Genomic DNA, 144,179 nt, shown 5'->3' on the forward strand with positions numbered 1-144,179 from the left:
GCAGGAATATTGATATAGAGTGTGCCAGTAAACCCGGAACTCCGTTAGCACTTTTAGCACTTCCAGTTCTCTCGTCTAAAAGTCAATACGTTTTTTGAATGGGATTTTGGTAAAATGCCTCAAATAACGTCTGTGGTTAACAAAAGTCACTAAATACCCTACTTGTGAATTTTGAAGCTTTTACGTGTCGTAAAAAAGGTGGTTGCTAACAAGTTGCTCAATACAACTACAAACCCTGTCGGGGACATTAAACATCATCACCCCCAAACAGGCGAGAGTGCTGGCAGTCCGCCATTACAGCTTCTTATTTAGCTTAAACACTTCGATTTCCCCATTATACAACGTTTTTAAAATAAAGCGGCCGAAATCATTTGAAAGCTTAGTGGCAGTGACATCAAGAGTCATGCGACCGTGGAGTAGTTACGTAGTCCGTTAAAGTCTAACGTTAGCTTTTTACTTCTGGCGATCACATTTAAGCTTCAAATGCGGTATGAAAGGTGTTCATATGTGAAGATTATCTCGCTGAACAAAACCTGTAAGTATCATAAACTTGTGTTAGCCACAGAGCTTATTTTCTGACATAATCCAAAACGCAATGCAAAAATCACATTCACTTTCTCTTCCGGGAACCAGCGCGATGCTAAACTTCCGGGTTTTGACGTCAGCCCTGGCACACTCTATTCAGCCAACGCAGAGATTTGACCTATGGCTAAGCCACGCCCCCCTCCACTCACTCGGACAAAATGTCAACATTCAGTGACTGGCACTATGTCAGGTGTCACAGTACACGGCGTTTTGCAGGAGGCAATTGATGATTTTTGGAGACATAACGATCAAATTTTGGTGAATCAAAGTGCCACTGAAGTTAAGGTTTTTGGCTCAGAATATGAGAAAAGGATAACGGCCTTTTTACCATCTTTACCAAGAGTTTCTCTCCGTTAGTTTGGTGCTACAGTATTTACACTGAATCATTCAGCATAACGTTTGCCAACCTTTGTTATCTCTGCCATTACAGATAAGTTAATGAAGCTAAGCTCCAGAAGTTAACGTTAGCTTAACTAGAGCCCTTTGGACAACAGCTAACAATGATGTATGATCACAAGTACAAAACTAGAACAAAATAGGCTAATGAACTCCCAGCAAACAAGGTGACATGATGAACAACGCAGCTAGGAGCTAACGTTAGGCTAACTTTAGCTAACGTTAGCTAGAGATGTTAAAGATAACTTTATATTTCTTTCCAGCAAAGTGACAATATGTTGCCTCAAACACAATGTTGACTTACCTTAGAACAGATGTAGACATCATTGTTAATCTTATTCACGTTGAGTTGATGTTGTGGTCTAACGTTACCACACAACTTTATCCAAAGGAGACACTTTTCTCGGTTGAGATGTGGTTTAAAGTGTAAAAAATACACCTGGTCGCCCAGCCTCTCAGGATACCTTGTGTCGGAGTTGCATGTACCCCATGCACACCGTTTGACCATTTTTAAATTTTAATTTTCAAATCTCAGAAAAAGCTCATAAAACCGAACAAAACTGACTTTCTGTAATGCATTTCAATGGACGTCCAGGCAGAGAATGTTTGAGAAGGGTTGAGGGCGGAGCTTAGCCATAGGTAGAGGAGAAGGTAAAAGAAAATTGTTGTAAGTCTTCTGCACTTTCAAGACAAAGCATCCTTTAATCTGCAAAGAAATGAATGAAAGATATCAATAAATAAAGGCTTCTCAGAGGCTTCACAACTGAGGAGGAAAAAGCTGTTGCCTCAGTTGAAAGAAATGATAAAGCCAACTTGTTATATGATACGCTGATCATCATACAATCTGTAGAACTCCTGTGACAGATAAAAAAATGTGCTTTCTTGGTGATCTGAATATCAACTGTTTTTTTGTTGTTTTTTTTAAATTGTATGTTACATAAGAAGTTTATTTCTACACTGAATGATCAATGATGATCCATACGGTTGATTTTATTCCCCACGTTTCCTGTTTGAATGTGATCAAACGCACAAACTCAATATTCGTGTACATTTTTTTGCTTTACATTAATTCAATTCAATTCAATCAAAGAGCGTCAGTCGTGAGGAGAGTTCATACTGGAGCTCACCAGTCTTTCATCTGCCTGATCAAAAACATCTTATGTAAACCTGCATTTAAAATTAATGTGTGTGTGTGTGTGTGTGTGTGTGTGTGTGTGTGTGTGTGTGAGAGAGAGAGAGAGAGAGAGGGGGGCTCAATATACAATTTAGCTCTGCATTAATTTCAAGATAGATTTCAAGATGCTAACACCAGGATTTTAGTGACTTGAGTGCAGCATTACAACATAATCACCAGAAAAATGTTAACATTGTACCTTTCTACTAACTGTGAACACGTTGTATTTGTACATATTTAGCAGAAGTCTTTAAACTTCAGCGTTTAACAGTACTGTGGTTAATGTGTGGTTAGGTTTAGACACAAAAACTTTTGGCAAGGGTTTGAAAAAGAACATGTTTTGAATGAAAGTATCTGGTTTTGGGGCACAGTCCCCACTGGAAAAGCAGTGATGTCGGATTAATTTTGTGGCACTATCTCCGCTGGAAAAAGAGCAATGGCTTCTGATAAAACATCTACGTTTGATGCTTAAAAATCATCTGGAAACACAGCAATGACGCACTAAATCACAACTGATTTTGTGCTCTGCACTGCAGTGGTCTGCAATTTTGGAAGGCGTCTTGTCAAGGTGTCACACCCTGCACCATTCGCGTCGAACCCATGCCATACCTACGGCGCTGAGGCTATGTTGTAACATACGCTGTAGCCTGATGTGCACCTTTGCAGAAATGTAACTACATGTCGCAGCGACGCAGCCCTCCTGTCTGTTTCTGTAAGCAGAAACCATTTCCCTCAGTGGAAACAAAGCTTTTATTTACTTTTATTCACAGATAAGAAAAAATAAATTGTGAAGACAGTAAAAGCCTCCACAAAATACTAGAGGTGCAGAGGAAATCTCTGCTAGCTGCTAGGCTAATTTATATAATGTAAAATGCCATGGGCTTATGCTAATAACATTAGCGTGTTGTATTTGTGGGGAAAATGTGTCCAGATAAAGATAAGTGTTTGTCTGTGAATGCTGCGAGTTATAGTGAAGCTGATTTGTGTACTTGTGTTTGAATTTTTCTCTATTAAGCCATGTTTAATGTGTGTTTTGAATCAACTAAACTTTACAGCACTTTACAGAAACCCCACTGCTGACAAGTGTTTTGGAGGTGTAACTGCAGAGTGACGCAGACACACCTCCACACAAGTATAAATGCTCACAATGGCGTAGGGTACAGTGTAGACTCTGCATTGAGCTGACGCGCAAGTATAAATCCACTTTTAGGTCTATTAATAAACAGCAGTATTTAGTCATTTAGTTCAAAATGTTTTGACAGAGGACAAAGATCTCATGAAATTGAGCAGCACCAAATAACGACACCTGACAATGACACAATTTTAACCTTGCAAGCGAATTTTGTAAAACATTTAAACTGTAGTTCTGATTCTGGATTTAAACTTACATTTACTGTGCATGCACTTTATCATTAAACGAGGCTCTGGTTTTCAAAATGGTGGCTATTTTAAATAAAATAACGTTTTAGGTTCAGTTTGCCACTAGGGGGCAGCAGAGTTCCGCAACAAGCTGACAAATGTGTCGACAATATCATCCCATCAAATTAATGAAGAAACATTTTAGTAAACACAGAGTGACCTCACATTCATTTGCAGTTTGTGTCCACCCAGTGAGTCCAATATTCAATCTCCTTTAAGTTCTAGTGTGCTCACCAGCTCCTTGCTAGCTGTGTCTCTCTGCTGTTTGGTGCTGGGCAGGAAGTGTACAGTGGGTTTACCAAAGCTTGTTTGCTGCAAATAGATGCCTGCTGCTGCTGCTGCTGCTGGAAACAGGGTCAATGAGAGCACTGAGACTGAACCAAAGAGTGAATGTGCCATAACACCAAACTGTGAGCTGAACGAGGTAGGTAGAGCTGCAGAGCTGCTGATAATTAGTAGCGACTACTTTCCTTTTAGTCATTTGACTCAGTGTCACTAAAAATACAGATTGTTGGAGCTTAAAATAACATTTTCTTAAATGTTCCATGTGTCTCAGGAGAGTCTGATGGACAAATGACTTCCTGGTGTCTGACTGGATGCACAAGACTGCAGCTGAGTAAGTCAGTACATGAGGTCCTCTCCCGTTGGGAGCTCTTGGTCTGTCTGTGTCTTTACATTCTGTCTGCACCAGTGTTTTCATGGCTGCTTCAAGTGAGAACAATTATCAACAATCTGCAGTTCACTCTGCTCCAGTCTTTGTTCCGAACTCAACAGGGGACTTAAAGTTGTGCAGCAGAAAATGTATTTAACACAACAGGAACAACAGAAACACACAATCTTTAAAAGTAATTAATTGATCACTGTAGTATAAATGCATGCAGGGATAAAACTGTAAGTTGCGCGTGGGTGTGTTTGTCTTTCCTGTTTTGCAGATGTGTGTAAAAGTTTCACTTCCCACTTCCTCCCCAGCCAAAGTTTTAACCTGACATAATCTGCAGGTAAAAAATGGAGAAGACAAACTCTCTGTGTGTATTGTTAAATTCAGTTTCTGTGACTGTAGCTGATGGTGGCAGAGATGAAGATGATGATGACGACTTTTGACCTCTGATTTTAAAAGTGAAAACATCTCCTTTTGTGTTATTTAGATATTACTAGCTTCTGTTCCCACTGGTGAGTCAGTCTGGCCTGAATAGTATCATAGCATAACACATCATGTCATATTCCATCTCCATAATTAAACCCTACAGACAATCTGTTATACTGGAAAACGTATTTTGCCATATTTTAAACTGTTAAAGGAACAGTTCAACTCAAATAAAAAAATGTTTTGTTTTTTTAATCTTACCTGTAGTGCTGTTTATCAGTCGAGATTGTTTTGGCATGAGGTGCTGAGTGTTGGAGATATAGGCTGTACAAATGTCTGCCTTCTCTCCATTATAGTGGAGCTAAAGCGCTTGTGGTGCCCAAAACACCAAAGATATATATATTTAAAAAACTCAACATCAGTGTCTCTTTCCAGAAATCATGACCTGGTTACTCAAGATAATCCACAGACCTTGTTGTGAGCAGTTTCATGTAGGAACTGTTTTCTTTCTACTGAACTACAACCGGCAACCAAATCATCAAATGTGTAGAAAGAAGTGTGCATCTTCTCATGGACAAAAGGCTCATGCTTATGTCAGCGGGAGGTGTAAACATTAATGGTGTCTCCAGCTGAGCTGTAACGTTAGCTAGCTCAGGTCCCGTTTATATGACAACAATTTCAACTGAAACGGTAAACTTTAGTTGCGTTTTGGCCGATCATTTACACAACAGTGGCGTTTTGGGTGCCTGAAAACGCAACGTTTTGAAAACGGGTTCCAGAGTGCAATTTTTTGGAAATGGCACCGTCTCCATTGTCATGTAAACTTGCAATATGCAGTTCCTCTGAAAACGGAGACTTTTCGCACATACGCATTACGCTTCCAGTCACTAGGCATGCGCGAGAAAGTCGACCATCACAACAACAATGGCGGACTCCTGAGCTCTGCTTGTGCTGCTCACCCTGTTGAATTTATCAACACTTCCCCATCACAGTGTAGATTTACTGTAGCAACTCCACCTCATCGTCCGTCCAGACAAACGTTGGTGCGGTTGCCATTTTGTTTGTTTATACATCACTGCTCTTTAGAAGGAAGCGTAAGCGTCACACCGCCAACTACTGGCCTGGCATGTATACTGCAGCGTTTTTGGTCATTTTTGCGGATCCCTGTGCACGGAGATTGTAATCAAAATGTTGTCGTCTAAACGCAGAACTTTTTTCAAAATGAAAATGAGAAACGATTCTGTTTTCAGTGTCATTTTCGTGTAAACATGGCCTCAATGGTGCTAGTTGAGCTAACAGTAAAAGCATGCTTCCCTCTGCACAGTGATGTGTTTGACGTTGTACATTCCTGCAAACCATGGATACATTACATTAGTATGTTTCTTATGTACCATATTAATGTTTATAAGGTGACGTGGCATATGAGCTGACTTTGTCACGTAGAAGAAGAGGGGATGGTGGATGGTGTGACACTTTGACAGGACGCCTGCCAGGCTGCAGGCCAGTGTTTAAGACCAACAATCAAAACCAGGTTTTGTTTTAGCCAGTCATCGCTGTTTTTCCAGCAGCTTTTTAGCCACCAAATGAGGTGTTTTTTTAGCAATCTGTTGCTGTTTATCCACCAGGTACAGCACCATGAAAAGCAGTTGTTTTTTACATTGAGACATCACTGTGAATCCACCTGGGATTGTGCCCCCAAAACCAGGTATTTTAAACCAAATTATTATATATTTCCAACATAACCAAGTAGTTTTTGTGCCTTACCTAACTACACATTAACCACAGCGTTATTGAAATGTACAGGCATGTCAAATTTTAACATATCCACTACACAATAACGTGCAAATGTAATGTAAACTGTAGATCGCAGAAATATACAATGCCAACAATTTTTTTCTGAGGATTGGGTTGGGTTTACAGTTCTAGTTCAATAGCCAGAGAATAGTTCCTACATGAAACTGCTCACAACAAGGTCTGTGGATTATCTCAAGTAACCAGGTCATGATTTCTGGAAAGAGACATTGTTGTTGAGTTTTCCAAATGTATGTTTTTGGAGCTTTGAGCACCACAAGCTGAGCGCCATCTGGTTCCAGACATCTCTACAGCTGATATCTCCAGAACTTGGCAACTCACACCACAGCAATTTATTATTCAAATATTTTTATTGGCTTTTTAAACTGCAAACACATACAATACAATCAACGAGGCCACAAACAGCATTCACAAGATACATGAAAATAAAGCAACAATAATGACATAAAACATATACGTATTTAACAGTAAATTAATATATATATATATATATATATATATATATATATATATATATATATATACTGTGTATATATATATATATATATATATATATATATATATATATGCTTTATATGGCCAATAGTGATGAAAAGGCGATGGCATCCGATTGTGCACCGGATATTGCCACCTCAGCAGGGACAGCACCAAATAACGCAATTTCAGGAGCAGGGCTTATCACCTTGTCACAGATATGAGAAAATGCGTCAAACATTGAAGACCAAAACTGTACCAACTTTGGGCATGCCCAAAACATATGGTAGAGGGTGGCCGGAGCCTGAAAGCATCGGGAGCAGGCCTGATCCACATCTGGATACATCCTGGCAAGTCAAACGGAGACAAATGGAGCCTGTGGAGCACTTTAAACTGGAGCAAACCATGTCTGATACAGATTGAACTTGAATGTATTCTCTTAATTGCACTTTGCCAGGAGCCACCTGAGACTTCAAATCCCAGTTCCTCCTCCCACGCTGCCCTAATATTATTAAGTGATGGAGAGGCAATCATTTGAATACTCTCATACAATCTGCTCACTCCCCCTCTTTGATTTGGATCTCCATCCAACCACTCATCTATCAGTCATTTGGCAGGAGTGACGGAAAGGAAGGAAAATGCATCTGAACAAAGGACGCCAAAATAATTTAGACTGATCAGCAGCACTACAGGTGAGAGGAAAAATATGCATTTTCGATTTTTGGGCAAATTGTCCCTTTAAATTGGTCAGCTTGACCCAACACATAACCAATTACAGCACCCACACTACCATACTGTATAGTATGCCAGAAAGATATTTAGTATGTCCCAATATGGAAAATGAAGTATGCCAAAAATACCAGGATGTTCGATTACATCTGGTCCAGTTTTGCAGTCTGTAAGCCAGCATGCTTTTCTGGCTATTCTGACCCACAATCCTCTGCACAGCATATGATACGTCACATCAACTGAGCCGCAAACAGATGACATTCATTGACAGCTGACAGAAGTCTCAGTGATGGAAGACAGAACATTCAAGTCACTGATGACCAGTAGAATAGCAATAATAGGAATATTGATTGTTTAAGTTAACAAAATAATCATAATTATTACACACATATCAACAACAATTATCTCCAAGGTAACAGATATAAAAGTGTCAAAGTTCAGGGTGTGATGTTACTGCATGTAACAGTACGTACTTTTTAAGGGCAACTGCAGTACATACTAAAAGTAAAAGGAGAAGTATGCAATTTGGAACGCACCCCGAATTTTATTAACATGTAAATTAATGAGGAGACTGGAAGTGAATTATGGTACTTCACATCCGCTCCACCTCTCTGACTCATTCACTACACACCATTCATTTGTTTTGTCACAAAACCCACTGAATACTTTTTCCTGCTGGAAATTTGTCTTTGAATTGAATTGCTGCACTCCAGTCTTTATTTTTTTTCACTTTCCATAATACATTTTCTCTGGCAGTTTGTTTCCTTGTTTGTTTGCTTCCATTTGAGAATCCTCTGCATCACGCTGTTTTGTTGACTTGCCAGATCTCTGTAGGCTCTTTCCCTGTGACGTCCTTTGAGACACACTTCATGAAGAGGGAAATTAACTTGACATGAAACTCAATGAGAAACACTCAGCATTCCCTCAGAAATGACTAGTCCCACCCTGAGGCGGAGCAATTAAGCCCTAATTCCTCCAGTGGAACTAATCACTATTGGATTATAGTTTCACAGACAGCACTCAGGTGGTGATGCCAGGTAATGTGAAAGTGTTGTGGAGATAAAATATCACAGGCTCAGCCGACTTCACCGGGATCACTCGGTCATAAAAACAACACAAACTGCACTCGGGTTCTTTCAGGACAAATCAAATGTTTGAAGCAGAGGGAGCAAAGGCATCAACTGCTGGTCAATATCTGTGTGCAAGACAACACACCATCGACATAACCTGAAAATGCTGCGTGTATGGACTTGATATGCAGCTTTAGTGCTCCCCTGTGGTGACAGAGGGCACTGCATGGGGCATTCAACAAGTGCCAGGTTCAGTTTATTTCGTAGATACAGCAAAGACAGCCACATGCTTTCTACTCTTTACAGCTTTTTGTCATCAGTGGAGCATATCGTATGTATAATAATATACAAGACATGACTCAGCTGGCCTCCCTGTGTTGTGTGTTTTTGCCCTGTGTTGTTGTACTAGTGAGATTTACAACACACAAAGGCCATCCTCAATGTTTTTACGTCACCCACACACAAAGCAGCCGATATGCTTCAGGCAGTGGAAATGCATTTGATAAGGCTTCACACCCCGTTCACATATCAGGGGAGATTTGTGCCACCAGATATGATTCAGAATTGTGTAACCGATCAAAGGTTACCTCTGATAACATACAGAGGTGGAGACGAAAGGCAACTCCAGTCAGTGTCAACGACGTTGTTCCAACAGGGGGCGCTTGGTTGGAGAAACAGATTTTACCTGCAATATTTAAAGTGAACTGCTGGGTGTTTATTTAAACTTAAATATCTTATAATCAATATTACAGGCTGCTGACTTGAAGGAGGTGAAATGTTGATGGTTACAGCGCCCTGACTGTGTTCCTGTAACATATGGGATACTGATTTGAGAAAGATATGGCTCTGGAAAAGTCTGATGGACTTTAAAGTAAATAGCAGGTGATTCAGTGAACTCACCGCATTGTCAGAACTGGAAATAAGGCAGGAACATCCAATAAATTAAAACAGACAGACATTTTCACTCTCAGTTTGACTTGAAACTGCCTGTTTATGCAGGGCAGAGTGTTACTGAGGACTGCCTCTGTGTGCTGGTACAAGTATCAGGTACTTATAAACCCATGTTTGCTTGATTGTGCCCCCCATCCCCTCTCATGCTCTCTCCCTCTCTGCTTGGTGTATGGCGCCCCCTCCTGTTCCTCCCGGTCCTCTCACATCATTTGAAGCATTCACTCACAAAGACACACCAACTGTCTCCTGTCAAAACTCAACAATTTCTACATTTAAACTAAAAAAGAGTGTTTTTTTTAACCTGTTTTAAACCAAAAATCAAAATAGAGACATCCTCCAGGGGAGTAATTACAACCACAGATACAGTTTTACAGTTTATATAATCTTTAATTAGTTTCACACTGGTGGCAGCACACTGAAAAGTTCGCTCTTGTCCTTTAGTCATGTCAAAGTTTCAGTATTTCCTCTGACAACCATGAGATAACATGAAATAGAAATTGAGAAGTCTGTCAGCAATCGAGAAACCTTAGTGATCGAGCACCCACTGGGTGCCAGATGAGGGCCCACAGAGCCCTGGGGTCGGTTTAGGTTAAGCAGGTGAACCCAGGAAAACATATGAGGTCTTTCAATATGCATGAAAGTCGTGGTCATGTGGAACAGTATCCCCTTATATTCTAGGAAATATGGATGTATAAATGATGGATTAAAATAGCATCGGCAGCTGCTGCATCTATTTGCACTGATTCTCAGCATGTGTTTGGGGACATGTGAACTTTAAGATTCCTGAAAAGGTGGACCCATAGTTCACAGAGGACCCCTGGTGTTGTTTTCCTCCCTCTTTCTAGGTATCTGTGTTATTTTTGTTGTCACTGTTTCACCATGTCAATCTGTTGTTGGTTGATTAGACCAGAGTGTTGCAGAGTCCTGTAAAGAACATTATAATGTTGGGAAACCAGCTGTGAATGTGAGGACCTGACTTTTGAAAAATAGCCTCAGCTGAACTCTCTGCTTAATATCCACAGCAGGAGAGGAGAGGAGAAGTTGGCCCCTGTGGTTCGTAGCCTGTGGCCTGAAATATCTCACGCTGATCTGTGGTGCGTATGCAAAGCAGGATATGGCTGAAAACTTTTATTTGTGGTCACTTGACTTCTCTGCAGGCTGTTTCATCAGCATGTGTCAATGCACGGCATCTCTCGAGTTCGTTTAACATTTGTGCAAACTATAAGAGAATTTAGAAATGACAGATAATGTAGAAATAATTTGTCTGATTAAGTGTCACTTGATAAAAATACTTAAATATAATGTTATATTAACAGCCAATTTAACAAATTAAAAATGTAGCCTATATAAAAGCTTATTGTGAAGCAAAGCTGTAAACATGGTACCCTTATCATATTTATTGTGAAATTAATATTACCTATATTTGAAGAGATACACGTCAGTAAAATTTCTTTACACAAAACACACACATATAAATAAATGAACACTGAATAAGTGTCACTTTACAAAAATACTTAAACATTATGTTATATTAACAGTCTGTGGTCAGGTGTTGATTAAATATAAAAACTATATTGTATGTAAAAGCATATTGTGAAGCAAAGCTGCAAACGTGGCATCCTTATATTTATTATTAAGATTATATTACTTAGATTCTGTACAGACGAACAGATGCATGCCAGTAAAATTTCTTTTCACAAAAAATCATATATAAAACATAAAGTTGGGTGCAGATATATGATAATAATAATAATAATAATGATAATAATGTATTTTATTTATAGGCCCCTTTCAAAGCACAGCAAAAAAACAAATTTAAAAAAACAAGCAGCAACGTGTCAACAGTTCATAAAATCAAAGACAAAAAAAAACTAGACAAAAAATATATTATATAAATATATATTGTAAATATTTAAATACATGACTCTAAGGCATTTATTGTGTATGCATTAATGTGTGAGGAAAACAAAATAAAAAGCCTATATGTATTAAAAAATAAGTGTATAAAAGTATGTATTTCAGTGAGTAAACTTTCGGTAAATTAGCGCATAAATTATTACTTTTAATCATGTTTTATGACGCCAAATAAAAGTTAATATATATAAACAGTGTATAAAGTTTTATTATAGAGAACTCCGGGTCTCCTCCTGCTTCGATGGACGTGTGAATCCGCGCATGCGCTGTGCCGCTTCTGTCAGCCAGGGCGGTGATCTCTCTCTCGCGCGCGCACACTCTTTCTTTACGTCTCTCCCTCTGTGGGAAAAACCCGAGCAGGAGGAGAGCAGCAGAAAGGGGGAGGAGGCGGACTGCTTCTTCTTCTTCTTCCGATACAGCGGCGGCGGCGGCGGCAGGATATTTAGAGAAATAAATCAAAAAGATCCACGCGGCAGCCCCCCCCCTCCCCCGGTGCGGAGCGGCAGAGGAAGAGAAAAACCACACGGATGTGCCTCCGAAAGCGCAGCGGATACCGCCCTCCGGACCTTATTAATGCCAAGATTGTGAGTATCCGATCGGCTGCAGAGCGCAGCCTGAGCACGGGGAGGGGAGGGGTGCTGCTTTCAGTTTAATTTCCCCTTCTCCTGGGCTCCAGTCAGCGGCGGGGCTTCTCCTCGCTCCGCGGTGTTGAGGAAAAGGTCGGGCTCCGTGACTCCTTCCCTCCCTCCCTCCCTTCGTTCCTTCCTTACCTCCTCGGCTCCCCTCTCAGTGACGGGAGGCAGTCTTTGGGGGGGGAAAGAGGAGGAGAAGGAGTCGAGCTCACCCCGGTGTGTTGTCACCGTTTCTTTACAACGGTTTTCTTAATGACAGCAGCGGGACTGATCCTGACGCTCATCTACTGCCGCTTTATCTGTGACATTAAAACACACAAGCAGCTTGCTGGTAGAAACTGTAACAGGACTTTAAAGGGTCTTCTTACTTTATTTCAGTTTTCCTCCTCTCTGTGTGTCATACTTTCCGCTTAATGTTTCTGCTGTTTAACTATGGACCTTTCATAGTATGGTTCATAGGGGAGACTGGGGTCAGTTGTAACGCAGGTCAGCAGTTAAGGCCCTTTTCAAACTTGCTGGTATGACAGTTGACCCTTCGCTAAGTCCCGCCCCAGGACGCAGGGTCCGACAACAACGACTCAAACGCCCTGGTCACACTGAAAGCACGCCGCACTGCCTTTTTTAAAAAAAAAAAAAATTCCACTAGTGAAAAAGAAAACGCTTGCTACGCCTTTTTATTGTTGCCAGGCAACCATGGACTCCCCTCCTTATTCTCACCTTCTCGTGTAATCAATCTACCGTTCATTTATTTTAGTTAATCGACAGTAATTAGTAGCTACTTCCTGAAATGTTGAGGCAGAGGGTACTTCCTGTGGCTCTGGTTGAGGCTGTCAGCAAATAGTTTGTTGGGCACAGATAAACGGAGAGCTGTGTGGATACATGAGACCCTAAAGAGGAGGCTGGATCATGGGGAGGACCACCAGTTGGTCCAGGAGCTTCTCCTCCATGATGGATGTTGCCAGGCATATTTTAGGATGATTCAGGGGCAGTTTGACAACCTGCTGTCTATCATCGGGTCATTAAGCTCTGGGTATCCAGCAAACGCTACCTCCAGTTTCTTCTCCATTGTTTACCAACTGTAAACTTGTTGTCGTGACCACCGCAGAAGGCCCGCCTCTCAAATCATCTAATTGGACAATGGGATAAACGGTGACGAAAAAGAGATGACGTGGGGCGCTTTTCCACTCTGAGTTGAAGTTATTTCAACGCGAGGAGTTCAGAGCACTCCGATAAAAACACCAGGCGCCTAGAGTGCAGAAACGCAAGGCGTGTCGCAACACAAAAACCACAAAAGCTTCATTCTCATTAAAAACAATTACAAAAAGGCGCCTCCAATTGCTTAAACGCTCCCTGTGTGAGCAGGGCCTAATGCAGTCGTTTCAGATTTCCTTCATTTTCAGGCTGGTTTTATGGATTTGGAACTAAATGTTGTGCGTAGCTTTAGCTAGCTAGCTACTGAAGATATAGCCTACTGAATATATACACCTGCTGCTTTTGCTTGTTAATGATTATAACAGCGGAACAAAGACCGACCCTGCTGTACAGGAACCAGTGAAGGGAAGCAGGGAAACTTTGTGATATTCAACCAGCTGTGTGTCATCACAGTGTGTGCAGATGAACTTTGTTTGACTTCCTGTCCCTGCTTGTCCGGCAGCGGAGGTCCAGGTGCTGGCAGCAGCACGGGGGTGAAGCCAAACACCGTTCATCTGCACACACTGCGATGCCACACAGCTGGTTCAATATCAGCAAAGTTTCCCTTTATATTCATTGTCTTGTGTGGCGATCAGCAGTGATGTGGTGGTTCACTTTTACACTGTGATCTGTAGCCTATAGTTCGGCTTTAGCTTCTAACTATCTTTGTCTTTTTAACCTGTTGTTGCTGCTGAGTCAGTTTGACATCCTGGATATATCCTTCAAACACAGACTGTAGACCCCTCTGTCTGCTTCTCTCTGGAATCACTCTTTTGTTTTTACAAAAATATGATAATATTTCTTCAGGGAGTGCAGTTAGTTACAGTGTGGGCTCCATGCTTACTGCGACAGCTTGTCCGACCATCACAAAGGGGCGGGGCTTAGTGAAGTTAAAAATTAAATTTTGAATTAAACTTCATTTTTTAAATAAAGCCCAGTTTAGACTAAAGATTTATGACGAGACGAGTAGAAACAGGCAACTTCAGCCAGTTCACACCAACGCAACTTTTGTCTGCAGTGCTCTAAAACTGTTTTCTTGTTGCGAATCTTTGGTCTGGACTGGGCTGGACATAGGGTGGGCGGCTTTTGTAGCATTCCCAACCTTTGTTATTCTACGCAAAAATTTTCCCCATTGAAATGAATGGAGGAATGTTCAAATTTGACACAAATTCGAGGTTTTTAAAGCATTTTACAAAGCTTCTTTCTTCATTCATACATTCATGTAGAAACTTTAAAATGTTCCACAGCTTTCGTACATTCTGGCTCGTACTCAACTTTCAAATCTCATTCAAACTTTTTGAAATACCGTCAAACTTCATAAATAAAAGCCTCGTCCCAATTAAACGTCTAGTCCCTTTTACTGGGACTTACTAAAGAGTTATGGTTTGTTCGTAGCCACAATGTTGCTAGGCTAGTGAGTTATTACCTGAGCAACCACAGAGTCAGTTTGCAGGATTGTGTGTCATACTTAGTGTGCATTTGGACACGCCCCATTATCTGAGACAAAACAAAAACAGCATCTGCAGTTTTTCCTCCTGCATCTTAAAGACTTTACTGATTTTGGTATTGGCAATCGATAGAGAATCAGTTGTGTCGGCACATCCCTTAAAGCCGCTACAAGGAACTTTTAACTGGATATGCAAAAGTCTTGTTTCTGCTGATGTCTGGCGGGACCTACAACAGCAAATGAGACCATCGGTGTGAAGATAAGCTATTTCTATATAGTGTATATCCATACCTTTAGGAAACTGTCTCCAGGTCTGCCCCAGGTTGCTTCCAGGACGAAGCGATTTATAACACTCAGACGGCACACGTCATCTTACTTAGCTGCTTACATTTATAAATAGTCGCTATTCCTCCTCCTTGACCCGACGTCCGCAGGGAGTTAAAATAGCAGCAATCATCGGGTAAAAGTTCTGTTAAAGCAATGGACTCACCAACAGTCAGCCACGTCTCAGTCACACAGAGAAAATCCAATCCTCTGGAAGTCAGGAAATCTTTCAGGATAAACGTTTTGTTCACTAGCGATCTAGCATTTACCAGCCCAATCCTGGCAGGAGCCGGCGGGGATGAGGAGAGCAGGGGCCGCGGGGCTGGAACACCTCATCCGGGCCGACGACAGGTACCAGCCAGGCGTCGACAGGGTCCAGCGAGTGCCGAGAAATAAAGAGGCGAGGCAACGCTCCATACTCTGTCCAAAAAGCCGTGGAAGTGCTCGCCAAACAGGCCTTCAGCCTTACCAGCCGACCGCTGCGTTTACCTTGGCGGCGGTGGTGCTTACGCCGGAGACGTGGAGCTGGGGCGTGGCAGAGGTGAGCTGAGATCCCCGATAGGAGCGGGGGCAAAGTTTTCCCGTCTTGTTGTTTCATTCTTCTCCAAAACAAACACATGCACGAGCCAGGTAAGCGTCTTTACGACAATACGCGCTAGAGCTCATGGGAAATGTAGGCTTCATTCCGGCAAAACACTACCGCTTTTGTCCACAGGGTCGCCAAAATCAACTCAAAATGAAAGCTCCTTGTAGGGGCTTTAAATGGGATAGACTGTATATAAATAATGGACATAGTCACTGTGACATCACTCATTGGTTTGTGGACTCCCGTTTTGAAGCCTCAGGTTTGGTATTTTAGCAGTCTTGGATTTTTGGAGCCAGAAATGACCAGATTTGGACGAGAGGGTGGAGCTGTGGAGGAGAGAGGGGTGGATCTGAAGCTGAGGGCACTATCTGCAGACAACCTGTTGCTCAAAGCAGCCATGCCTCTAATTATGTGTAACTTTAAGCCTTAACAAAGTTAAAGCGGGTAAGTTATTTAAACATTCACCCCTGTACAGCTGTCACTAATGGGGTAAGTCGCTACAGAGACCCAAATTGTTTTTTGTATCAGGCTGTGAACATGCTTATTTCTGCTGTAAAGTTGGATATTTTAACAGCGTTGTCCGAAGGGATTGACTTACTTTTGGAGTCTGCCTCAAGTGGTCATTAAAGGAACTGCAGTTTGTGAATCTCTGTGAATGCAGCAGTTTGTTGAGTTTGACTCGTGGGGTGGCGAACTGAGGAACAAACTGTTTGATCATCACCCTCAAGACTTGCTTTGGATCAGTTTGTGGTCAGATCGATCATAGCTGATCGGATCAGATTAATGGATCTGCTGCCGCAGAGGCGAGTGAAAGCAGTTTTTTATTTATTTTTTTGTGCTGGTCAAACCCACCATGTGGTGCTTGGTTATCATGGGAGCGTGGCTGGTTCCATCTAAATTAGTTTGGAAAAACATTTATGGCACCAAAACTATATGGAGAGAATTACAGCAAAAAAAAAAATGTAAATGTGGCAACAAATGCTTATATTGTGGCCGTGTGCCACAAATAAACGAATGTGTGGTAAACCCTGAAGACTTTTTGGCCAGATCACCAACCAAGTGCTTAGCATTAATATTTATATATCATCAGCATTGAAAAGTGAAAATGAACTGTGGTTGTTGTTCCTCATAGGACTGTGAATGCATACATTTTAACGCTGGAATTAAACCCCTAACTTGGACAGAGTTATTGCCTTGCTCTACCCATGTTACACATCCCCCCCTATTCCTCTAAATTAGCTCTGGTTCTTGATCTGGTTCTGTTCAGAACTCTTGGGACCTTCACCTGCGAACTTTTGTGCCGTTAATACTGATGTTTGTTTTCACCCAAAAAAGCAAGCATGGATCAACTATTAAGACCACTGTACCCTCTTTTTTTCCTAACCATTTCTAACTTGACTTCTCCATTGTTGCCTTCTCCATCCTCTCTTTCCAACCTGAACACGCCTACTGATGTCATGAGAACCAAGTTTTCTGGCTCTGACCCAATTTACTTTCAGTCGAAAGGTTTTGAACTGTTCAAAATTAGTTGCAGGAACCAGAGCGAAACTGTTGGTGTAGAGGGACACCAGAGTGTCTGCGTGTTCTTAAAAGTACTCAAATGTCTTCAAATTTATAAATATTTGGCCTTTAAAGTCACTACATCGTCTTAAATTTGAGCTTGTTAGGTATAAATTGCCACGAACATTTACTTGATTTAATTTATCCATTGTTTAATTTACTTGTGACAAAATGAGTCAAGCTCTTCTGATATTGCAAATCTTAAAACCTTCTACTGAACCTAATACTGTCGCTTTTCTGTGTACTTGCACTTACCTGTTTGCAAAATATAGATGAACAAAACTTACTCCAACAACCACATTCCTACATAAAGCCCACCTGTGCTCACGACTGCATACTTACCTGCAATGCTTGGATAATAAAAAGACGATTTGTCCAAAAGTCAGTCTTAAATTTGGTTTAAAGTCGTCTTGCTGAGGTCTTAAAAGCATTAAAGTTAAGTGTCTGATACCTGTAGACATCCACGTTACACAGACAGTTCAACCCAGACTCTAGTCTATTCTCAGTGACACATCAAAACACTCCATGAGCTGATATTTGGGGCAGTTAAGATAAAAATATCCCAGTGAGATTCCTTTACTTTTCCTACAGTGTCTTTGTGCTGAGTTTATGGTGACCTTGCTGTACTTGATGGTATGTTTACATATAAACTGACACTATGAAGTTCCCATGCTGCTCCAACAGCAGTCCAGTCGTAGTCTTGTTGTATACATTTTTCTGTAAAGTATAACTTCAATATTCCTATTTGGACTTATAGCTTTCTTATATAATTCCTGTTTATGACCATATAAGGTGTCGCCTGTGGTTCGGCACTTTTAGGAGGAAGAGACACCAAAAAGCAGAAACGAGTGTGCTGTTGCGTTAGTGTATCCTTAATTTGAGCAGAGAAGGTATTTTACAACTGATCCCTGTCGTTCTTTCTTCTAGACGCTTCATCCCTTCATTGTGTAGTAGATGTCTTGTCATGACGCATACTGTCCAGCTTTGGGTGAAGGTATCGCACAGGAAGGTGCTTTTGAAATCAGAAATAAAGGTGGAAGGAGGTGTCAGACATGTCAGTTTTTTGAACGCACGGCTCTTTGCATTTCTTCTCCGCTTTCTATTTGATGTGTCCGAGTATGTGGAACTGCAGGCTATGAAATGTCAAAATCCATCGCCTTTTATCCTCATAAATCCCTGTGTTTTGAGGTTTTTTCCTGAGGCCGGTTCGAATTACACACTCTGTTCTTAAAAAAAAAAAAAAAAAAAGGAATCCTCTTGAAAGAGAAGTGAGATTTGTTTGTAGGCGTTCGTAGAGGTTCAGTGGTGTAAAAACCTTTTTTCTCACGTGACTGGACAAACCGAGCTGAAGGAGGAAAAGTTTTATTAAACCGCTTCCAACATATTTTGTGTGACATCACCCTCAGAAATCACAGGCAGCCTCCTCTACATGATCTGTCATTATTTGGGGATTGTTACCCAAAGCTGCGGTTGTATTCTGCGTCACAGGATCAACAGTATCAGCTGTCAGAAAAAGAAATCTGTGGCCAATTTGGGGGTCCCACCCCTGAGGTTAAGAAACACACGCCTCTCAGATACTGACTTGTACCCGATCAGGAAGTCTAGAAGTTTTTTTCCTTCCTCTTGTTGCCAGTTGGTGCACACTTCCTCTTCCTGCGTCTTTCTTCATTGTGTCTGTTGCTTGCTTCCTCTTTTTTCTGGTCATCGCCTTCTCTTCCTCGTCTCTCTCTCTCTCTCTCTCTCACACTATTTCTGTCCCCTCCTTTGTTTTTTCTTTTAGTCTCTTATTGTTTCTTTCTGTCCACCTTTAATGCATAGATGTGTGTGTGTGTGTGTGTGTGTTTGGGTTTTTGTAAATGGTTGCCATTCTGTGAGGTGCATGTCTTCATCATCATCTTGTGCCAGGATCGCTGGTGGTTTTACTGGTGGCTCTTTGTCGCTGCTTTGATGTCTTAAGTCCATAAAAAGCCACATAAAACTAGCATTCCCATGTCATCTGCGATGTCAGATTAAAACCTTAGATCTCCCCAATCTCAGATGTTTGTCCAGGAACCTTATTTTTAGTTTGACCACCACACATTTTTGAGGTCATCCAGTGGGATTTTTTAAAGGATCACATCAAGAGGTCGGAGAGTTTTCTCAGCCCACAGAGGACCGTGTCGTTCTTCCAGTAATTTGAACTCAACAGAAATTGGAGTAAAATGCTGTTCCTGGAGCTGTAGACCAAATAAAAACAGGCTGGGAAATGAAAGCTGCACAATTTTTTAGTTAGTTTCAATGTTCATTTATCTGCTAATTATTTTCTACATTAATCATTTGGCCCATAAAGTGTCACTTAAAAATGTCCACCATTTTCAGAAACCCAGTGTGATCAAACAGGTTTTGTCCATTCCAAAACCTTAAGATATTTATACAACATAGACGATTATTCTTCCTTCATTAATTTAAGATCGTAAAAGAATATTTTACTGCTGGAAAGTTGGTCTTTTCATCAATCTAGGATGTCCATGCAGTACACAAATACACACAAATACGTCTGAAATTGGTGCTGTCTGACCAGAGAAAACAAAGATAAAGGGCTGTGGCATTTGCTTTTCCTCAAGAGCTAGAAAACCTACAGCGACCAGAATGCATTGCTCGGCACTGGACCAAAATATGCTTCTGCTGGTGGGTGATGTAAAAAAAACAATATGGCATCTGGCTGGAAACAAACAATGGTTGTGTTACAGTTAAACACTAAGCTAAAATATGTTTCTGAAAATACTGTGGGTGAGAAATAGGCAACACAGACATATTGACATAGTTCCGTCCAGTATTCGTTTGTGTTTTTGCCCTGGTTTTGTCCATTGTTCAGAGGTATTTAGCCCTGTGTTGTTCCACTAGTTATTGGTGATTTAGCCATGGATGCACAGAGGCAGCACAGAGGCAACACAGCAAGAGAATCTTGGTTCATACTTGATCAGAGCTGCTTAGTTTTTTTTTTTTTTCAACTTACGTTTTTACAATGCAGGAAACAGTATGGCACCCACTCTGTGTTCACACATTCTAATGTCACAGTCAAAAAGTGCACTGAAATATGTTACTGAAGACATCTTAAGCGAGAAATAAACAACACAGTAAGAGAATCTTGGTTTATTATTGATCAACACTGTCTACTTTTACAATTAAATTGGAGTTTGGACTGAGAATCTGAGACAGATTATGTTGTGTTGTGCTACAAAGTTGGTTAAAACTCAGCAAAATTTGCTTTAAAATTCACTTAATTTGGCCTGAAAAGTGATGTTGATGTCACGTTTGGCTGAAAGTTTTGCAGGCAGGCCTTAACAATCAGTAGCCCCTTTTACACTGGCAGATTTTCCACGAATGTTGGGCCGTTTTGCCGGCAAGCTGCGAGCGTTTAGACACACAGAGCCAGGTTGGCGAGTTGATCCGAGGTACCCAATTTTCCACCTTGTAGGGTAGACATATTGGTGGAACCTTTTAGTTTAAACAGACCGAGGCCGGCTGTTGATGACTTGTGGGAGGAGCACGCCGCACGTGCGATCCACTGGCGGTGGACTAACAGGAAACAGCCGATAGCAGGAATTAGCGAGCAGCTAGTAGCAAGAGGAAAACACAAACCTGACAGACACTGTAAAGATGAGCAACTGGGGAGACAAGGAATTGCGCGCCCTCCTTGTCCTCGCAAACAAAGAGGCCATTAACCGTCAGATGACGGGGACGGTGAAGGACGGGCTGACGTACGAGAGAATCGCCGAAGGACTGACCAGCCGTGGCTTCCCTCCCACGTCACTGTTTACGTCACACGCTGAGCTACATGTTTTGTTACTTGCTCACGCCCCCCATTGCCCCGAAAAAGGCACATTCTGTATAAACAAAAGTAGGTAGGCGGCATTTTGCTGCACTCCCCGATTTTGTTTTTATACTGCCGATGCTGAAAAAAGACTGATTGGGCTTTCCTGCAAATTTGCACAATTCCTGTCTAAAAAGGGCTAATGTATTTGGATGAGAACTGCATTGGTGAATATCAGATTGTATTATCAGTATAAGATTGACATTTTTGTTTGGCCCAGATCAGATCTGAAAATATTATAATCAAGCAATACCCACAGTAACACCTATATGTCAGCCAACAAAACAAAAATCTCAAAACCATTCCATGTGGTAATTTCCTTTTTAGCATGTCCATAACGCATATTTGATCTGCACCACATTTCAACTTCAAAAATCAGAAATAGCTTATATCGGAGCGCCCTGAGATCCAAATAATCTCAATGTTCCTGGTTAGATTCCAAATTAGCACTTTTGTTGTTTGCCACACGCCTCTCAGTCCGCTTGTTTCCTGTCTGTTTCTTCACTATTGATGTCTGATAAAAGCAAAAAACATTCAAAGAATTATTTCCTGGGGAATACAAATGTGGTCTTAGGCATCATCATCACTTGCCAGGATTAAGTCCTCAAAATTTTGATTCAGTTTTACATCAATAAGTCCTTTACAATCATATCAAAACAGTACAGGGACTGTATGGGGCTCTTCACAGTGCTTTAAGAATCCAGAACTTAAGATATACTTTGACTGAGCTCAGTCATACTTTGTTTATTTGTGTACTAATCTGAATGTGTATATTTTTTAACAGTAACAGTAAATCTCTGCTTTTAAAGTCTTGTCTGACTGCCACACTTTGAAACTAATTGGCATGATGAGCAACAAGCCTGCCACTAATCTCTGTCTCATGGTTTCAATGTGGAACTCAAGTTACTCTCTTAAAGGGAATTTTGAAGGAAAATGAACCCTAAAACACAGTGTGGCTGCTGTTTGGAAACCTTGTAACTCCAACATTTTAAATTCCATCCATCCATTTTCTAACCGCTTATCCTCTTCGGGGTCGCGGGGGGGCTGGAGCCTATCCCAGCTGACATTGGGTGAGAGGCGGGGTTCACCCTGGACAGGTCACCAGACTATCGCAGGGCTGACACATAGAGACAGACAACCATTCACACTCACATTCACACCTATGGACAATTTAGAGTCACCAATTCACCTGTCCCCCTTTTTAAATTCATCCTTCTTTTTTCCGTTCTCTTTGTACAGCTGTCCTGTATGTTGTTCTTTTTCAGTAGATGATATTTTATAGACCGTTTTGATATGTTTGATTTTCCATCCACCCAATATTTGCACATTTTAAATTTGGTTGTATTGGCCCTTATTTGGCCCAACAGTCACAGGTGTTTCAAACTTGTATGGTCCAATACTCACTGTTGATTTAACCTTAGTTGGTCAAAGTCGATCTGGTCTGGTCCAATATGAGTTGGTTTGGCCCTTTGTTATACAATGTCAAGCTCTGTTTTGTCCCAATATTCAGTTTTTAGCCCTTGTTTGGACTTGTTGTCACCAGTGATAGATCCCTGGTTTGGTCCAGTTTTCCTGGTGTTAAAACTTTGAATTGATTCAGTGTTAGATAATGTTAAGCCCTGTTTTATTTGAGTAGTTGGGAATGTTTTAGCCTAGCTTTGGTCCAGTATTCACGGAAGTTTTAGTCCTGGTTCAGTCCAGTCGTCGCTGGTATTTAAGCCGTGGCTTTAGGGCTGGGTATCATTTAAAAAAGTCAGTACCAACAGCAGTAGCCTTAAAGTGATACTGACACCAATGTCGTACTTCATTCGATATGCCCAGTGTGAATGGAGTTGTGTGGTATAGGCATACTTTGAAACATTTTGGTGGCATTCTGGCATGCTCAACTGCCAACTCCATCATAACACTGACTTCACCATACTGCAAACTGTATGGGTTGTAACTGCAGCTGCAGGAGTGTGAGCTCTGCGCTGGGGAACACTTGGTGAAAGTCCGCCCACACACCCACAGTGACGGGGTAACTGTTAGCATCACATGGCGAAAGGTTATTAATGGCTTTAATTAGAGTTGAACCGTTACAATGGCTCAGTTTCGGATGTTAGCCACTGCTGCTGTGTTTTGTCGTGCTAACCGGGCAGATGTTTAACTGACTGTTTGCTGGGAGGGTCCGGAGATGGCAGCAACAGAAAGTTTGCCGATCCGATATGGAGTCAGGATGGTCCGGGATTGACCGGGTTTACCTGGCTGGGTGTAATATGAACTGGTTATTAAGCCCTGGTTTGGTCCAGTCCACAGTGGTATTTTGACATGGTTCTGTCCAGTATTCGTCAGTGTTTTAACCCTGGTTTTGTCCATTATTCAGAGGTGTTTAACCCTGTGATGTTCCAGTACTTATTGTGAATTAGCCATGGATGCACAGACTTTTCCTCCCGATACAAATACCTTAACTGAGTTTATCTGCCGATACCAGTGCTCTCTTTTTCCCAACTCTGTACCTTCCTGCATCAAACTCATTGGAGTCATTTGTATGAGGCCAGGAGCTGCTGTGACTCTAGAAACTGTGTCTGCAGCCAAAAGTGACTTAATGCATTTAAAACCCAGAATTTCATAATGACACTGATGAAGAGTCTGTATTTAATGTGAATCAGTCACGTCACGGCTGAGAGCCGATTCTCTTAACAAAGTCAGCATGAGCACTGATACGGTCTGGTGTATTTCACATTACGGGGAGGCACCTGATTCAGAGTTAATATTAATCATTTGCTTAATAGAGTTTTAATGTGTGAACGTAATGGATGTCATCTTTGATGGGAAGTAGCAGCGACCTACCGTGATGTACCAGGAGAAGACTCTGTCGCTCCTGATTAAATCATCTTGTTAGGACATCCTCAGTATGTTTGCATAAGAGAAGTTCATGGAAACACACACTCTCACTCTCTTTTTCTTTCACTGCACTTTTGGAAACTACAATTTACTAGATGTTTATCAGATTAGTGAAAATGTGTGCCTTTTTCATAGTGTTGTGTAAAAGGTGGAAGATCCTGAAGGTGGCAGGTGGATGATTGGTACACACACACTTACAATGGCTTTTTTTCTCTCCTTGTGTGCGTGTCTTTGTGTGTGTGTGCTGGTGCCTGTGTTTTGTGGATAAATGTACATTCCCTGGGATTTTTGGTGCTCATTGTGTGTGTTGTATTGTGTGTGTGTGCTTTTACACGCGTGTAAATTGCGTATTTGGTCCATGCATGCTTTTGTGGGATTTCACACACACTCACATATGTGTTTGTGGTGCATTTGTATTGTGCTTCGATGTGGCAAATTTGTGTGAATGCATGTTTGCTCGTACATTTGTGCATTTTCCTTTGTGTGTGTGTGTGTGCGCGTGTGTGTATTTATAAAGGAGAGGTCCGAGGCAGAAGGGGGGATGACATGCATGTGTCCGGCCTGCTAACATCGCTGACGACTCGCACACTAACCGACTGCCCGCCCTTGCGACATGACGGACGTACTGGTAAACAACTGCACCTTTTCTTGCTTTTCCTCTCTGTGATTAACTCTTGTGTCTTTATGAATTTCTTTTTTTCACTGTCAGGGAGATGTTTTTGTGACTAAGACACCTCTCTGCTAGCAAAGGAACAGGCTAATGTAAATAATGGAAATAGAATAGGTAGTTCCCAGTACAGAACGTGGCAACAAATGAGCATCCTTGCAGATCAATCTATTTATCTAGTAGGGCTCTCCCAGTCAAGTTTTTCTTGACCCTGATCTTGATCAGAGTCCTTTTGATATTAGGTACCCAGTCCATGCAGTAGAGATGCACCGATCCTGATGCTGTGGCTTTGGGTATCAGCCGATACCCGATACCGATCCGATACCATGGTTGATCTAAAAAGCTATATACCTTTACATGTAGAACAGAAAAGACTAGACACATCAGGCATTGATGACTGCGCAATGAAGAACTATTTATTTTTAACAAAAATAAACAATTGTGCAACAGCAGTTGAAATAGTGTGAAATACCTCCACACGGCAGATTCTCTCCTTCGCTCCATGACGTATGACGTAGCTCGCGTCGCAATAGATTTAAAGGGAAATTTCGGTTTATTTCAACCTGTCTCCTATCGTCCTAAATTTGTTTCAAGTGACTAGTGACATAAAAATAATAGTTAGCATGTTAGCCGTTAGCCTAGATACAGCTGGGGCGCATAGTAGCGTCAGACCTGTTAAAACGTAAGTGAACGGGCAACCTTCAAGTGCAAAGTTAGTCCACTAAACAAGCTTTTTTTCCACAAAGACCGCCTCATATCGTTAGGATAAATGTCAGAGAACATATAGAAAACGACATGTAAACGTGTTGTCTTACCTTACCGGTGTGCTGCCATGTTTGTTTACCATTTAGCTCTGCTTTCCAAAGCGCGGCTGAAATATCGCGACAACAAGCAGCGATCTCATACTGTGCCTGAAATCTCGTGAGAACAAGCAGCAACAGCTGGAAGGCAGAACCGGACAGTAGCCTGAAAAGTTCATTCATTTATTATATGAAAGATTTATAGAATAAAGGCTGACTTTTTGCCAGACTTCGACTTTGTGGAGGAGGAATTTGATTTTGCAGAGTTTGATGGCCACCTTTATTTATTTGAGCCAGAATACACTGATGAAGAGCTTCGTGAAATTGAAGAACGGAGGAGGAGAGAGAGAGAGAGGCACAACAGGTAGAGGACGAGAGAGGAGGAATGGCTGCTGCAAGGCTGCGTAGCTCTGGAGATTGGTGGTGTACCTGTGAATGCTGTGCCCCAGTGCCCACAGAAGAGGAATGCCTCTGTTGCAAGGAATGGGACCGGTTGCAGCCTTATTTTCAAGGTCTGGATGTGACCGAGGACGAGACACCTCCACCTGGAGTAGTATCCAGCTGGGCTTTATCTAGAGCTCGCGATATTTCAGGTGCAGTATGAGATTGCTGCTTGTTGTCGTGATATTTCAGCCGCGCTTTGGAAAGCAGAGCTAAATGGTAAACAAACATGGCACCACACCGGTAAGGTAAGACAACACGCTTACATGTGGTTTTCTATATGTTCTCTGACATTTATCCTAACGATATGAGGCGGTCTTTGTGGAAAAAAAGCTTGTTTAGTGGACTAACTTTGCACTTGAAGGTTGCCCGTTCACTTACGTTTTAACAGGTCTGACGCTACTATGCGCCCCAGCTGTATCTAGGCTAACGGCTAACATGCTAACTATTATTTTTATGTCACTAGTCACTTGAAACAAATTTAGGACGATAGGAGACAGGTTGAAATAGACCGAAATTTCCCTTTAAAGGGAAAGAATGCATCAGGTGTAGGTTGCATTTTCCGATACCCGATCCATCTATTTTGATGATATCGAGGCCGATATTCGATCCAGATATCAGATTGGTGCATCCCTACCATGCAGGTTAAATGTTGATTGAATATGTATCTGACACACCTTCCTTGACCCTTGGTTCAACAATCTGTGCACCATGTTGCATTGAGATTTATCACCAATTGTAAGCCACTATCTCATCACTGTATCCTGTATGCTTGGGTTGGCTGACTCTCCTTACAGTTTCGTAGACTTTTTCATTGGCATTCTCTTGTTCACAAAGCTATTCTTGGCCTACTTCCAGCATATTTATGTGTGTACATTAGGCAAAAACATTGGAAATGGCAATGCCTTCCATTCACAAAACATGTTTTTATTGTCTGTACCGAGGATACAGACAGAGTTTGGCATGTCTGCAGCTCCTTATCTGTGGAATATTCTGCAGAGGGACTCAAAGTTGGACTCGTTGGTTTCTCTCGGCCATTTCAAAACACTGTTGCAGGATTTTTGTACACAGTCTTCTATATGCCAATGTCATGGTGCATCTTAGCTGGTCCTTGTTGTGGTGTAGTTGTGGTTTTTTTTTTGTTTTTTTTTTTGCATTTTTATGGTTCATTTTTAGTCTTTATTAACATACTTTTTTTGCTTTTCTTTGTAGTAATCTTATTTTGTGTTTTATATCACTTGTTTTAGAGTTTTACATTTGTTCTGTGTTGTCTGTCTGTAACCTTGCTGCGTGTCTCGGCCAGGGCACTCTTGAAAAGGAGAATTTTAACCTTAAGACAGTTTTCTGGTTAAATAAAGGTTAGATAAAATTTTTAAAAAATCTAACACTTATGAAAAACACATATTTTTCCTCTTACCTGTAGTGCTATTTATCAGTCTAGTTTGCTTTGCTGTGAGTTGCCAAGTGTTGGAGATATCGGCCGTAGAGATGCCTGCTTTCTCTCAAATATAATGAAACTAGATGACATTTGGGTTGTGGTCATTTAAGTGCCAAAAATACATTTAAAAAAAGTCAACAGCACTGTTTCTTTCCAGAAATTTTGACCCAGTTACTTAAGATAATCCACAGACAATCTACACTGATGAATAACACTAAAGGTAAGAGGCAAAAATTATGATTTTGGGGTGAGCTGTCGCTTTAAATTAATGATACACTAGGAATTACAGTTTAATCAGGAGGTTCAAACTCCTAAACTGATGTGACATGATCTGCTAGAGAGAAGACGTATTACTCTGGAGTTTTAGGAACTACAGAAACACTCAGTCCACTGAGACTGAATAGATTCCTCCCTCACAAAGGATCTTTGGCTGAGTGCAGGCTCCGGCTTGCAGGGAACACACAAACCCAACAACAGACAAGTTCAGTTTTGGCCCACCATCAAACTGATTTGACTAACTAATTAAAACACTACAGGAACTAGCCTGCTGGCTGCCGAGGTGACCAGCCGGTCTCGTCTGGCGAGTGGGTTCTCGCGTCTCAGTAAACGTTGCAGCCAGTTTTCAAGTTGGCATTATTTTGATAAATTAGCCAGATATTAAACATCTAAATAGTTAATATTCTGGCTCCCAAAGCATCATGGATAAAGTGTGTGGAGCAAGAAAATTCCAGAACATTTGCACTGTATTTGGCCAAATGTGGACTCTAAACAGCACTTGAAACAGTAGTTGGACCGTGACTGATGACTTTTCAAGTGTTCATGGGAACACAAAGAATGCAGTTTGAGAAGGGCAACCCCAGTGGACCACGCCAGTGAGTTCAATATTAAAGGAGAGAGATATGAGAAATGAAAGCGAATTATAGAAAGCCTGGCTCTTTTGCATCCCTGCTTTTCGCAGATGATGTGGTTCTGTTGGCTCGATCACACCGTGACCTCCAGCATGCACTGGAGCGTTTTGCAGCCGAGTGTGAAGCAGTTGGGATGAGAGTCAGCACCTCCAAGTCTGAGGCCATGGTCCTCTGTCGGAAACCGGCGGTTTGCCCTCTCCGGGTTGGGGGAGAGTTACTGCCTCAAGTGAGGGAGTTCAAGTATCTCGGGGTCTTGTTCGCGAGTGAGGGTAGAATGGAGTGTGAGATGGTGCGGCTTCTGCAGTGATGCAGGCGCTGTGCCGGTCCGTCGTGGTGAAGTGGGAGCTGAGCCAGAAAGCAGATACAAGCGGTGGAAATGAGTTTCCTCTGTGGGGTGTCTGGGCTCAGCCTTAGAGATAGGGTGAGGAGCTCGGACATCCAGAGGGAGCTCGGAGTAGAGCCGCTGCTCCTTCGCGTTGAAAGGGGTCAGTTGAGGTGGTTCAGGCATCTGATCAGGATCCTCCTGGGCGCCTCCCGCTGGAGGTGTTCCGAAAACAAGAAAACCCAAACACACACAGAAAGGCATACTCGTCTTCTGCAGAGCCGTGTACACAGCTCTGGCACACCTGCAATAAGAAAGGAATCCATTGCCTGTTTTTAGCAATTTTACCCGTGTTTAAAAAACCTGCATACACATGCTAATTTTGGTGGAAGAGGGGTAAAACATCTGGCGATTGATTAAAGCTCAGTTCAGATACATGATTCACGACAAGACAAAACCATTTTAGAACGCTGCAGAGAAAAGATGCAGGGGTGAGAACTGGCCGGTCTGAGCTTGACTCAAGGCGGCTGATGGTATCACCTGCAGCTCAGCTGGTCAAATTACCGGCGGCTGGTTTTAGAACATTTGTCCTGTTTCCTGTTTCTGTTGCCTGTAGTTCGCTCGTCAACTCAAAATGACCACAGATGGTGTCTTTGCTTGCTGCACACATTTTCACTGACTAATTAATTGGTGCTGGTTTTTTATAATATTGTGGCGCATGTATTATGAATACAGTCCATCTGATGCTGGTTTTGTTTAGGCCTTTTGCCGTTTCATTACTACTACAAATGCAACTGTAGCCAGTATCTTGCTATCACTATCCTAATTCATATTTTAAGATGCTACAAATTATATTCAGCCACAAAACAAGTCCAAGAAGCTGGAAATCAGAACAGAAACACAGAGACTTGTTGCATAAAGATGATCCACTGTCTCGTCTAGTTGCAAAACATTGCAGAACGGCGCATTGCAAGTAGTTGCTTGTTTCAACTCGTCTCGTGGAGAATCTATGGTCTGGGCTTCAGGTCACAATCAGTGCTCATTATCAGGACAAGTAACTCTGCAGTAATCTCAGTTATTTATCGGCTCCAGTGACGGAAACCTGACACCTGGGTGGACACGTTTTACAGCGATTTCCAACTGTCCCCGTCCAAGCAGTGCTCCAACATTGTTCCAAATTAGTTGGCTCTGAGTTTTAAAGAGAGACCAAATGAGTAACAGATATGACAAAGAAGTAGCCGTCACATGTGGCTTCAACGCTGCTTTTTAGGTTACTGTTTAGGAACCTGTTTTCCGACACGTTCGTGACATTGAACATGACCCGCCAGTTAAAAAACAGAAAGGCACGCTTGTCTACAGAGCTGGTGTTTCCGCGTTTAAAAACATGCACATACGGGGTATTTTTGCTGGAAAAATGCACAACTAATTTAGTTGATTGGCTAAATCAAACAAATCTATATTTGTGACTTTCTAATATTGACTGTGGATATTACCCTGACAGATCCAGTATCATTTGGGCTCTACTGTATATATGACTGCTGTCAGCTTGTCTCCCTCATATGCCCCTCCCTCCTTCCCTCTGTTTGCCATCTATATTTTCCTTTTACTTTTTCTCTGCCTGTCCTCCTTACTGCTTTCCTTATCTCACTCTCCCCCATTCCTCCCATTCCCTCCACTCTTTTTTTCTCTCCACTACTATATCGCTGCCTCTCACTTTCCCTCTCCATGTCCCCCTCTCTCTTTCCCTACTTCTTCCCCCCGCTCTCCCAAATTCCTTCACTCTCTCTCAACGCACTCTCCCCCTCCCTTCCTTCATACCCGCATGTTTCCCTCTCTTATCTTTACTTTCCTATCAACCTTCATTTGAATGTTTCCTGATGCAAGGATGCTGTTAAGGGAACTTTACATGCTGGTTATGAAGTACACTGAAGCTGTGTGTGTGTACACTTTGGCTTGTGATAAAACACTGGTCTTTACATCAAGCCCCCCCCTGAGGAATAATGCACTGTAGGAAATCCTCTGTATAGCTCCTGTATGGAAGGGTGTTCCTGTGTGAGTAGTATCGTAGTTGTAGCCACAGGACCTCACACATACACTGTGTGGTACCAAAGGTATGTGGACACCTGAACATTACACCCACACACTTTCCCCCAGGACATTTGTTAATGGAGGTGGTAAGCGCTGCCCATTCTAGCCTGACAACAACTCCACTTAGTCAAGACAAACTTTAAATGAACTTTCTAGGGTCTGACTGTTGATACTCAAACTTCAACCTTGTATCTGAACTGCAGAGTTGTTTTCACACATCAGTGACTGATTGAGAATGTTTGGGCTGTTGACTTCTAATTTTTTATATATGTTGCAGGAAACCCTCAGTCATATCTGATCGTTGAACAAAAACCATGGACATTACTCTGCTGCTGTTGACTTGAGTCTTTTGCCTGAACTAGGGCGCCTCCACATTGCATCATTTTGTAATCTTACTTCCGTTTTAGGGAGGAAGTGTGATTGCTTTGCTCACTGTCGCCAGGGTTATCATTCTTAACTTGCCATAAAGCAGCTTTAAGCTTCAAAAGGGTTGTTATAAAGTTTTGAAAAGGTAACCATTTAGAATCCCAGTATGTGATCAGTTCATCCAAATAACGCCAAGAGACATTTGCACCGATGCACACTTTTTGAACGATTTAAGATTTCAGTGGAAAAACAGAACAGAACCCAGCAGTATGTTTTTTCAGTATGTTACTTTATTGGCTTTAACAAAAGCTGAATTTAATAAACTAAAACTCAGTTCTGCTCCTCTGCTTTTTTCTAATCGCACATAGAGCTAATCCACTGTGTCTCTGTCCATCTGCTTCTGTGTATGTGTCCACTCGTCTAGCAGTGATACTAGATTATTACAAAAAAATAAAAACAGAGAAAAGAAAATAGACCACATCAACTGTTGCTGCTGATCGATACTATAGCAATAGTTTGGCAGCTCCACAGAGCTCCATTGTTGGCTTCCAGACATTGGGTGCTTTGCAGAAATTCACAACTTGTCTAAACCCAGTGTTTCTACCCAGATGCATTCTAAGGCTGCTCTCAGACCTAGAGTTATCTCCTTTGGTCTGAATCAGGGACTGATTTTATCACAAAGTTGTATAATTGCCTAGAGTTAGTTCATGTTCTTACGGCAGCATTTACAAGTGGACCAGATCAAATGCCTTGTGTGAGAAAGCTGCTCTTGATTGGTCAGAATTTCCATGTGGGAAAAATCCAGGAAGTAAAGCAAACGTTGAAGAAGAGTACACTTGCAAGATAAATGTGACACTTTGTAATGTCACAATGGAGGGACAACTACGCAGGTTGATTTTAGTGCTGCTCATCGTGGACTATATTGCTGTCATTGTTCATTTTAGTCAAACCATACAGTTTGAAAACGAGGCGCGGCTCCAACTAGAAAACAATGATTTGATGCATTGGATGTGCTGAATGTGCATATTAAGGCAGTACAGGAGGAGGTGCACATTAATAATCCTCCAGGACTGTAACATGCTCATGTTTAACCCAAACAATGTGTCATGTGACTGCAGTTGGTTCAGATCCAGGTCAGAACACGTTCTCACTAGAGATGTACCGATACCGCTTTTTCCTTCCCGATACCGATTCTGATCCCTGAACCTTAGGTATCTGCCGATACCGAGTACCAATCCGATACCAGCACGTAAAATAAAAATGGATGGGATATGAATTGTTGTACAGTGCCCTCCAAAAGTATTGGAACAGTGAGGCCAATTCCTTTATTTTTGTTGTAGACTGAAAATATTTAGGTTTGACATCAAAAGATGAATATGGGACAAGAGATCAACATTTCAGCTTTCATTTCCAGGTATTTACATCTGGATCCGATACACAACTTAGAAGATAGCACCTTTTGTTTGAACCCACCCATTTTTCATGAGAGCAAAAGTATTGGAACATGTGACTGACAGGTGTGTTTTGTTGCCCAGGTGTCTCCCAATTACACTGATTATTCAAACAATAAATAGCACTGAATGTCTGAGCTCAGTTTCAGATTGGGTACGATAGGTTTTGCCTGTGCAGACTGCATTTAGAGGTGGGACCAACATGAAACCCAGAGAGCTGTCTATGGGTGAAAAAGAAGCAATTGTGAATCTGAGAGAAGATGGACAATCAATCAGAGCCATTGCACAAACATTGACCATAGCCAGTACAACCATTTGGAATGTCCTGAAGAAGAAAGAAACCACTGGTGTACTAAGCAACAGATGTCGAACAGGTAGACCAAGGAAAACATCAGCAGTTGATGACAGAAACATTGTGAGAGCTGTAAAGAAAGACCCTAAAACAACTGTTAGTGACATCAGCAACAACCTCCAGAGGGCAGGAGTGAAGGTATCACAATCTACTGTTCGCAGAAGACTTCATGAACAAAAGTACAGAGGCTACACCAGAAGATACAAACCACTCATTAGCAAGAAGAATAGGAAGGCCAGGCTGGAATTTGCCAAAAGGTACAGAGATGAGCCTCATAAATTCTGGGAAAAAGTTTTATGGACTGATGAGACAAAGATTAACTTTTTCCAAAGTGATGGAAAGGCGAAAGTTTGGAGAAAGAAAGGATCTGCTCATGATCCCAAACATACAAGCTCATCTGTGAAACACGGTGGAGGTAATGTCATGGCTTGGGCTTGCATGGCTTCTTCTGGGACGGGCTCTTTCATCCTCATTGATGATGTAACACATGATGGCAGCAGCAAAATGAACTCAAAAGTCTACAGAAACATTTTGTCTGCTAATTTAAAGAAAGATGCAACCAAACTGATTGGGAGATCCTTCATCATGCAGCAAGATAACGACCCAAAACACACTGCCAAAACAACAAAGGAGTTCATCAGAGGCAAGAAGTGGAAGGTTTTAGACTGGCCAAGTCAGTCTCCAGACTTAAACCCAATAGAGCATGCATTTTACCTGCTGAAGAGGAGACTGAAGGGAGTAACCCCCCAAAACAAACAACAACTGAAAGAGGCTGCGGTGAAAGCCTGGAAAAGCATCACAAAAGAAGAATGCAAAAGTTCGGTGATGTCAATGGGTCACAGGCTTGATGCAGTTATTGAAAGCAAATGATTTGCAACTAAATATTAAGTCTCATTCACTTTAATCTATTTTAAGTTTATATGTTCCAATACTTTTGCTCACCTAAAAATTTTGTGTTCCATTACAAATAATGCTATCTTCTAAGTTGTGTATCAGATCCAGATGTAAATACCTGGAAATAAAAGCTGAAATGTTGATCTCTTGTCCCATATTCATCTTTTAATGTCAAACCCAAATATTTTCAGTCTACAACAAAAATAAAGGAATTGGCCTCACTGTTCCAATACTTTTGGAGGGCACTGTATGTCTCAGCTCCTACTCAAAATAAATACATAATAGTAGAATGAATGCCATAAAACTTTTTTTTATTATTATTGTTATCCAGTGTTGACACAGATCAAGACACAGGTTAAAGTGCAGCCACACAGTTTGGTAAAAAAGACATTTTAAAGGCTACAGTAGAATGCTTTTTAAACTCCACTCTGTTTCCGTTTCCTTTGCCTGTAGTGTGCGTATGTGTAATGACGTGAGGCATTATGTGGTATCGGATTGGTCATAGGCTGTACTCGCTGATACCCAATACCACATTTTAGGCCGTATCGGAGGCATTTCCGATACTGCTATCGGTATTGGTACAACTCTAGTTCTCACCACAAACGAACCGCACCAGAGTTCGTTTGTAACCGGACCGAGACCACCTCTTCAAGAAGGTCTCGGTCCGGTTGTTTTGGTGCACACCTGAGTGTGATTGCTGTGTTCACACCTGCCCAAACGAACTGCACTAGGGGGCAAACTAACTTGAGTTCGATTGAACTGAACCACAGGTGTGAAAGCACCCTTTTGGCACAGATGGATTTTATGTAAATCAGCACTTGGTGATGTGGTGTAATTTGGTCAGTTCCCTGAAAAGTTCCAAGTTTGGTACCCAACCCTAGCAGTGACAACTATTTATTAATTTGAACTCTCTGTTGCGGAGATTTGTCTACCCCTTCTTGCAGTGAGACTACAGTGCAAAAACATTGATGACATGCTTTTGGATGCCATCCAGCTGGCACACAGCCAGCAGCTGTTTACACTAGTTCTGTGCATGTAATTTTGCAGTAAAACAAAAAAGTGCATCATCATAGAATCAAAACAAAGTAGTGGAGAGATAAAAAAAGCTTACAAACCTCCAGGTTAGGCGTTTGGTTTAATAAATAAATACATCATCGATTGTTTGTTGCTAATTTAATGGTCCGCAGAATAAATGCAATTGCGTGAGAACCATAAGAGAAAAACTAGGCGGAGCAGCATGAGGTCAAAAACAGCCTCTGTTCTTGTAGCAAGGCTGCAGGAAATTTCTCCCATTCAGCCACAAGAGCATTAGTGAAGTCCAACACTGATGTTGAGTGATAAAGTCTGGCTCACAGTCAGCGCCTCATCCCAAAAGGTGTTTGATGGGGTTGAGGTCGGGGCTCTGTGCTGGCCCTTCAAGATCCACACCAAACTGGGAAAACTACTTAATTATAAACCTGGCTTTGTGTGGGTATTGTCATGTTGAAACAGGAAAGGGCCTTCCCCAAACTGTTGCCACGGAGTTTGAAGCATGCTGTCTGAAATATCACTGTATGAAGAAGCATTGATACTTACCTTCTTTGAAACTTGGAGGCCCAAACTGTGAAAACCAGACCCCAACAAAAAGTATAGGGGTGTCTACTTTTAGCTACAATGAGAGGAAAGCAAGACAACAGCTTCTCTCAGCAGTCCTTCAAACAGCTGGCCTCTTTTCTACTGTACTTCCTGTCAAAGAATTAGGATAAAGACATGGTAGAGCTGTGAAGAGACATTCATCTCTCATGCATGGATGCCCGGAGCTTTTATGTAGCCTGGGGGATACATAGTCAGATTTGTAAAGTTTGGTATAGTTGTGAAAGAGAGAGACGTTGACAAGTCTAGACTGGACTCCAGGGGTGTCCAAGTTTAGAGAAAGAAGGAATGTAAATGTTGGGTTTTAGCAGCTTTTCCCTTTAAGCCATCATGACATGAATAGGCCCATGCACTTATGACGGGTTGGGGTGTGTGTGTGTGTGTGGGGGGGGGGTGTGTGTGTAGACACCAGGTCTGATTCATCAAGTTTCAGATAGAAACCAAGAAGCCCTGTGTGTCACAATAGCTCTGACTCTATTTCCTGCCTCTCTCTCTTTCTCTCTGTCTCTCTCCATCTTTTCCTGTTGCATTGGACTGCCTCTCGTCTCTCTTCCTCCTTTACTGGAGTGAAGCATGTTGATTGATGGAAACGCCGACGCTAATAGCAAAAGAGTGAGAGAAAATAAAAAGAAGGAGCCTTTTGTTCTTTGATTCGGTCGTCCGTCGTTGATCCACCATTGAATCGTCTCGTCTGTGGTGAGCTTTGCTGCTGAATGGTTTCTGTGTGCTGACAGTTTCATGTGCCGGTTATTGAACAGGGTTTGGGTTTTTTTTTTTGTACGCTCATAAAAGTTGCAGCTCAACAGATAAGGCGAGGCAGCACCAGGGTTAGTGTTTTGATTGCCTCTCTGGCTAACCATGCAGTTGAGAAGAGTGTCGACCACACTGGATGTCACTTCATTGCTCAAATTTATGTGTATTAACAACGCCTCTGTGGGTTGCTGAGGACATTCTCTGTTGTATCTCTGATGAAACTCTTTCAACACCCCGTTAGATAAAGTGGAAAATGCTTCGTCATCAAGCTTTAACAAGACTGTTTGTCTCAGTTCCTGAAAAGAGAGATGCAGTTTGCATTTTTTGGCTGATAAAAGTCAGATAACCTCGCTTTATATTGTATATAATGTGTTCCAAATTCAGAGGTTTCAGATGGGTTTCACACTCTCCAGACACGCGTTGGCTTCAGTTTATTGTTTATCATTTATTTGGATCCCAATAAGTTGCCTTGGCAACAATGTCTGTCTAAAAATTTAAGGTAGAATTTGCAAATCTTTACACTTATCACACATACAGTAAATAATCCAGCAACAATATCAACATTACATCAAACACAAATAATTTTTCAAAATCTGGTCATTTTAACACATTTAACAAATTTAACATGCAGATGTCAGCAGGAAGTTTTGGATTCGTGTTGGATTTGCAGCTTTTATAATACGACAAATGACAAAAGTCACATTATTTTTTTTATTGTTTAAGCTGCTGCAATGGTTATTTTTACTCATGCGTGTGGCTACACAACTTGACAAATAAACACCTGTCTCAGTTGGACGCCTAATCTAGTTACCAAGAAGTTTAAGTTTTAAATAAAAGTTCTTCTGTATAAAAGCAGGTTGCTGGCTGGTCGGTCGGTTGTTCATATTCCTTTAGTCCGTAAGGGTCGTCAGATCAAAAGAATAAAAAGGGTTTTTCATAAAAATTAATCCAAGTTGTGAAGTGGTTCAATTCTTGAATGCCATAACTCTCTCCCTGATGCGCTGTCTGTTATTAATTACTCATAATTAATATGTTATCCGAAGCCTTATTTTTATACAGGTAATCTTCACACTGGCTTAAATAAACTATTTAATTATATTTCCTGATCTTCACTGACCAACAGTTTTGTGTGAAAGGAATTAAAGGCCTGTCCCAAATATAAGCCCATTGATTTCAGTGACTGAAGCAAATAAAAGCCCGGGCCAATAATTTTATGTTAATCTGCCGATTATTTTTTTCCCATTGATTGTTAGTTTCTCTGGTCTATAAAAAAAAATAAAATACACAACTTTCTTAAAGGGATAGTCTGGATTTGTATGAAGTACTTATTCATAGGCAGTATATTACATACAGTAGTTGTCAGTTAGAGTTGTACCGATACCGATACCAGTGTCCGAAATGCCTCCGATACTGCCTAAAATGCGGTATTGGGTATCGGCGAGTACAGCCTGTGACCAATCCGATACCATGTAACGCCGCATGTCATTACGCATACGCACACTACAGGCAAATGAAACGGAAACAGAGCGGAGTTTAAAAAGCATTCTACTGTAGCCTTTAAAATGTCTTTGTTACCAAATTGTGTGGCTGCACTTTAACCTGTGTCTTGATCTGTGTCAACACTGGATTATAATAATAAAAAAAAGTTTAATGGCATTCATTCTACTATTATGTATTTATTTCTTAATATTTTACACAGAGATTTAGGAGTTGAGACATACAACAATTCATATCCCATCCATTTTTATTTTACACGCTGGTATCGGATCGGTACTCGTATCGGCAGATACCTAAGGTTCAGGGATCGGAATCGCTACCAGGAAGGAAAAAGTGGTATCGGTACATCTCTAGTGTCAGTCAGCACGCCCCCCAGTTTGGAGACTCAGCCTGGATTCTGACACTGAAGCTAAGCAATGTACTGCTGTGGATGGGGTCAGCAACAAAATGAATTTTAGTCACCCAGAAACATCAGTACCATTTTAAGTATGCACTATATTGACAGTATTTTCATTGCTTTACGTTTGAGTCAGACATCCTGTTATGACGGGGAAGCAGCTAACGGCTTCAGGTGCTCATCAGCACGCTCATCAAAGCCACCAGGCTCCATTAGCATGCTGAATATGAGAGCTGATCAGTTACTTAGTTTGTGTCATTGTGTTTTTGTTATTAGATTGCTTAGCGTCCATGTTGGGCTCCAGCCTGTGTCTCCAAACTGGGGGTGTGCTGACCACTATCTATTCTATGTAATACACTGAATATGGAAAAAGAGAGATTGTCTGGCTGTGATGGATCACCTGGTTTCTGGAGTTCTGAAGTAAAATGTTCGTAGCTGCTGATACCAATGGAAAAGGCTGAGCTGTAATGTAAAGTTAAGGCAATGTGTGTTGCTGGTGCTGGCATACAAATGTGTGGATAATGTGGTGGACGATGACTGTGTTGGAGGAACCATCTAACCTCTCACCACAGCTCCTGTTATGTGGTGTTCAAGATCTGCTCGTGGCTTTTTCCCCTTTTAGAGCTTCAGCTAAGGCTCCTGTCCAGAGACGCTAACAGAGAATGAAAGGCAGAGCTTTTCTGTCTACAGAACATGCGTCTGCTGATTGACACATGCTGCAGGGATCAAACCTGTGAGCTTACAACACAAATACATTGCTTTTAAAGGATCAGTTCACCATTATTGGTGTCTCGCCACAGAGGTGGAAGTTTGTTTTGAATCATCTCTGGGCTTTGTGCTTCCACCCTCGTCACAATGGAGGTGAAGCACTGAAGAATGGCACTTGGAAAAACAGACTAACAAGTCTGAGCAATGTCTAGTTACCCAAGATAACCCTCGCACCTTTATGTGAATGGTTATTTATATCATATTGTCACATTAAAGGTCCAGTGTGTAGGGTTTCTGGGCATCTGTATGCAGAAACAATGTTGTGTATAATTACTGGAAAACTTTGTTGTGTTTTGTTAGAATGAGCCATGAATATCTACATTTCATCCTCGTCCATGGAATCCTCCATGTTGTTTCTACAGAACAGACAAACCAAACTCTGGCTCTAGATTGGGCTGTTTGCGGTCTCTCGTCTGGAGTGTCTGGATGCCACTAAATTCTACACACTGGACCCTTAAGTGTCTTTGTATGTTCCCTCTAGGCATGTCACAATAACAGAAGGTCAGTGGTTGATACCAATATCAGCAAAATTCCACAAATCCCAATTCAATGCCACCGTAAAAACAAAACAACAAATCTACATTTTATTATTAATTCCTGATGATCCACTTTGAACACAAAATACTAGTCTGCTAACCTGGAAATCCAGATGCCCCGCCCCATCAAATTTGAATTTGCACTGCACTTGGATCAGAGCCTGGTGAATCGCCAGTCGGACGAATCAGTCTATCTGATAGAGGCGGGCTCTGGGTGGGCGTAACATGATGAAGACAGCACTGCACCATTGGAGTCGGAAAGTAAACAGCCAAGATGGCAGCTGCCGAAGGACCGCGTCCATTCAGTTTAGCTTTGGAAGAAACACTAAGCCAACTACACTTATCTTTTTCCTTGAGAGAGGAACAGAAGACTGCCCTAGAAGCCTTCGCTTCCAGGAAGGACGTTTTTGCCATTTGCCAACGGGATACAGCAAAAGCATAATATATCAGTTAGCCTCACTGGTCGGCAAACAAATGGCAATCACCTTGTTTTTTGCTCTGATTGGCTATCGTGCTATCCAGTTGCGTGCAGCGGCATTTAATATGCCTCAGTTAGTGCCGCCCCTTGGGTAGGAAGGGTGTATCAGTGAGGGCCAGACTCAAAATCTTCTTAGATTTGAGTCTGGATTTCCAGGCTACTCGTCTGTGGGAGTTATGAAATTTCATGGGCGAGGAAACATATTAATAAAGAGCCTTCAGTGTATTAACATATTTCTCCTCCGTTGTTGTTGTTGTTTAGCATTTGAACATGTAACATGTGACGGGTGGTTTTTGTGGGAGGCCATTTGTCCCACCTCTCCTCCACTGTGATTGGACGGCAACCAGAAAAAAATGTTAAACCTACATCGCTCGCTGGGCTCTAGTTTCCCGGCGCAGCGCAGGGTGGCGAACCCCGCACAGAGCTAGTTTCGAGCAGCGCAACCCGAGGCGTGCTCAGTTTGGTAGTTTGGCAGACCGAGGTGCACTGAGATGGGTGTGGCGGCGCAGCAGGGGGAGGTGTCGACAGATCCAGCTTGGCGCAGTGACAGTTTCGTGCCAAAAGGCTTCGCCGAAGGTGCGCTAAAAGTTCGCCATCTGAAACCAGGTCTACTGTCAGCGCAGGCGGAGCGCAGCCGGTGTAAGCCGAAGTTTGGCTGACCGGCGGACAGTGTGCACACGTCACCAAAACCTCACAGGCAGGTTTCCAGAATGTCAGGCACATTAACGATGCAATAAATACCCACAAAAACCACTATTCAATGCAACTATCTGCAATCAACACATAAATGTATCTCTATATCGACTGTCCCGTCACATCTGATGTCAGATCAAAGGGGATTGGCACCGTTTGGCACGTGTGATGGAAACCCAACCTGATTTGATTAACACAGCTGCAAACTAATGAGTTCACATCCCTCTCAGCCAACCACAAACAGCCACGGCATCAGATAGGGAGTATATATTCAGCATCTGTCATCTTAGAAAAGTCAAAAGAAAAGAAACAGAGTGAGACTGCGAAAGAGAAAGAGAGAGCGCACGCGCACACGAGAGAAACGCAACATTGATTTCCAATTGCGGTGACCTCCTCCCAGGCTACCTTTGCATCATCAGCCCGTGGAGGTCTGCTCGCAGTTCCGAATATTCGGACACTGTGAGCTTGGACCTCCCGGACCAAAACATCAGTTTCCTCCTGGGAGAAGTTTGGCCGTCTGACGCTGCTGCTTTCTTCCGCCATGGCGAATTGAGTAAACTCTCATTACGCCTTCGCGCGACGCATTTAAGGGCGAGGAGAGGGGCTCATTTGATTGGTGTGATGTGTGTAAACCCACTCCACGCCTTCTCTCCTCCTTCTTTCCGACTTGCACAGGTAGGAGGGACGGAGGTGGGATAGAGGAGTAGATGCGCCAGGGTGCACGGTGTGCCAAACTTACAAAATCCGCCTGGCCACACCCAGTTGGCGAAGCGCAGGTGCGCTGCGCCTCCGCCGTGCCCAGTCTGCGAAACTAGAGCCTGATGTATGCTTAGCCGTCCGGTCCTGAAGAATTGCATCCCTGGTCCCTACATAACACACAGTGCTGGAGAAAAAACAATAACCATCATGTTTTCAGAATTTTGGCATTGATTTGATACCGAAGTACCTGGTCTCGTGATGTCCCTAGTTCCTTCCTGCTCATTCAGAAAAGAATTGTGATTCAAGTGTTTTAACGGGATGTCGACATCCTCTCGTTGGGTTTAGAGAGATCCTCTTTGAGGGAATGCCTGTTGCAGCCTGTGTGGTTTTAGTGGTGTGTATGTGTGTGGGCTGATTGTGAGTGGACACGTGCATGTTGTTGCGATTGTGTGCATCATAGTGTGTTTGTTGACTGTAGCTTTGAATGCACGTGTGAGCGGTTGTAGCTCGGTCGTGTGTTTAGACAGGCTTGTCCATATAAGGTGAGGAGAGGAGATGAATTTGGGAGCTGATACGGTTTGTCGGCGCAGCCCTCTGGTGAAAAACCTTGACTCTGTCACCACAGAGTGCTGTTAGGCTGGATTTATAGACTCACTCAGTGTGTGTGTGTGTGTGTGTGTGTGTTTGGGTGTGTGTGTGTGTGTGAGACTGTTGTAAAGTAAGAGAGTGTTTTTCTGTGAAAGTAAGGGAGTGTGTGACGTTTTCATAGAAAGAGTAAATTAAGAGAGACAGATCAAGAGCGAGAGCAGAGGAGCATACTGTACAAAGTGTGTGTGTGTGTGTGTGTGTTAAACAGTGCATTAGCGAGGCTTTAGCAGTGTTTAACATGTCGGGGCAGGAGCTCTGAGAAGCTCCTCTTCTCTGTAAAAGATTTTCCTTTCCTGCAACGGATCTGGGGTGTGTGACTCACTAAAGTCCACCTGCATTGTTTGTAAGAATTATTGGGAAAAACCGAAATGGAATCTGCAAAGCAACCAGAAGCAGTTGTAACTCTAATTTGACTCGACACTGTCTGAAAAGCTGCAAAGTTAACACTGATCAAAATGGAAACATACAGGTCTGTTTCAGTTTAAGTTTACTTTTTAGCAGTTTTTATCCGGCAACGTTAGGTCTCCTTCCTCCTGCTGATGCGTCAACACAGATTTGTTCTTCACAACGTAGCATTATCAGGGATACAATCGGCTGCGTCCCCAGATGCATCAATAGCAAGTTTACTGTGTCCTTTTTGTCCCGATGATGAAAAGTGAAGGTCTCTGTTCCTCCCAGGACAACAGGATGTTGATGTGACAACAGAAAAACATCGTACCCTGCCATCAGTAAAAGTCATCTTATTTACCGATAAGCTGACGGCCGTCAATGAGGGGAATATCGGCAGAAACTGATGTTTGGCCCGTATCCTGGTGCTTCCCTTTCTAACAGATTATTTACTCATTAACTGCAGCCCTGTTTATTTTGTTTCACCTGAAATCTCTGAATAGACGAGTTCCAGTCAAACTTGAAGTCTCCTCGGCAGATGCAAACAGGTGTTTCCTCACCTGAGGGCTTTTGTTTTATTGCTGTGACTTTACCGAAGTCTTTCCCACACTTTAAAATCATTGACAAAACATGAGAGAACACGGCAGGCAGGTAGTCTGGGCCAGTCACTATCAGCTGTGAGGTAATGATGCCTGAAGGTGTAAGGGAGTATGATGTAGTGTTGGATGATGTCTTTTAAAATTCTGCATAAGCAGGGTTGCACAAGTAAAATTGTCGGGAACAGGCCGATAAAGAAAAACAAAATTTGGTCCCTTTTCCATGCAGTCCATGGGTCCTAAGATTCTTAGCAGGTGTGTGTTTATGTGTATTTTTATTCACATCTTTCCTCTTACCTGTAGTGCCATTTATCAGTCCAAATTGTTTTGGTGGGAGTTACTGAGTGTTGGAATTGTCGGCCGTAGAGATGTCTGCCTTCTCTCCAATGTGATGGAACTGGAAGGCACTCAGCTTGTGGAGCTCAAAGCGCCCCCAAAATGCAGTTGAAAAACGCAACAGTCTCTTTCCAGATAAAACACCTGCCAGTTGTGTCACCGTGCAGAAAGAAGTGTGCATCTACTGCTAGCTCACCTAGCACCACTGAGCTAGGTAACATCACAGCTCAACGAGAACGCCATTAAAACCTCTTGCACTCTACTCCCATGTTGTAGCAAAAACGCCTAAAATGACATACCAGAATTAAAATGACTGTAGCTTCTGAACCGTTCTGACTACATGCATGTATGAGGTCTTGCCAGAAAGAAAACTCTCCGAAGTTTCTTGTGAAAGTGTCAGAAACACTCTAGGTGATACAGAGTCAGAGTAATGGGCCTCTGAAGTCAGTAAAAACTTGAAGATTTTGCCTAAAATAAAATAAAAAATGTTTTTCAGGATGAATAACTGTCTGTGGTTTCATCTGAGCAGGTAAATGACACTGTGGGGCTGTAGGCACACTATCAGTGAACATTTGTTTCAAATTTGATGAAGACTGCTCAAAGTATGACCATTCTACAGTGTCTTTTCCATGAAAAGATCCAGGCGGAGCTCAAAATGACAAGTCGGTCACTCGGCTTCAAAACAGTACTATCAGTGATCAAACAACACTCAGCCAGCTTCAAACATCGTACCTTATTGAAATCAGGTGTGATTATGATAGCTGATGTTGTTTTTGACACAGAAACACCATAAAATATCACCAAATAAAGCCAAATGAAACATGAAAGTTATGATCCCACTTTCTAGATGGTATATCTCAGCCAAAAACAGTGGTAGGAGTGAGACTCTTACCTTTTATAAAGTCTTTAGCTTTATAAAGCTAAGTCCCCGCTAACGGCTCTGCATAAGATCACAAGTAATCCTTTAACTTTTCCTGTAGAAAAACGGCATGACATGACTTGTCACCACTCATCACGATTTTGGGCTTTGTGTGTTTAGTCTGCTCTGGTGTGAAATACATAATAAATAAAAGAAAAACGATGTTATTTTTGAAAAGTCAAGAGCTTCCTGAATCTGGCAATACCAAACATCACATGGTTTGATGATGTAGTGCGCCTGGGAGATACCATTTAACAGAGGAGGGGGGGAGCGAGGATGTCGGCGTCCTGGCAGAGTTAGAGAGGTTAAGGTTTACTTCTTGCACTGTCACGACCACAAGCCTCTCATCTTTGAGCAGATGCACACTTCGTCGGCACGGTGATGTGGTTGGTCGTTGTAGTTTGGTAGAAGGAAAGTATTTCCTACATGAAACTGCTCTGTTGATTATCTTGAGTAACCAGGTCATGATTTCTGCAAAGAGACATTGATGTTGAGTTTTTCAAATGTATTTTTTTTTGGCAATTTGAGCAACACAATCCAAGTGCCATCTAGTTCCATATATTGGAGAGAAGGCAGACATCTCTACGGCCGATATCTCCAACACTCTGCACTACAGGTAAGAGGGGAAAAAAGATTTTGAGCTGAACTGTCCCTTTAAGACTAGTGTATGCCCTGACACCAAGATGCTTTCTCTAAACCTCATCAATGCCACCACACAGTTGTTAATGCTGTAGTCTGACCTGAAATTACCAGAGCAGCAGTCAACAAGAACAGTTCTCTTACTATTTATTTTGAAGATTTTTTTATAGTGGTGAGGATCCCTCCTGTCCTCACCAGTGTGCTCCGTGTCCTCGATGACACAGAGTGCAGAGTGAACTCTGTACTCTTCTCAGTATTCAGCAAAAAAATATGCCACAGTTAACAAAAGTCTTAGTTTTAGGGTTTAGTAATGTAAAATATTAAACCTCAAACACAAGCAGACAAGAAGCAGCTGTAAACAAAAAAAAAACAGCTGTTGTAGCACTGGTTGCCTGCAGGTGGAACGTCTGTCAAATGTGCAGACGCTTTTACTTTCATTGCCTGTAGATGGCACACAGTGCTGAGCTACACCTGCAGCTACGTCGCTTTTAATCGAAAAAGTTCACATAGCAACCTGGTGATTTCAAGTCATACTTTATTTTATACTGAATTTGTTTTTAAGTGAACATTTGGGACTGATTGACGGGGTCGGATGCCGTTCACATTTGAGCTGATTCCAGCACCAGTTGTGGTACCTGTAATTTGGCACCGGTACCCAACGTTACCTGTTTTTTTTTTTGCACTTTACTTTTATTGTAGTATGGCGACTGTCCTTGTCTTTCTCTTTGTCTTTCATCTTTCTTAATTTTATTTTTCTGTGTCTCCTTCTTTCCATCCCAGGACTTTTTCACTCTGTCCCTGACCAAGTCTGTGTTTCCTATAAATAGATTTCTCTCTTTCATTTCATCTTTCTATCTTTTGATCTGTCATTGTGACTCCATCTCTCTGTCTCACACACACACACACACACACACACACACTGACAGAGGGCTGTTGGCGATCAAGTGGTGAGATTACGAAGCAGTAATCTCACAGATTAATACTTAAAAATGAGCGCTTAATTACTTAAACCCTGCTGGCAGGTGCAGCTGCGTGTGTGTGTATTTGTGTGTGTGTGTGTGTGTGTGTGTGTGTGTGTGTTGGTAGACGTACGCACAGTACACAAAAGCCCTGGCAATGTCTCACTCTGAATTTAAATTTCATCTTGCTTTATTGGCATGGTATGCAAGTCCATCTGTGCTGCCAAAGCATGCAGAGCAGAGATAGCGGACAAATTAGCACAGCACAAAGAAGGTGAAAGTGCACAGGGCTGCATTCACTCTCATACGGTGGACACATTAATACGTTAATGTTAGGAAGCATGCATTAGAAACTTATATTTCATGTTAACACTTTGTCAGTAAAGTTAGCAAACATGAGCAGTTCAGGTAATTAAGAACAAAGAAACATGGGTTCTGTTTACACCAATACATGAAGTCCACTTCAGTTACAAGACTTAGCTGTGAAGTGATGGACGTAGCCACCATGAAGTCACCCACTGGTTTGTTGACTACCATTTTGAAGCCGTGATATTAGGCATTTTGGCTGTTGCCATCTTGGATTTTTGGAGCCAAATAGGACCACAGAGACAGTGGAGATGACCCTAACGCTAACTGCTAGTTTAGTGAGCACGGTGCATGTACAGTCTGTAGTTAACTGTGATAATGCTAATTCTAATTTTTGCTAGCGGGAAAAAAGGGAATTAAAAACATTTCTTACTTAATGCAAAAACTTTACATCTGACACCTTATAGTGTGATTTAGTTCAACCAAATGCTGAACAAGAGTTTGTAGGCGACCAAAAGGTTACGGTTAACTTGACAAACTGAAAACATGCAGAAATAAGTACAGCTATGGGTGTGCCTGTACTCTGAATGAATCTGGGCTTGTGCCCCTAAACAACAGTGTCACCATGGTAGTAACTTGTCAACGGATGGCACCAATCTCTCACTTAAAGTGGCCACATCTTGATTATGCCCAACTTTAAGCCTTAGTAAACGGGTGAGCTCTATAAAAATTTATCCCCCGTACAGTTGTCAGGAACGACGTAATTAGCTAAATTAGCTTTTGGTAAAGACCAGAACTGTTCTTTGTACCAGGCTGTGAACATGTTCTTGTTGTAAAGACTGGCATTTTAACATGAGGGTCTGTGGGGATTGTCTCGCTCTTGGAGCCGCCCTCAAGTGGCCATTAGAGGAACTGCAGTTTTGGCACTTTAGCGCTTTATTTTTCATCCCCAGAGGTTGTTGCTTGGATTTTAATGCAGTTTGCCATGTCATGTAGAATAGCTCCCCTGAAGCTTTGACAATGTGTCAGTGGACAATATAATTCTTTGTATCTCAGTTAAAAAGTGAGATGATCTAATTTTACTCTCATGTCCAGTCCATTCCAGACATTAAGGACAGAAACTCCAAGAACATGTTTTTCAGAGACTCTGATAAAAGCAGAAAATCTAATTTCTCATCACAACAGCTGGTGGATCAGAGGCTGTTGGTGACCTGGAGGTGACCTCACCAATGTTACAGTATGGCCACAGTGTCTTAATGCTAATTCTATGGTAACTTCCTCAAATGCAAATGCAAAAAAACAAACAAAAAAAAAAAAATCTTTAGGCTTTGTCATGCCAACAATCTTAGACAATCTAGAGGAATGGCTTACTGAGGTGAAGGTTGTGCAGTTGTTTTGCACCAAGTTCTGATCAGCTGAACTTTGACACGGCACCAGTGAACATTTGCAAACCGTCTTGACTGTGAAACTCTTACATATAGAAAAAGATGTGCCCACAGCCTTTTCTTTACGGCTTTTGCTTTCCACTTCCTGAACAGAAGCAATGCTAATAATGCTTACCTCGTCATGTACATATGAAAGCAGCTATAACCAGCTGTAACTCTCACTGTAAATCATTTTACTGATCTTTGCGTTGTGAAAATACTCAATCAGAGGCAAAAAGGAAACACACATGTTGACTTGCTTCTCTCGTCTGGAGTTACCTCCCTGGCTGTCACCACTCTCTGCTTGCGTCCTGCATTTAGCACCACAGCTACTGGAGTTGGGAAATTACACCGTGTGGCTATTAAATTGCACTCATCATTGCTGTGGTGCATTTCTGGATAGGCTAATGTTACCTTCTCTTCATTGGGGATTATTTCAAGAAGGATATTGCTTCCATATATTTCCACTTCTTCATCTTACTGGCACCCTGTCCATTTCAGTCTTGTTCCAGATGAATATGTCTTGCAACAGATTCACATCTTCTTGGTCAAACAACTGTCCAAATGTTTTTTGACAGATGGGAAAAACACACAAAATCAAACTTTTTCCTTTACTTTGCAGCACGAGGTCGTATATCTTTTCTAACATGGCACAATTTTTCTGTACTTAGTGTGTAAAGGCTTTAAGACTGGACTGGGAAAATACAAAAGAAACTGCTAACCACTTCATTTGGGTTTCTTATCAGCCTGTTTGTGAGTGTACGTGTGTGTTGTGTAGCAGGACGTTGCAGAAAAACGGCATGTGTGCTTTATCAACCCTACAAGGATAAATAAGGGTTAAAAAAATATTTACAGAGATGGAGTTAACTACCTCGAGTATGTGTGTGTGTGTGCGCGCGTGTGTGTGGTTTCTAGGCTTCCTAATGTCATCTAGTTTAATCAGATTAACTCTACGACCCGAATCCTGTTAAACACACACACACTCACCCACCCACGCATACGCACACACACACACACACACACACACACACACACACACTGAAATTCACGTGGAACAAGAGGAAGTGAGACATCTGCTCAGAACTGTGTACATTAGCTTCTCTCTCTTCATGTCTTTATCTGTGTGGACTCTTTCTTTCTTTCTTTCTTTCTTTCTTTCCTATGTCTGTCCTTCTCTCTAAACTTGTAATGAACCCTCTCATTTTCAGTCATTACCTCCAGAGAACATGAATTTTTGCACACACTTTTCATACTGACTTGCTCTCTTTCACACACACACACACACACACACACACACACACACACACAGGCAGAGGTGTGATAGCTCTGTGCTATAAAAGATGTGACGGGTGATAAAAGAGAAGAAAGGAGTGTTCCTGTCTTTGTCCTGATGGTGCAGGTAAACTGTGGCATCGGTGCAGTGGGTGGGTGGATGGGTGTGTGTTTCTGAGGGTGTGTGGTTGTTTAGCAGCGACTACTCTCACACACACACACACACACACACACACACACACACACACTGTACACCTGCCAGCAGCACCACAGGCTGCCTGCTCCAACACACATTAACAGAGAAAAATGTCAGATTTTGCAGTAAAGTTTCTTTTCTTCAGGCAGTATTATGGTCACCATACAGACCTGAAGCCCCGCCCACTTTTCTGAGTTAGCCTTTGATCCACCAGCAGGTGTGTCTCAGAGGGTTTTGTAACAAGAGAGCTGGATACAACGTGGTGTGTCAGCCTGCCAGTTTGTCCCAGTGGCCAACCGCAGTACTGGAGACCAGAAGTGTTTCCCCAACAGACCACAAAGCTTTGGTGCAAAACTTTTCCAAAGCATAGAAAATCTATGTACTGTCTATGTTCACTCATCACATCTATCTATGTACTGAGTGAGGAAATTCGTGTATGAAGCAGAGTATCCAGCTTTGATGTTACGTCCATGGATTCATCATAAAGGCTTACAGTCTTAGGAAAAGCTAAAACATGATCACTTGGTTCGTCTGTCCATATTAGACACACCTAAGTTTGAGGATATAATTGAGGGATTTTTAAAACTAAGTTTCAAGACAAGAAAATTTTAATCAAATGTGCGTTTACATTAGGAATGGCAATTTTGGTTAATTTGCTTTTGATAGCCCAACAACCATTAACCTTTAACTAACTGGTTAATTTTTAGGAACAAAAAAAAAAACGGCAAAATGATAGAGATGCACAGTGATATCGGCATGTCATTAGTATCGGCCGATATTGGCTTTAAAATGAAATATCTGAATCGGCCAACATGCTTTTTCTTAACTTGCACAAAACAAAGTATTGTATTTCATGTCTCCATCTGCTGGTGGGCCATCATGATAAGAGTATGCATACATAATATGATGTTAATTCCAATTCAGAAGAGACTTGATGATCTCTAAAATTAGGTGGGGAAAAAGTGGATATATCGTTATGGTATCGGTTATCAGTCAAATGAGTTACATATCAGCATATGGGATATCAGAAACAAAATCCAATATGGCGCATCCCTACAAAATGATGTGAAACAGAAGAGACTTTTGCATTTCGTTTGCTCTCTACTGACTCTGAGCTTTAGTGCCCATTTTAAAGTGCTGTCTGCTAAGAGGTGGTGACATGTTAATGTTTTGTGATGTAAATTAGGGCTGGGCGGTATTCGCGGTGACGGTAACTTACCGCAGTAAACATGAGCCGCGGTACTGCTTTTGTGGTTACCATCATACTGCAGTACTCCGGCTACGGCAGCAGAATGAGGCCCTGCCTGCCTGCCGCACGCACCTCCCTCGCTACGCCTCAAACCCATGCCCATGGGAGAAGGGGGCCCGGGAGCCGCCTGCCCTCCCTCTTCCCTCTGACGTTTACATACTATATAACGTTTTATACACATTAATAGATGGATTAGCAACCATTTTACTTCTGACGATAAATAGTTTCCATCCTAGACTTGTATGGCTTTTTAAATTGTTTTATTTAAGGTGTAAAAAAAAAAAAGAGAGAGAAGACGATACCGCGATATCATACCGTCAACACATCCCCCCAAAATAATACCGTGATATTGACTTTAGATTTATCAAATACTTATTTTTTTCTGTTGGTTTTGCTGACAGACAGAGGGTTTGCGTGTTAACATGCGAAAACACAGTGCCCACCTGGTCCACTCCAGTTAGCTAACGTTAGCAATGGTCGCTCTGCGCTGTACACTACCGGGGTTGCGTGGGAGCTAGCCAGCGTGCTCATTCATTACCGCTGGTAACCGGAACAGTGTTGCTGTGGAAACATGGTACCACCCTCTGTCTCCGATAAGTAAGCTACCTAATTTTGAGCAGCCAAACCCCTTTAGCATTGTTAACTATGTTAGCACCACCGTGCCGACACTGCTAACAGAGCTAACAGTGGTAACATATGCGGCTCCAAATTGAGCTGCTTACTCACCAGGGCAACTTTGGGGTGAGACTGGAGGGTGGGCACAGTAGCTATGTTTCCATCCAAAAGTGATTTGAATCACTGGGAAATGCGCATTAAAAGAAATAGGAATCCTGTGTGTTTTCATTAAATGTACGGACTTTGGTGAAAACTATGAACTCGCGTGAGTTTTCCGCAGAACCGGAAACAAAACAAGTCTCGCATTCTTCTTCTTCTACGTTTTCTGGCGGTTGGCAACCAGCTTGTAAATGCATTACCGCCTTCCCGACCCGGAGTGTGGATATCACCATGGAGCAGGGCTTTACGCTTACTTTTTTAAGTGGTAGCACTGGTGCTAGCAAGTTAAAAATTTTAGTAGCACAAAGAAAAATTTAGTAGCACACCCGAGTAGACAATTAGTTAACATGTTTATTGTGAAATTCATTGGATATTGATCAGAATTTCATTTACATATTGTTGAACAGCAATTAATCAGGTTCTTTAAAATTTAAACATTAACAGTGTTGAATGTTTCCAATGCACATCAGTCCATGCTGATCTGAATGAGATCTTGTTCTTAAACTTGAGACACAGCCTCCAGGAAAACAATATATGTGACAAAAGGGAGTATCAGGGGCATGTCAGGTAACCATATGTAAATATAATACAGACATTTACTAATCTTTAGCATGAGCGTGCTGTACTTCTTGCTGTCCGACAAGTTTATTCACTGGTTTCCCGTCCTCAATGAGCCGAACATACACCACCTCGCATTCTTTTGTAGAAACGTCTGTGTCTCCATCAATCATAATGGACAGATAATGCGTGTGCTTCACTTTAGTAGCAAGTTCACATTTCATTTCGTCCGCTATTTGCTCTATCATTTCAGCACAGCGCACATGACTGTCATACGTTGCACTGACATTTATACCGTTCTTCTTGTGGAGCATTACTAATGGGCCAAATTTGGTGAAGGGCAGCTCCTCTTTTGCAACACAGTAGGCAATGTTCATCTTTATTTATTTATGCGGTCCGGCTGACTTGAGGCGAGGTGTGCATCTCTGCAGGTAATGTGTCATTTTGTGGTGCTATGTTTTGAAACGTTATCCCGTTTAAATATGGTATTCCCTGTAACGTAGGGCGTCCTCCCTGCCATCGTTTCGCCTGCCTCCATACAGTATTTACAAAACACTGCTTTTTTGGCCTGATCGTAAACAAGCCAAGGAAAGTCTTTTAACTACTGCGGGTTGAATCCATAAGTTTTTGTAAGGTTATCCGAGGAGACTGCCCCGTCTGATGACGAAGAGATGAGTGTTGAAGGTTCAGACTCCATAACGTTAACGTTACATGCTGTAGCGACAGATGACTCCTCCAAATGACGTCTTTTTTCCTGGTTGTCGTCTTTGTGGCTGGTTGAGGTTACGGTAACTACCGAAAAGTACCTTTTCATTTTGATGCTCCTTCATTAATGTTGTTGTTACCAGGCGTAGTTTGTAACAGACTGTAGAAGAAATTGTTTGTCGCGGTTTCCCAGTAAAGTTCAGTGAAGGCGGGGTCGTTTACCAGGAAATGTAGTTCTTTAGTAGTTGAATTGAGATGGACAGTATACACTTAGAACTACAACTACTCATGAAGCAGTTTCCCAACAACGGACGGGTACTTGTATAGGTCAAGAGACAGTAATATTAGTTTTTCCCACTTTTTTTAGACATGATTCCAGCGCAACTGACTCACACGTATGCGAGTTGAAACATATTTCTCTTCGCACAGAATTATTTTTATTCGCAAATGCGACGAAAACTGTCGCACTGTACAGCCCTGCCATGGAGAGAGGTGCGCTACATCAGACTTAATTCAAACATAAATGTTTCCATCCCCTGTTTTGCGAATCAACATTTTTTCAAATCAACCAAAACCCGGCTAAAGCGAGCATATTTTAGTTTGTGCAAATCAGGGGATTTTAATTCGAATTTTGGTGTTTCCATCATAATTTTCTGATGCGATACTTCTAGATGCGCATCTAAACAGGCTGATGGAAACATGGCTACTGTTCCCATAACAACGCTTTTTGGTTAGGATGGTGTTACTAGCGGTAATTGCCAAATGAGGGGTGCTATCAGCTAGCTATCTCCCACCAGACCAGGTTGGTGCGCAGTGTGGCAAACTGAAGAATAGCAAAAATAGACCTTCTGACCAACAAGCCTAACTGGTCAAAAATATTCTCTGCAGTTAACCGATTAATGGCTAATCGTTAACATTCCTAGTTTCCATTCACTACCAGTGTGCAGATATTAGGAGCTGATCACATCGAGATCAACAGTTGGTGAGCTAATTCTCCAGTCTGCTGCCATGAAACCACTGCAGAAGAAGAGGGCACAGGGAGATGATGTAATTGAGCTCTAGTCAAACCTCAAACTGTGGACGACCATGTAGTAAATAAAATAAATAGTAAAATTATTTTATAATTCAAATGACAGTGTCTTCATCAGTCTGCACTAAATAGATTGTTTTGTCGTGGTTACTTCTTTCATTCACTAATCTACAGTGTGACCAGCATCACCAACCATTCTGCCACATTCACCCGCTCTCTGGAGTGTTGGCATCAAACACACACACACACACACACACACACAGGTCAGCAGCCCACTTCTGTCCCTGAGCTAGCAGACAGACACACAGACGAGTCGACAGCTGGAGGCTAATGTTAGCTGAGCTGTAGTTTCACCATTTTAGAGAAATGGAAAAATAACAAACGCACCCAATCTAATGATGATAGCATCGACATGGAATTATCTACACACACACACACACACACACACACACACACACTGAGTCTGTGTGTATGTGTGTGTATTTGCGTACTTTTCTTTGTACATATGAATGCACCTTTATGTGTGCATATGGATGTCTCTGTGTGCTTTTTCATTATGTATGTGTGTATATTTGCTGTCCTTTTGTGCATATGTCTGCGAGTACATGATGTACACGATGTGCTCGTACATGTGTTACTGTGTTCGAATGTACAGTGTGTGTACATTTGCCCCGTGGCTGTGATTCTTAACCCTTTCTGGGCCAGACGTCCTGAGGTTACAAACTGACTCTGAGCTCGGAGTGCCGTTGCGTTCTCTGGCGGATGGAGGGAGCTTTAAATAGAATATATGCTGGATGTTTGAACCTTTAAATGTCGATGCAACTCCTGCAGCATCGTCTGAATGTCAGTAGATCCAGGAGCTCAGGGACTGTAGTCCAGAACCCAAAGTTGAGAAACCTGTGTTTATGTTTGTGTGATCTTCTTTGTGTGTATTTGTGTGTGTGATCACAGCTCAATCACATGATGCATCACATTGCCCCCTCTGTCTCCATAGTCGCTCTCTTTCACTTCCTCTATTCTGCATGGTGTCTCTCTCTCTGGCTCTGTCTCTCTTCTTCCATGCCCTCTCTAAATTTGTAAATCTCTTGTTTGCCTCTTCCTCTTTTACTCTGTGATCTCTTTCTTGGCACCGTTTAACATCTCTCCCCCTTTTAGCTCTTTGTCTTTCTCTCCTAGTCCCTGTATTTATTCCTCCTTTTCTCGCGGTCTCCCATCAGATAACCCTGCCCCCTCTGGTGTTTCTTTTTTTTTGGTCTCAGTTTCTCCCCCCTTCAACATCTCACTCACTGAAAGAAAAAATCAAATGCTGATGAGAATGTCGTCAAAGTCTGAATCATTATTTTTGCGAACAGTTCTTTTTTGAACATCTTAATCTAAATCAGCAGCTGTATGATGCTTCGTCCTTTTTTGTGAGAACTCAGAGCAGGTTGCGCTGCAGGGAGGAGCTCATAACTGAGCCTTCAAGTCACTGACATGTGCCCATGCTTCTTCATTTCACTGACAAACCTCTCTTTCTTTTCCATTCTCTGCTTCCCCCCCGTCTCAAATTGTAATGTGTGATTCACAGAGTCAGAACTTCCTTATCAGTGTGTAAAGACTGTTTGCCAGGATAGAGACCAGTGTTAACCATAGGAGTTAATTAAATTTTATAATGTTTATAATGAAGAAAAAAAACAGCCAACAACAGTTTATTCTGTCATAATGTGACTTCAGATCCTTCATTGTGATCGTGGCTCATCTCTAAAGGCAAACTTGCTGTGTAGCATTTGAAAACACTGACACACACATATTAACTGTGCTACCTTGAATGATTACTGTAAACAGAGATGATCACGTGAAGACAATTTTTAGCTTCTGTCTGACACCGGTGGTGTTGGAACATCAGAAACAAGTTAAAAGTTCTTCTGTTTTCCCTCATGTCACTGTATGTGGTTCTGTTTCTTTGTCTTTGACCTGTTATTAGCAGACCTGCAGTATGTTAGGGTCCATCTCAGCTCTGCAAATGCAAAAATGCAGCTAGGAGCTGACTGGCTTCTTTGGGATTCTCTTGTGGGGTCTTGTGCTAATGTTACAACATATACATCTTGCATAAAAATACATTTAATGAAATTATAAAATGCATTATTCCGTCCTTCCAGAAAAATGCAGAGTTTTTTCGTGATTGTTACGGGCAAAAATCCTTGATTATGCGGCACATTTTCTTAAAAAATTCGATGGAATATGCGGGATATTTATGCAATTTCATATGATGAAATTGCGGGAACTTGCAAAAATTGTGGGAACTTGCAAAAACTGCGGTTTGATGAAAAAGAGGAAAAAAGTGATTCCACCAACACCCTGTTCTCACTAGGCTACTACCTTAATGTAGTCATTTCTAATTACTTCCTATGATAAGCAAGCATACTACATCACAGAAAGTGCAGAGAATATTTAAGTTCTCATCTTGTTTTATTTCAGACCTTTTAATAAACACATGGCTCAAACTTACAAAACATTGCTAAGTCAAACAAGTTTTGTAGCTAGAATATGCTACAATTTATGTAAAAATAAATAAATAAAATATATATTATGTCATGAAGGCTATGGAGAGAGATCCGTTTTTGAGCACCCGCTGGTTAAGCACTTTTTGAAAGGAGTCAGGCGACAGAGACCTGTCACGCGCTCCTTGGCACCGCAGTGGGATTTACCCCTGGTGTTACGTGCTCTGGAAGAACCTCCCTTTGAGCCTCTGTCACAAATCTCTCTCAAACTACTGTCATTAAAGACAGCACTTCTCTTAGCCCTGACTTCGTAAGAGAGTGAGTGATTTATGTGCGCTTTCAGTCTCCCCGTCTTGTCTCGTTATCAGAGATGACGGGAGCGCAGCTACTCTGAGGCCGAATCCCTCATTCATGCCTAAAATCATAACCAGCTCTTTTAGGTTGAGAGTTATTTCACTGGAAGGTTTCTTCCTTCCTCCCCACAGGAGGAGAAGAAACATCACACCGACTCTGCCTAGTGCGCACTCTGTCTCATTACGTGACGCGCACAGCGAGCCTCAGACAGACACAACAGCTGTTTGTACATTACAGAGCATTCACAAGGAAAACCCCTCTTACATCAAAAATGCGAGGATTATGAAATCATGCAAGCCCCGCATATTTCGCGCATTTTACGCGGAAATCGGCGATTTATGCAGCGAAAGTGCGGCGTCTTTGAAAAAATGCGGCCCCCGCATTTGGCTGATTATGCGTTGAATTATGCGATCGCATAATCACGTTTTTCTGGATGGACTGATTATTCAAAGTTAAAACAGTGTTTCCCAACCTTTTCAGTTTGTGACACTGAACAAAACATTTTCTCTTATCACATTCCAGATGTCTATGAATTGTTAGCTGTTCCACATTAACCCTCCAGTAACAGTTCAAGGCCCAGAGAGGTCAAATAAAACATTATTCAGGGTTCCCATGGTTATGAAATTCCTGAACTGTTTTCCAGGCCTGGAAATGTTTTGGAATTACCGCAATGTTTCAGCAACGTTTTGAATATACATTGTTTTGGCTATTGTTCCCATAAATCCCAAAACATGTCTGAGATTACACAAAATATGTTCCTTGTTTTACTAAATCAGAATCTCGTGCTGCGTTTCATGACCATAGAAACGTCACTAGTATCACATGATGCTTATAAACCAATAAGGAGGCATTAAAAAGTCCTGACTTTAACTGTCTGTTGACCCCCTGATTTTGTGATGAAACGTGTGATTTACACTTCTTATGGGAACCCTGATTATTTCACAAAATATTTAGTCAAAAGTGCAAAAAGTTGGTCCAAATTTGTGGAGCAAAACTTTTCTTTCTTTCATACCCCATCCATCCTCTCATGACCCTCCAAACTGATCCTGTGACCCTTGGAAGGGGTCAGACCCAGAGGTTGGGAACCACTGATCTACTTAAAAAGTAGCTAAAGATACAGTAGTTGCACCTTGGATTGCCTGGGACACTTATGCACTGATGCGTCAGTATTAACAGTCACTCAATTTAATATATAATAATAGACAAGCACCTTTACTGACGGCTGAAGTGGGGTTTCGAATTTTGAGTATTTATGAACATTGCAGTGTACTGTAGGTACGTTTACTCAAGCAACTAAAGGGCATGAATGCGTCTCTCACCAGTGTAAATGACAGTATCTGTCTCTTTGTCTCTCTGTGTCTCTGCAGTACACAGGTCCGATCCCGGCCGAGCGAGGGGGCGAGCTGGCCATGGGGGGAGGTCGCAGCGAGACCTCAGCACTGAGCGGGGCAGGAGGGGGGCGGGGCGTTACCACTACCCAGAATTCCCAGCGGCCCAACGCCTGCTGCTTCTGCTGGTGCTGCTGTTGCAGCTGCTCATGGTAGGACACACACACACACACACACACACACAAACCAACATTTGCACACATGTGCGCCTCTTATGTAATCAAACACACACTGGCAGGCCAGCTCTTTGGAAGGACTGTGGTCCTGTTAACACAGCTGTTTAAGACATAACATTATCACTGGTGCAGTATACCTCATGACTTGACATCTTGACCATTCAGTCAGTCAAACTTCAGCAGTGTGTGTCAGGAGTACTTGTAATCTGTGTGTGAGTAAAGTTGAGTTTCTGTTTCTGTTAAAGGTGGATCATGGTTGTGTTTGGTGTTACAGCCGTCCTGCTGCAGATGCATCCATTGCACACGTGTGTTTTTAGTTCTTAACATCGTCTCTCATCTCTCTACTGAACAGGAGACTGTTGCTGTGCACTCATTAAAGCACAAGTCGTCATGTTTCTATTCTGTGATACAGAGTGGAGGTCACAGGGTGCAGACAGGCTGCAGTAGAACTGACTTTGCTTGATCACAAAAAGTGTCAAATGTTACTCAACAGGAGCAGGTTACTGAGTGAGGCTTGAAGTTTTGTTATCTCGTCTCAGCTTGCAACGATCTCGATCAGCATCAGAGACTTGCAGGAGGAAGCACAAGCAGCCCAAGCTGACCAATCACAGTTCCTGTGGTTTCCACTTAGTATGCCTCCGGCCACCAAAGTATTGACTCATAGTTATATTTTTTTAGTAGGCACAGGTCAGCTCTGGAGGAGCCTTTCGTGTTTGGAGGTGTTTGTTTGCTGGCTGCACAGGTCTTAGCTTTACATTCAGGTCAGTGAAGAATATTCTGTGATGACCAGAGGACATTTACTCATGGGAACTGTTGTCCTCTGATGCACAAGCTTGGAGTGTGTTTGTACTGATGGCCCTGAAGTATAGTAAGAGTCTCCAGGCATACTGTGGCACACCAGTCTGATATGACCTCCACAGCTATTTGTTGTTTAATCCCAGTGTGGCTCGGCACATGCACTTATCGACCACTTTATTAGGTACACCTTGCTAGTACCAGGTTGGACCCCCTTTTTAATTCTTGGTGTCACAGATTCAACAAGCTGCTGGAAACATTCCTCAGAGATGACGGTCCATATTGACATGATGACATCACACAGTTGCTGCAGATTTGTCGGCTGCACATCCATGATGAGAATCTCCCGTTCCAGCACATCCCAAAGGTGCTCTATTGGACTGAGATCTGGTGACTGTGGAGGCCATTGGAGTACAGTGAACTCATTGTCATGTTTGAGATGATGTGAGCTTTGTGACATGGTGCGTTATCCTGCTGGAAGTAGCCATCAGAAGATGGGTACACTGTGGTCATAAAGGGATGGACACGGTCAGCAACAATACTCAGGTAGGCTGTGGTGTTTAAACCATGCTCAGTTGGTACTAAGAAAATCTCCCCCACACCATTACACCACCAGCAGCAGCCTGAAGCGTTGATACAAGGCAGGATGGATCCATGCTTCCATCTGAATGTGGTTTTTCCAATCTTCTATTGTCCAGTTTTGGTGAGAAAACCAGTGTGAACTGTAGCCTCAGTTTCCTGTTGTTAGCTGACAGGAGTGGCACCTGGTGTGGTCTTCTGCTGCTGTAGCCCATCTGCTTCAAGGTTGGACAAGGTGTTGTTGCTTCAGAGATGCTCTTCTGCACACCTTGGTTGGAACCAGTGGTTATTTGACTTCCTGTTGCCTTTCTATCATCTTGAACCAGTCTGGCCATTCTCCTCTGACCTCTGGCATCAACAAGGCATTTTGGCTCACTGGATATTTTCTCTTTTTGGGACCATCCTCTGTAAACCCTAGAGATGGTTGTGCTGAAAATCCCAGTAAATACCAACAACCATGCCACGTTCAAAGTCACTTAAATCACCTTTCTTCATCATTCTGATGCTCAGTTTGAACTTCAGCAGCTCGTCTTCACTATGTCTACATGACTACATTGAGATGCTGCCACATGATTGGCTGATTAGCTATTTGTGTGAAGGAGCAGTTCAACAGGTGACAGGTGTCCCTTATGGAGGGTTTTTGCCTGTTTGTGCACATTCAGCCATTTCTAACCACACAGACGCAGTTGGGTGAAGAACCATGCTGTAGTTAGTGTCTATACGCTGCCTCCAACAGTTTGGGTTTCCTTTGTTTTGTGTCAGCTCATGTCTGCGTGACCCTCCGTGCCATAAGCATAACTAAGGATAAGACACACAGGAGTTCAGTGGACCTGCTCACTATTACATAGACCAAGTCTCCAGACATTAGTCAGACAGTAGCTGTGCAGTGATTAGGTCTCTATAGTTCCCACAGGGAAACTCATTATTTATAGCTCTCTGTCTCTGTTACACACACACACACACACACACACACACACACACTGAACACACACCTGTAGCTGCTGCTTCACCCTGCTGTTAACATAACTGTGGTTAGTGTTGTCATTAAATGGGGTAGTAGGTGATTGTACATGTGTTTATAGTTGTGAGAGCAATTACTCTTCTGTCAGCTGTGGTTTAGTGTGTGTGTGTGTGTGTGTTTCCTGCCTGAGAGCTTTTTCATCATGTCAGTCTCACTGTCAGGAATGAAGAGGAGAGACGGAGGCGGAGGAGGAGGAAGAGAATATCACAGGACACCAAGATGGAAACCATACCAAACTGTGAAGCTTGGTGAGTCTGCAGCAGGAACACAAACTCATTTTGGTTCGTTTAAAATGTGTAAAAGATTGTGATAAACTTCTCAGAGGTGAGGCACAAAGAACAATGATCAGGCTTTTAAAGTCAGGATTTTTTTTTATATTTTCTGTTCTTCATGTAAAATAAAACCAAAAGTTGACAACCATGCAGTTACAAGCTGTAATATTCATTATGCTAGAAAACAATATTTTTGGATGGGTGTAGAATGCTGATAATATATAGGATGCTGATGTCCGTACAGTCCATCATCTACATGTTGACGTGTTTTTGTGTAATGTTTATCTTCTCATATGTAGCACCAAGCGTGTAGCACATGCTGCCTACAGACATTTAGTTTGTAAGTAATCAGGGTTCATCATTTATATTTTTATGCCTCCACACTTGAAATAGCCATAGCCGGAGGCATTACGATTTCAGGTTGTCCATCTGTCCGTCCCAGTCTCGTGAACACAATATCTCAAGAACACGGTGAAGGAATTTCTTCAAATTTGGCACAAACATCAACTTTGACTCACTGATGAAATGATTAGATTTTTGTGGTCAAAGGCCAAGGTCACTGTGACCTTGCCTGTCTCGTTTTTCTGAACGCGGTATCACATCTTGAGGGAATTTCTTTAAATTTGGCACCAGCGTCCACTTGTACCAGGGAATAAACTGGTGTTTATTTGGTGCCCAAAGGTCAAGGTCACTGTGACCTTGCCTGTCTCATTTTTCTGAACGTGGTGTCACATCTTGAGGGAATTTCTTTAAATTTGGCACCAACGTCCACTTGTACTGAAGAATAAACTGATTAGTATTTGGCACTCAAAGGTCAAGGTCAGTATGACCTCACAAAACATGTTTTTGGCCACAACTCCAGAATTCTTACACGAATTATAACAAAAATTCACACAAATGTCTAACAGGATAAAATAATGAAGTGATGACATTTGATATCCAAACGGTCAAAGGTAAACATAATTGCATAAAGCACTTTTCTGGCCATTACTCAAAGTTATAACTCAAGAACAGAAGAGGAAGCGTTTGGTCCGATACTGAATTGGTGACACTAATCTTGGGTGTCCATCTTGACCTGTTGGGGGGAGATGTCTGTGAAGCATCCATGTTTTCACAGACATAGATGTAAACTGTAAGAGAAACTTGACTGGTGTGGAAAGGCATACAACCGCAGGGCAGTAATTCTGTTTTTTTTTTTCACTTGCCTGGCTGGAAATCTATTTGTCTGAAGTCAATTTTTACTTGCCCCAAGAAAAACTGTTTCATTTATTAGCTGTTAGCAAATAACAACAAAGCCTTAAGTTAGTCTTTCAACCCTGTTTTATCCACATTGCTCTGAAACTTGTGGCAAACTGTGAAATACATAGTTGGAGTTTTGCCTACATCCTCTGACACCATCCGACTAAACTCCTGTTTCCAGGATAATTGAAATACTCACTTTCAGCTCAAACTTTGTTCTTACCCACTGTCATTTTGTGCATGGTTGCATATGTGCAACTCTCAAAAAAGATGAGAAGGAAGTGAGATGGCTCACTCCTTAGCAACTTCAATCTTCAGCTCCGGAAAAAGCGATGTGTTCAATTACTTTTTTGAGTTGCTAGATTTACTAGCCTGATGTGACGATTGGCAGTCCTTACTGTTGAGTCCTGGCAATGTTAAACATGTTGGTATATCCAATGGTGGCATTAAACATGCACCTGTTATGGCACTTGACCCACTGGAGGTGGTAGATCGGTAGTCCTTAGGATTCACCTTCTGGGGACCATTAAGTTTTGTACAACAAAAGTCAAATGTCTGATTTCCTGTCATTACGTATGTTGGTACAGAGTTGGAGGACCTTTCTTACTACTTCAACACAATATGCAGTGTTCAGAGGACAGTGCAGCTTGGTTGGAGGTGTTTACTCTATTGAGTGCTTTCTACTTTTAGTTTAGGTTACTCATGAATGCAGGATCCAAGGAGCCAAGGCCAAATGCCCGATCTCGCAATGTTTGTGATAAATAATTGGTGTATTCGCCCCGTAACTTGGATCCACTCCAAAATTGACTGGAGTAATCAGAAAGAAAGTGTAACGCTGAGTGAGATAGTAATTCTTTTTTTTTTTTATCAGTGAGCTATGTGCAGGGTATAAGCTTCAAAACCATGATCGTTGTTCATCAACTCAATTAATGAGTAAGCAAACAAATAAATGAAGTATCTCTCCACTCTTCCGTCCTCAGCACCAAACCCACAACGGAAGAGATGCGGATGTGGGCTCAGTCCTTCGACAAGCTGATGAGGAACCCAGCAGGTCGGAATGTTTTTCGGGAGTTCTTGCGGACTGAGTACAGCGAGGAGAACATGCTGTTCTGGTTGGCCTGCGAAGACCTCAAACAGGAAATCAACAAGACCGCCATTGAGGAGAAAGCGCGCTCCATCTATGAGGATTACATTTCAATATTGTCGCCAAAAGAGGTAAGAAAGCTGTTGGCTTACTGTGGTTACACCTCTGTCTAAAACAAAAATGTTTGAAAGACTGTTTTTATCTTTTAGGTTTGGTTTGATGTCATGAAGTAGCTCACAGAGCTCTCTGGAAGCTGAGCACTAAACTTTGAATGTCCCTTAAATCCCTTGAATTCAGCAACTAGGCTCTGCCCATTTCTGCCACATCACAGTCTAGAGATCACTTCCCCTTTCCCCATTAAATCCAATTAAATAAAGTAACAGAGGCTTCCTACTCTTCTATTTTTGTGGGGGGAGTCCCTTAAAGGTTTTAGACTGTGGACACGGATTAAAGGCTTGTGTCATTGTTTAAATTCCAAGAGATTACTGCTTGTAAATCACTTCAGGATGTTGAACCATCAGGCGGACATTGCTCGAGGTCTGTTCTTGTGTCTCAGAAATAAGATGAATTTAATTTAGGGAACTACGGTGTTTAGAAAATGTCTTCTTACGTAAGATCTGGATGATGCATTTTGTTTTCCAGTGTGGTTGTTGCTTCATCTGTGTCCTACTGTCAGCTGGTTTGTCAGTCTGTCGAACATTTTGATTCACAGTAAGAGATCAGCAACTATTTACATCAGATTTACTGTATTTATTATTCAAGGTCCCCAGAGTATAACTGCTGATAAGTATTACCAGAGTCTGGGTCTTCAACAGGGGGTCCGCAGCCTTTAGGGGTTCCTCAGAGTAACTGCAGGGTGGCAGCTAAATCAAAGTAGTGAGCTAACAGTTACATACTCCATCTATCTGTCCATTTTCAACTGCTTACCTGAAGCCTGGTCGCGGGGGCAGCAGGCTGAGCAAAGGTTTTCCAGAGGCCTGTTTCTCCAGTCTCTCTTCTCAAGGTGTTCCATGTTCTGGGTCTGCCCCGGGGCCTCCTACCTACTCTACGTCCCAACCCTCACCTATGGTCATGAGCTATGGAATGAGGTCGCAGATACAAGCGGCCGAAGGGTGAAGGGTGTCTGGGCTCAGCTTTACAGATAGGGTAAGAAACTCAGACATCCGTAGGGAGCTCGGAGTAGAGCCGCTGCTCCTTCGGGTTGAAAGGGGTCAGTTGAGGTGGTTCGGGCATGTGATCAGGATCCTCCTGGGTGCCTCCTGCTGGAGGTGTTCCAGGCATGTCCTACTGGTAGGAGGCCCCGGGGCAGACCCAGAACATGCATATCTCGTCCCCTGTGGGAGCGCCTTTGGGTCCCCCAGGAGTAGCTGGAAAGCGTTGCTGTGAACCCCTGCGACCTGGCTTCAGAAAAGTGGTTGAAAATGGGTGAATGGATGAAATGATAAAAATATAATTGGCAGATTACAAAAAACGTAAATGACACTGCAGCCTCTGTTAAATGTCTCCACTTCTTTATCTTTACTTAATTCTTGTTGCACGTTGCACATTTCAAGGTTTTAATTTGTCAGCTACTGTGCACATGCTCAGTGTTCACACCAATACCCACCTGAAATGCAAGCCCTGCTAATTGACCAAGTGGCACACACACACACACACTGAATGTGTTCAAGTTTTTCTGGTGAGAAATGGGCAAAGCATTGTCTGCTGTTTAACTGCTATTTTTAACTGGCTGAGTGTGTGTGTGTGTGTGTGTGTGTGTGAGAGAGAGAGAGTGTTTCACAGTGGTTGCTTTATTTAGTATGAGCGCTGGAGGCTTTGCTTGTCAGGCTCCATCACCAGTGTGTGCGTGTGTCTACGCATGTGTGTGTGTGTGTGTGTGTGTGTTGGCATGTTTAGACACTGGTGTGTTTGTATGTGCTGTTGTCTGCATGTGTGTTAGTGTGTGTGTGTGTGTGTGTGTGTGTGTGTACAGTGTTTTTACAGGAAGCTATAAATTGCTGCTCCCATCACCTTCTGGCAATAGAGGCTTTTTATAGACACACACACACACACACACACACACACATGCACTAAAATACAGAGATATCTAGACGTGTGAGTTTGGCAGAGAAAATGCATGCCTGGCTGTCTGTCTGCGTGTCTGACCTTGGTAGAATACCTATCTCTTTTCGTGTGTGTGTGCACATGTGTGTGTGTGTGTGTGTCTTTCCTAAATAAGAGCAGAGTGAAAACATAAGAGAAAGCTTGTTGTGCTATAAATATCTGCTGGAGCAGTGACTGTGGGGCCACTGTGAGTGATTTTGTGTGTGTGTGTGTGTGTGTGTTCCAGTGCTGTTAACTGTTTATGGCCCTATGGAAGTTAGTTCTTGACAAAACTAGAGCTAACATTTGGCCGGCTATAAAAAAGAACTGTATTTTTGATGGCAATGATAATCATACAGTCTGGATCTCTAAATACACTGATGTATTGTAACACTGTGACACGACCCAAGCCTCATGGCGTCTTCTTATTTCACGTCACTAAACTGTATTTCCCACCAGGTGAGTCTGGACGCCCGGGTTCGAGAGGTGATCAACAGGAAGATGCAGGACCCGACGCCTCACGCGTTCGAAGACGCCCAGCTACAGATCTACACGCTGATGCACAGGGACTCCTACCCACGATTCCTCTCCTCCAACATCTACAAGTCGCTCTTGCACGGCGGCTCACGTACCTCCTCTGAATCCTAGTCCCACATCTCCTCCTCTACTGGTCCTGCGCTCACAGGATTGATGCCAGACCATTTCATGACTTCTCCAGCACACTCCTCCCTCCCAGTACAGAACTACCCAAAAATTACCAGACTCCTCCTCAGTTCACTTTCTCAGAATCACAAATCTCTCTGACTACTGCCAAGACTTTCTTCTCATGTGTTGTTTTTTCCACTCCATATCTTCAACTTTTACTACTGCTGCCAAGACCTCCCCTCCTCTGCTGTTTCCTCCTCTCGTCTCTTCACTCCAGTAGACTTCTGTCTTCTGTACTTGACAAATTCATGCAAATTACAACTAAAAACTAACAAATAATTGAAAATATTTGTCCGGTAATAGCTACAAAAACCTGAAGTTTGCGTCATTTGAATAATATCCAAAACACTGAACATACCATTTTATACCTATAAAAACCTAAAAACTCCACAATATGATATTTTCAGGATGGAAAAGCCTCTGAAACACCTGCCTTCTCTCTATTATAATGGAACTAGATGGCACTCGGCTTGTGGTGGTCAAAACACCACAAAAATATATATGAAAAACTCAACATCAATGTCTCTATCCAGAAATCATGACCTGGTTACTCAAGATAATCCACAGACCTTGTTGTGAGCAGTTTCATCTACCTTTTTTCTTTCTACCAAACTACACCCACCAACTACATCTACCAGGCCCCAGGAAGTGCCAAACAGTGGTACTGCAATTTTTGTGGGGTCAGTTATGTGATGCCAAAGGGCCCAAAAAGACTTTTCCCATAGACTTACATTGGGAAAGGGACGTCTGTAAATCAGTGGATACTTGTTTTTCGAGTGTCACAGCCCCCTCAGAATAACTGATTCCACTATCAGGATTTAATCCATTCGGCCCCAGACCATTTCGAAAGTTTATATAAGCCGCAAAATTAAATTAATTTATCCCAATTCACGTTAACAGAGCACTAAACTGGCTGTGCTCTGCAGCTCTAAGGCCCAATCCCAATACCCCCCCTTGTCCACTACCCCTTAGCCCTTGGCCCTACCCCAAGCCATTGCCCACTACCCCTTGGCCCTCAAAATGAAGCAGCGAGGGGTAGGGGTTGAAATCATTCCTTAGGAATTGGGACACCACTCACTACATCAACGCATCGGTTACGTTCACCTATTTTAAACAGGAAGCTGCAAGCCATCTACATTTCCAACCGGCATCTACAATGGAGTCTCCGGTTGAGTTCATCCTACCGATCGTGTTTGCTGTATTCATCATGCTTCGTATGATGAACGACAGACGACAGGGGACTTCTGCTAGCTAGCTAACCACCTAACATTAGGAGGCAGCGTAGTTATTCTAGCTGGAGTGTTACCGTAATGTGAAAAATCCGACAATTTTGCAGAACAGGACAGATGTCAGACGCCAGATAGTGCGAGCTAGCTAGACAACCGTAACATTAGCTATGTATGAACTTTTTTTCCCGTCTTTTGCTTGGTGGTAGCCATGGCAACGTCTACACCTTGCTGGCAAGTCAGCATCTGAAATCCCTCGCTCCGAAGGGCTAGTTTCATACCCACTACCCCTCGTTATGCCCCCTAACCCTACACGCTAAAAGGAATTGGGACACCACTACTCCTCATGGGAACGCACAAATGTAGGGGTAGGACCAAGGGGTAGGGTTAAGGGGGGGTATTGGGACAGGCCCTAAGTCTCCAGTGCCTCTGCTCTATGGGCGCCGATCGTCCAGGTAATTTCGTACTGCCGAAATACAGCTTTTTCGGCTTCATACACCACGGAGCAACTTTCAAAGGAATAAACGGGCCAATGCTGTATGTAGGTTTCTGAATACATCCATGACATCTTCTTGTAGACAAGAGTCTTGTGCTCATGATAGTGTGAGATGTCAACATTAATGACGTCCTCTTCAGTGTAGCTGTGAAGAAAATAGTTCCTACCTGAAAGTGTTCACAACAAGGTCTGTGGATTATCTTGAGTAACGGGGTCACAGTTTCTGGAAAGAGACATTTCTGTTGAGTTTTTCAAATGTGTTTTTTTGGCACTTTGAGCACCACAAGCTGAGTGTCATCTAGTTCCATTATATTGGAGAGAAGGCAGACATCTCTACAGCTGATATCTGCAATACAGGTGAGAGGAAAAAATACGTATTACGTAACTAAATCCTAAAGCAGGAGGGTTTTAGAACAATTAGAACCAATAAAAAGTACGAAACATTCCTATTGCCATTTCTCCTAGGTTGGGCCCATTTTCGAGTCAGATTGACCGGACTACTGGTATCAGTTTGATTTTAAGGCTTCCTTCCTGACCGCTAAAATTGCTCAACACTTATCATCCACTTCTATCCCGCTATTGATTCTTTCAACTAATTTTCTACCTTCAAACCCTCCTCCTCCCTCATCACATCACTTTTCTTCTGTGTTTCACCTCAGCGACTCCTCAACAGAGAAGGAGGCGATGTTGCAGTATTTCTTTGGGACATAAGGCGATGCACATGATTACGTGGGAGATTTTGATGCATTTCAAGGGGACAAACATTCACCTGTGCCATGGATTCTTAGTAGATTCTTACCAGTCCGCCCCTCCCTCTGCTCATGACCATCCTATCACCTTTCCGAGCCAATTAAAGGTGGATGCCTCTGACCTCTGCCCACCTCATCACCTTGTTTTTCATCCTGCGGTTCTCTACTCCGAGACTGATGGAAAGGCAAAAGAAAAAGATGGATGCTGTCTCACTCCTTCTCTTTCTCTCTTCCTTTTCTCTCTTTCAACTGGAAAACACAGGGTGCTCCCCCCATCCCTCGCCAACGGCAAAAAAAAATTCTTATTTTTGTTGTTTATTTATCCACTCTTGTTTGCTGGATCAATCATTTCACTCCTGTGATAAACAAACGGACAAATGGATGGATGTCACTTCCTTCCGACTACTGATTTACAAACAGACAAGACGTCTATTTTTTAAGAGAAAACTATATGGAACATTTTAATTTTGTTGATTTTTTGTTTGTTTTGTTTTGTTGGTTTCTCCCACTCTCTCCCCTTCCTGGATTTTTTGCAAGAAGAGGAGGATTCCTCTGAGACTGTACTGATCCCCACCCGACACAACACCACAGACACCACACACAGGTGCAATAAAACACTGGAGTTTGGAAAAACACACACATGCAGACATTTACAAAATTTGTGTTACTGTACTTCAGAGGATGTTTCCTTCCTTCCTTTCCAAACTATAAACCCTCAGCGAGATCTGACCGAGTCGACCAAAGTCCCCGCAGGTTCATTTTGTAGTATTTCAGAATTTTATTACCCTGGCACCAACACCAGTTCGTAAATGTGAGTTAGTCTGGAACCTCTCAGTTCATTACAGTTTCCAAGAGGTGTTGTCAACAGCCGTAGATCAAAATGTCTCAGGACACAATTGGATCGACCTGCAACCAATCAGAGCGATGACACGTGATGTAGCGCTGAGCAACGCAAACAGAAAACAGCGTGCAGAGATGAGCTGAGATGGAGAAGCATTAGCATGTCTGTGAGTGAGTGTGGCTGTTTTGCCATCAGAATTTTAAAATACTTCAACAGAAAGTTCCACACCAGCTGCAGCCATCTTGTTTTCTTAATTTGAAAATGCCTCAGTGGCGCTCCTCGTCACTAAGCTACCTTTATTCTTGCCATATTGTTCCAGGCACGAGGATTCACAAGCTGAAAATGACTTAAGATTAAGATTGATCTTTATTGTCTCTCAAGAGAAATTCATCTTGGACATACGAAAAAAGTACCGGCGTCTCACATCAACATGCAGATTACAGTCACACTTGACTTAATCAAGTCTTTTGTGTTAAGCGTAAAGTCTGCACAAGTTGTTCGTCATCGCAACACACCTGTCCAGAGTTGCGTTAGTATTTCTCGTTGCCCGTCATTTTGAAGGACAGGGTCGTAAAGACTGTCATAATCTGATATCACTTACACTCATATTGTATCCGCTGCCGACTGATGTACTTTGTCAGTATTACCTGCTTGTCCGTCATCCTCCACTGCATCAGTTCCTGTTTTTGCTCATTTTTGGGCCCCAGAGATTTTGTAACACAAGTAATCAATTGTGACTGTTTGAGGTGTGGCTGAACATGACTTATCTAAAAGCGTATTTCATTGTAAAGCTGCACGCAGCATATTAATTCCCTCGGCCCGTCCTTGTCCCTGTTCTTGCTCTGTTTACAGTGAGACTGGTGCGGGAGTGCGAGCTCCACACTTGGTACAGTTTATGAAAGTCCGCTAGCTCACACACAGTGACCGGGCTAACTGTCCGCAACACACAGCTAATACTACCCAACATTTATTAACAGATTTAACAAGTCGAGTCGAACCATGTCAGAGTCGGTGTGTTTGTTAGTTTTAACGGCTCGGTGTTGGATGTTGGATGTTAGTTGCTGATGCTGTGCGAGCTCATGCTAACTGGTTCAACTTGCGGCTTTGACATTTTGCAGTGTAGCAATTTAGCTTACCGATGCGATAGCTAAAGCAAAGAGGTAACCTCTCTGGCTAAAGTCATGTACATGAGACTACACGCCACCATCTGGACAGGAGTGTGATTTACGTAAAGTTACAGTAGATCGCTCGCTTCTCAAAATGACAGACGACCTTTAGATTTTTCAGTTAGTGTTAAAAAATATCAGTCAGCGATTAACGCAACCTCTGCACCGGCCCCATATTAGATACTCCACTGTGGTTGGCCAAAGAACTAATTTTGGGTTAATGCTTACATGTTCGTCAGCCAATCAGATGCTAACATTTTAGTTTAAAGTTTTACTGGTCAGGAAGAAACAAAGAAGTTAAAGAGTGAAAGTTTTAAACCTGTGTAGTATAGTAATACAAATAAACACACACACACACACACACACACACACCAGGGTGGCCTACCTGGGCACTGCTGCTGCTGACCTCTGCCTCTGTGACCTCTCACCTTTGACCTCACCACTGTCTGTCGCCCACTCGGACGCCTGCTCCTGATTGGCTGCAGGAGCCTGCAGGGCTGAACTGTGGTTGGTCGATTCAGGAAGGGGGGTGGGAGGAAATCCCAGGTGCAAAAAAAAATATATAGATATATTAATGAAAAACAACTAATAAAAAAAAAATCTATATAGAAAAACAGATGTTATGTGAGATGGGATGCTTACACCCAGTGCTTCATGGGAAATGTAGTTTGAGGAAAACAAATGTTTGTAGTTGTCTGCGGAGGCAGAAACAACAGATTTTAAAAAAAGAGATGGCTCGGTCTTTACCAGACTGGTCACTCAGAATGCATTTATCTTAGTATTGTTAATGTTATTTATTTTATATTTTGTTAAAACTGTGATTTTAATTGTACATATATAAACGGAAACCCTTGAACATCCAACGAGACGCCGCTTTGTTTGTTCAGTGTTTGTGTCTGATTTTCTTTTTCCTCGCAACAGTCTGACTTTATTTCTCATCAGTACGAGTGTCTCATACTATTTATACTAATTTAATACTTACTTTGTGCTACTTTGCCAACCCAACCAACACTTGATTTGTGATGTTGATATGGACGTCAATACTTCGGAGTTTAAAAAGATTCAGACTTTTTGTTTTTGTTGTTTTTTATAACATGAATTCTTAATGTAAACAGCCCTAAATATTATAGGTAGAAAAGAAGAAAGAATCAAACAAAACACCCCCATGCTGTATTAAAAGTTTGCCGCAGTTTTAACTGTACAACATCTTGATCTAACAGAGGCCGTTCAGAGGTTTGAAAATGTAGCTTATTTATTTTGGCATTTTGTCCACACAGGTGACTAAAAACAGACATTTCCTAAAGCTCAATCCAGGGTGAAGATTTTCAGACACTGGGAATACAAAAGCACGATTAAACTTTTCCAGGTCAGGAAATGACACCTGATTTAATGAGTAATTGATGTGGATTCCTACATTTCTTCCTCTAATTTTGGTTACTGTAGAATTTGTCCTAAATGTCTATAGTGGCATTAAAAAGGTCTTTAAAATAGTCTTAAATCTGCTCTGCCCTTAAGCTTTAAGAACCCTGTATACAGACACAACCAGTCATCACACAGGTGATCATGATCTGCATGATTGAGTCAATCTGTTCTGCAGCTGGACCAATCAGAGTTGACTTACAGCCACATGGGCCACACAGCACGCCTCAATAAAAAGGAACTAGAAACATAAAGATCAATATTGTACAGGCATATATTAGTTTATTTTTATAATGATATATCCCTGTATAATATTGATCTTCCTTAGTTCCTTTAGAGGCTCTGTCATGTGTGTGAGTCTCACACAGTGTCGTCCAGCTCTGCTCTGATTGGTCCAACTTGACTCTCAATCATCAGATCACAATCACCTGTGTGATGAAGGAGTGTGAGTCTATATATACAGCCCGTCCTGCACTGTGATGCTTGTTTGACAGTGTCTGATGAGGATCTGTGTCAGATGGAAACACGGCACGTTTAATTAAATTCAGCTCTTTAGTTTGATTCTTGAAGTGAAGGTGAACATGAACTGAGCACAGACAGACAGACGGAGCTGCTGCTGTTGACTCTCTGTGTTGATACTCCCAACACTCAGTTCCTAAAGGAAACCAACACACACACACTACACATGGACAGTTGTGTAGTGTGTGTGTGTGTGTGTGTGTGTGTGTGTGTGTGTGTGTGTGTGTGTGTGTGTCTGGTCTTTTTCCACAGTTCACTGTAACCTGATATGTTTGTGTTTGGGAGTAATTCTGTGTGTGACACAGACACATGCATACCAACATATATGCAGCATACACACACACACACACTCTGTCTCATACCTTCACACTCGAACACAAACACACACTCCCACACTCACTGGCAAGTCTTTATCTGTTGATGCGAGCATTCCTCTCTCTAGTTTTTTCTTGATGACCACAGATAAACTTCACTTCTTGCAGATTTTTTCCCCTCCATTTGAAAAAAAGAAGAAATTCTGTCCTTATGACCTTTGTTTAACAAATGATCTCCGTCCATACGACAATGCAAAATTGACTTTCGAGCAGTCAGATTGTCCGTGCAGTAGTGCAGCAATACTGCTTTAAGAGTAATGTAGTTATTAGAACAAGCAGTGCTAACAAAAACTAAGTAATTCAGTAGTCATCGATTCCTAATATTTTCACATGGCACACCCTGGAAGCAGTATGTAAAGAGCTAAATAATGTTTATGGTTATTATGTGTGAAATAAAAGCAATGACTGTATTTTACACTTTGACTCAGACATGTCAGATCTGCGCTCCTCAGGAAACCCTTCATTAAGCTATAGAACATCGCCTGGCACTGGATTTGTAATGAACTGCAAAAAACTTTACCTTCCTTGCTTTGATCATGAAACATGACCCTCTTCCATTTAATGATGCCTAGTCGCCGTGTTGTGCTAGTTACTAAAAAATAGTAACTGGTTACCGTTAGTAGTTACTTCATTAAAAAGTAACTCAGTTAGTAACTCAGTTATTTAAACCAAAAAGTAATGTGTTACTGAGAAAAGTAACTTTTTAGTTCATCATGTTTTTAGATCATGTTTTGGGAAACTGAAACTCAGCCCTGCAGCCCAAAACATTTCCTAACTGTATTGGCTCGTAGCTACATCGCCTAAGAGACAGCGGATGGAGTTAAACCAAGGGACTGTTAGACTACAACTTGATAAAACCATTGAACGGTATAGGAAGCTTCCTCGGGATAACAACGGATATCACGTCACTGGATGTAACGTTACTGGGACTAAAAATCTACAGAAGCTACCGCTTAATGTAACGTTACATCACTGTGGTGAGGCCAGCAGGTCGACAGTGACTTCAGAGATGGTGAGAGACGTGTTTCATTAAGATTCTCTGGTAAGAATTGTTCATATACCTCAATCTGACTTGACTATCTTTTATTGTTTAGGGCTAAAATGTTTTAGTGAACGGGAACTTCAGTTTGTGAAGGAATACTGCATGCTGCGCGCCGTTTTAAAACCTGGCCAAAAATAACGGAGTAATGCAGCGTTTCGTAACGTTGACTGAGTTACTGAATTTAAAAACGCGTTAGAGTATTAGTTACTACCAAATCTAACAGTGTTACTTTAACACGTTACTGCCCAACACCGCATAGTCGTACTTTTGCGTTTATTTTGGTGAAAGTAACGCAAAAGTTATGTGTTCTGTTGAGAGAAGCAGGGTGACGCTAACTTACAGGTCGGCCAACAAAACCATTCATCCCTGCAGCACCCAATATCCTCATGCTAAAACTGATCATAAATCCAAATTTTAAAGCTGATATTAAAAAAGAAGCTTTCTTTTGGGGGTGGTCATTCCCCTGACTCCACTTGGGGGTTCACATCTTTGTCACCTTTTTCACCCTCGATGACTCTGCATGCCTGAACTATCAACTGGTGAACGCAGGCTTTATGAAAAATAAAGTTCCAAATGTATAATGTATGATAAAGGAATATTTGCTTTGGTTAATAGAGCAGGAAATTTCAATCAACAACTGCTCATAATCAAACTAACTTTTACTGAAACACCTTAAAGGGATAGTGCACCCAAAAATGAAAATTAAGCCATTATCTACTCACCCATATACCGATGGAGGCCCTGGTGAGGTTTTAGAGTCCTCACATCCCTTGCAGAGATCGGCAGGGGGAGCGGCTAGCACACCTAATGGCAGACGGCGCCCCAGACTAACATCCAAGAACACAAAATTGAATCCACAAAGTATCTCCAACATGCTCATTCGTAGTGATCCAAGTGTGCTGCAGCCGCGACATAAAAAGTTGTTTGGAAAAACGTCATATGAACTCTGTTTTTAGCCTCACTGTAGCCTGTAGCTCTGACTGCTTCTCTGTGCTCCGCGTTCACGTGTGCGCGCTCAGGGTGATCGGTGATGCACGGTCTCTGAAGAGCAGCAGTCTCGTCAGTACTGATGTCCAGATTCTCCAGATCCGTTGGCATTGCTTTGCATTTGAAACAACTACACCACCAGGTTTCCAGTGCTCGACTCCGGTATTCTGCGGCTGGCTGAGGCTCATGAGCTGCGGCGGCTGCTTCGTCCAGTAGCCTGAGTTCCGTCTGTATACTCGGGCTCAAACAAATCCGGCTCAACAAAGAAATGCTGTTCCTCCTCAATTTCAAAGTCTTCAGACATGTTGGGCTGTCCTTTGCTAAAAGACCGTAGTGCAAATTATCTTTTAGCTACGGTGGCTACTGTTGTCTCCCCCTGCGGTGCACATGTCACGTGATGTAAAAACCTTGGATCTCCGCAAGGGATGTGAGGACTCTAAAACTTCACCTGAGCCTCCGTCGGCATATGGGTGAGTAGATAATGGCTGAATTTTCATTTTTGGGTGCACTATCCCTTTAAGTCTTTTTTTCCCCATATAAAGTAATAATTACACAACTCTTTCCAGGAAACTTCTGTTTCTGTTTAACATTAGCGCTAAGCTAACATAGCTTAGCTAGCAACAGAGACTACTTTTGATAGCAGCTGTTTTCTGTATTCTAGTCTTAGCAAGTATTCTTTTTATCAGTTCTGATCAAACACTGTATAATAAAGATGACATAATGAATACGGCATGACAGCTCCCCAAAAGTGAAGCCGAAACATCTGGATCGCCCCCTGGTGGCTGGCTGCAGTATAAGTCATAAACCCCACCCCCTACATGTTAGCGGATTTTTCCCAAAGATGGTTTCTGTCATTTTAGGTAGATCTTATCACACTGATGTTTGTTCAGGAGTTCATTTATCTGACAAGTTTGGTTTTAATTAGTTATTTGATGCTATAAAAAAAAGCAGTTGATGTCATGATTGACAGCTGGGTGTGCCAATCAGTGTGTCCACAATCAATGGTGCTGCTGGTGACTGGTTGGATGAGTGCATGGGCGAGAACTGGATACTGCTCAGGTCACTACCGTGCAGACTCTGGCTCCAAATGACGTCACTTATGTGGGATATTTAAGCTTCATTTTTGTACAGTGGAAGCAGAGACGCGGATGCATCTTGATATACAGTCTAGGCTGCTTTAATTTGCCTCCACTTTGTCTTTCACATGTGATTCTTCATGCTGCAAATCACATTTAGTGAAAATCACAAATAAGAGAGAATCAACATGATCAGTTTGTGACCTGTTGGCTGGTTCACTCAGTAACCACCTCTGTATCTGATCCAGCTGCTCTGCATCCTGTCTGATCCACATGACTTCAGTCTGGTTTCCGTCCAGGAGGAGGACACCTAACAGGAGCTGGTGACTCTCCACTGTCCTCCCTCTGTCCCCCCCGTCCCTCCCTCTGTCTCCCATGCTCATGTATGGAAAGAGCTCAGCGGTGTTTCCACAACAAACACAACAGGAGCTTTCTCTGCTCTGCTTTCTCACCACTTTCATCACCTCTGTCAGCGGCTCGCAGCACCACAGTCACGACTCGGGTTTACACTTTGGTCAGTTGTGATTTACTTCAGTTATTTTTACATGCAAATCTGGTTCAGTCAAATGAACTCAGAGAGAATACAGGTGACACACACCTCTGTCATGAGGAGGAATTTCATCAGCAGAGATTATATTTTCTGTAACAGTTTGACTCTTAATAAGAGCTGAATGTGTGTGTATACAACCTTTAAACTGTCTGTGATGGTGCTGGAATATTCCACATCATAGATTAATTCTTCCAGGGCGCCCACTGACTCACCTGGTGGAGCAGGTGCCCCATGTACTGAGGCTGTGTCCTTGCTGCATCGGCTGTAGGTCCAGTTCCAATCCATAGCCCCTTGTTGCAGGTCATGTCCCCTGTCTCTGCCCCCCCCTTTCACACTATATTTGTCCTATCAAATAAAGGCAAAAAGCCCCCAAAAATATCTTTAAAAAATAAATGAATTATGACTTATTTCAATGAATGTGATCAGAACAATTGAACAAGTTTGTGTTTGGAATCCTGTCTGATCAAAGAAAACTTTATTTCCATTTGCAGTATTACGTTTGGCGGCATGGCTCTGTTCTGGGGCCTCTGCCTTTCCTAGGCCTATGCAGAAAGCATAAGGTGGAGAGAGCACACCTCTCTGCCCTTCCATGTGCAAATGAGGAAAGCCTGATGCAGAGTGAGAACACATCTCTGCCCTTCCATGCGCCTACACGGCAAGCCTAAGACAGAGAGAGCAGCATCAATGACAAACCGAAATGACATTGATAAGTCAGACACAGCATGCAAAAGGAGGAGCTGGGGTGGAGGCAGGTTGCAAAGCAGCTTGTGATGTGATCAATCAGCGGATCCATCAGTTGATTGTTTGAGATCAGCTGAAGTAGCTGGGGTGTGAGTTGAGCTTGACGTCGTGTCCTGCCTGAACTAACGCTGTGCTCAGTTATGTCAAGTAACACGTTATGACCCAAAATAAAGTTTATATTGTTCTCAATTTTTTATTCATCCACACCGAGCCACTTCCGCCAGTGCGCCTCCAGATAATAACATCCCCAAAAGTTTTCTGTCTTATGTCATCTTGGTGATGTTATTGAATGTGTTAGCATGTTGGATGTGTCTCCACTTACATCCCTACAACTGTGGAGCAATGCCAACACACCGTGTTCGTCTCATGCACAGCTCTCTTTCTGTTGCTGCTGTAGCTGACGGGGAACATGCAGGCGGGATTCCAGCTTCGGTGCTTCATTAGTGCTCATCATAGTGCGACTAACTAACTTGCCACTCAGCTTGTGCTAACCTCAGCAATTGGATCCTTTGTTAAGGGATGGAAATTCTTTTATTGGTTCTTGATCAGTTTTTTGGGAGGAGGTCTACACAGGTTCTCAGGACATAGACGCCATGATGAGTATGATCTATGCATGGTTGGACAACCTGGTGAAGTTTGAGTCGTCTCACGGCGTCATTAACGTCCTGGATACTGAGTTCGTCCCAAAGTCTGACCATATGGAGACTCAGTCTTATTATGGAGGGCTTTCTGCTTTACACCTACAGACCTTTGATCGACACGCCCAACCAGCGTTACTTTAGTTCCATCACATATCAACAATGCAAAAAGAGCAGGCGCTCCAGGAACTACACAGTGCCAGATGTTTAGCCAACTATTAAACCAAACCAGTGAGAAAGAAAAGAAGAGACCGTAGCGACGTGTTCTTAATCCAAGAGCAACTTTAATAGAAATGTTAAAGGCAAAATATTGTGGCAGCACAACATGGCAAAGAAAGGCACATCTGCTCTTTCCACAAGGCCTACACGTGATTTCAATCTGGCTCCAAGCTTCATCTAACGTCAGAAATAAACTCTAAGTGCTCAGTACAAAACAAATGAACCAATAGACAACATGAAACTGGCAGATTCTTCTCTAAATATATTACAGCTTTTACTTTTATATATATAAAAAGAAATTATACAAAACAAAAAAACTAAATGTATTTTTTAAATCCAAAATTAATTTGGTTTAGTCAGTTTGCCTCATGATAACACACACACACACACACACACACACACACACACACACACACACACACGCACACACATGCCCTCTTCAACAGAACTGCAAGAAAAACAGAAGAAAAATTATGATTAAAGATGAAATAACTCTCAGTTTATAATTACAGCTCAGTCTGCAGTGATGTCACATGACAGTTTAAGAGTTAGAGTCTTTTTTCTTTGGTGTAACTTTTCCTCGAACGCTGACACTTATCTCGAGCTGCTGAAACTCTTTCCTGCCCTCCTCACATCAGGTTCTCTGGGCGATTCATAATGACCCTTAATCCAAAAGTGTTGAACACATTTTCTTCCTCAAAACAAATGCAAACCCCAACTTTATTAAAATATTTTAAATCCTGCATCTTTAACATTCATGTTTTCTTGCTAATCGTCTTCTCCTCTGTCTTCGTTGCCACTTTACTGCCGCCAACGCCAGTGTGCTTGTACATGCGTGCTATAAATGCACACATGCATGTTTCAAACAAACCTACTTGAACATGCTTCATAGTGCTACTAGTGATCAAAAACTCTACAGATTCAGGTTTAGAGCAAGGGTTGACAAACTTTACTATCAAAAGAGCCATTTTTGGCCAAAACAAAAAAAAGAAAAAATTATTTGTCTGAAGCAAGACGTCGATAGTGATGTTTTTAGAAGAAAACATCAAAAGTCAACATCAAAAACAACAAAAGTATGACGCACATTTTAGTTGATGAAATGTCAAAACAGTTTTTTAAATCTGTGTATAGGCTACACATTTTTACAGTTGTAGAATGTAAGAACCACTTTAGGCCTACAACAATTGATGAAAATTAAAATGTAAAACACTGTTGGTTGGATGGTTTAGAAAGTGCTTGTTTGAGCAAAGCAGCGGAGCTTTGATTTTATCTTTCATTTTAATGAGTTATGCAACATTGGATAAATTTAGTTTAAGGTCCCATTTATACGACAAGGATTTCAACTGAAAACGGTAAACTTCAGTTGCATTTTGGCCGATCGTTTACATGACAGCGGCGTTTTGGGTGCCGGAAAATGCAACGTTTTGAAAAAGGGTTCCAGAGTACAATTTTTTGGAAACGGCAGCGTCTCTGTTGTCATATAAACTTGCAATATGCAGTTCATCTGAAAACTGAGACTTTTCGCACATGTGCATTACGGTTCCACTCACTAGGCATGTGCCGAGAAAGTCGACCGTCACAACAACAATGCCGAGCTCTGTTTGTGCTGCTCACCCTGTTGATTTGAAGTGAAGTGTAGATCTGTTACTGTAGCAACTCCACCTCGTCGTCCATCCAGACAAAGTTATCTGTGCATGCTTTCCCCATTGTGTCTTTGTTTTGGTTTGTAATCACCGCATTGTAGAGGAAGGCGCTTCAGCGCAGGCGCATGGCGTCATGCCGTGGTGTTGCTTTGCAAATTTACACTGGCACCCATTGGCCTGGCGTGCATACTACAGCGTTTCCAGTAGATTTTGCGGCTCCTTGTGAACGGGGATCGTTTCAATAATGTCATCATATAAACGCAGAAGATTTTTAAAACGTTTTCCGTTTTCAGAGAAACAGTTGTTGTCTAAACAGGGCCTAAGACTACAGTCATTAATACAGTTGATTTTAAGCTCTATTGAGATTTTGAGGTTTTTTTGAGTGCACAGTTTTGCATTTACAGAACATTTTCTGTTTGGTTGAGTCTCTCAGCTCTCATCAGCCTACTGTCAGTAGCTGCAGTGGTTAAATTCGTAGCAGGTTAAACAACATGGCTCTGGGCACTTGAATCTTTACATACATTACCATGAACCTGCTCGTTAATGAGCTTCAAACCTTCTAAAATGTGAACTTCCCCATCCATCCATTATTAAAAAAAACATTGATACTGTGTTTGTATCAGCTCCTCATTAAAGCTAAAACAAAGTTACACTGAGTTTAACTTTGAACACAAAATTTTTCACTCTGGAACCAAACATGTTTAACATTTCTTCATCTGATGTTTTATGTGTCAGTTTTTGTAAGAATGTTCTAAAATTCAGTCACATTTGGTGTCTCTGGGAAGTTAAACTAAACTTTTAAAGCTTCTTTGCAAAGATTCCCGAGGTCAAAGAGGTCAGAAATCTTACTGCAGCTTTAATAAATGGATATATTTCTGTTTAAAGTGTCGGAGCCTCCCGCTGTGTTTCAGATCCTCAAAGTGCTGAAACAACAACACACAAACTTCCCACAAACCATCAGCTTCTCAAATTGGTGGCTTCACCTTGACCTAGAGCCAGGAGCTAAATACGGAAGGGGGGAGGGGCTGGCAAAACTACGAGCGGAGGGAGGAAGGAGGAAATGTGGAGAGGAAAGGTGAGGAGTGAGATGGAGGGGGGAGGGTGAAAAGGACAGCAGGAAGGCATGGGATGTAAACAAGAGGGGGAGGGAGGGTGAAATCTGAGGAGAGGGGGAGAAGACAGAAGATGATGAGGAGGAGGAGGGAAGAGGGAAGAGAAGAAAGTGAGACAAAACAAAATGAGAGTAAAGTAGAAAAAGTTTAAAGAAGAGAAACAGGTGGGAGGAAGAGTGAGGAGGGCGTACGGTGAATGAAAGCAGCTCTGACTGAAGGTGAGCAGACTCAGAGGAGAAACAAGCGTCTGGTCTCCGCTGCCATCTTGTGGTGGGAGTCTGTTAGAGACGCTCAATCACTCAGCCTTTATTACACTAACAGATGTGCTGTAATGTGAAGCCACTTAACTCGACCTGCCTCATGCTCTTCTTCTGCAGTAAATCATTTCCTGTGGATCCCAGAGTGCTTTTCAACATCTAAGTGTTTCACATTTTATAAGTTAAGCCTGCATATTTTATTATGACTAATAGATTTGATATTCACTTTGGGATGCAACGTTTACACCAGTGTTGTATAGAGAGTGAGTTTATTTACTTTTTTGTTTTATATTTCTGTTGGTTTTAGAGGTAGGTTCACTTGTTTATCAACAGGTAATACATAATTCATTCAGGTCGCCCATGTTTCTAGTATTTTTCCCTGTTAAAAGTTTTTTTGGGTGTAGTCAGGGTTAATTCTGTTCTGATGTGTTTCATTTTCTTTTCTTAAAAAAACAAAAAGAACCAGTAAGAGTAGTCGTAGTGTTTATTGTCTGTTTACCTTCCATCGGTGGCCGCAGCTGTTACACACCACAAAGGTCGTCATGGGCTCATCAGCGCTGCGGATCTGCACCTGAAACACACAAAACAGCACAGTGAAGCTTTTACGTTAAAACTGTGTCCAAACAGTTCTCTAAAGCCCTTTTTAGATAGGAGTTGTGCAAATTTACAGGAAAGCCCAATCAGTCTTTTTTCAGCATTGGCAGTATAAAGACAAAATTGGGGGGAGTGCAGCAAAATGCCGCCTACCTACTTTTGTTTATACAGAATGTGTCTTTTTCAGGGCAATGGGGGGCGTGAGCAAGTAACAAAACATGTAGCTCAGCGTGTGACGTAAACAGTGACGTGGGAGGGAAGCTGCGGCTGGTCAGTCCTTTGGCGATTCTCTCGTAAGTCGGTCCGTTCTTCACCGTCCCCGTCATCTGACGGTTAATGGCCTCTTCGTTTGCAAGGACAAGGAGGGTGTGCAATTCTTTGTCTCCCCAGTTGCTCATCTTTACAGTGTCTGTCAGGTTTGTGTTTCCCTCTTGCTACTAGCTGCTCGCTAATTCCTGCTATCAGCTGTTTCCTGTTTATCCACCGCCAGTGAGTCACACGTGCGGCGTCATCAACAGCTCCTCCCACAAGTCTTCAACAGCCCCTCCCGTGACGGAAGGCCGCCCCGTTCTGTTTAAACTAAAAGGGTTCCGCCAATATGTCTACCCTACGAGGTGGAAAATTGGGCGCCTCGGATCAACTTGCCAATCCGGCTCTGTGTGTCTAAACGCTTGCAGCAGGCCGGCAAAACAACCCAACATTCGCGGAAAATCTGGCAGTGTAAAAGGGGCTTCAGTGCGTGTGATGGTACCTGTGTGTACGAGCAGCTCTTTCCGTGACACTTGTTGCAGATGAACATGTCCGTCTCAGTTCCCCCGACCTTCGACAGCTGATGTTCTCTGATGGACTCTTTAGTCAGAGCCTCTCTCATCTGCTTCAGCTCTGCACTCGCCATCTCCTGCACACACACGTTTGTATTGTAAAAACCTTCCCTGGCGCCTCGCCCTAAACTTCCTTTAATCCTAATTTCAACACAACCAAGCCTTAACATTAAACAGCGCCTTGAGGAGCAGAGGATGAGACTAAATGTTGGCACTGACCTCAGAGGTCATGGAAGCGATGCGCTGAGCCGAGATGTTTCCACAGAGGACGTTGCGCCGCAGGTCGGGATTCTTCTGGTCCTTGAGGTTGGAGATTCGGCTTCGTAGACGAGATTTATATTTTATATCCGTCGACTTAAACTCCTGGAAGATCTGTGGGCACGATGAGCAGTCAAGGACTAAAACACTGGGATGGTTACATACAGTATGTATCCAACACATATTAATAACATGAAATGGAGACATTTAAACTGTGTCCAAGTGTACAATGCTTTGAAGATGTAGTGTGTAATGCATTGCACAGAGAGGTGTTTCTGTTATTCAGCCTGCTCTCACTGATGTGAATGTGGTGGACAAACAGAGCAGCTCAAGTGTTTATCTACCAGAGTGAAACACACCCCGTCAGTACACTCAGATTCAGAGCTCTCATTCAGGTGTCAAATCCAGCTCTGTTGGTTCATGTGTAGTTAGAAGTTGTTGTTGACACAAAAGGATATCCTCTTCAATTTGTGCTGCGAGGTGCTCGCAGTCCACTGCCATCGTCTTGTGGTCGTCTGGAAGAAACACACACACAAAGTTATACAAAACTACAAAGCAACATGAACAGTATTGTGAAAAAAAGGTTCTTTTTTGATGATACTCTAAACCAGTGGTTCTCAAATGATGTGAGTTATGAATGACTTTTTTTTTTTAAATCAGTATGTTGTAAACGCCAATAGAAGAGGCAAACTCTACCTAAAAAAAAAAAAATAATTTAATTTAATTTAAAACCTTCAGAGAGACTTGATGATGGCGTTATTGGTGCTTTGATGTAATTTTAAAGTTTAAAATGAATTCTTGAATCATTTTGTTAATAAATATTTCATTAATGACAGCTGATTGTCAATTGTTATTTGATATTTGTAAATAAAAACATTTATGTCGCAATAAGACTGATAACACACTCAAGGAACACTTACTATGTTTTGTTTCCAAAGCTTTTTAACATCATCCCATGGCCCTCTTCAGCAAACGTACATTCTTTAACAGACCATTCATTGTCATGTGAACACAGCTCTATATTTAGGTCACATGACGACACCTGAGTGAGCTCTGTGGTCTGCTGAAGAAGACCACAAAATACAGTCGAAAGCTCTGCACACAAAAGCTAGTAAGTGCACAGCTACTAAATGGATGTTGAGGTGTGATTGTTTTTTTTAATTTCTACCCTGTAAGATTTTCATGAATATTTTTAATATGATTTTTTGATGTTATAAGACGCACAGTAGATGACTCTGTGGCAGACACATCTGGATGATGAATCAATGTTGGTGATAAATGTCTCACCGTCAGTCTGCAGCGCCGCCACCAGCAGCTCTCGACACTTGTTCCGCACACTGTCGGTGGTGACGGGGGCGGGGGGGAAAGAGGTGAACCGAGGAGGAAGGGTTGTGGTAGTGGGGGAGGTGGGTGTAGTTGGGGTGGTAGGGGTGGTGGGAGGCTCCCCAGACTTCTTACTGCTGAGTCAAGAGAAGACAAGACGATATAAAGTGTAGCTGGGTTTGGAGTGAACGAAACACCACATGATTCCACTTTAAATCCTCTTCTGTCAATAAACATGCCATGAAACAGTGACAGTGACATCATCATCATCATCCAACAGGTGGTAACCAAAAGTGACGTCATCACTGTGCAACAGACCTTTTCTCGCTGCTGCCGGAGTCCTTGGAGGTGGACGATGACCTCACAGGAGAGCCGTTCTTCTTCTTCTCCTCAGACTTCCCCTCTGAACCGTCTGCAGGACGAGACACAAAAAACACTGACGATAAGAAGCTGTAAGGACACACGCAGCAGACCGTGAGGTCACGATTTTTTATGTTTGATATCAGTGTCCAGTAACCATCATGACTTTCACCCTGTCCCCAAAGACGATATGAATTTTCGCATTGCGTTACTCATGTGAGTTTGAATGCTAGAATATTTTGTGTTGACTCGTTTCATTTGCGTGAAATCGCTGAATCTATGCATGAACTTCTCCCGGTATGTCCTCAGCCTCATATGCCCAGGGTTCCTACACATTTGGAATTTCAAAATTCCATTCTTTTCCACACCCTAATTTCCAGACTTCTCTATGTTTTTTTTTCAGAGAATATGCAACATCTGAGTAAATATATCAGTGTATCATATTTCACATCATATTTAATTATTCTTAATAGGCGATTGTAGCCAAGTACCATAATGGCATGCAAATAAAAACTCAGGTAAGTTCAATGTCTGGGCTGAGGCAAAAAGGTTGGGACTCTGGGTGCAAGCAATGCAGTAACGAGACGTCTGTGTTTATTCCTTCATGTGGCTCAGAATCGCCTTCTCCCCCACGTTGGCGATGTCAAACGATTTCACACAAAGCTTGTATCTAGCTCTGTGTGTGAATTGTGAATCCTTGGCCAACCAGTATTTATGTATGATACTGTCAAGCCATCCATCCAAAAACTTGCATCTACCCATTGTGAACCACGTGAAACTCGTCTTCTTGTCGAAGGTGCAGTGTTGGAGTGAAACTTGATACCTGGGGGGCTGGAGGAGGGTCATGGGGCAGCGGACTGGACATACCACTTGTCAATCAGGTAAAAGGGGCGGTATGTTTTCTGACGTTTGCTCTCACACAAACTGTGCTTGGCCCGGCATAAAACACGATCCGGATTGATTAAATTATTTTTGGAAATACCTAATTTTCTATTTTAGAAAACAGTATTTTAGAACAGTGGTAATAGTCTGGAAACATAAATATTTTTCCATACTTTTTAATACCTGGAAATTGATCAAATTTATTTCCATACTTTTTCATACTTGCGTAGGAACCCTGTATGTCAGAGGATCTTAATGCTGATTGGCTATCGCAGCATGAGTCAGATTTTTCAACTCTCGCTAACAAATATATGACTTGAAGTCACGCTAGCCACTTCATTCCCGCCACTTAATTCACGTCTAATCGCTTCTTTACATTGACTTTACACGTCACTCACTCGTGCTAACTGTTTTGCACTCGTGCCCAGTGTGAACACGACATAACGGGACGTCACAAAGACAGAGGTAGAGGAGCACACATCACACACCCCCACTGACCCAGCAGTTTCTTCCAGGACTTGATGAGAGCTTTTGCCAAAGTCTGAACTTCTTCCTCTGAACTGTGTTTCCTCACCGCGTTCACCGACATCCCGACTCTGGTCGACTACACACACAGAACAACAGAGACAAGTAGAGAAAAGAAAAAGTAAGTAAACAAGTGTCTGATATATTCTGGGATAATCAGCCCAGATAAAATACAATATTTAAACTTGACCTGAAATTAAAATGTTTTTCCTCTACTAAATCAATGAATAGAACCTTGGTGTGATTCTCTGTAGACTATACAGAGCAGTTACATTCTTCAGTTTGTCACCACGGACATTGACAGTGCATCTCTACGTAACACCAGCTCCCACCATGTCTCATCTTGGGTCAGTTGTGTCTGACGTTAGGTGCACTTGGCGGTGGATCAATTACCTGCAGGGTTTCCAGAGACATCTTGATGTTCTTCAGTTCCCTCAGCAGGTCCAGAGCTCCGTCCTGTCGACACAACAATGAACAGAAACCTCCACATCACCTTCTTACCCAGTAAACACCTCAGAGAGTGGGCTGTCTGTTAAACAGGAATGACAAAGCGTCTGTCTCTGTCAAATCTGTGTCCGTTTAATGAACACAAAGTGACTGATTTGTTTCAGCGGACATCATTCATTTAACCAATAAAGCCAAGGTGGCCTTTTGTACTGAATGTGAAGATTCATGGTTTCTTCCCAAATGTCCCACCCACAGCTGAGCAGCTGTCACCCACAGACAACTCTTCAATGTAGACTAAAGGTTACACAGAGACTGATGGACCCATGAGATTGAATTCAGCTTTCTGTGGGTGGAGCTGTTGCTCATTGTTGTTTGGGAGATTTAAATTTACTGACTTTAATTTTTCACTAGTTAAGGACAAGGCGTATCCATACAGGACACAAGAAAGTCCATATCTGGGCAAATTAAACTGATGCAACAGCAGCTGGTGCACAGCAAAGCAGGCTGGAGAAAAGGGGGACACATACAGACAATGCCGTACATCGTTAAAACAGGAAAGAGTGCAAGATTCAGACAGAAGGACGGGACAGTGAGTTATTCTTTCCCAAATGAGCCTCTTCTGCAGGGAAGAAAAGCTGGACGTGCTCTCACACTGCCACATGAGCAACACAGAGACAAGAAGACACACACAGATAAAAAGACCAAAAGACGGATGAAGACAGAAACAGCAGAGAGTATGTCGGGCCTTAAAGAGGAGGAGGCCAGGTGAATGAGAGGCGAAGGACACGAGGGAGGAGGAGAAATAACAGCAGTAGAGGAGTGGAGGCTGTTGAGGAACGATACACGAGTGACAAACGCTGTTGTATTATTCATGGATCTATTCCCAAATCCCACTGTGACATTTAAAACAAAAATCCCACTGACATTTAAAACATCCCTGTGCAAACTGTGAGACCTGTCAGACCTAAAGTCCAGGGAGAATGTTTTTACTCCATGAAGGTAACAGACGAAAAGCCTCATTCCCACTGCTGCAGTGATCTTTAAAGGGATGTAGACCATTAATCAACTGTTTGTGTATCAACACCCACTGAACCTTACAATTCAGTTCAGTTCAGTTCGCTTTTTTCCCCATTTCCACTGTGAAAAGTTGTGGATGGTACCAACAGAACCGTTCCTTAGCGTCCCCATGTTTGGTCCCCCCTCTGTTGGGGTACCTAGCACACAGATCTGGTCCTAAAAGGTGGAGCTGTGAACACTGCAGTCTGATTGGTCAGTAGAGGACGGTCACTCTGCTCAGGGCTGAGTTGTGTCTGGTTTTGAGGCTCATGTAACCACTGTTCATACTGTGGAGAGTTTTATTAGTAAACCGTAACTATAAAATGAAAGGATGTAGTGTTGCACGGTATACCGGTACTAAAATAGTACCGCGGTACTAGAGTATTCCAAACGGTACTATACTGCATTTGGAAAATACCGGTACTTTGAAATTGATTCAGTTCATTAGTTTAGTTAATTTATTTTACTCATTTATGCACACAAACGCCTTTCTCGTTCCTATTGGAGCACAGATTGCACAAGTGGTGTGTATGACAACACCTGTATCAACATTCGCAGCTGGCGCACATGAAAAAAGACAAGAGAAAGTCTGCCTCGCAAAGGGAGACAACACGAGACAACACCAACTTGGTGAAACATTTGAGCAACCAAACCGTGACGTCCGTACCGAGGTACTTTCGAACCACGATTTTTTGGTACCATTTCATCCCTACTATTTATTGTTCTAAAGGTTTGTAGCCAAAAGGACTTTTCCCTAGGAAAAGTACCTAAAAGTATCGAAATTCATATTGGTATGGGTACCGAAACAAAGATTTTGGTATCGTGACAACACTAAAAGGATGTTTTGCTGCCTCTCACAGCAGCTGGAGTTGGAGAAAAAATAACTTCATTCACTGGGCCGACTGCCGATGACTTTTAAGGTGGAACGTTAACTTGTAATGTTACTCAATGCATGAGTTGATGACGTGAATCCATCAGCACACCTTAAATTTCACTGTGACACCGCCTTCGTTAAAGAACACTTTGCCATGGAAACGGTAAACAGATCTAGGGTCTAGTTGCCATGTCTGAAGGGTTACTTTTGGTTCCAAAGGTACTGGACTGAAAGTGTTTGGTGGAAATGGGGCTATAAATAAAAAGGGCACCAGTGTGCAGGGCAGCCTATACACCAGCGCACCATGTTAGCTCCACCAAAGAAGCACCCTAAATAGCATTTTATCATGTTTTAAATACCCAGAGGGCCAGTTCGTAGAATTTATTTTGAACAAGGTGATTCACCCCCAAGAATTATCACCAACTCTGCAGCTCGGTGTCATGTTTAGCCTCCTGTAGTCCCTTGTTTTGGTCCTCTTGCTGAACACAGACTGTATAGCTGAGTGTCCATGTTTGTTCACAACCTCCCATTAAAACCACAGCCAGCCATTTCAAGAAAATGTGCTCCCCTCCCAGCACCACAGGATAAGTGACCTATGGCTAAACCCCGTCCCCAAACGTGATGAGACAATCACAGTGCATATAGCCATTCCCATACACTCGGACATTCTCTGCCTGGACGTCCATTGAAATGCATTACAGAAAGTCAGGTTTGTTCGGTTTTATGAACTTTTTCCAAGATTTGAAGATTAAAAATGGTCAAACGGTGTGCATGGGGTACATGCAACTCCGACACAAGGTATCCTGAGAGGCTGGGCGACCAGGTGTATTTTTTACACTTTAAACCACATCTCAACCGAGAAAAGTGTCTCCTTTGGATAAAGTTGTGTGGTAACGTTAGACCACAACATCAACTCAACGTGAATAAGATTAACAATGATGTCTACATCTGTTCTAAGGTAAGTCAACATTGTGTTTGAGGCAACATATTGTCACTTTGCTGGAAAGAAATATAAAGTCATCTTTAACATCTCTAGCTAACGTTAGCTAAAGTTAGCCTAACGTTAGCTCCTAGCTGCGTTGTTCATCATGTCACCTTGTTTGCTGGGAGTTCATTAGCCTATTTTGTTCTAGTTTTGTACTTTGGTGATCGTACATCATTGTTGGCTGTTGTCCAAAGGGCTCTAGTTAAGCTAACGTTAACTTCTGGAGCTTAGCTTCATTAACTTATCTGTAATGGCAGAGATAACAAAGGTTGGCAAACGTTATGCTGAATGATTCAGTGTAAATACTGTAGCACCAAACTAACGGAGAGACACTCTTGGTAAAGATGGTAAAAAGGCCGTTATCCTTTTCTCATATTCTGAGCCAAAAACCTTAACTTCAGTGGCACTTTAACTTGTTGTCTTTGATGGTGACGGCAACCAGATGCGGTTCACAAGCGTACACTGTGATCTGTAAACTTTGGCTTGTAATTTAAGCTTTTCATCAACCTTCTCAACAATAAAATGATGAATATATCCCTCCAATGCATAGTTTAGGCCCTTTTGGTTACTTCTCAATGACATCTGATCGTTATGTCCCCAAAAATCATCAATTGCCTCCTGTGAAATGCCGTGTACTGTGACACCTGCCATAGCGCCGCTCACTGAATGTTGATAGTTTGTCTGAGTCAGTGAAGGGGGGCGTGGCTTAGCCATAGGTCAATTCTCTCAGGAGTTGGTGGAGACTAGTGGTTGGACTCACCAGAGGATATTATCATGATACTTAAGTTACAATATAATATTATTGCTATTTTAAATATATTGCGATATGCTGAGTATTGCAATAAAACATATTGTGAGTTATAATACATAAACAAAATGAATTGCTTGGCAACCAGACCAGGCATTTGTTTGTCAAAGTGTGTAGCCACACTGGGCTGGTAAAGGGACTAGGCTTTTAATTTAAGTTTTACAGTATGTGCAGAGTGTTTTCCAGTTTCACACATCTGTCCACTGGGTAAACTTTTGAAATGAAAAAGAAATTAATATTCTTTATTTTTCAATGAGAGAGATGGAGAAAGGATGGGAAAGAATACATTTAGCAGGTAATGAAACGTTTTGGTGAAAGAAAATAAAAATTATTAGTTAAAGCAGACTTTTGATATTTCTTCAAGCATGTCTGAAGAGGATATTTAAAATAGTTAGACTTTTAAATGCCACTGTTATTAGTTAATTAATTAATTAATTAAATTCAACATAGGTAAAGTTGAAATTCATCAGGATATGAACAAAATTGCCCCACATTTTCTGGTGTTATTAGATAGATTTTCAAGATAAAACTCTGCATGTTCCTCTTTTATTTATTAATTACTAGGTCTTGATTTGGTTTTTTGCTGAACTTGAAAAATCCAGTTTTTCATATTGTGCACCTGCAACATGGAACAACATGCACAACAATATAAAGCTTTCCTCATTTTAATCCACAGAGATATTCATATTTTTAACTGCATCATATTTTACTTCTACATGTTCCTGTTTTATCTGATTTGAGTGTTCTACATTTTAACAGTTTTTATTTATCAGTGATGCTTTTTATTCTTTTCACATGATTAATTGTAATTTTATTGCTTTTTACTTCCGGTTGCCACTTTTATGTACGTTTCTCTTTGTTTTTTTTCTTTTATATTACATTGTTTTACTTGGCCACACTGTAAATGAGTCTCTACCTCAATGTTTAATCAAAAGAAAGGTTGAATGATAAATGAATGAATGAATGAATCATGTAGAAGTATCCTGTGCTCAGCTGATCAGATTGCTGGTATGAGAAATGTGAAAACTACATTTATAAATAAAAAGAAAAGAGATATTTTTCTGTCTTACTATCTGACTGTGTCTCAGCTCTGCACTGCAGCAAAGGCTCTATGTGACTTTAATATGATGTGAATGTGTAGTTAATAATCTGCAGTGAGCTGACAGGATAATTGATTCAAGGTGCGGCTCATTTAATTGGCAGCTTTTGGACCAATATCTGAGGTGATGCGCTGCCAAACTTTTCCCCCAAATCATCAAATCCAGAAGCAGCAGCTTTTCACACACTGAGACAATCATCAGAAACATCCTCCACACACACCAGTCACACTTTACACACACTGAGTTTCCAGAACTTTCCCTCTCTCAACGGTTAAAGGTAGAGCTCATCACCTGATCCTGTTTTCTGCGGATGCAGCAACTCACCGTGTTCTTCTTGTGCACCATTTTATCCAGCTTTTTGGCGATGCGCTCCACTTCCTGGTTTTTAGCCATGATGAGAGCGACTTGTCTCCGTCACTTGTCCTCCTGTCCCGCGGTGAAAACCTCCATGGATGGAGGACAAACTCTCCCCGTGTCTCTGTGTCCTTGTCTTTCCGCAGTGTGTCTGTCTCCTTCTCTCCCAGCTGCTGCCTCCCTCTCGCCTGTTGTTGTGTGTCACAGGGGCATGATGGGAGTTGTAGTTTTCTCTTTACAAAGTGCAGCCTGGGATAACATGGAGCAGACTTTTAAAGGAGACTCAACAGTCCTGCAGCCGGAGTCAGCACTTCATTATCATTATAACCGAAACTTGGAAATATTATATATTATTGGGCGGAATTAATGATGGTTGTTGCGTCATGATCCTGCAGGACTGAAGAGTCTTTGATGTGATTTTCTTATTTAACTAATTCATGCAGTGTATTTATAATTTAGCCGATAAACGTGCAGTGACACTTCAGTAATGAGACAGTGTTTGCTCTCAGCATCAACACATCAACATGTCTACACACACATCAGCAGCTCACTGCGCAAAACATTACAGGAAACCATCTGGAAAGCTCGCGCTGCTCACAGTAATTACAACAAAAGCTATCGCGAGTGACAGGGAGGGTCAGGGGAGAGTCACGTGACAGACAAAAAAAACCCCCATGACATACTGTACCTCTCCCAGCAGGTGGCAGGATGCAGGAGGCAGGTGGCAGGATGCAGGAGGCAGGTGGCAGGATGCAGGAGGCAGGTGGCAGGATGTAGGAGGCAGGAGGTGAGGACTCTGCAGCTGCAGCAGCCTCAGCATCACTTCTCCCTGCTGCTGTATCTGAAGGGAACCTATGGAAAGCCCTTTGAGCATTAAATCCTTGATATCAAACGAAAGTGTCCTCTATGGAAATACAGCAACTAGTACTAGTGGACTGCATGTGCATGAAACGGGCGGGATAATGATGAAATTCTGAGTCCTGATTGGTTTGTTTTCTTTATTTTGAACCAGAGAGCCAATTGGAAGCCTCAGCTCATGCCTCGTTATTAGCATTTGTGCAACTAGTGTGACTAGTGGGCATTTTGGCTCTTACTAGTAGTACTGGTAAACATCTTGATTTTTACTAGTACTACTAGTAAAAACAGCCCACTAGTGTAACTAGGAGACATTTTGGCTCCTACTAGTAAGACTTTGAGCTTTACTAGTTGGGTAGGGTGACCATATTTTAATTTCCAAAAAAGAGGACACTCGCCCCGGCCACGAGATAGCCTACTTAAATGATACTCACAGTTTACTCAAAGATGCCTTTTAATTTTAATATATTTAAAGTTTATGTGTATGGATAGAAAATTCAGTTATATTACAAAATAATATCTCTCAAAAACAGAACTTTAGATAGGCTTCTCAGAGGTTACTCAACTTGCTTTTATTATGCCTAAAATACTAATCTTTTTACAAGTTTCAGTTGTACAAAAATAAATATAAATGTAAAATGAATGTAAAATCTTTGGAATGAAATAATGATAGAAATAATGTCTCTTCTGTATTAGAAAAATCAACTTGTAAAATAATAGCTATCTTTTCAAGCCTTACTGGACAAATAAATAAATAAATAATATGAAATAATGTTCTAAATAATACCTTCTGTATTAGAAAATCCAACTTTGAGCTCCCCGGCACCTTTATTAGGCACAGAATCATATGTGCCAGCTTTGCACACACACGGTTCACTCAGCCTCCCATATATCCCGACCGGGTCGGGACGGTAAGTTGGGAATTTTTTCTGCAGTTCATCTGTGAAGCTGCACTTGCACTTTGGCATCTTGGAAGCTTAGAATAATGCTGCGCCGCTGGTGTCTGCTGCTTCCTCGTTGTGAGTGTTGGAGACCCGCCGACAAGGCAGCCTCTTGGGGATTATGCACACACGCACACACGCACACACACATAAGGAAAACCGGACATTATCATCAATTTATAAACACCCCCCGGACGCCCCAGACAGGACATGAAAAATGGACATGTCCGGGCAAAAGAGGACATTTGGTCAGCCTATAGTTGGGTCCACTAGTTACTAGTTGCTGAAAAAGCGTAACTAGTACAAGGTTTTGTTCAACTAGTTCGACAAAATGTCCAACTAGTGCTGCCAAAGACCAAACTAGTTGAGGACACTTTCATTTGATATCAAGGATTTCTAATTAATGGCACTTGACTAGTTAACATGTCGGCATTTTTTCAGCACACTAGTTAACTAGTAAGACTTTGAGCTTTACTAATTAGGTCCAGACATCGGCTAGTGCGCAAAAAAGCGAACTAGTTGGGACTTTGGCACTACTAGTGCGGCACTCAGCTCAACTAGTATGGCTTTTGTCTCAACTAGTCGGCCAAAAGTGTCACTAGTTGCTGAAAAAGCGTAACTAGTACGAGGTTTTGTTCAACTAGTTCGACAAAATGTCCAACTAGTGCTGCCAAAGACCGAACTAGTTGAGGACCCTTTGATTTGATATCAAGGACTTCTATTTAATGCTCAAAGCGGTTTCCATATGCTACAACTACAGGTACTACAACAACAACTGCAATTACGGCTGCTACTATTAATGCTACTTTTACTACTAGTAGTACTATTACTACTACGATAATAGTAATGTGTGTGTGTGTGTGTATATATATATCTATATATATATATTTGCTATTATTTTTTTACAGTCTATGGCTCCTATCCACTTTAAAGGGACAGTTCACACCAAAATGAAAATAAAAGTGTTAACTCTTATCGGTAGTGCTTTTTATCAGTCTTGCAAGATTGTAAATTATATTTTATAATCAACAAACAGCTGGCTCTATAGCTTGTTTGCAAACATGTGACTATTATGATTTGCAAAATTCAGATGGAGGGCAGGAAGTGATAAATCCATAAACTGCGTTAATGTGAAATAGAGGAACGTGACTACATAAACGGGTTGGATGAACCTGCAGACAGCAGGTATTTTCAGAAAATTGAAACTAATGTGGGATGCAGAGGTGAGGACTCGAATCACCCTCACTCTAGTCACATTTTTGATGACTTCAGACTCGACAAAAAACAATAACAAAAAAACAACAACAACTTGCAACTCCATTCAGACTTAAACACCAAAAATGTGTGACTTCACTTGAGCCCTTTGACTTAAAAATACTTGATACCTTTACCTTAATCCAAACATTAAAAATATGTTATTTACAAATGTTGCCACAAATCATTTTTGCTGTTTCCCTTATATTTATTGATTGATAATTCCTGCTACAGGATATAAAAACCTCCCCATACACCATTAACATGCTATCTCTACTTAAGCAGCCAGAGAAGGAGAGGAGCGAGGATTATAAAACTACATACCACTTTTTATTTTTTTAAATATACTTTCTTGTATATTAAGACATGTTAATTACTTTTCCAAGAATTTTTTTTATTATTATTATTTTTATTTTTTATATTCTAATTCCAGTGTCTGAATAATCTTAAGAATTAATGGTTAACTGTGTACTTACATTATTGTGCTATAAATGGTCAGTAGCTCAAAATGACAATAACATTGTTTATTGCAATTATTCCTGAACATAATGTCAAATAAAAGTAGTTGTTGTGACAGGCCTAGATTTGATGTCATCACTCAAAAACTTTTTTAACTGTTTGGATACAATTTTTATGTAGGTAACTTGTATCTGTGTTCTTCTTGTTAACAGTCAATCAGATGTTTTCACATGCAATACATCGATTGAACCACTAGATGTCAATGTTACATCTGGCCCCATGTGCAGGAGTAAGTGTAACCCCATATAGGGTAAGGGAAGCATTTTATCAAACATAATTTGACATCTACAACTGTGTACAAATATGTGTCTAAGGCCCTTCTCGTGTCAGCTGATGCACTAAATACATGTTATGACTTGACTTGACTTGGGACTTGAGTGCAAAGACTTAAGACTTAGTTGTGACTTGCAAAACAGTGACTTGGTCCGACCTCTGGTTGGATGTGATCTACACACAGGGATGGGAAGTATTTCTATTACTTGTATTTAAAATACGTATTTCAATTACATTTGAGTATTTTGTAATTTGTATTTGATAAGGCCGATTAAAAGCAAATGTAATTTGTAACAAAATACTTTTGAGTGGAGTAATTTTGTATTTAAAATATTCAAAATACTTTCTCCACAAATCAAAAAAAATAAAATAATAGGCTACACATTCTTATAATATTAGATGTAGCAATATTTTGTACTTTAAAAAAAAAATATATCTTTATGTTTTTTTATACTTGGGCCATTCAGTGTGTCCTTCACTGACCTAGTGGTCTGTTTTACTGGACTGTATATAACATAGGAAATTGTAAGTTGTTGTGGTTGATGCTTGGGATGAGTATGCTACAAATTAATTGCCTCACGTGGGATCAATAAAGTTGCCGGAATCTAAATCTGAATCAGTTACAGTGCAGTTACTTGTGGTCTCTCATTGCAGCAAGTAAATTTTGAGCATTTTTGGTCAAGGACTTTTTGAGTTATTCACAAAAAGATTTGAATCGGTTAGTATAGCGCCACCTATGGATGAATCATGGACATTCTTTCTGGTATAGTTACTCATGGTCTCTAGTTGCAGCATACAATTTTTGAGTTATTCATGAAAAGAAACCAGGTGGTAAGACAGGATGAGAAGTGTGACCGTATCACTGAGTGCATGTGCAGTTTTACTGCATCTCATCGAATTTCTTATTCACTTGAAACGACCAAATTTGTGGTTAAGTGTTTTTTTAAGATTTTGTGATTTCCTTTTTAAACGTTAGGTAACTAACCTTCCACGTGAATTTTCTTCTTTTGTCATACTGTGACTTTATGACTTAGTATTTGTGTTTGGGTTTGGAGAGAGACATGTTAATGTAGGTTTAGAAGAATGCACGTGTGACTGCTGCTGCCTGCCAGTGAATGTTTTATGACATTGTGTTGTTGTTGTTGTTGTTGTTTTAAAGTCAGACTCTATTACTGTGCTGGATTTATTGAGGAAGCAAAGAGAGAAATGTTTTATTACTCCTCTAACTTGGGTTTCTGGTAAGTCTTTGCTTATCTCAGCCAATTAACAACCTCAGGAAGGTCACTGTATCTGATTGTGTCATTAATGTTTGAGCAGGTAGACATGGTTGTCTTTTGTTTACTTCTGTTACTTGTTTTGTTACACACATGAATTTATTCAATGTTGAGGAATGTACATTTCAGTGAGGATGACAATTACATCTGTCTAGTTGTGTCTTTCATAGAAGCTGTCAGTGTTCTCAGCCATGAGGGGATTTTAAATCATAATTTAACTTTTGATCATCCACATTGTAGTCGTTTATATGTCACTGCAACTCCTTAAATGACACAGTGAGACTTCCAAGACACACACACACACACACACACACACACTCTTGAGAATATTAAAATAGACATTTTGAGTTTTGGTAAACTGATTATTCAAGGATTGGAAGCTACATTCAACATACTAGCAGATCATTTATGTTCATGTGCTGTGTTTTCAGTGTTGTTTTTCCACATGATGTTCTCCAAGTAATAATTAATAATTGTTATCAAACTGATCTCCTGCACATGTTTCTGACAGATATTTCTGCTAATGATTGATCAGCATAAGACACTATTTAAGGCTGGGATGAAGACAGAAACTACAGAGTAGAAGTGTACAGACTGCCACTTTGAGAATGGAGATGACACTGTGTTTTCCACTGTTGCTGCTGATCTGCTCTCTCTCCACGGCTCAGCATCAGACAGAGTCTGACAATGAAATTATTCCACGTGGAAAGCAAGCTGAATCCCAGGGAAGAGAAGCAACAAATGTCTCTGACCGCCAACAAACCTGCACTCAAGACATCCATGCTGTGCTGAGAGAGATGAGCGCCTTGTTGGCTGAACAGAGGGTGGAGATGAGGCACTTACAGAGAGAGAATGAAGGTACAGTAGTATGTCAGGTAGTGAGGGAAGTAAGAGCAATAGGAACCTCTGCTTTGGAGCTTTCTATAATAGCACATCACAGCCATTCATACTGAAAAGGCAGAAATGTTTGCAAAGAACATGTCTTATCATTTGATGAATCCTCTTTTTATTTTTAGCACAGGCAGCTAAGCTGAGAGAGCTGGAGATGCAAAAGACTGAGGTGGACAAGCTGAAGCAACAGCTCCAAGGTATATGTTTATATTGAGCAGTAACAAACAGTCATAAGTCCTTTTAATGATGCATATCACTCAGTTTTTTCTGGACAGTATGAAGTCATTTATTTGAACAAATTTCAGTGGCTACAGCACAACCTAATGAAACCATGATGATGGAATACTTTTGTCTGCCATGGATTGTTTTCATTGGAGACAATGATTTATTTCACATTGCTACTTTTCATACGTGCAGCACAAGCAGCAGAGCTGATCACCGTGAAAGCCAGGTCAAATGTCACAGAACACCAGGTGGAGGCTCTGATGAGAGATGGAGAAGGTCAGACTCAGAACTAAACTAGCAATTAAGTATTTGAACAGTTTTGTTCTGATAGTACATACATGATTTAAAATCCTACCTAGAATGCACAATAATAGAGAGAATAATGATGTGTTTTTAATTGATAACAATACTTAATTAAGAAAAAAAAGCTCATTATTAACCATCACCTCAGCCACCTTAAAATGAGTATCTCTCTCTCTCTCAGTCAAACAGGTGGCTTTCTCAGCCTCTCTGTTGGCTTCAGGGTCAGGAGATGTTGGACCATTCAACACACACACTCCTCTGGTCTTCAGATATGTCCTCACTAACATTGGAAATGCCTACAACCCAAACACAGGTATGTGAGCTCAGTTTAAATTGTTAATTTGAATTTTTGGCTCTGCTGACTTCACCCTGCTACAGATGGTTCTCTTGTTACATTCACTGACTCAAACTGTCCCACAGGTTTTTTCATTGCACCAGTGAGAGGAGCCTACCACTTTGAGTTCTACATAGGTGCAGGCGGACATGCTTCACATGGTTCAGGCGCAATGTTGGTCAAGAACGGAGGACATACTTTTCTTGCATATGAGCATCAGCCGTCCCATTTTGCAAAATCTTCTAATGGTGCCACGCTGCTTCTAGAGGTCGGAGATGTTGTGTTTTTGCGTCTGTGGGTTAACACAAGAATATATGACGATGGAAATCACCACAGCACCTTCAGTGGTCATCTGCTTTTCACCATGTGAAACAGTCCTTTCTGTAGCTACATGATAGCTGTGCACACACTGCAGCAGTTTATCAGTACATGTTGATGGAAGTGTCATTTGTTTTTCCTCTCTCTGGATTTGAATCAAAATACACAGTGATAGACAGTGAGGGAACTTGTGCCAGAGCTTTTTAACATTAGATTAAGGAGGTGCAGTAACTGATGAGAAAATTGTGTAAATGTTGAAAAGTTGTTTGATTTATGTCACAAGCTCACGAGCAATCCTGTATCTTCACCTGGATCCTGATGAACACCAGAAACTACCTGCTGGTTGGACCAAAGCATCCAACCAAACCCTCTCACTTTACTCTGCCACTGTTTTTACTTTGTTCTGCAGAAACTTGAATGGTCTTGTGCTGTTAATGTGAGAGGGGGAGTTCCCTTTGTTCCTTCAGATGCATAATACACTAGCTGTGCTGTTTTTATCTGTAAATATCTGGACAAAGCTTTGCAGCAACAATCTTTTGTACATATTAAATGTATTATTTTCATGTTCTCTTGCATTTGAATAAAAGCATAAACAAGTCACTGCAGTACTGTCTGTGAACTTGTCTTTCTTCTGAGGCGGTTACTGCAAACACATGATCGTATGATCTTCAGGAGCAGCTGGTTTTTAGTATCTGAGAGATCTGGGTTGGAAACTATAGGCAGAGGAGCTCAGAGATGTGCTGGGGCACCAGGCCTACATGGCCTTTTTACAGCTGTACATGAGCTTAAACTCAGTCTCATATTTGCCCTGTGGCCAATGCAGGGACACCAGTGGGTGTGATGCTGTCTCTTTTCTGGGTGCCAGTTATAATAAAGGCGGCTGTGGCTCAGATGTTGTTGTTGTTGTTTTAAAGTCAGACTCTATTACCGTGCTGGATTTATTGAGGAAGCAAAGAGAGAAATGTTTTATTACTCCTCTAACTTGGGTTTCTGGTAAGTCTTTGCTTATCTCAGCCAATTAACAACCTCAGGAAGGTCACTGTATCTGATTGTGTCATTAATGTTTGAGCAGGTAGACATGGTTGTCTTTTGTTTACTTCTGTTACTTGTTTTGTTACACACATGAATTTATTCAATGTTGAGGAATGTACATTTCAGTGAGGATGACAATTACATCTGTCTAGTTGTGTCTTTCATAGAAGCTGTCAGTGTTCTCAGCCATGAGGGGATTTTAAATCATAATTTAACTTTTGATCATCCACATTGTAGTCGTTTATATGTCACTGCAACTCCTTAAATGACACAGTGAGACTTCCAAGACACACACGCACACACACACTATTGAGAATATTAAAATAGACTTTTTCAGTTTTGGTAAACTGATTATTCAAGGATTGGAAGCTACGTTCAACATACTAGCAGATCATTTATGTTCATGTGCTGTGTTTTCAGTGTTGTTTTTCCACATGATGTTCTCCAAGTAATAATTGTTATCAAACTGATCTCCTGCACATGTTTCTGACAGATATTTCTGCTAATGATTGATCAGCATAAGACACTATTTAAGGCTGGGATGAAGACAGAAACTACAGAGTAGAAGTGTACAGACTGCCACTTTGAGAATGGAGATGACACTGTGTTTTCCACTGTTGCTGCTGATCTGCTCTCTCTCCACGGCTCAGCATCAGACAGAGTCTGACAATGAAATTATTCCACGTGGAAAGCAAGCTGAATCCCAGGGAAGAGAAGCAACAAATGTCTCTGACCGCCAACAAACCTGCACTCAAGACATCCATGCTGTGCTGAGAGAGATGAGCGCCTTGTTGGCTGAACAGAGGGTGGAGATGAGGCACTTACAGAGAGAGAATGAAGGTACAGTAGTATGTCAGGTAGTGAGGGAAGTAAGAGCAATAGGAGCCTCTGCTTTGTTACAGGAGTTATTGTATTATGTTGTAACACTGAAGTGTTTTGCAGTGGTTCAGTTTAGTTCACTTCTCTTGTGTTAAACAGCTGTACAGAGTACTTTTATGGATCTTCATGTAGTGTTCTCAATGTGCACATGTCAGACATCTTTTCAGTTTAAAGAACTCTTCTACGCTTTTTAACACTTTCTTTAATTTCTCAAGAATCTTAGGTCACAGAACACATGTACCTCACTTTTAATTCATTGTCCTATAATGTCTCACAACTTTCTACTCAAATTAAACATCTCTCTGTGATCTTTGCATGTCTTTGTCATCGTTTAGTGTCTCTTGTGGTCTTTTTGTGTCTATTTGTAGTGTTTTGGGGTCTCTTGTGGTCTTATTGTGTCTCTTTGTAGTGTTTTGGGGTCTCTTGTGGTCTTTTTGTGTCTCTTTATAGTTTCTTGTGTCTCTTTGTAATTTTTTTGGGGTCTCTTGTGGTCTTATTGTGTCTCTTTGTAGTGTTTTGGGGTCTCTTGTGGTCTTTTTTTGTCTCTTTGTAGTTTTTTGGGGTCTCTTGTGGTCTTTTTGTGTCTCTTTGTAGTGTTTTGGGGTCTTGTGGTCTTATTGTGTCTCTTTGTAGTTTTTTGGGGTCTTTTGGTCTTTTTGTGTCTCTTTATAGTTTTTTGGGGGGGTCTTTTGTGGTCTTATTGTGTCTCTTTGTAGTTTTTTGGGGTCTCTTTGTGGTGTTTTGGGGTCTCTTGTGGTCTTTTTTTGTCTCTTTGTAGTTTTTTGGGGTCTCTTGTGGTCTTTTTGTGTCTCTTTGTAGTGTTTTGGGGTCTCTTGTGGTGTTATTGTGCCTCTTTGTAGTTTTTTGGGGTCTTTTGGTCTTTTTGTGTCTCTTTATAGTTTTTTGGGGGGGTCTCTTGTGGTCTTATTGTGCCTCTTTGTAGTTTTTTGGGGTCTCTTGTGGTCTTATTGTGCCTCTTTGTAGTGTTTTGGGGTCTCCTGTGGTCTTATTGTGCCTCTTTGTAGTGTTTTGGGGTCTCTTGTGGTCTTTTTCTTGTCTCTGTAGTGTTTTGGGGTCTCTTGTGGTCTTTTTGTGTCTCTTTGTAGTTTTTTGGGGTCTCTTGTGGTCTCATTGTGTGTCTTTGTAGTGTTTTGGGGTCTCTTGTGGTCTCATTGTGTGTCTTTGTAGTGTTTTGGGGTCTCCTGTGGTCTTATTGTATGTCTTTGTAGTTTTTTTGGGGTCTCTTGTGGTCTTTTTGTGTCTCTTTGTAGTTTGTTGGGGTCTCTTGTGGTCTTATTGTGTCTCTTTGTAGTGTTTTGGGGTCTCTTGTGGTCTTATTGTGTGTCTTTGTAGTTTTTTGGGGTCTCTTGTGGTCTCATTGTGTGTCTTTGTAGCTTTTTTGGGGTCTCTTGTGGTCTTATTGTGTGTCTTTGTAGTTTTTTGGGGTCTTGTGGTCTTATTGTGTCTCTTTGTAGTTTTTTGGGGTCTCTTGTGGTCTTATTGTGTCTCTTTGTAGTGTTTTGGGGTCTCTTGTGGTCTTATTGTGTGTCTTTGTAGTTTTTTGGGGTCTCTTGGGGTCTTTTTGTGTCTCTTTCTGGTGTTTTTGTCTCTCATTGTAGTCTTTTTTAGGTTCTCTGTGGTGTCTTTTTGTCTCGTAGTTGATCCCTGTCTCTTTGTGTTGTTTTTGTGTCTCTTTGTAGTTGTTTTATGTTTTTTTTTAAGTCATTTTGAGTCTCTCCTGGTCTTTTTGTATCTCTTTAGGCCCTTTCACACACGACAAAGGACTCACTAGCAATCACTAACATTTGGCTTGACACTCAGATGGACGTGCAAATTTTATCCCCTTTACCTGCACGATGAATTGACAGCCCACCACAAAGTACTGTCCATCTCCATCCAAGCAGCGCTCCAACATTGTTTCAAATTTAGTCAGCACCGAGTTTCAGAGAGAGACCCAAATAAGTAGAGATATAGCCACTGTTAACATTTTCACTGGCCTCCATGCTGCTTTGCTGTTTACTAACCTGTTTTATGGCCCGTCTGTGAAGTTTTGCACTAATTTTGGTGGGCAAAGGGTATGTGAGAGTCATTTTACAGGTGAAGGATAGGGAGGCCCTGGGCATGTGCCTAATAAGCCTATTCAGTAATCAGTCCATGAAAGTAGCATGCTAACATATGCTAATTAGCACGTACACAAAGTACAGCTGAGGCTGATGGGAGCATGGGAGGATGCATGATGCCAAACGTAAACAAACATGGCTGACGGTGACAAACTGATGTTTCTTTGTCAAGTCTACACACATCTAAACTCTCAGCAGTGCATCCTCCTTGCTTATATAACTGAGACAGAAGCATTTTTGACACTGTCCCAAATAACGTTTGTGCAGAGCAGAAAACTTTCAGATATTTTCTGCAGTTTCCTCATGTTAGTAATAATGATAATCTTCATAATATTTTGACATTGATTTGCATGCAGAACAAATTTTGCTATATAATATTAAGTATTCGTTTTTGAAATACAACCAAATGTACTCTACTACTACTCGGGCCAGATGGATTTGCTCTGAGTTTACAAGTAGGAACTCCCACTTAGCGTTACGCTGTACTTTTTCTCGTATGAGGCATTTCAAGTTGTCTATAACGCAGTACCGTGTTGACAAAACTGTTGATGATGGTCCAGATTACTTACTGAATTGTCTCAGAACAATTTCCAAGAAATGATTGACCTCCAGACCTTTTTCTTTTAAGCACAAAAAGCTAAGCTGAAAGAACTGGAGCTACAGAAGACTGAGGTGGAGAGGCTGAAGACTGAGTCGGAGAGGCAGAAGCAACAACTTCAAGGTATTGTGTTGAGATCTTCACAGCTCAAAGTGACTAATAGTAGGCTTAGCCATATGTATGAGACACAACTTTGTCATGATGGCACTTTTTTGCAGCACAAGCAGCAGAGCTGATCACCGTGAAAGCCAGGTCAAATGTCACAGAACACCAGGTGGAGGCTCTGATGAGAGATGGAGAAGGTCAGACTCAGAACTAAACTATAATTGAATTTAGTATTTGGAAATGTTTAGTCTAAACAATATGTGCATAGTAAAACTAAAAACCACTAAGTTTAGAACAATGACATTGCTCTCTCTTTATCTCTCTCTCAGTCAAACAGGTGGCTTTCTCAGCCGCTCTGTTGGCTTCAGGGTCAGGAGATGTTGGACCATTCAACACACACACTCCTCTGGTCTTCAGATATGTCCTCACTAACATTGGAAATGCCTACAACCCAAACACAGGTATGTGAGCTCAGTTTAAATTGTTAATTTGAATTTTTGGCTCTGCTGACTTCACCCTGCTACAGATGGTTCTCTTGTTACATTCACTGACTCAAACTGTCCCACAGGTTTTTTCATTGCACCAGTGAGAGGAGCCTACCACTTTGAGTTCTACATAGGTGCACATGGACATGCTTCACATGGTTCAGGCGCAATGTTGGTCAAGAACGGAGGACATACTTTTCTTGCATATGAGCATCAGCCGTCCCATTTTGCAAAATCTTCTAATGGTGCCACGCTGCTTCTAGAGGTCGGAGATGTTGTGTTTTTGCGTCTGTGGGCTCACACAAAAATATTTGACGATGTAAATCACCACAGCACCTTCAGTGGTCATCTGCTTTTCACCATGTGAAACAGTCCTTTCTGTAGCTACATGATAGCTGTGCACACACTGCAGCAGTTTATCAGTACATGTTGATAATGATTATGTGAATATTTAATGTTTTGGAGCCACACTTTCAGCAGTTTCAAAGTAAATATTATTACAATCTTAATCTCTCACATTTGAGTAAAGCTGCTAGACGCACTGCCGAAACATATAAACTGTGCTTTGTATGCAAAATGATTAATTATTAAACTCAGCAGTTAAATGTGATTGAAAGTGGCTCTGTGGTACTCATTAATAAGATTATGGTGACCATATTATTTAAAACATACTGTACAGTTGCTGTATTTTGATCTCTGCCTGGATCACTATAATGTTCCTGTAATATTTCTTTCTGCCTCTTCATTCAAATATTAAACTGCTGTTGTTCTGGTCCACGCCAAGGTTTCCTGTAGAGAGTAAAATGTTCTTGAATGTAACACTCAGGTTGTGATTATTTTATCTTTAACTGTTCCTCTGTGATCTTTATAGAGTTTAATACTTAATGTAATATTTACAATGGCTATATGGCAAATAAAGAGTACAAGTATTGTGATCTCGTTCAGAGTCCTGTTTCTGGCCACCTGGTACAATATTCACGATGTTTTAGTTGCTAACACTCAGGTTGTGATTCTTGAATAATGTGTTCTCAATAAAAGTAATGCCAGTATTTTATGTACAGACATCCATTTTGCTTTTTAAAATTTGCATTTATTTGTTAAAACAAGTTTTTAAAAAAGTTTCTTAGCTGTTAACATTACGTTAGCAAGGCATGAGCTAGCTAACTGTTGATATAACTTACCGTTCTTTTAACACTTTAACTGTTAAAGGAGCTATATGTAAGAAATCTAAAGCAAATAGTCATAAAATCCTCCTAATATGTCACAGAGACTAAGGAATAATGTTATTATAACATACTGATCTCACCGACAACAATAGTACAGCCAGAATATTCGCATTTAAAAAACATTTTTACGGTCCGCAAATCATGTTTATGTTTTGAATTTGTGTTTTGGCCTGTTGCGCCACCCACCGCCGTCTACCAGTCACGCAGTCAGTAGAGTCTCAGCATCAGTTACAGTTACGACTGAGCTACAGCAGCACGGCAAGCAGCATTAGCAGTGTCCCGGTACATAGCATTAGCAGTCTCCTCAGCTGTATCCCGGCAGCAGCGTTAGCAGCAGAAAAGCCGGACTTGCTCAAACGGTCCGCTGGAAAACCGAAGATCAAGGACGCGGCAACACGGCCCTGCCACGGCAGCCGCCCGTGGGCAAACAAATCAGTCTCCAGCGAATCTCCCTCGAATCTGTAGGGAAGGGGGGATGGACATGACTCGCAGCAGTATTTTGAATTTGAGTGCAGTAACCGTTTTGGTCACATTCTTACATACAGCGCCTTTAAATAAAGTTGAGAGCAATTGCATCTCTGTCTACAATTTTCAAACCTGGCGTTTTAAATTACACTGTAAAATCAAATCAAATCAAATTTTATTCATATAGCACATTTCACACAGAGTAATCTCAATGTGCTTTTAGTCTTGACAGTAATACAACCCTAGCCCACCCACCTGCACAGACATACACAATCACATACCCCCAAAAGAAACAGAGAGAGAGAGAGAGAGAGAGATGCTTTCTATCATCTTGAACCAGTCTGGCCATTCTCCTCTGACCTCTGGCATCAACAAGGCATTTTGGCTCACTGGATATTTTCTCTTTCTGGGACCATCCTCTGTAAACCCTAGAGATGGTTGTGCTGAAAATCCCAGTAAATACTCAGACCAGCCCGTCTGGCACCAACAACCAGTTGTCACTTAAATCACCTTTCTTCATCATTCTGATGCTCGGTTTGAACTTCAGCAGGTCGTCTTCACCAGGTCTACATGCATTGAGTTGCTGCCACGTGATTGGCTGATTAGCTATTTGTGTTAACAAGCAGTTGAAGAAGTGTACCTAATAAAGTGACCAGTGAGTTTACATTTTATTCTTAATATTTTAAATACTAGTGTTGATATTTTAGCATAATGCACATTTTCATTTCTATTTTACTGTATTCTTATACTTAATATTTTCACACTTCTTATTCTTACTTCTTATAATTCTCTTTTCTTTCCATTGGCGTGACTGCAGCAAATCACAATTTCCCCTTCCACACATCTTAGTGGATACAACAACTGTTAATCAGTCTAACCTTTAAGGTTTTATTCTTACGCATTATTCGTGGGAGATTAAAGGGGTCATACAGTAGAACATTTTCATGTAGAGAATGTTCATCTCAGGTACAAACAGACGTAACACCTCAGTCATGGTGAAATCTATCACACTGGGCTGTTTGTCTTTGTATTTGCTCCTTTACAACATGCTTCAGCTTGTTAAGATAAAGATCAGTATGTGACTAGTAGTTGCTGGTAACTTCCCACCTCCCAAAACACACACAATCAAGTGAATCGGAGCAGACGAGCTGCTTGTGAAGAGTGGAAAGTGTTTAAATGCACTTTATTTGAACTTAGCCTGCTCGTAAGCATTGTGTCATTTTAACTGTGTTTTTATAGTGAGAAATAACTCATCTCACACTGAACAGGCTTTGTAGAGCACAACAAATATATAACTACAGTTGTATTTGCAGTAATGAAGGACTCAGCCTTATAATGGCATGGAGCTGCGACCACGTTCTTCCATCTGGCTCAAAACTGCATCTTTGAAAAACGTAAAAATCTGGTTTCAGAGCTCGTCACAGTTCTGAAGATGTATGAGAATAACAACATAAAGCCGCAAGTAGCAATTCTGGGGTCTAACCCAGCATGGACCTTTAAACCCTCATTGATTTATGGCCAAATTTTGAGAAAGACCCTTGTTTGTAACTGGCGGTGCCTCCTCTGACAGCAGCTCAGTCAGTCACAGCCTGCATGTACTTACTGTGTCCTTCCTCTAGATGTTAGTGTTGTTCAGCTGTTTCGTACTCTGTGTCCAGTGTGGGACTGTTGCAGCAGCATATAGTGAGTGTGTTTGTGACTGTGTGTGTCTGTAAGAGGCCAAATTCTATAAACACAGTTTTCATTTGGAAACTATTTCACTAATTGGTGTCTTCGAGCTGATGTAACTTCAGTCTCAGTGAGTCACTGAAAAGTATGTAATGATGAAGCCATTGTGAGATCTGGAACAGGTTTAGTGACTGAAGGCTTTAATCACTGAATATTTACAGTGGCTCTAATTGTGCAGCGCAGAGATGTTTTTCCTCTGTATTTTATTTTTGATTTTTTCCCCTTGTTCAACTCTAGAATTGTAAAAATTATTAACAATTGTCTTTATTTAATGAGCGCTTATCAAATCCAGATTTTAAGTGTTTTACACAGGCAGCAACTTAAAATCAACAAATTATAAAATGTAAGAAAACCTGATTTTAAATTTAAACAAGCATTTCAGTGATGGAAAACAATCAAGAAACAAAGTAAAATTTAAATGAACAAAACTCCATTTGTTCCATGACTCATACTGCACAAGGAGGAAGTATGGACGGCCCACTGCGCGTCTTTCCTCGCCACCATTGCACTTCCTGCCAAAATAACAAGAAAGCCAATACTGTTAGTCATATCACCAAAAAACAATACAAGATTAAGAAATGTATTACTTGTCCTTCCACCTACGTTATTGACCTTCTTTCATGTCCCTGTGGTCTGCAATATGTGGGCAAAACCAGCCGGCAAATCAGAACCAGAATTAACGAACACAGAAGCGCTATCACCTGGAGCGAGAAACTTCCAGGAGCCAGATATCCGGCTACTGCACTCAGCAGCCTTTAGGACTGAATGAAACACTTGCCTTGCTTTTTAAAGACATCTGTATGCACCAGTATGGCAGTCTTGGATAGTCTTTGGCATGTTTTGTATTTTCTCTTTTATAAATCTAATGATCTCATCTAATCAGTGGCAGCAGTTGACTGACTCATCACACCTGGTAGGAATCTCTCTGTGTCTGTTTCTGTTCTGTGAAGCACTCATGTCAGTAGCACTGATGAGAGTCAAGGACTGAAACATTTGCTGCTGTTTTTATTTACTTTCTATTATTTCCTTTTTACACTTGGAGCACTTTTCTTTTTGAACTTTTAGCCTGTGAACCTTTTTTGTGGCTGTGCAGCTCAGTTGTATTGGTGTGCAGGTATCTCCACTGCCATCCCCCCTGCCTGTTCTCACTACCAACTTGTCAAACACAACCATTCTTGGGACGCCCAGTAGCTCAGTGGTTAGGACAAGATCTTTCTGTCCTTTTGGCTGCGGCTGTGGGCTTGATTCCAGCCTGCGGCTATTTGCTGCATGTCATCCCCGCTCTCTCTTCCCTCTCCATACTTAATTTGTCCTGTCAAATAAAGGCAAAAAAAAAAAAAAGCCGAAATACCACCGTTCTGTCAGAAGTACCCTTTGTGGAGATATGATACGTACCGGCAGGTGGCAGTTTTTAATGTACGGGGCAACAACCCAATTCATCAAATACTGCTGCACTAGTATAAAGTGTGAAAGTCCATGGAGGTGGATGGGTCAAACAAACTCAGGACTTTCACCCAGGAGGCCGCTGTTGGTTTCCTGCCTCCTGTGGTGAAACCAAAAGTCTATGGAGTTATTTAGGAGACACATCACTAGGCCTGTTGCGATATGCAATAAGTTGGTTAATCGCACGGTAAATTTAAAGTGAGACGGTAACAAAGAGAGTTTTTGAGTGTTTTTTTTTCTTAATAGAGACAAAGTCTATTTATATATTGTGTTTGGTTGGGGTTTTTTTTTCAAGTGCAATTTTTGATAAGAGACTGAGAGTCCATTTTATCGTTTTTGGTTGTTTGATTTTTTTCTATTACAGTGCACTTTTTGTTAACAGGGACTGAGAATCTATTTTTTGTATTTGTAAGGTCTTTATTTATTTTGGTATTTTTACGCGTTATTTCGGATATTTAAATTTTCTTTTTTGCATTTCTAAATATTCTTGTTAAATAAATTTTTATTTCTCTTTAAAAGGGTGTACTTTAAAAATGGTCTAAAAACAGCTAAATTACAACAATAATAAAAATGGTCTTAAAAGCACAATATTATACAATATTATCACTTATTGCAATAATTTCTGACACAGTTAATCGCCCAGCAAAATCTGTTATCGTGACAGGCCTACACGTCATGTGACATTATATTACTTATTACTTATTATTAACAACCGTAGGCCTACTTACTTTAAACCAGATGATGATAATGTTTTCTAAAGCTAACCACAGACTTGTCACCCACATTGTAAATTTAATTTGAAAACAAAAACAAAACTGTATGCATTTGATGAGCAGAAACTGTAGATTTCTACTGAAAATAGAAGTGTATTTTGAAAAGATACAATGCATGTACAGTAAAGAGTGTAAACTGACCTGGTGTCCCTAAACTTCTAAAACTAATGCAAGAGGGGCACCTTGTATGTCATATTTTGATGTGTGTAGGTCCACTGACAAAGGTGCGGTATTTGACGAGTTGGGATGAGAACATGTTGGGTATTCTCTAACTGAGCCTTCTGAGTTTTACTGTGAAATTTGCAACATTAGATTCACCCACCAGTGTGCTAACAAGGGGGACCTCTAGTTTGGTTTGATAAGTAAGAAAAAAAGACATATTTCTGCTATGAAACATGATGTAAATTTCTCCTAACTTTTCTTTTTTTCCTCCTGTGAAATACTGATTACTTTCACCTCTTTTATGGCCTCTAAGTTGCTTTAAATGAAACAGTCTGAGAAGGAGAATTCTCTGTGTGTTGTAAGTGCTTACAGTGCGTGTCCACATTAAAGGGAAGCTCCACCGATGTGGAGTTACAAAGACATCAGACCTCTGCATCCCTCTCCTCATCTCTGCTGCACGCCAGCAGCTCAAGGCTACATCAGCTGTTGGTAGAATAACACAGCTGAGTCTCCAGCCAAACTGTCAGCAGTCACATTGCATTGTGGGTGATGTCAGTGTCATGTTTTGACAAGGAAGAACAATGTGTGGAATACAAATAGATGACATCTCTGGTTCTGCTGCATTGATTCTGATCCTTTTTTTAAACTGTCCATCTTTAGTCTGACAATCAGTACGTTCACATGCACAGTTCAGTCGAGCCACGGTTACAGCTCGACTAGACCATCTAATTGGACTACTGTCCTTGTCCCAGTATACAAGCACGGGAGGGGAATTTATTGACCGATGTATGTCCGACTGCTACAATAGGTGGCGATATGCCCCCTTTCAGCTTGTTGGTACTGAAACTTTTTCCGGCTGACTTATTAGGTTACAGACCAAACAATAGACAAAGAAGTTAGCTACGGTTAGCGAGGGGCTAACTGGTACCATGGTGGACAACTTTGTACTTTTGTGTTGGAGGTTTTACTTTTTGTACAGATGAGATGCGTGCTGTCCCTTGTGGTTATGGCGTTACCCAAAGGCAGACAACACCGCTGATGCATTTGATGCTATTTGTCTTCTGGGTCAAAGCCTGGGGTGGAAACTGTGGAGCATGCACAAGGCGCCTCGACCAGTTTGAGTCTGACTAACTGTATACATGCAGGAGGAATCCAACTCCCAATCACATTATCTGGGTGTGTTAGTGCGACTTTGACAAGTTTGAGTCAGTACGATTTCAGTCGGACTGACATGATTACATGTATTTTAAAAGTCTTGTTTTAGTTGGATTAACACAATAGATTTTCTCTGATGTCATGTAAACGTACTGACTGTTTTAGTGCAATACTACACCGTAGTCTACACATGTGGCCTACACCGTTGTGAGAATTTATACTTGTGTGGTGGTGTGTCTGTGTCACTCTGCAGTTACACCTCCAAAACACTAGTGGGTGGTGGGGTTTCTGTTAAGTGCTGTAAAGTTTAGTGGATTCAAAACACACATTAAACACACATTAAACATGGCTCCGTAGAGACAATTTCAAACTCAAGTACACAAATCAGCTTCACTATAACTCGCAGCATTCACAGACAAACACTTGTCTTTATCTGGACACATTTTCCCCACAAATACAACATGCTAATGTTATTAGCACAAGCCAATGGCATTTTACATTGTATAAATTAGCCTAGCAGCTAGTGGACATTTTCTCTACTCATATAAAACCAGGGACAACAGCAACATGTAACAAAGGTAACGACACATAATTTTGCTCCATTACAACTCACAAGGTTCACTGACAAAACAACTGTCTTATACTAAACACGTTTTCCAAACAAATACAACATGCTAACATTATTAGCACAAGCCTATGGCATTTTACATTGTATAGATTAGCCTAGCGATGAGTGGAGATTTCCTCTGCTCATATGAAGCCAGGATAAATCACACACAAGACTATTTTTGTGGAGGCTTTATTGTCTTCACAATTTATTGTTTCTTATCTGTGAAATTAAAGAAAATTAAAGCTTTGTTTCCACTGAGGGAAATGGTTTCAGCTGACAGAAACAGACAGGAGGTCTGTGTCGCCGCGATGTGTAGAACATTTCTGGGGAGGTGCACGTCATCTTATGGAGTAGGCTTTACATCGATGCAGAGCCTACTGTTTAGGTACAGCGGTGATTTGATGCAAAGGTATAAATCCAAATTAAATTGAAGTACTTCTTTAACTGTGAGTACTCTGTACCACCAGTAGACCTCCTCTGCTCTAATATCAGCCAAAGATGCATCCTCCTGGCAGACAGAGGGTTTTAATTACTGTCAGCGAAGAGCAAATACAAATGGAAACGTCCCATATTTGTCATGTAATTGGGAACAGATTACATTCTTAAACAAACTTCCCCAACTCTTCCTGCAAGCTACGACTCGACAGTCGACCATAGTGGTCTTCTCTCTGTCTCCCTCTAAATTTAAATCAGACCGTCCTCTCTGCATTCCAGACGAGTAAATAATTCTTGGAGAAACTTTTTTTTATTTTTTTTTTTGGTCTCATGAATTCTTGCTGCTTGATGTCTGCAGCCAAGAACCTCCTCCAGCTGAGGAGCTGCAGAGCAGAGCTGGCAGCGACATCAACAGCTGCTGGGCGAGATAGCTGCCAGTGTGTGTGTGTGTGTGTGACTGAGGACCTGGAGAGCTCGGAGGTATACAGCGAGGCAGAATAAGATGCAGAGGAGAGAAACTGATCCAAGAGCTGATTGAAAGGAAACAAAAGCAGCTTCTTCTTCCTCCTCTTTGCTTCGTCTGCCTCCAATCCTCCGCTTACCTCATTTCTCTCTTCTTCCTTCTCATCCTTCATCCTTCTTCTCTCTTCCTTTCCTTTTTCCCTTTCATGCCACCTCTTTTCTCTGATCCCCTCACCCTCATCTCCTCTCTTTTAATTAATTCCTCTTTCATTCCTATCTCCTAGCTTCCTTTTTATCATCCCCTTTTCTCTTTTTTCATCTCCTCCATTTTTGTCCTCTCCTCACATCATCTTGTCATCTCTTTTCTTTTCCTCTTCTCCTCACAGTACATTTCCCCTTTCTCCTTCTTATATAACCTCTCTTTCCTCTTTTCTTTTCCCTCTTTCTTTTCTATACTTCCTTTCATCGTCTACCTCCTATCTTCTCATAATTTTTCCTATCATCCAGAATATTGTCCACTCCTTCTTCCTCTTCCTCCTTTCTTTCCTCTGTCCTTACCACACGCCACTTCATCCATTTTTTCTCTTCTCCACTTCTTCTTTCTCCCTTTTTTATGCTGCTTCTTCTTCTTCTTCTTCTTCTTCTTCTGTCCCCCAACATCTTTTCTTCAGTTGTCTTATTTGAGTCTCTGCTCGCCTTTCTTCTCATCCTCCTCTCCTCTCCTCTCCTCTCCTCTCAGCAGAGATAAAATATTGATAATGAACCATATTTCTAACACACATGTTGAAGTTTATCTAAAAAACGTGTGAACTCACTGTTGCGCCAAAAATTCCTGTCAGTGACGCAGACGAGGTTGTTTACCGTACAGAACCTCGGGTTCCCCTGAAGTTTATTCATCAGGTGATAATGGTTTGATTCCCTGGAAAACAAACAGATAACTGCATGGATCAAAACCGCAGGAAAGCAGGCGGTGGGGTAAGACTGATTTCACAATAACTCCCCTGGGACATAACTAATACGCAGCTTCCTGAAACTTTCAATATTGTCAACATCCTGAAAAATGTGTAGTTTAGGAAAGAATCAGGTAACACGCAATCTCTGACAAATAAAGTGTTACTGTCCGTTTTTGTCAAGGCTGTTAACTCTGTAGTATTTGTTAAGTTTTAAATTGTGTTGTAGGATCTCATGTTGGGGAAAAAAGATGTTTGCCTAAGGGCCTGGTACAGACAATTCATCATCCCGGCACCATGTTTGGGTTATAGACTTACAATGTAATGAACCCAGCCACCTCCTCAGGCTCCTTTGGTGTCGTCCTCCACCTGTCCACCAGATGCCCTCTGACTTTTCCACCTCTCTGAGTCACTTGACTCAAACATCAAGCCGCTCCCGCCCTCCTGCCCTGTAGTCACCCTTTTTCTGCCATTCCCTTCACCTGACATGCCCCGCCCACCTGCTCACCTGTTTCCACTTCCCCTCATCAGCCCTGCATCCTATGTAAGTATATAGAGGTGGAACGGCTGGAGCCACTTTTGCCATTTTGCTTCTTTGCGTCAAAGTACAGGTTTTTCAAAGTTTCCCACCGGTGGCAGATGTCTTCCACCGTGTGAACGCAGCCTCCCTCTTTTGTTCCTTCGACCATCTTTTTGAAAAGCTCGATATTGCAATATTAGAGCTTATCCAAAAACCTGCTGGTATCCAAGACTTTTATAATGTTTAAAAGCAGGTGAGCAGAAATGGCTTTTCTTTAGGGCATGCATCTCTACACCAGTCTCGCAAACTGTTGGCAAGTAGGTTTGTTTGTAACCCACAGAGCTGACAATATATTCTCACTCCCAACTTGACTAAAGGTTCATTTATGCTCAATGTTAAATACGGATCTGGATACGGACGGAGCCTTCTGTCCGTGCTCCACGTTCATTTCATCTGAATTTCTGCACGTTTCCATAAAGCTTACAGATACAGGCCAAACGGAGCAGTACCACCGGGAACCATGGGGGCAGTGTTGCTGTCACTACCCGATACGTAGCTCTAGTGAGACACGAAGAAGAAATAACAATTCAATTTCTTTCATCTGCAGTACTAGAGAAAAGAATTCTCCGTCCTCCAGTCGCGATGTATTTAACGGCCTCACCGACCACCGCCTCCTACAACGCTGCCTCTGTTTTTGTCTTTTATGCAAGAGGCACATTATCAATATCTCCTCCGCAGTCGCCATGTTTGTTTTTGAGTTTGTTGTTGTCATAAACTTTTGACGCTGGGCTGCCTCCTGGTGGATATATTGGTTAACATCCATGCCAACGTAAAGGGCGCATGGAAGTATGTGGGCAGTGACGGTAACATCGTTTGAAACGGACGTATACATTTTCGTACGTAAAGGGAGCATAAATGAGCCTTAATACAACACTTGGCCAGTGGCCCTACACCTCAAAATGTGACATGCAAGGTAGCCTTGACACATCAGTTTTGGATGTTCAGGGACAGCATGTCTACTTTACACCCATTGCATGCATTGCTAGGGGCGGCAGTAGCTCAGTCCATGGAGTGTGGACTGGTAGCTGGAGAGGCGCCAGCTCACTTACCAGGCACCACAGATGTGCCCCGAGCAAGGCACTAAACCCCAGAATGGCCGGGGCACCCGCCCAAGGCTGCCCCCACACCTCAACACCCCACACCAATGCATGCACAGGCCCTGCTTGTGCATGTGTGTGTATTTCAGGCCTGTGTGTGTATAACAACAGAGTGAAAAAAAAAAAAACTTCCCCTCTGAGATTAATAAAGTCTATTTTCTTCTCCTTTTCAAAATAAACCTTAGTTTTCACAAGCGATGAACAGTTTCTGCTTTTTAAATACATTCAGTCACTTTTCAAAATAAACTTGTAGGTAGAAAACATAGTTTTTGGTTTATTTCCTTAAGTTTAGGTGACAAAAGAAAAAAACCCAAAACATGGTTTGACTTAGAATAACTACCTTTGTTTCTAACATGATTTAACAGTATGTGACTTAATATGGTGCACATACTAGCACACTACGTTGCTATTAAATTAACTTCGGACTTTCACCCGGGAGTCTGCTGTTTGTGTCCTGTGTGAAACAGGACCCATCCACCTTCACTCCCACCTGCTCCATACAGACTTTCTCAATCTTTATACTGTAGCAGTTGCCCGGGGCACCAGAAATTGCTGCTCCCGTTGTGCATCTTTCAACTCTGCTAAAGGAGGCATCTGTATTTTACGAATTGGCAGTGAGAGCGGGTTGGAGCTGACCATAAACAGGTGAGAGGCCGTGTGTTGCAAACTGCAGTAACAACCCCAGTTGAGATGCATATTAGGAATGCACCGTAACTGTCGCCACAGAATGCTGCTAACACCAGAATAACATCTACATATCCCACATATCAAATACTAGAATATTAGTGCACATGTTAACGGACCTGGACCCTGAGCCCTGTCTGTACCTGCCTGCCAGTCTGCTTACCTGCACGTTTCTCTGCCCTATTCGTGCAAAACAACTTCCGCTCAGTCCTGCCAGCAGCTAATGTATGTTAACCTTTCAAATAAACCCCTTAACTGTCTGTCAGCCTGTATTTCCTGCATTTAGATCCTTTTCTTGTTGAGTCACTCTCATCTGTGTGACACCAATAAATTAGCACTGCTAACCTGGGAGCTGAAATCAAGCTAAATTCTGTCTATTAAAGTAATGCTAAGCTTCATGGTTGCTGTGATACTAACAATCGTATTTTGATTCTTGGTTAACTTCTTTAAAATGACTACGAAGGACACATCCTCTGACCTCTGTCTATGGAGTCTTTTGGATGAACTTCCGACAACAAGAACTGTTCATTCTACCAGGACTAGATCTATGTATCCTGGGAGGGTTCGCTCTGTGTGGATTAGATCCATGAAACCTGCTATCAGCGGCTGAATTCAGGAAGTGCCCTCTTCAGGTGATCTATGGACTCATTCGAAGTCACCTCTGACGCCAGGAAGTGTTTCTCTGCGTTAAATGGATCTTTGGAGTCTCAGTTATTGAACATCTGAAGAAGGAAGTGCCCACTCTCCTTGATCTGTAGCTGTAAGTTTTGACCCTCGGCACCAGGAAGTGTCCTTTCTACTTACACTAGATCTATGGAGTCGCTGCTCGTAATGACCTCAGACAGGAAGTGTCCTCTCTGTTGGATGGATGGAGCTATTCTTATTTCCTTCAGAAAGCAGGCCAAGTATTGTGTGGAGTTGGCTCCTTCTTCCTCTCTGATGGTAAATGAGTCTGCTGAAGTTTCGTCAGAACAGACGCTATTTCCATCATTTTAGATGTGAGTAACATGCCTGTTCAGATGTGATAATTGTGCACATGACTAACTGGAAATGCAGAGATTTGCTGGGAAGAATCTGGTTTGTGAAAAATGTAGTGATGACGATAAAGTAAAAATTAGAGGGATATACTGGCAATAATTGTATATGATATTTATAAGTATGTTTTCCTTGGTGAATAATCACTTGATATCTACATATGGAGCTGGCCCTCTTCAACAAAGTCCACCATGTTGTTTCTACAGTAGCCCAGAATGGACAAACCAAACACTGACTCTAGATAGGGTCATTCACTTTTTCTTATCGGCCACTGTAGTTCTCCTACGCGCTTGGCACAGGGGAGAAGTTTCAGTTTGTTGCACTCTGCAACATCACCACTAGATGTCATTAAATCCTAAATATGAAACCTTCAAAGCTGCAAACAAAACAATTGATGGTTTCATCAGGACAAAGAGAGACTGCATAAGAGACATGTGGAGAGTCTAGTCTCTGCTGACAGGATGTGATGACTGGACTAGTGAATGCAAACAAGACTGTTGGGAATGAGTTACTCTACAACAATCTTGATATGCTATTCATGTTATGTTGTGTTGATATTTGCAATTTGGTTTACTGCTGATGTGAAACGTTTGAAATGTTCAAAGAGTATGTATTTGTTATTAATTCCATTAGTGCTCCTGTTGCAACGTTAAGTATCCTCATGCAATGGTTCGTATGATTCTCTTCCAATTTGCACCCCAATGAATGATGTTACTAACTTCATGTAAAGTTACGTAATTAAAGTACCCAGATAGCACACATACATTTGGCCGACGTCGGCCCAATGTATCAAGTTTAGATCATTAAGAGGTAGCAGGGAGAGCGTTTGCTCATTGCCAAGACGTCGCTGAGACGTCGGCCTTAATTGAAAATGACCACCACGCGACGTTCAAACGATCACTAAAAGAAGCTGCGCTCAGTGGGCGCTCCTTCATTAATATTCATTTGTGTTGTTAACTACGACCTTTAGTCATTTAGGTCGGACCTTTCAAACTACAAATATTTCACCATTCACTGTGAGAAATCAATGCTAACATTCAAAAATAGCTGACTGTTACCCTACTTCGTGTGTAAGTGTACACAATGAAGAGACAAAAGTCAGTTTGACAAACTTTATTTTCAAATTTCCACAAACAATATCTGACGGCCAGTCCGCTTCTCCTGGCAGCCTGCAAGAGACAGAAAAGACGATGAGCACATAACTTCAAGAAACAAATCCCAACTTCACCACTGTATTTTTTTTTTTAGCATTTCAGCTGTCTTTTAGCCAGATTGAAGGCTTTGGGTCCGTCACTCTGCTTCATTTAGTGTTGAAACTGGGATCCGGCGTTAACTACATTAACTGTTAACAGCAGCTCAACAATCAGTCCTTCATCTCAGAAAAACAGTGGTTTCAAAACTGCGCTATTACCTGTAGCCACCGGGTCAGTTTGCTTTGCAGAGGAGGAGACCTCGACTGATAAATTGCCCATAAAATCACATTAACAACATACCGAAGGCATAAACAAGCTAACAGCTAACGAAAGATAACGTTAGCTGGTGGGGACATGTGCTATACACCCAGTTGTGCCTCGCCACTCACCAGGAACCTCTTTTAACGGTCACAGAATAAACAACATAGCTATTTTCTGCCAATTTATTCCAGTTAGCTTACCTGAAACCAACTGCGATGAGATGTTGTGTCCTGCGAGCTCAGTTCCAAACAAAGATCGCGGAGGTGAAATTCCGCCTCTGTGGCGACTTCCGTATGTGGGCAGGTATGGGCCGACCCAAAGCCGACGTAACAGAGACGTTTGATGAGCTGGGACACAATAGTATTAAATTTAAAGATATCCGCCCATGTGGCCGACGCTTGTCAGACGTTATAAATTCAGGGCCGATATGTCGTCCTGAGGCCGATGTCGGCCAGATGTGGTTAGGTTTCGGAAAGAAAACACGGTGAGGACACAACTTAAATGACTTAAAGTTTCCGCAGTTTCAAACACCAGTGTCTTGGGGGAAAGTTCTGGGTAAAAGTCCTGTGCTTTGTGACCCGTCCACCACATCTACCTGTCTCCTTACTGAGACTGCTCAGGACCACTTTCTCCTTTATCTCATCAATGTGTTGATCATGTGATCACAGCCCTCCAAGATATGTGGAATATGTGCATTTCTTTCCATAGGAAAACATTGCCACAACATGGCAGTACCAGATGGTTCCCATAGAAAAGCTTAAGGTAGTGGCTGTGTATTTTAAACCAGGTGGGGTGATAAACCAGATTTACATTTGCAAAATCAACCAATTAGTCCTCATTCCTAAAGTCATTTCTGCTATGTTTGAAAACACTTCCAATAATAAATATCAGAAGTTTCAGTTATACAAGAATCAAAGGAAAAAGATGAACTGGATGACAAATATACAACTACTTAACTTAATTAGTTCACTAAAAAGCAGCACCCAAAAGCTTCCCAGCTCTCCCATGGTGACCATCCAGGACTTTATAAAGTATATACAGCACAACAGAAGTGTTTTCATGCCAAGCTGTTGCGTCATTGGTCTAAACGTCCAATTAAAATTGGTTAACAGACATTTTTTTGCTATTCAAAAACACATGAGAGCAGTTTATTCTACGGGAAAATGTCTTTGGTCCAATATTTACCAAATGATGCCCATTTCCCAGAATGCCACCAGGAATGTTACTGTATGTTGCACTCTGGTCAATTAGGAAAGTGGAGTTGGTTTCCGTGCCCTTTCCACAACAGATTTTTCCCTCTATGATTCTCACACATTGATGCAAATCTGCTGTGACTCAGAGATTTTACTCTTTGATCCTGGATGTTCAGAGTGCTGAAACATTTTCTCTCATCTAAAGCAACATTATCCACTAAACAGCTATAAAAAAGGAAAACTTGTTTGAAATTGCTAGCAAGGACTTTTGAAATTAATTATGAAGTAATTTATTCCTAAATGTTCGTACAGCTCTTGTGCTGGAGTTCTTAGAGCAGGACAATGGTGTCATTATATCACGGAAGTTCAGGTTCATGCTGTAATGGACTCATATTTTTTAAACATCATAGAAACAGAAACATTGAGAGGAAACACCGAATGGCCTGATCAATCTGCAGCATGAAAAGCCGTCTGACACTTGACATGACTGAACTGTGTGAGCTCAGAGTGGAAGTAAAATATTGACTTTATTTTCCGTTCACTTCAATACAGGCAGAGTTTTCTAGTGGCCACCAGCACAGCTGCAGGTTCATTGTTCATTGCTGCAGTGTCTACTTGAATTTTACTGTCTCTAATGCTGCTGCCAGGAAATGAAAATAACTTTCATTAGTCTAACAAATCACGGTGAACTCTTGTTGCATGTTTGTCTCTTAATGTATCTGATGATGTCAACATTTTACCCTCTCAGTGTGTATTTATGCATGTGCATATGTACAAGCGTTTATGTGTTTGTTTGTTTCCCAGCCGGGTGCCAACATTCCAGCCAGGCGTCCACACCAGGAGACAGGAAGTCAGGAACAAGATGATGATGAAGTCATCATCCTGGGACAGAGAATGAGGTCGTCAGTCCTGCGTGGCACAGGTTGGGCACGCGTCCAGTCATTCTCCACCCTTCAGTTGCACTGATGTGTAACGAGCCAGAGAACAAGAGACACCAGTGAGTTATTAACAATTAAAGAAATACTTCACCCCCAAATGACCGTTTGTATATCAGTTACTCACCCCATGATATGTTAAATTTGAGAGGAGAATTTTGTTTTTCTAGCATGCCTCCACAGTGAACGAACAGTCCAAATACAGAGAAAATTCTTGATGAACTGACATGATGGGATCCACTTTTTAACAACAGTAAAACTACACACAACATCTGCTTACAAAACTGGTGCAGTATTATCAGAGTCTCATTATCCAGTCGTAGGCTCAGCACCCAAACAGACAGCGCTTTCCAATGGGGAACTGACAGGAAAGTGAAACTTATCTGTACGCTTTTCAAAGCCAGACTCTATTGACAAAAACAGTAATTTTACCTCACTGAACACAGGAGCTGCTGGTCTGCCTCTGCCTCCATCAGTTAGTTTGTTTGTGTTGTTGTATGAGTTGAGCTTTCAAAGGTTTAGCTTGGAGTCACTAAAGTCACACTATGACACAAAGAAACTAACTTGTAGAGGTGGCAGTAGACCGGCAGCACCCATGTTCAGCAAGGTAAAATGATCGTTTTTGTCAATGGAGTCTGGTTTTGAAGAGAGCACTGATAAGTTTCAGTTTCCAATACTTTCCATTTATCTTCCCGTTAAAGAGAGCTGTTGGCTTCTCCACCTTTTTAATTTATCCCAACAGAGTGTTGGTTTGTGCACCATTAGGGGCCGTACACATGCATATAGACGCGTGGCAGGTGCACTTAAACGTGTTCCTTTGCACCTATTTTTAAGGGCGCGTCAGCTGCACCCTGAACTAAACCGAGTTCAACTTTTGGAACGCAGCGGTGCACAATGCACATCATGTGACAGGGAACAACCAATCACAGCGGATAGGTCTCTTTCCCTTCTGGGGGAGAAGTTGATCATGTTAGTGCAGAGCTACCAGAGCTTCACATCTGTCCCACGGACAATAGGCCTACACACAAACAACGCCTGGAGGAAGATCAGCTCTGCACCCAGGATTTCAGGTTAACAGGCTACGTTGCTTGCTAAGGCTGCTTAGTATATATATCGAATTTCGCAGTGTCGTGATAAAATAAATTCTCGATACCGTCGTGGGAATGCCACGGTAGTTATATAGCTGCGTTCTCCTACAGAGCCGGTAATATGACTGTGCAACTACATTCTCCATAATCCTTTGCATGCAACTGCGCGCGCAGGTGAGAGCAGACTCCTGCAGCTCAGCTTCCAACTCTGCCCGTGCGTGACCAGAGGAAACAGCGAATAAAAGTAAGGAGATTGATTGTTCTTCTCTGTGGATTTTCTCCGCGACCATTCATCATAGCGAGAAGCCACGCATATCACGTGAAACAGCGGAATCGTGGCGGAATTGTGGCTTTCCGACAAGACCTACCTTGTCAGTAGACCAATGTTTTCACAGCGAAAGAAAATGATAAAGTTACACTAAAATAATGTATAACAGAGCTTTCATACAGCTTTGCACACACATTACTTTTGGATGGATTACTCACGAATGCAGGGTCGCACAGAAACGCCACGCATATCACATGAAAGTGCAGGACCAGAGCTTTCCTCTCCTCATCTCCTGTTCTGAGAAAGTGTTAGGGTCTCCTTGATGTCAAGATTGTCAACCTGGCGTGAACAAACTGAGTGAATGTGTGTTTTTGAGTTCTTCTATGACTTCCAGGGAAATGGCTGGCCTTTATTTATTTTGGTTTTCTTTTACACACATCTCTACCCACCTCTCTCTCTCTCTCTCTCTCTCTCTCTCTCTCTCTCTGTCTCTTTGTGTATCTGTGAGTGAGGGATTGTGTGTTATTGAGTTTACATTATTTCTAATTTGTTAATTTTGTTGTTGTTGCAGGGTGTGATTGTTCTAAATTCTGTATATTTGATGAATATTAAGACGACTCTATCCTCATAATTTGATGTCATTCAGATGACTTTCTAGTAATAGTACTACACTACTTTTGTTCAGAGCAGGTTAAAAAATACTGAATGTTTCCATTTTCACATTCTGTCACTATAGTTTTAATTGACATGACTTTGTTATGGCACTTTAATGTCTGCCTGCCTAGCAGTAATAGGGGGGAAATGAAAGCACATGTTCAACTGTGTGTTGATTTGTTTATGATACACTTCCAACATGCTGTACAGTGTACATGCACTATTTTTGAATAAAATAGCTATTTTTAACAATAAATTTTCCCTTTTTTCCCCTTGTATAAATATCGTGATATACATCGTATCGTGGACTCTTTATCGTGATAATATCGTATCGTGAGTTTCTGGTATCGTTACATCCCTACTGCTTAGGAACCTGAGATGCAACCTGCTGCGCTTGATCTCACATTACCCATGCGGTTAAAGATGCTGTTTATGTACGGCCCCTTATGCTGCACATATTCAAATACAGTATGTTTTAATTTTACAGTAAATTGACTTTGTCCGTAGGACTGTTCATGACTGCTGACTCACGATCACAATTTATTTGTTTTTAGTACAAAATGGCTTCCAAAGTATAACGTCACAATAAATCTTAGATATAACACTGTAAAACTTGTGTATTACGATTACTGTCTGTCAAATACTCATCTTGTCTCAGTCTCAACTCTTTAGTCCGTTTCTCTCCGGATCAACTTCCGACTTTCTTTGATTGTGAAATGATTTGTCCTCATGAATGAAGACAGATCTGTGTGCCGTGTTTGCGTGAGTGTGTGTGATTTCCTCTTGGCCGTGTCACAGCAGGACTGAAGTCTGCTGGTCTGCTGCTGGGCCGTGGGTGTGTGTCCCGCCTGGTATATGTGTGTGTGTGTGTGTGTGTGTTTTATGAGTGTTTTATGATGTGTGGGAAGGCATCGGCAGCCCCACTCCCACACACTTCCCTCTCGCACCCCCTACCCCTCATATACGTAGTGCACACACACACACACACACACACACACACACACACACACAATGCCCATGCAGACAAGTTTTCAGTCTCATTTACTGCATTTATTGTAAATTTCCTCTTTGTATTTTCCACTTCATGAGCTATGTATAACATATTTCAGCATGATTTTAGTTTTAAATTAAAAGTATTGAATGTCACAGAAACACTAACTACCAGTCCATGTCCTTCAGTGGTACATATGAACGTCACACTACTTCCTGCTTTTGCATTGAAAATTGACAATGGACGTAGATCCAGTCCTGCAAAACGGTCCCATACAGACCTAACTCAGAGGGGACTGCGTAGCGGAAGGACTCCATGGTATCATTATTGTTCTTCAAAAGAGGGAAACTGATGATACAATGGTATTAAATACATAAAAAAAACTGGCAACAAAGAGTTGAAACTGGCAATTTAATAATTTTATGTCAAAATCTGGTAGAAAATTACAAATGCAACAGAAAGTGACGTAAAAAAAATTGACGTATTTATTTATTGCCCTATTTTGTTTAGTCGTCACTCGTCCTGTGTCGTGTATTGTTTTACCTGTGTGTGTGTGTGTGTGTGTGTGTGTGTGTGTGTGTGTCGCTCCACAGGGACTACAGACAGAAGAATAGCAGCAGCTCTGCAGTGGTGTGAAACTGAGAAAGTGTTTGCTCCCTGCTTCTTCTTCCTGTCCCTGTGTCCCCCACACATCCAGCCCCACTTCCTCTCAATAGGACTCATGGGAATTGAGACTGTCTGCCCATCTGTCCTCCAGTCCGTCAGTCTGTCTCTGTTTGTTGCGTCCAAACAAGAGGATCAACATTTTGGGAAGTACTCTTCATGGCCTTCTCGAAGAACTGGATGAAAACATTGATACCACTCTCAGCGTTGGCATCACTGTGAGGTTGCTAGGCAACCAGCAGACACAGTCATATTTGCACTTGGGTTTTTAGTATGTATTATAGTAAACAAACTAGATATCATTTTAATTACTGAGTTTCAGTTGTGCTGGTAGATCTTACTACCTGTATTCAGCAGCTAAGTCGCCACAAGAAAATGTTTGCATTGTACTTTTCTGCAAACCATGAACACGTTACATTTTCATGTTTCATACATATATCAACGTTCCTAAACTTAAGTGCGCTGACTTTGAGAGGTAGAGGGGATGGTGAATGGTGTCTCACCAAGGCAAATCTACTTGGCAAGACACCTGCCAAGCAGCAGACCACTGTTTGAGAACAACAAACCACAAAACCGTTTGTGTTTTAGTGACCGTTGCAGTGTTTTCAGAAGCTTTTAAGGCATAAAATGTGAGTGTTTATTTGCAGCCTGTCTCTGTTTTTCCACCAGTGATAGTGTTCTAAAGAGTGGGTGTTTTGTACTGAGACATTTCTGCATTTCCGGTTAGCATTGTGCCCCTCAAACCATGCATTTTAAGCCAAAACATGTCTAACCGCTAGCTAGCTGCTCAGCGATGACCACTGTGCGATGGTGTTGCTGCAGAAACATGGTGGCCACCCTCCGGTTTTCCCAAAGGTCGCCCCGGTTAGCAAGCGGCTTCATTTTAAGCAGCAAAAACACTTTGGTATTGTTAACCAGCGCCTGTTAGCACCGCTAGTATGCTGAGGCTGAGGCTGCTAATGGTACTAACAAAGCTAATTGTGCTAAAATAAGCTGTTTAACAATGCTAAAGGGGTTTGTGGCTCAAAATGAAGCCGCTTACTCATCAGAGTGAGCTGAGGGGAGGCCGGAGGATGGTCACAATGTTTCTGCAGCACTGTAACACTGACCCAAACCAAAGAGGTGAGACAGCGTCATAAGAGTGGTGCTGCTAATTAGCTCCCAACTGACCCAAGCATAGAGCAGTGTAGCCAGGGCTTGCTAACCAGTGTAGCATGAATATCTTATTAGCCTCCCTCTTAATGTGGTGCAGCACAGTGCTAGTACTACGACTAAACTGAAGAATGCAAAATTAACCTGCAGACCTACATAACTGGTCAAAAATATTCTCTGCAGTTAACGGTTGATTTTTGGCAACCCTATCTCAGCAATTAGTTAACTGTAACAGTTTCACCACATGGATCTGTGTCTGAGACTGTTTTTGTTGTTTCCAAGGTCAGTTGTGTCCATTCAGAAGCTCTACTAAACTGTAGTTTCCTTTAATCATGTTTGCATACTCTTCTTCTGTGGTTAAATTAAACGTACAATGCAACAGGTTGACATCCAGCAGGTCGGGAGAGGCTTTTTAAGGTAAACGAGCGTCTGTCACTTTCCATCAATACAGTCATGACGTAACAGGCTTTGTCCTTCTTTCAGCATGCCTGCCCTCATTATTCTCTCAGAGTGTGTGTGTGTTTGCATGCAAAGTTGGATATAGGTCAGACCTGGGTGTATGCATGGCTTTGTGTGTGTGTGTGTGTGTGGTGTGCCATTTTGTGAGTGCTGAAAAGGCGCTCTAATCTTTATCCATATAACAAGTGAAAACAATGAGCACACACACACACACCCACACACACACCCTCTCCACCCTCCTGCTGCTCTCAGCATCTCCCCACTGTGGCAGCAGCACAATTCCCAGAAACTGCCCTCCATCCAGAGCGCACACACACACTATAGATTCCTATCTGTTGTGCGTATAAGGGACTGCAGCACGTTTTACACGTGTGTCCACATGTTTACATTGCGTATGAACTAAGTGCAGCAGGACAATGGTGGGACACAGTGTGTGTGACGACCACACGCATACACAGGGGGGATGTATGTTTGTTTTTTCAGTAAACCTGTGTGTCTTTTGTTTGTCTCTTAGTTTGTTTTCCCTGCACACAGAATGCACCGTCAGCTGTTTTCTGATTGTTTGTGTGTGCTGATGACCCTGTGACCTTTCATAATATACCTGTGCATGTGTGTATGTAGGGTCATTAAATGACAAGAATTACATATATGTTTAAATATATATATTTCTCTCTATCACAGCTTGCTGTCCACACTGTTGACAAGAAATAGAAGATGGTAAGATAAGATGGAAAGATAATAAAATATAACTAGTTTTCTGGAAACGAACATGGTTGGGTTTAGGCAACAAAAGCACAAAGTTGGGTTTAGGAAAAAAGAACAGGGTTTGCGTTTATTATCTAACAGGACACAAACAGCGCTCTCCTGGGTGAAAGTCACTCTCACAGGTGAAAGTCAGTGGTTGTTGGACCCATCATCCACCCTCCAGCCCACCCTACCTGGACTTCCTCCACCTTATCTTTCGTTCTTGCTCCGCTGCATTTCCTCCTGACACCACCGGCCGCCGGCTTACTGCCCAACTTTGGAATGAGACCGGGTTTTCTTGAAAGAGGAAGAAGCTTTGGAGACGTAGAATCACAGGGATGACTTTTACATTTGTTTTGAAACTTCAGCCACATTTAATATGAGCATCAGACACTGTGACATTATATATAAATGACAGAAAATAAGGTAGAGCATGAAAAGTCCTCTGAAATGGATAGCTCATCATGCTGCTGGTGCTCTCTCTTTTAGGGTCTGTTTGGGACCGCATTTTGGATAAGGTCTAATTTTCTCTTCTCTGAAAATTAGGTCAGGCTCAGACAGGTTTTCCTTGGGTACAGTTTGCATGCTGCCAAAACCCAGGGCAAAGCAGGCTGTAAACTTCAAATATTCAGTGGTTTAGAAGTAGTTTTCAAAAAGGCTCCATTCACAGTTTTTTATTTAAAGTGACCATAGCGTTAGTTCAGGCAGGACACGATGTCAAGCTCAGCTCACATCCCAGCTACATCAGCTGATCTCAAACAGCCCAATCAACTGATGGAGCAGCTGATTGATGGAAGGGAGTCATGCAACCAGTTGGCGAATATCATTCAGGGCGCCCTATTTAAACTGCTCTGGCCTGCCTACTGTTGCTGCTTCCTCTGCAAGCTGCTTTGCAACCCGCCTCCACCCCAGCTCCTCCTTTTCATGCTGTGTCTGACTTATTAATGTCATTTCTGTTTGTCATTGATGCTGCTCTGTTCTGTTCCTGTGCTGCTGCTCTCCCTGCCTTAGGCTTTCCATGTAGGCACATGGAAGGGCAGGGAGGTTTGCTCTTTCTGCCTCAGGCTTTCCTTGTTTGCACGTGGAAGGGCAGAGAGGTGCGCTCACTCCGCCTTATGCTTTCCATGTAGGCGCGTGGAAGAGGCTTTCTGTGTAGGCCTGAGGAAAGGCAGAGGCCCCAGAACAGAGCCATACCGCCAAATTCAATACACCAAATAGAAAAAAAAGTATTTTTTGACTTAAGTGTTCCTGACTGAACTATTTCACTAACATGTGACAGACACTAACAGACAAAAGCAGTTAAGAAGTAGTCTCAGTTTGATTGGTAACATCAGAACATCCACACATATTCAAAATAGCAAATGATGTTACACTGCAGTGACACACACACACGAACACACACACAGTACTGCATGTGAGCACCAAGCGTGAGTGTTTTACATACAGACACACACATCCAGTAAACATAAGGAATGTCACATGACCACAAAAATATATTGTTTATAACCCACAACACACTTAACACACACATACACATGCACATAAACATTGTATACTTGTACCCATCACTCAACTGTGCATGCTCTTACATTCACACACAGAGAGTAGCATGCGAGCACTTTAAAGACCACGCATACATGCTGCTGTCTCTCACACACACACACACACACACACACGCTCTGCAGTCAGTGATCCCCTCCCTCCGTCTTTAACATTTTCTGAATAGTTGCTGCGACCACAGAATACTTTCCCAACTTCTGTGGCCGACTAAACTGGAGGCTCTGAGTTTGTTCACCATCACTCTTCCTTTTTCACCCACTCATCCCTTCCTCTCTTCCTCCCTCTCTCCATATGTCACTTCCATACTGTGTGTATATATCTCTGTCTCTCCATCTGTCCCCAAGACAACTCCTGTCTTCGTGTCGTCTTCTTCTTCAGCTCTGCCACTTTTAATCCATCCTGTGCACCACTGCTACCGTCGTTGACTCTTTCTCTTCAACATCCCCCCCCCCCAGCGTGTCTCCTTTTAGGTATCTGTCTGGTTATACTGACACCTCCTGTATGTTTCCGTTCAGTTTCTTAAAAATATGTGTTGTAGAATTTTACCAGTCTTCACAAAAAGAGTTTGAAAGGCTCATTAATCTTTTAGACGTGCTTGTCATTGTGGTCACTGTTCACGTTCTGATCACAGAAACATAACATCTTCCAGTACATGGATAATTCTTCATATTGTGATGGGCCCCCTCGGCTTAGTTCACCCTGCTGTTGCTTTGGTTTCTGTCTGCAGGGCTGCACACCTGTTGGACGTTAATCAGTGGCATTGGACACACCTGAGCACGGTGTGCCTCATGCATATAAGCCAGAGCAGCAGCCAGTCCTTTGGAAGATCTCCTCCACACCACTTTGTGCAGAGGACCTGTGTTTCACTTCTTTTTGTCCCAGTTAAGAGCTGAGCTGTGACAGTATGTATGCAGTCATGAAGAAGACCTGAGACTCCAGTGAGATCACTAATGTCACCACTTTGAAGAGACTAAAGTGAAACCTTCTCACACCTAAAATCTTGCAGAGTCACATTTGCAAGACTACACCTAGATTCCTCATAAGATTATTTCCCATCCTGCTCCTGATGGAAAAAAAAAAATCACCAAACTTTCTTTAATAAATGACCTTACAAAACACAAAAATACATAACTATAGAAACGCCACATAAAAGGTGTCATACATCAACAGTATTCTTTTCAATTCTGCATCATTATATTCAAAAAGATAAAACGTATTTATGTCCAAGATTTACATTTTGGATTTTGTTACTTCACTACCAGCCTCCGTTGGTTATGGTGCATTCGTTTTGTACTCAGAAGTTGGAAATAGGAATGACGTCACCTCTGAATTGACAACAGTTTTTGCATTCTAGTTGACAACGGTGGACAAGTCGGAAAAATACATGGACGCCTGCAAAAAAGCCTTTGTTGCCCTTGCACTTTCGGAGTATAGACAGCTTCAAAACCTTCATGCACTCCAGCTGATGAATGCCGCAGATGAGGCTGACCTGATGTAAAACAAATAAGCTATAAACAGTACTTTAGCAGAGTGTTTACTCACTATGTATTTGACCGGCAGCCATCTTGAATTCGTAAATCGGGGTTTACGCGGTTGCTCCGAGTTTCCAAGTTGGCAATCCGATCTCAGGGTGCGTTCCAGTTTAAACTTCCGACTGGGAACTGAGAATTTCCGACCTCCGAGTACAAAACGAACGCACCATCAGCTGCAGTATTATAGTGGGAGAAGAGTGTGGGAATGAGAGGTGAACCGTTTCAAAATTAGGATTTCTCACTAAAATAAATGCTGGTTGGTGGATCAGATAAATGCTGAATAAATCACAGACTCCTGGTAACTCCACACCTCCACCAGTTTCTCCTCATTTTCCAAAGTCCAAGAGAGCTGAGACTTGTATTAGTATTATTATTATTATTATTGTATTATTATTTGGTGCTGGAGAGAGCGCAACTGTTGGTTGATGACAGTGTTCATGTCATTTAACTTCAGTAGTATCATTAGTCTAGACTAAAAACTTGGGGCGACACAGTGGTGCAGTGGTTCACGATGTCGCCAAAAAGCAACCCAGGGTGTGGGAGCCCTTCTGTGCGGAGTTTGCATGTTCTCCCTGTGTCAGCGTGGGTTTCCTCCAGGTGCTCCAGCTTCCTCCCACAGTCCAAAGACATGCAGGTTAACTGGTGACTCTAAATTGTCCGTAGGTGTGAATGTGAGTGTGAATGGTTGTCTGTCTCTATGTGTCAGCCCTGTGATAGTCTGGTGACCTGTCCAGGGTGAACCCTGCCTCTCACCCAGTGTCAGCTGGGACAGGCTCCAGCCCCCCGTGGCCCCTAACAGGGTAAGTGGTTATGGAAAATGAATGGATGAAAGAATGGAGACTAAAAACTTGCAATAATGTTAAACATGTTTGATTTTGTCGGAACATCAAGGTGATAAAAAGACTACTTAAGACAGCTCAGACTGAGTTTTATGACCACCTTACACCAAACGATCGAGGTAACGGGAGAGTGCACCAACTGAAATAGAACTCTCAGGATTTTATTACGACACTGGCGATTTGTCTGCAACAGTGAAATCACTTGAAAAGCCATTTGGTGTAATGGGGATTTGCCTACAACAAGGGTGTAGTGGGGAACACTAGAATGGAGCAGGTGTGAAGGGAAGACTCTGGGAACAGGGAAAGACTAACGAGACAGGTGTGACAGAAAACAGGCGGGAAAACACACAAAGACAGGAAGTAAAACCAGACACGACAGACGAGGAGAGAATCTACAAAATAAAACAGGAAACAGATTAAATATGAATGAATAACATGACACAAGGAACAAGATAACAGAATAAAAAAAAAAACGAGGATCATGACCAGCATTATCTGTGACACTCTGACTATTTTCATCAAAGACAGATTATCATCAATGTGGTTTAAAGCTCACTTAGTGTGGTGCATTAGCTCTGACTTCTGAGGTCTTAAAGTCAGCTGTCAAAAAGTGTTTGCATTCACAAACAATTGTGGGTGAGAAAAATTCAACAAAAAGCAAACATGGACATTGTCTACATGATTGAGTGTCCTGCCAGTATTTAAAGGCTCCCTCAGAGTAGACTGTTACTCTGACAAAAAATAAAGTGACTGTGATGGATGAGCTGTCTGCAGCAAGCTGCAAGTCTCTACAAATTGATTTTTATAGAAATGAACTGAAGCCGCAGGCTGCCTGGAAGGGAGGAAATCAAAATAAAAACGTACTGTACGCTTTGGAAAATGGTAGGCAGTAATTCAAAGTACACATAATTTGTATTAAATTAGGTAAAACATGCAAAGACACCACTGTAATTCCTTTAAGGTCCTCTAAGGCGACCTACCACACTGTGGAAACTATGGGATACACTTCACTGACCGACTTAATCCACCAAACATAACTGGACAATTAAATAAAAAAAAAAAGTATCTGCCAAGAAAAATGTGATTCACTGCATTCCTCCCGTCTCTCTGCAGCCTTCCAGCAGTGATGGGAGGCTCTGCTGAATTACAGCGTTTTAAAACCACACTGCTGGGGACTCAGTAATGTAGCAGCGGCTCTGCCTCTCGCTGCCTCTCCTCCAAAATACTATCACACCATCCCACCTCACATCTAAATCATATCGCAGCGTCAGCCGGGTTGAAAACAACTCGGCTGCAGCGCAGAGCCCTGCACAGACAGATTCTAAAGACTTAAGACATTCTCAACATGTCTTTGCATCAGTTTATGCAGTTCAGGGCGAAGTCACTTGTAACTGCATCTGTCCATAGACGTAATCACTCCACCACTTTGCGTCCTGATCATGGTTAATCAGTTATGTTAACAACCTGTATTCTGTGCTGTTTGTGCGTCTCTTTGTGTGTTTGTGAGCAACATGTTGGAGGGATTTAGCAAGGAAGAACCAATCAAATTTTAAAGCAGATCAGAATCACGGGGCGGACACATAAACTATCTTACATTTTCGTCAAAATTGCAATATGCATACACTACTAGGTAGATAGATAGGTTACTGATGAGGAAGTGGGCATATTCTCCTATATATTACAATGGCTGTTTAGCTGATAGGTGGATATACTGTAACTGGATAGAAAAAGAAGTGAGTATACCCCATATACCTGAGTATACCCTCCACTACACTGACTTCTACAGGTTATTAGCGCTAATCATCATATGAGCACCTCCATATAAGCCTGCTGCCTGTGGGTACTGCACAGTGCAGAATGGCAGTGATAAGCTAGTCAGTGGGACCTTACGTGTATAATAATGACTATATCAAACCCCAAGATGGCGCCTGTTCATTCCAGTGTAGTTGCCCTTCCTGCTGCACACACTCATTCATGAAAAGTGAGTAAATCTGTGTGTAGATTTGCACATAAAAGCCTACTCTACTAAAAACCTACTCCGGATTCAGGAATGCTGCGGGAAACTCAGATTTGATCGTAAACACGTGTGTATGATCATGAATGCCAATCCATCGTAAATTGACAGCGCGCTCCCGGTAATCAGCAGTTAGCATAAATCCCCGCCCATGAATAGCCAATGGCCACCATATAAGGAGGTGTACGTGCATCCAGTCGACCTGTCAGTCATGGCGCAAAGAAAGAAAGAGAGAGGAAGAAAAAAGATTTTTCCGAAGCAGAGATCGAAATAATTTTGGGTGAAGTGGACTTAAGAAAAAACATTTTATTTTCTTCAGTTAGTAGTGGTGTGACAGGGACAGGCAAAGCGAAGGCCTGGAGGGAGGTAACAGATGCTGTTAATGTTGTCTCCGTAGTACAAAGAACCATGTCAGAGGTGAAGCGTAAATGGTTTGATATGAAACTGGAGGCAAAGAAACGCATAAGCACACACACAAAAAAACTACAGCAATCACCAAACAAACAGAAGATTCATTTGTGGGGTTTTGAAGGAAGTGGGAACGGGAAACCAGAGATGTTTTGTGCGTAATGGATAAACTCTAAATCAGTGATGGCTGTCGGAATGTAGAGCTATTTAACATTTATTTTAACAAATGATATGGATAACATATAGCCTACAGCAGTTTGTATGCATCGTCTTCAAATTATTTGAATCTTAATAGCCTAAAGCTCTGTTTAATACAACGTAAATTAAACATTTTTCAAATCAGATTTATTCATTCAAATGATCAAAAAGCCACAAAAAAACAAAACAAAAACGTGTTGTCTCAAATAATTCTTTCAGCTGGCGCGTGCTCCTTCGTGGCTCCACCACCTGCTGCTCCTGCTGCTCCTGCTGAACCCAGGCACCGAGGCCGAAGAGGCTGTGATCCGGCTGTCCTTACGGATATTTTTATTATCATCATTCAACATGTAGAAAGAACGCGTAATCTATTGAGTCGATTTACATGATAATTTACAATCATGAACCTAATCTGGATCTTAAACCTGCTAATTGCCAACTAATTTAACTAAATGTGTTATATTTTTAATATTTTGTCATGTTTAGACTACGTGTTTCAAAGGCATCTGTGTATTGTGTACATAACAGAGCACAATACAAATTAAAATTGTAATTTCCAATAGTGACAAGCAATATTTATGTGCTTTACTGAATTTACACAAGCACTACGAGTGGTCAGGAGCAGGAGTAGATTCTGTTAGTAGCTACGAAAAGATCGGAGCTACTAAAATATTGAAGAATGCGGACATGCATGTAAATTTCCGTCTGCGAACAGTTTACACACAAATTCCTTCTGCTCACGTTTTATGAATCAGACCCACTGGGTTTACTTCCGCAGTATACAGCCCACTGAAAATGACCAGTAGTGTTTCTCCCAGTGGCCCACAACTTCCAACTCGGCTCTGAACTCACGTTGTGATTACGTCACAGATTTTCAAATCGCTTTTCTTGGCTCAAAGAAAGTTTTACATGTACAAAACCTCCATGGATAAAAAAATCATAATATAAAGAGTCATAATTGACCTTGGTACAGTTCAAGGTGTCCTGTCAGCAGTTTTACAGATGTATCGTTTTCAGTAGTGGTCTATGGGGAAGATGCTTTTTGGGCCGCAGGAGATTTTTGCTGCAGTACCACAAGTGGCCACTAGAAAAAATTAGAAGCAAGGCTGAGGTGTTTTCCTGCGGGCCTGGCGGGGACATAAACATTATTTCCAACAAGAAATGATTAAAATATAAAAAATAAGAGGGGGTAGGACCAGAAAACTTCTTCTCACCCCTTTTGAACATGAACAATATTATTTGAGTTGCTCATTTGTTGCTTATACGTTGCCGAGGGTCCCATTTATGTTTGTGTTTTATTAACGTGTTCAATAAATTGACTACAAAAAGGAAGTACAAAAAGGCCCAGTAGAATGTTTATGCTTCCAACGATCTATATAGTGCATTTGTGACATCACAAAGTCACAGAGATCCTGGTGGCTCTTTTAAAGGCACAGTTTCTGAATATGTACACTTCTCTGTGGACTGAGTGATACTTTCACAGTATTTACATATCACCTACACCTACTTTATTTTTAAAAAGACATGAAAATCTGACTTTTCACAGTATGGGACCTTTAAGTTAATAAGCAAAATGCTATACCCTAAATCAGTTCTCAGTGGTGTGCGGTGATGCCAGTTTTGTGATAACCACACATTATTATTGCAACATTCAACTGGGCCTATAGAAAAAGCTATGAATTATTTTTTAATTGACCGCATCAGTATGTTGTGTGCACTAATTTCCTAATCAAGAGGCAAACTGTGGCTAAAAAATGAAATTTAATTGAGAAAACCTTCACGGGGAACCTATTTGTTGCCGTTTGCACACAAGAATTAAAAGTGTGTGACACATCAAAAGCCCTGATTGTCAGCCAGTGTGAGGGATGGTAATATTTGAAAAGAGAAAGCCTTGAGTGGGACAATGGATCGCTTTAAGCACCAGCGAAGGTGCCCTACCACCGAAAAAAACTGTCAGTAGACAGTATCATGAAAGCCACCTGTCTCATTTTTTTAGTAATCCTAGGTATTATTCTTCTTCTTCTTTCTTCTTCCGAGGAAATCATACTTCCCATGGGTGAAAACTCACCAAACTTTGCACAAAGGTCCAGTCTCATGCCAGATATCCTCAGCTGTAAACTCAAGCCAATAGTCCTGATGGTGGCGCTACAGCAAGCGTCTAAAGTTCAAAACTTTGAAAATTCATAACAAATCAACCATACGTGCTACAACTTCACAACTTTAATCAAACTGTAGCCCCAATACTGAAGAAACTTTTGTACATTTAAACCTATTAAAAATTATGAAGTTCATCACTCTGTTTTTTTTTTCCAAAAACTGTAAAACTTCTTAAACCTATCTCCTCCCACAATTTTTGCTCAATTGACACCAAACTTGCTACAGAGCATCTTCAGACTGTCCTACAAAAACTGTTTCTCAGATTTCTGATTTATCAGAAATTGAGCCTACAGTGCATCAAAATGTTTGACTGTAAACGGTACTGTAAACATATACATGCAAATTCTTGCTAAATAAATCTTCAATGTTCATGAAAACAAATGACAAAATTCTAGAGTCATGGTAGATGATGTGTGGCACATTTCAGAATTTTATCTCAAAAACTGAATTTTTGACAGCATTTTGAATTTTGCTCTAATGTGAACAATTGGAGTCAATGTAAAAATGGCAATTTTAAACATCAGTTTTTCACTTATGGAGCCAATCAATCATTGTTAAAATAAATTACCAACATCTCCATGCTGTCTAGATGCAATATGTGTTTTTTCAGATTTTTGTTTCGATAACTGAATTTTTTACAGTGGTTTGAAATCTGCTTTTCCATGCACTGACGGCTGCTAAACCTGCACGTCTGGCTTAGTCAGTTACATGAATTGTCACTGACTAATTTGCTCAGTGAGCTTGAAATTGATTCTTAGTCTCAGAGGTTGTGAGTTCAAGCCTCAGCTGATGCAAAAGGCAGATTGTGTTGCTTAATTCCTAAATGTCTTCCAATTCTTCTGCTTGTTGCTCAGAATTGCCTAAAAATGCCTGGACCCGACCCATCGCTGCGCAGCAGCTATAATCTTAGTTTTATTATCTTGTGTGATGATGAGAGTGATAACACACATTATAGAAGCTGTTGTGCACAGATTTAACTACAGGTGTGCCTTTAGATTTTTGCCCTTGAAAGGTTTGAAAACCACTGGCCTAAATATTGATGGCTAGCATCAAGAAAATAAGTCAATAAGTTATACATTATAAACATTAGGTTAAACTTTCCCTTTGAGTTTTTTTTACATAATTAGAATCCTTGTTCTTCTCTATAGTTGGTGCAAAAGGCACAATGTTCCCTTTTGCCAGTCAGTAAAGTAAGATGAAACAGGCATTTGGTTGTGTTTAAAAATGTGTTCTTTGATCAACCCCTTTTCCTTCACTCCTTTCTTCCCTTCTGCACCTCAGCTGTTCAGCTCATCAGAATCTGCACATAGGAGAGCTGATAATAGTGACAATATGTGGATAGAGACTGTTACAGCACCAAAAAGAAAAACAACTAAATGGCGTTAAATTTAAAATGTTTCCAGTCAGATTCTTTGAGTTAACACCAGAGAACCAGATACCCTGCCAGCAATAGCACCTATAATTATAATTGCCCTCAGCCTGTTGGCCTCCTCTGCCATGCTTTAATCACACATCGTCTGTCCTGATTTAAATTAGGATGTTTTTTGCTTCAGAAATGACTAGAATGAACATCATCATTATCCCATTTCACCTCTAAATCACTTTCTCTCCCCTGAACCGCACTCAAAACAGATGCAGCCTCTGCAAAGTGGTAAAACAGCACTTAGCTTTTAAATTAGTGGCTGTACTGAAGGAAGGAGTTTGTGTTGTTTTAACAAATGGCCGGGCCAACATTTGGGTGTGACAGAGGGTCGAGGACGTACAGAACTACTTTTGCAGTTAGTGTACAGAAAACAAATATCATCAGTGTTAGTGCACAGGAAATAAATTCACATTAGTGTTTCGGATTAACAGGAAATGATAGAAGACGGGCGCCAGCACTCATCAATCAAGCGTGATTTGGAAAAGCTGCCACCAGTCTCAAATTTAAAAGCTGAACAAAGAGACAGATACAAAGATTTAATACTTTATTTTGTGTTTTGTGAGATCCTCATGGTGTTTCTCCACTGTCAACAATTTGTTTAAATATTTTCCAGCTGTGAGCAGCTCTTGCATTTCTGTTATACTTTGCATTGTGAGACAACAACTCAAAAATCAAACACACTTAGTCTCCATATTGATCTCTGAGTGTTTCTGATTCTGCACAGCTGGTAAGAGTTAGAATATAGAATAAAACTGGGGCACAGCTCAAGTTTTGTAGAAAATAAATTGCTAGAATGAACATCCTCGTTATCCCACTTCACATCTAAATCACTTTCTCTTTCAAAACAACTGCGGCTGAGAACACTGGCCTAGAAAATGGATAGTATTTAGCTTTTAAATTAGTGGTTTGTGATGTTTTCACACACAGCTCCGTGCAAAAAAAAACACTCATGCATCCATAAACTTGTAAACTTGTATTTGGGTAAAGACAGAGTGTCGCTGTTTATGCTGACCTGTTTTCAATAATGATGATGTAAAAACAAAATGATAAACGCATTCTAAAAATACTAGAGTAAACATTCTCATTATCCCACTTTATAGCTAAATTACGGTCTGACACTCAGGCGCTCGGCCGAAGCAACAGCCCAGAAAACAGAAGTTTGTTTTAGCAGAGCAGCTCTATGGCTACCGAGCAAACTCAAATAAAAGCTACTAAATGGATTCAAATGTGTTTGACACTTTATTTGTTGGATTCTGACAACTGAGGAAACTGAAAGCCGGTTTACACCTGGTGTTACCATGTGTCTTGGGTGATTGGATCACAAGTGGGCAGCTCCAAGGCCCCAATCACACAGAAAGCGTTTTGCAGGTTGCAAATGGTAAAAAAAAAAAATAGCTTGTTACGTCTTTTATTGTTGCCAGGCAACCACTCCATCACATCCTTACCCTAACCTTCACGTCTAATGAATCTACCGCTTCATTATTATCATCACATTATTATTATTTCACAGAAATCAGTGTGTAGTTGCTGACATGTTGAGGCAGAGGGTCCTGTCTGTAGCTCTGGTTGAGGCTGAGAGGCTGTCAGCAGATAAACAGAGATCTGTGTGAGTACATGAAATCCTAAAGACGAGGCTGGATCATGGGGAGTACCACCAGTTGGTCCAGGAGCTTCTCCTCCATCATGGACGTTTCCAGGCATATTTTAGGATGACTCAGGGGCAGTTTGACAACCTGCTGTCTATCATCGGGTCATTAAGCTCTGGGTATCCAGCAGCCGCTACCACCAGTTTCTCCTCCATTGTTTACCAACTGTAAACTTGTTGTCATGACCACCACAGAAGGCCCGCCTCTCACAGTTTGGTCTCGCAGTTCATAGTGCTCTGGCAAAAACGGCAGGCACTAGCGCAGAAACGCAAGGTGCATCGCAACACAAAAGCAGCGAGCAAAAAGCGTCACTTGTTAAAAACAATTACAAAAAACACCTCCAGCTGCTAAAACGCTTTCTGTGTGATCAGGGCCAAAGGGAGTCAAATAAAAGTAGCCAAATGAAGTCACATTAAATTCAGGAAATGACCCCAAACAACACTGAATTTAAAGCGACACTTCTCTGGAAATTTTACGCTTTTCTTTGTTTAGGTTAAAATACCATTAATAAGCTGATGACACATAGCCTGGAAATCTCAATCCAAATCTAGAAAGATTTAGGGTCTGGCCATGAGTAATGAAAATGGCCCAACTCGAGAGCCTGCTCCGCCTCAAGCCTTTCCCAGCTGACCCAGAGCCGGTCGCGGCGCACCATCAAGGCAGAAATATGCCCACCGGGAGCCGTTCAGCACCGCGGAGAGCTCCCCACACAGAGTTAATAACAGGAGGTTATGGTGTTTCATTCTCTCCTCTTTATGACACTTGTATCTCGACCAGTAGCCTACTTTTGTTGTGTTGCTTATCCTCTATGGTACACAAATACAGTAATAATCACATATCGGAACAACGGGACGTTGGACTAATGAGAGGTTGGAACAATGAGAGGTCGAAACAGTGCTACGGCACCCGAGAACTCTGGATTTCCAGGGTAGATGGCACCCTAAAATGTAAGTGAATTCCACCTGAGATAAAAACTCAGAATTATACCATTCTCATATGGTTCTAAGAAAACTCTGACCAATCATTGCATAAAGACTGAATGCAATGATTGGTCAGAGTTTTCTCCTGTGCTGTCTGTCTTCCCCATGTGGAGGCCTCCAACTGACGTAACTGCTCGTGTAACATCATATTTTTAGTTTGCCTCTAATGTAACATAGGCTATAACATTATATATGACAACACAGCATCCAGTTGCTAATGGCTAACGTTAGCCTACTGTAGCGTAGCCTTTGAAGCATAAACGTTATCTTCCTTGTGCGTTTACACTTACTAGTAACGTTAACGCTACCATCTAACGTTACTATCTAACACCTACGTCTATCATAGACGTAATGAGGATGTAATGGAGGAGGGGGAGTAGGCCTTTGGAGGGAGGTAGAGTTGCAGGAGGAGGGGGAGGGGACATTGGAGGGAGGCGGGAGTTGTGGATGTTCAAATTTTTTTCTTTTTCTATGTGCTGTGTGAAATGCAAGAAATGTAAGAGTAGTTTTGACACAGAGTGGCATCTATGTAGCATGGTTAAATTTAGGGGAAGACTATTGTTACTGCAAATAACCTTGTGTTGGGGTATTTTTAGGATAAGCAGGTCTGTGACATGTTGCAAACTCCGACCTCCAGCATGTCAAGTGACTTATGTCAAACCCTCAGTTACCTGTGATTGGTGCGGCTGAACATAAATGAAACAAATCTAAAAAGAAACTTTCCCACTGGTTTAAACAACAGCAACAAACCGTAGGTGAGATCACTGCTTAAATCCTTTTCTCTGTTCTTTCAAAAACAGCTGCAGCCCAGAACTCCAGTTAACAAAATACACAGTGACTGAATACACAGTGTTTAGCTGGATTTTAAATGAGTGCCTTGATTGGATGGAGGTGGTGTTGTTTTAGTGCTGAGCAGACAAAAGGCGTCCCGTGGAGCAGGGTGCTGTTTTTTTTTATCATCACAGATACTTGGCTCTGCTTTAATTAATGATAATGGTTAACCACAAACGACCAGAGCAAACATTATAATTATGTCACTTCACAGCTAAATCATTTTCTGTTACTACACTCAAAACAACTGCAGCCCAGAGCACTGGCTTACTAAATGGATGGTGGTGGAGTAGATGCTACTTAAGTTTTAAATTAGTGGCTTTGCTCTAGGACTGAGGTTGTGTTTGTGTTTGAGCACTTTGCAAGACTCTAGCTAGAGATTCTGTAAACCTGATGGTTGTTGCTTCACAGATGGTGGTGAAAACAAAAACAAAAACAAAACATTACAAACAAAAACGAACATTTCAGTTAACAGCGTCTCAGCCAGATGAAGCCCTTTCTGGTTGATTTGTTTCAATAATACTGGAAAATGTTGCCACTGAATGTTTTCCAACAGCGTTTTATGCGCCAAATGCAGGTGACTGTAGCGACCTGTAGCTGTTTCTGCAGTAGCTTTCTATGCGCAAAACGTGGGTGTTTGTACCAACCCATCCCTGATTTTCCAGCAGCTTTTAGGCACCCAAACATGGGTAATTGTAGCAACCCATACCTTGATTTTTCCGTGGCTTTTTGGCCGCCATAAGGAAGAGTTTGGTAATAGCCTTCCCCTGTTTTTCCAGCATATTTTTAGTTGCCAAACATGGGTGATTGTAGCGACCCATAGTTGCTTTTCCAGTGGCTTTCTATGTGCAAAACGTGGGTGTTTGTACCAGCCCATTGCTGATTTTCCAGCAGCTTTTAAGGCACCCAAACATGGGTAATTGTAGCAACCCATACCTTGGTTTTCCAGTGGCATTTTGAGTGGCAAAAGGAAGAAATTGGTAATAGCCTTTCCCTGTTTTTCCAGCATATTTTCAGGTGCCAAACATGGGTGATTGTAGCGACCCATAGCTGTTTTTCCGGTGGCTTTCTATGGGCAAAACGTGGGTGTTTTTACCAGCCCATCGCTGATTTTCCAGCAGCTTTTTAGGTGCCAAACATGGGTAATTGTGGCAACCTGTAGCTTGATTTTCCAGTGGCTATTTAGGAACCAAAAGGAAATGTTTGGTAGTTGCCTGTCCCTGTTTTTCTAGCGTATTTTTAGGCACCAAATGTGGGTGATTGTAGCAACCCATAGCTGTTTTTATAGTGGCTTTGCATGCGCCAAACATGGGTGTTTGTACTGGCCCATCCCTGATTTTCAGTAGCGTTTTAGGCACCAAACATGGGTGATTGTAGTGACCTGTAGCTGTTTTTCCAGCGTATCTTTCGGATGCCAAACATGGGTGATTGTAGTGACCTGTTTTCCCAGCAGGTTTTTAAACACCAAACATGGGTGATTATAGTGACCCATAGCTGTTTTTACAGCTGCTTTTTAGGTGTCAAACGTGAGTGATTGTAGTGACCTGCAGCTGTTTTTCCAGTGACCGTTTTGGGTGCCAAATGTGGGTGATTGAAGTGATCCATAGCGGTTTTTCCAGCTGCTTTTTAGGTGCCAAACATGAGTGATTGTAGTGACCTGTTTTTCCAGTGGGTTTTAGATGCCAAACGTGGGTGACTGTAGCAACCCGTAGCTGTTTTACCAGTGGCTTTTAGGCACCAAATGTAGATGTTTCGTCGTGATCCATTAGAGTTTTTCCTTGCTGGGACAGTGGCACAAAAAGGGGGTGTATTTTTACAGAGACATAGCTGTTTTTCCAGGGGTGATTGTGCCCCAAACACTGGGTATTTTAAGCCAAAACATGATTTTTTTTCTGACAATAATTAAGTAGTTTTTGTGCCTAAACCTAACCACGTTAACCAAAGCATTGTAGAAATGTAGAGTTTCAACAGCTCACAGAAACATACGATGCCAACATTTTTTAGGGATTTGTTTGCTTATATCAAAGGTTCATAGTCCAACAATTAGCTGCAATAAAATATCTTGAATAGATTAAAAATATATCACATTAACTGGAGAACCTCAGGTTTGGTGACCTTTTGCATCTCTGCATTTGCCTGTTATGTTCTATTGGCTTCACTGCACTGTGACCTCATACAGTGTTCAGCATGTTGCTCAAGACAGTCAGCAAGCAACCCTCAAGTCTGAGGCCATGTTGCTCTCGTGGAACACAGTGGATTTCCCCCTTTGGATTGAAATTACTTGCCATGGTGTAAACAAAGCATGTGTGGGTCTTTTTTTGAGGCTGAAATTACTTCTCCCACCGTCCTCCAGAGCACCAGCTCAGTGTGAAGAGAATGATGATCCACATTCAGTGGGCTGTCTCCCTCATTTCTTTATATCTTGAAGACAGAGACGTGCTGCTCAGTGTCTCCCCTCCCTTCCTCACACACTATCTCACAGACTCCAATAATAACTCAGCCTTGAATGCTATACCCACTAATCTAAATCTAAACACTGTGTTGCCCTCCACTCGTCTGGCTGTGTTGTTCTCACTGCGGTTAACTGGAGGCTGATTTAGCTTAGCAGCTGCCAACCTTTGCTTTAAGGTCACACAGTCACTAAAACAGTTCTTCATTCCAGCAGAGGACAGACGTTGGAGATGACGACATGAGTAGGATAACGGGTAGAAATTCAATCAGTCTGGCCAGGTATATCAATGCATGGCAGCTTGTTATGATGACATGTAGAAATATATTGGTTACAACAGGAGTTGCTGAGCTAGTTGAGAGTTTATGCTGTGTTTGTTTGTCAGTGTGCATCTTGTGTTAAAATTAATATTTTTTCCTGAAAGGAGATGTTGTGGAGCATCTAAATTAAAAGGGCTCACCCACTAAGGAGCATGAATGTGCTCAGAAAATTTAATGTCAGTCTTAGAATTTCAATTTTTTTTTATTTCTTGTATGCAAGTGAAAATTTTGACATGAGGACATTCAGTCGCCGTTCAGTAAGAGCACGTTTTAGCAGTCTGGAGTGACTTTTTGTAACTGATTTGAGAGTGAAGCGCTATGCTCGCTGATTGCGGAGTTCTTTCACATTTTTGCAGGATTACCTTAAACACCTCGAGCTGAAAAACTCCAGCTCAGAGCAGAAAAGCGCCAGTGGTGTAGTGGAGGATATACGCAGGTAAACGGGGTACACCAGCCTCTTTTTCTTGTCATTTACAGTACACCCACCTGTCAGCCAAAAGGCCAATGGAATATCCAAGAGAATATACCCAGTTCCTCCTCGATAACCCATTTACTTGGAAGTACACACACCTCATCAACTACCATGACATCACTGAAAAACAGCAATGTCATCTGTGGTTTTCCCCATTGTCCAATCTGAAAGTGAGGTGGGTTTCAGAGGTGGCGATAACAACAAACTAGTGATGGCTGTTGCTGAATACCCAGAGCTATATGACTTTGCCAATCGTATTTACAGCCCTTATCATTCCAAACTCGTCAACAACATACAGTACAAAGGCACACTTGGTGGCAGGTGTTGACTCAGCGGCCACCAACAAAAGTCGTCTAATACCGGTACTATGTCAGTGGGCGTCCTCATAAGATACCAAGCATTTTTGGCATTTTAAAAAGCAGTTGTTAACGCTGCTGGAAACAGCATAACAAAAGGAGATGGAGAGTCATTATTGGGTGGGTGGGAGGGGAGGTGGATGGGTCCAACAAACCCTGGACTTTCATCCAGGAGCCCCGTGTTCACTTCCTGTGTGTATGTTGAGCCAAACCATTAGGTTTTTCAAAACTATCCACATGCTTTTGTTGCATAAACCTAACCATGTGCTTTCATTCACAAGGAAATACAAGGTGTTTGACCAATGTAAGTTTATTTTGAAAAAGACTGTATGCATCTAATTAAAGCATACATTTCCTGTGAAAATGGAAGTGTATTTTGAAAAGACACAAAGCATGTAACACGTGTAGATTGACATGGCATCCCAAAACATGTAGACGTGAAACTCCACATTAATTTCTGCTTATCCAGTTAGGGGTCACGGGGGGGCTGGAGCCTATCCCAGCTGTCAGTGGACAACAGGAGTGGTACACCATGGACAGGTCACCAGACTATCACAGGGCTGACACATAGACAGACAACCATTCATGCTCATGGCCAATTTAGAGTCTCCAATTAACCTGACTTGCATGTCTTTGGACTGTGGGAGGAAATTAATAAGGACGGCCATCAAACTCTGCAAAATCAAATTCCTCCTCTACAAAGTCGAAGTCTGGCAAAAAGTCAGCCATTATTCTATAAATCTTTCATAAAATAAATGAATGAACTTTTCAGGCTACTGTCTGGTTCTGCCTTCCAGCTGTTGCTGCTTGTTCTCGGGATATTTCGGCTGCGCTTTGGAAAGCAGAGCTAAATGGTAAACAATTTATTTGAGCCAGAATACACTGAGGAAGAGCTTCGTGAAATTGAAGAACGGAGGAGGAGAGAGAGAGAGGCGCAACAGGTAGAGGACGAGAAGGGAGGAATGGCTGCTGCAAGGCTGCGTAGCTCTGGAGATTGGTGGTGTACCTGTGAATGCTGTGCCCCAGTGCCCACAGAAGAGGAATGCCTCTGTTGCATGGAATGGGACCGGTTGCAGCCTTATTTTCAAGGTCTGAATGTGACCGAGAACGAGACACCTCCACCTGGAGTAGTATCCAGCTGGGCTTTATCTAGAGCTCGCGAGATATATTTCGGCTGCGCTGTGGAAAGCAGAGCTAAATGGTAAACAACAAACATGGCAGCACACCGGTAAGGTAAGACAACACGTTTACATGTCGTTTTCTATATGTTCTCTGATATTTATCCTAACGATATGAGGCGGTCTTT

The 144,179-nt window shown here is 41.7% G+C and overlaps 4 protein-coding genes across 8 annotated transcripts; 3 read left to right on the plus strand and 1 right to left on the minus strand.

Annotated features, from left to right (window-relative positions):
- The first annotated feature begins 11,966 nt into the window (after positions 1 to 11,966).
- Positions 11,967 to 65,739, plus strand: rgs19 (regulator of G protein signaling 19). 3 transcript variants are annotated; one of them, XM_033629240.2, is made up of 6 exons: positions 11,985 to 12,192; positions 24,602 to 24,712; positions 57,464 to 57,636; positions 60,217 to 60,303; positions 62,547 to 62,781; positions 65,192 to 65,739. In XM_033629240.2, the coding sequence occupies exons 2-6, from the start codon at positions 24,698 to 24,700 to the stop codon at positions 65,378 to 65,380; spliced, it is 699 nt and encodes a 232-aa protein (XP_033485131.1). In that variant the 5' UTR covers positions 11,985 to 12,192; positions 24,602 to 24,697; the 3' UTR covers positions 65,381 to 65,739. The 3 variants fall into 3 exon arrangements, with proteins under 3 accessions (XP_033485129.1, XP_033485131.1, XP_033485132.1); XM_033629238.2 differs by lacking the exon at positions 24,602 to 24,712 and having other exon boundaries at positions 11,967 to 12,192; XM_033629241.2 differs by lacking the exons at positions 11,985 to 12,192; positions 24,602 to 24,712 and adding an exon at positions 36,005 to 36,139.
- An 11,792-nt stretch (positions 65,740 to 77,531) lies between these two features.
- tcea2 (transcription elongation factor A (SII), 2) lies at positions 77,532 to 91,096 on the minus strand. Of its 2 annotated transcripts, none has more exons than XM_078169754.1 (10): positions 90,850 to 91,096; positions 85,649 to 85,711; positions 85,229 to 85,334; positions 83,807 to 83,900; positions 83,453 to 83,625; positions 82,623 to 82,680; positions 82,127 to 82,280; positions 81,838 to 81,984; positions 80,992 to 81,063; positions 77,532 to 77,928 (listed from the first exon to the last, which is right to left on the minus strand). In XM_078169754.1, exons 1-10 carry the CDS (start codon positions 90,916 to 90,918, stop codon positions 77,920 to 77,922), a joined length of 945 nt encoding a protein of 314 aa, XP_078025880.1. In that variant the 5' UTR covers positions 90,919 to 91,096; the 3' UTR covers positions 77,532 to 77,919. The 2 variants fall into 2 exon arrangements, with proteins under 2 accessions (XP_078025880.1, XP_078025881.1); XM_078169755.1 differs by having other exon boundaries at positions 83,453 to 83,622; positions 90,850 to 91,095.
- Positions 91,097 to 96,541: 5,445 nt separating this feature from the next.
- LOC117262196 (cerebellin-1-like) lies at positions 96,542 to 98,671 on the plus strand. Its single transcript, XM_078169757.1, has 5 exons — positions 96,542 to 96,853; positions 97,012 to 97,083; positions 97,304 to 97,387; positions 97,596 to 97,727; positions 97,835 to 98,671. The coding sequence occupies exons 1-5, from the start codon at positions 96,604 to 96,606 to the stop codon at positions 98,116 to 98,118; spliced, it is 822 nt and encodes a 273-aa protein (XP_078025883.1). The 5' UTR covers positions 96,542 to 96,603; the 3' UTR covers positions 98,119 to 98,671.
- An 841-nt stretch (positions 98,672 to 99,512) lies between these two features.
- LOC117258585 (complement C1q-like protein 2) lies at positions 99,513 to 104,220 on the plus strand. 2 transcript variants are annotated; one of them, XM_078169756.1, is made up of 5 exons: positions 99,513 to 99,938; positions 102,735 to 102,818; positions 102,914 to 102,997; positions 103,130 to 103,261; positions 103,369 to 104,220. In XM_078169756.1, exons 1-5 carry the CDS (start codon positions 99,689 to 99,691, stop codon positions 103,650 to 103,652), a joined length of 834 nt encoding a protein of 277 aa, XP_078025882.1. In that variant the 5' UTR covers positions 99,513 to 99,688; the 3' UTR covers positions 103,653 to 104,220. The 2 variants fall into 2 exon arrangements, with proteins under 2 accessions (XP_078025882.1, XP_033485501.2); XM_033629610.2 differs by having other exon boundaries at positions 99,538 to 99,938; positions 102,726 to 102,818.
- The last annotated feature ends 39,959 nt before the right edge of the window (positions 104,221 to 144,179 follow it).

The sequence above is a fragment of the Epinephelus lanceolatus genome, chromosome 8 (assembly GCF_041903045.1).
Source record: "Epinephelus lanceolatus isolate andai-2023 chromosome 8, ASM4190304v1, whole genome shotgun sequence".
In the NCBI taxonomy this organism is placed as follows: Eukaryota; Metazoa; Chordata; class Actinopteri; order Perciformes; family Serranidae; genus Epinephelus; species Epinephelus lanceolatus.

Excerpts from the sequence above, each read along its gene's own strand:
- LOC117262196 (XM_078169757.1), top strand. The coding sequence starts at position 96,604 with ATGGAGATGACACTGTGTTTTCCACTGTTGCTGCTGATCTGCTCTCTC. Across the intron at positions 96,854-97,011 it reads CTTACAGAGAGAGAATGAAG|CACAGGCAGCTAAGCTGAGA; the intron begins GTACAGTAGTAT and ends TTTTATTTTTAG. Across the intron at positions 97,388-97,595 it reads TCTGATGAGAGATGGAGAAG|TCAAACAGGTGGCTTTCTCA; the intron begins GTCAGACTCAGA and ends TCTCTCTCTCAG.
- tcea2 (XM_078169754.1), bottom strand. The coding sequence starts at position 90,918 with ATGGCTAAAAACCAGGAAGTGGAGCGCATCGCCAAAAAGCTGGATAAA. Across the intron at positions 85,335-85,648 it reads TGTCTCTGGAAACCCTGCAG|TCGACCAGAGTCGGGATGTC; the intron begins GTAATTGATCCA and ends CTGTGTGTGTAG. Across the intron at positions 82,281-82,622 it reads GCAGCACAAATTGAAGAGGA|GATCTTCCAGGAGTTTAAGT; the intron begins TATCCTTTTGTG and ends ATCGTGCCCACA.
- LOC117258585 (XM_033629610.2), top strand. The coding sequence starts at position 99,689 with ATGGAGATGACACTGTGTTTTCCACTGTTGCTGCTGATCTGCTCTCTC. Across the intron at positions 99,939-102,725 it reads CTTACAGAGAGAGAATGAAG|CACAAAAAGCTAAGCTGAAA; the intron begins GTACAGTAGTAT and ends TTTTCTTTTAAG. Across the intron at positions 102,819-102,913 it reads GCAGAAGCAACAACTTCAAG|CACAAGCAGCAGAGCTGATC; the intron begins GTATTGTGTTGA and ends ACTTTTTTGCAG.
- rgs19 (XM_033629238.2), top strand. The coding sequence starts at position 12,136 with ATGTGCCTCCGAAAGCGCAGCGGATACCGCCCTCCGGACCTTATTAAT. Across the intron at positions 57,637-60,216 it reads TGCTGTTGCAGCTGCTCATG|GAATGAAGAGGAGAGACGGA; the intron begins GTAGGACACACA and ends TCTCACTGTCAG. Across the intron at positions 60,304-62,546 it reads ATACCAAACTGTGAAGCTTG|CACCAAACCCACAACGGAAG; the intron begins GTGAGTCTGCAG and ends TTCCGTCCTCAG.